Consider the following 113,699-nt stretch of genomic DNA (forward strand, 5'->3'; position numbering starts at 1 on the left):
GTGTCCCGTCCCGTGTCCCCGTCCCCCCCCCCCTTCCCTGGCTTGGGGGCTAACCCTCCGCACCCCTTCCTTTGCAGAGAGCTCAAGTGCAATAGCAGGAGCAGCAGCAAAGCCGAGGGTGAGTCCCAGCCCCAGCCCCGCGATGTCTCCGGACCCCCCCCCAGCCCTGCCCCACAGGGGGGACAGGGCAGCCTGGACCCCCACGGGCACAGCCACCCTGCTTCCCCTTGGAGGTGGCTCTGCGCCGGGGCGAGTTGGGGGTGGCACGGGTGGTCCTGATGCGGGGAGTGCATCCAGCTCCTCCCTGAGAAGGAGAGGGGGCACAGGGGAGGGGGCCGGACCCCATTTCCCCACCACTGGGGGCTGGGGGTGGCGGGGGCCAGGTTCCCACGGTGCCAGCCACATCCTTGCTGGTGATGGGACAGGGATTGAGCCGGGTGGGCAACAGAGATGGAGCAAGGCATTACCAGCAGCTTTCGGCCGGCGGTGCCATCGGAGCCTCACCGTCCCCCTCTCTCTGCCCCACGCAGGTCCCGGTGTCACCTTCCCCGACCCCCATGTCAGCAACTGCTCGGCCAAGCGGCACGCGGGGGAGGAGGAGGTCAGGATGCGCGTGAAGCCCCCGGGCCCAGTGGTAACGACCAGCGTTGTGCGTGGCTCGCCCGACTACGTCCGAGAGCCCAAGTTCTACCCGCCGGGGCACCCGGTGCAGCGGCCCCCGGCTTGTCCGGCGGAAAAGGCCTTATCCTGCAGCGTGCTGAGCTTCCCTGAGGGCTCGTGCCCCGCGCTCGGCCGGGAGCACCAGGCGGGCTCGCTGCTGCACGGCGACCCGGCCGACCGGTGCCAGAGCGTGCACGGGGGCACCAAGGCGGCGGAGGACTTGCTGGGCTGCGCCGGGGAGCCCCGGATCCTGGGGGGCAGCGGGGAGGAGGCAGCCGCCCGCGACCGGGCGCCTAAAACCTTCCCCAACGCGACGCTGGCCTCGGGCCGCTGTAACGTCGAAGGCATCCTCGCCTTGCTCCGCAGCAAGTGCGGCAACGGGCACATCAACCTCCACCCTGTGGTGCAGCTCATCGACATCATGAAGGACCTCAACCGCCTCTCCGAGGACCTCAAGAGCAGCGGGGTGCACCTGGACTGCGGCAACCTGCGCGGGGGCGGCGGTGGCCACGAGGACAGCCGCCTCTTGCCCGCCGACCGCGACCTCCAGTACAGCTTCTTCTCCTCGCCCTCCCTGGCCAACAGCATCCGCAGCCCCGAGGAACGGGGGGTGCTCTGCAAAACCGAGCCGCCGCGGCATCCCCGGCCCCCGGCCCACGACGGAGAAGCCGAGGGCGGCGGGGGGAGCGCCCCACAGCCCCCCGGCCACAGCGGGGGCGTGGGGGGGGCCTCCAAAGCGCCGGCGGAGGAAGCCGGTTGCTCCCAGCCTGAGGCCGGCGATTACTCGGACCTGGCCGAGGCGGACATCCTTAACGAACTGGCCTCCCTGGCCTGCCCGGGGACGCAGCTGCTGGAGTCGCAGGCCATGGAGCCGCAGCCCCAGTTGCTGCCGGCCCAAGAGCTGGACTCCCAATCCCGGCTGCTGGATTCCCAGTCCCTGGAGTCGCAGCCCCAGCTGCTGGATTCGCAGAGCCTGGAGCCGCTGCCGGAATCGCTGGAGCTGCAAAACCTGGAGCCGTTGGGGTTGCAGTCGCTGGAGCCGCTCTCGGAATCGCTGGAGCTGCAGTCGCTGGAGCCTTTATCCGAGTCGCTGGAGCTGCAGTCGCTGGAGCCGCTGGCGGAGCCCCTGGGGCTGCAGACGCTGGAGCCGCTGCCGGGGACGCTGGAGCCACCGCTGCTGGACGCCCGGGCCCCGCTGCTGCCCACCGAGCCCTCGCTGCTGGAGACGCAGCCGCTGGGGACCGTGTCGGAGCTGCTGGAGGCTCAGCCGGGCGCCGGGGACCCGCTGCGGCCCCACGGGCTGCAAGCCCGGCTGGGGGGTTGTCCCCTGGGCAGCGTGGTGAAGAGGGGACCCTGCGGTGGCCGGGGGGCCGGGCGGTGCGGCGAGGACCACCGCAAGTACGCCCTGCGCCGGACAGACAAGCCAAAGATGCTGTGCCGCCGGAGGAGGGCAGGGCGAGGGCGGCGGGTGGACATCACCCCCGAGAGCCGCGTCTTGTCCCCCCTCGCCCTGCCCGCCGAGGTGCCCCCCGGGCCCGAGGAGCCCAGCGCCCCACTGCTGGCCCCCCCACCGCCGCCACCCCCCACCACCCTGGACCCCGACGAGGTGCCCAAGGCCCCCGCGACGGGGAAGAAGAGCAAGTGCCGGGGGGTGAGGAAGATGGTGGTGAAGATGGCCAAGATCCCCGTGTCCCTGGGGAGGAGGAACAAGACCACCTACAAGGTGTCGTCGCTCAGCAGCAACCTGAACCTGGAGGGCAAGGAGCTGGCGGCCAGCAGCTCCATGGAGCCCACGCCGCTGCTCAAGATGAAGAACAACGGGCGCAACGTGGTGGTGGTCTTCCCCCCCGGCGAGATGCCCATCATTCTGAAGCGGAAACGGGGCAGGCCTCCTAAGAACCTGCTGCTGGGCCAAGCCAAGCCCAAGGAGCCCGCCCCGGAGGTGAAGAAGAGGAGGAGGAGGAAGCAGAAGCTGGCTTCCCCCCAGCCTTCCTACATCGCCGACACCAACGACAGCAAAGCCGACTACTCGGACGTGCTGGCCAAGCTGGCCTTCCTCAACCGGCAGAGCCAGTGCTCGGGCCGCTGCTCGCCGCCACGTTGCTGGACCCCCAGCGAGCCCGAGTCCATCCACCAAGCCCCCGACACCCAGAGCATCTCCCACTTCTTGCACCGCGTCCAGGGCTTCCGCCGGCGCGGGGGCAAGGCGGGGGGGTTCGGTGGGCGCGGGGGGGGCCACGCCGCCCGCGCCGCCCGCTGCTCCTTCAGCGATTTCTTCGAGGGCATCGGGAAGAAGAAGAAAGCCCCCGCCGCCCTCCACGCCGACGCCGTGCACCCCCGCAAGCGGGGCCGGCCGGAGCCCGACCCCGTGGGCAAACCCAAGCGGAAACGACGGGCCCGTAAGAACGGGGCCCTCTTCCCCGAGCCCAACCCCGGGCAGAGCTTCGGCGACGGCCCCGCCGAGTGGGCCAGCGGGGAGAAGGGCAGCCCCTGGGCCCCCCACCACGGCCACCCCGGCGGCCAGGCTGGCCGCAATGGCGGCTACCAAGGTGCCGAGGCCAGGCCCTTCCACGCCGCCGGGATGGAGTCGGGCTCCTCCGGCCGGGCCGGCTTCTACACCGGGAGCGCGCCGTCCTCGCAGACGGAGGCCGGCCCGGAGAGGCACAGCCTCTTCACCGGCTACTTTCGCTCCTTGTTGGACTCGGACGACTCCTCCGACCTGCTGGACTTCGCCCTCTCGGCTTCCCGTTCCGAATCCCGCAAGTCGGCGGCCGCCTACACCGCCCCCCCGGCCACCTTGCCGGGCCAGCGGGGCCTGGCCGCCTACCCATCCCGGGGGGGCAAGGTGGCGGCGGCAACCCCCGGCGCCGAGGCCGCCTTCCACGCGGCCATGCAGGGCCGGCCGGCATTCCCGCCCGGCCGCCCCGCCGCCGCCACCGCCGGCTACGGGGTATCCCAAGCATCGTCGGAATGCCGGGGTGCCGAGTCCTTCCCCAAGCTGGCGCCACCCTCCGCCGTCTCCCGGTCGCCCACGGCTCACCCGGCGGCCAGCGGGACCCCCGGCTATTCCCCGTACGGTAGCTACGGCGCCGGGCAAAGCGTGGCGCCCGCCAGCGTCTTCCCACCGGGGAAGCAGTATCCGTCGGCGCAGGACTGTCCCAACAGCAAGGACTGCAGCTTCGCCTACGGCAGCGGCAGCAGCCTCCCGTCCTCCCCCAGCAGCGCCCACAGTGCCGGCTACGCGCCCCAGACGGCCGGCCCCAGCTTGCCACTGGGCAAAGCCGCCTTCTTCAACAGCGCCGAGCAAGGGGGGGGACAGTTCTCCAGCGCGGCGCACACCCCCTTGCGCTGCGATAGCCGGGCCAGCACCGTCTCGCCCGGCGGCTACATGGTGCCCAAGGGTTCGGCTTCTTTCCAGCCCTCGCCCGAAAATTGCCGGCAGTTCCCCAGCGCCGCGCCGTGGGCTTTCCGGCAAGGCTACAGTGGGTTGGACTGGAGCTCGGAGGCCTTCAGCCAACTCTACAACCCGGGTTTCGAGTGCCACCTCAACGAGCCCAACGTCATCCTGGACATCTCCAACTACACCCCGCAGAAAGCCAAGCAGCAGACGGTCTCGGAGACCTTCTCCGAATCCTCCTCCGACAGCACCCAGTTCAACCAGCCGGCCGGCTACCGGCGCGCCAACAGCGAGGCCTCCTCCAGCGAGGGCCAGTCCAGCCTCTCCAGCCTGGAGAAGCTGATGATGGACTGGAACGAGGCGTCCTCCGCCCCAGGCTACAACTGGAACCAGAGCGTCCTCTTCCAGAGCAACTCCAAGCCCGGTCGGGGCCGACGGAAGAAGGTGGACATGTTTGACACCTCCCACCTGAACTTCTCCTCCTCTTCCTCTTCCTCCTCCGTCTACCCCTCCAAGAGGAACACGGGACCCCGGCAGCCCCGGGGTTCCCGGGGGGCTTGTGCCTCCAAGAAGGAGAGGGGAACGGGCAAGGCCAAGTTCCCCACCAAGTCGCAGGCGGTCAACCCCCTCTTCCAGGAGAGCACGGACCTGGGCTTGGACTACTACAGCGGGGACAGCAGCATGTCCCCCCTGCCCTCCCAGTCCCGGGGCTTCGGGGTGGGCGAGCGGGACCCCTGCGACTACGCCGGCCCTTACTCCATGAACCCTTCCACCCCTTCGGACGGGACCTTCGTCCAAGGTTTTCAGAGCGACTCCCCCGGTTTGGGGCAACCGGATTTGGAGAGCAAGCACTTCCCTGCCCTCCCGCACCAGCTGGCGGCCCCCCCCGGCCAGCAGACTGTCTTCGAGGCCGGCTTGCAGAAAGCCTTCTCGCCCAACTGCTCCCCTACTTTGGCCTTCAAGGAGGACCTCCGGGCGGGGGACATCCGTAAGCTGCCCGCCTGCGACTCGCTCAAACACAGCATGCAGGGGGGGGCCCTGCCGCACGCCCCCCACCTGGCTTGCCGCGATCTCCCCATGCCTCAACCCCACTACGATTCCCCCAGTTGCAAAAACCCACCTTACTGGTATTCCCCCAACGCCAGCACCCGGAGCCCCTCCTACGACGGCAAAACGGGGGCCGGTATGTTGGTGGACTTCATGGGCAGGACGGACCCCCCATGTCTCAACCCCCACTTGAGCAGCCCGAGCGGCCCCCACCCCTCCAAGGGCGAGAAGGAACCCTTGGAGATGGCCCGGGCTCACCACCGAGGACCCTACGCTTGTCCCTTGATCAATGACTTGAACATCTCCCCCGTACCGAGAGACTCAATGCTGCAGCTGCAGGACAACTACAGGTACCCCAGTTTTGCACCCCAAGGGCACCCCGTCATGGCCCCCACCCAGAAGAGCGGGTTTTTGGGACCCATGGTAGAGCAACAACACCCCGAGGACACTTTTACGGTCACCTCATTGTAGTGTCTGCTGACGTGCCAACCGGACAACGAGGTTTTGTTACAGGGTAGGTGGGGGAAGCCCCTGGGGGCGAAGGGTGGGGGGATTTTCAAGGTGGGGGGGGGAGGATGACACAAGGCACCCCCCCGGGGCCCTTCTCATTGTGTGTCTCCCCCCCTTTTCCCCCCCCCCCTTTTTCCCCCCTCCCCTTTCTCCGTGTTGTGTTTCTCTTTCAGAGGTAATTTAGCCAGCACTTTTTTCTGGAACACTTTTCAAGTTCTGTATTTAACTGGGATTGGAATCGTTTGTTTGTTTTCTAAAAAAAAAAAAAAAAAAGAAAAAAAAAACCACAAAGAAAAAAAAGGAAAAAAAAAGGAAAAAAGGAAAAAAAAAAAGTTAAAAAAACGAAAGGAAAAAAAAAATAATAATGGACGAAGAGAGAAAAAAAAAACACCCCGTTTTTTTCCCTCCCCCCCCCCCCGCTCCGCACTCAAACCCGCTCCACCTGCCAACCGCCTGGCTCTGCTTTCCGGACTGCCGCCCCCCCCTCACCCCTCCCGCCCCGCAGCAGGACAATCGGACGGACGGACAGATGGACGGACGGCACCGGCCCCCCCACACCCCCCCCAATTCCGCAGGGGCGCCGCCAGGGAGAGCAGGCGGGCTGGGCAGGAGGTGGCCGCGGGGCTGGGGGGGTCAGCGGCTGGGTGCCCACTGCCCACAGCCTGGCCGGGGGGGGGTCAAGGCAGCCCCCTCGGCCGCCCCCCCTGGGGTTGGGGGGGGTCTGGTTGGGGTATTTTTTTTTTTTTCTTTTCCCTCCTGTCCGCTCGCTTGCCGGGGGTGTTTTTCTTGCCGGATGGATGCCGATGGGTGTTTGGGAGAGCTGACACCCCCCCACCCACCCCCCCCCCAGCAGGCTCTGGCAGCTTCGCCAGCGGGGCTCGGAGATGCCACCGTCACCCGGTAAGTGCCACTCAGGTCCCCACCCGATGCTCACCCCCCTGGGAGAGTGGGGTGGGGTGGGGGGACGGGGACCCCAGGGGGCAGCGGGGGTGTGCTGGGTGCTCCGGGGTTCGCCCACTGGGTGCCCCCAGCCCCTACAAGTATCACACTGGGGACCCCGTCTGCCCCAGGGTCTGGGGGGGGCTGGAGCCCAGCGTGTGGGGGGACAGAGCCTGGGGTGTGCTGGGTGCTGGACCTCAGGGTGGTGGGGTGCTGGGTACTCAAAGCCGGGTGTCCCAGAGCTGGGGGTGGGGGTACCCCAGAGGCCCTGGGTATGTGGGTGCTGGAGGGGGGGGGTGATCAGGACCCCAGACCCCTGGGTACGTGGGTGCCAGATTGGGGTGGGCAGGACCCCGAATCCCCAGGTGTGTGGGTGCCAGATAGGGATGCACAGGACCCCAGACCCCTGGGTACATGGGTGTCAGATGTGGGGGGGGGCGTGATCAGGACCCCAGACCCCTGGGTACGTGGGTGTCAGATGTGGGGGGGGGCGTGATCAGGACCCCAGACCCCTGGGTACGTGGGTGTCAGATGTGTGTGTGGGGGGGTGATCAGGACCCCAGACCCCTGGGTACGTGGGTGTCAGATGTGTGTGTGGGGGGGGTGATCAGGACCCCAGACCCCTGGGTACGTGGGTGTCAGATGTGTGTGTGGGGGGTGATCAGGACCCCAGACCCCTGGGTACGTGGGTGTCAGATGTGGGGGGGGGGGGTGATCAGGACCCCAGACCCCTGGGTACGTGGGTGTCAGATGTGTGTGTGGGGGGGGGTGATCAGGACCCCAGACCCCTGGGTACATGGGTGTCAGATGTGGGGGTGAGTAGGATCCCAGACCCCAGGGCAGGTGGGTGCTGGATGGTGGGTGGGCAGGACTCCAGCCCCTTGGTGTGTGGGTGCCAAATGGGGGTGAGCAGGACCCCAGACCCCTGGGTATATGGGTGCCACACGGGGGGGGGGGCGGGGGTGAGCAGGACCCCAGACACTGGGGCCCAGCTCCATCCCTCCACCACGGGGGGGGGGGGGGGGGGGGCGTAGGGAGGGCTCCCCACCACCCAGTTGCCACCGAGGGGATGCCCCAGCACGGTGCCAAGCCCCCTCCTCACCCCTGGCACCCCCACCTCACCAAGGGGCCGCGGCGGTGGGACACTCACCCCTCTCTTACCTCTTCTTCCCCCCCCCCCCAGCCTGCCTGCCCGCCAGCCACAGCACCCTCGGCCCTGCGCCCCCCCACCCGTCCCGGCCACCGGAGCAGAGAGGAGAGGAGGGGGCCACCACTGGCGGGGTACCCCGGCCCCGTCACCCCCCCCCCCCCCAAGCTTCGCTCGCCGGCCCCCGCCTCGGCCGTGGCGCCGGCGCCGCGTTCTCTCTCTCTCTCCTCCCCGGCCAGAAGCCAGAGGGAACTCTCTTTTAATTTTTATTTTTTATTTTATTAATTTTCATTTTCTGCACAAAACCAGCAATTGTAAATACTTTTGAAAAGAAAAGAAGTTAAAAAAAAAAAAAAAAAAAAAAAAAAAAGAAGAAATGTTTAAGGAAAAAAAAAAAAATTTCAAAAGCTGAAAACTCACAAAAAAAAAATAAAATAAAATAAAATAAAAGAGAGAGAGCCACGCGCCGGAGGGAGAGTCAAAAAGTGACAGAGACCTAAAGTGACCGAGAGGTGAATATGCAGGAGAGAAGAGCAAAAACCCACCAGTATGCACTGAGAAAAAAAATTTATTTACAGATCGATCGACGAAAAAAAAAAAAAAAAAAAAAAGAAAAAGTAACAATAACCTATTTATTGTATATAATGTTTTATTATAAATCGTGTCTTGTATATTGCATTCTGTACATCTGCTGTGGTTTTGTGGTGTGCAACTTCCGCATGGGTTCCTTGGGTTTCCGTTGCCTTTTTTTAATGACGATGACGACGATGATTTTGAGTTTTATTTTTATTATTATTATCGAGAAGAACGAGGCGGGTTTTTTTTTTTTTTTTTTTTTTGGCAGTACACACCCAAAGATCCAAATTTGTATAAAAAAGAAAAAAAGGAAAAAAAAAAAAAAAAAGAGAAAAGAAAAAAAGGATTTTAAAAAAAAAAAAAAACAAACCACAAAACACAAACAAAAAAAAATTAAAAACAAAAAAGAAAAAAAAAAGAAAAGAAAGAGAAATCAATCACACACCCTCTTGGTGGGGAGGGGGACCCGGGGGGGGGGGGGCCAGGGTATGGGCTGGGGCAAAGGGGGGGCCACCAGCTTTCCTGTGGCCCCCGGCACGGCAGCGATGAGCTCAGGGTGTGGGTGCACATGTGGGTGCCGGGGGGGGGGGGTGGGGGGGGCTTTGGGCTCCTCTCCTTCCCCCCCCCCCCCCAGTCCCATATGTGTGTGTGTGTGTGTGTGTGTGTGTGTGTGTGTTTCCCCCCAGGGTTTGGCAACTTCTGTACAGCTTTGTGGATTGTGCAAAAACAAAAACAACAACACCCCCCCCCCCCAAAAAAAAAAAAGGAAAAGAAAAAAAAGTAAAAAACACCCTGAAATTATAAAAAAAAAAAAAAAAAAGGGAAAACCCTCCCCACACACCTGGTCAAAAATAGCCCCCCCCCCTTCCCCACCCCTCCTGTGCTGCCCCTCCCCAGCTGACCCGCGCAGTGCTTGTGCTGCCCTGGCCGGAGCGGCCCCCCCCCTCCCGGCGAGCCCCCCCCGCCCCGGCCCCCGCTCTTCCCCTCGACTGGTCTTTTTGTGTTATTTAGGAAGGAATTTTTAATAGGCACTTTTTTTATATTAAAAAAAAACCTATATATTGAGCCATGCCCGCTGCTTTCTTGCTTCTCTTTGGGGGGGGCCACGGCCTGGCTGTGCCCGGGGGGGGGGAACGGGACACTGGAGGGAGGCTGACCCCCCCCCACCTTGGATTTGGGGGAGATGCCAGGATCCGGCCTAAGGTGGGAATGGCAGCGAGAAAACTGAATTTTGGTGCAAATCGGGGTGCAGTATGGCACGGGGGGGGGAGTGTCCACTGCTTTCCCCCCCCCACCTCCAGGATGGGGTGCCCAACGGGGGTCCTGGGGGACGTTGCCGGGGTGGCCGGTGGCACCTGGAACATGCCAGGGACCCACTGCCCTCCCCAGTCGCCTCCTGCTCAGGGCTGTGGGTGCACAAATTATTGCTGGGGGGGGGCTTTCCTTTGCCAGGTAGGATGGGTGCCCACCCCTCCCTGGCATCCGGGGGGGTCCCAGGGGATGTTGCTGGGGTGGCCGGTGACACCTGGAGCACATTGAGGACCCGCTGCCATCCCTGATTGCCCCCTGCTGAAGGCTGTGGGTGCACAAATTATTGCTGGGGGGGGGGGGGGCTTTCCTTTGCCAGGCAGGATGGCTGCCCACCCCTCCCTGGCACCCCGGGGGGGTCTCAGGGGACATTGCCGGGGTGGCCGGTGGCACCTGGAGCGTACTGGGGACCCACTGCCCCCCCCCCCCCAGTCGCCTCCTGCTCAGGGCTGTGGGTGCACGAGTTATTGCTGAGGGGGGTGCCCACCCCTCCCTGGCACCCCTGGGTTGTACCCGGGGCGGGGGGGCCACACAGAGGTCTGCAGGCAGCTTTATGGTGATGGATGGGCAAAGCAGCAACACCATAAAGAAGCAAAAGGGAGGAAAAATAATTAAAAATAAAATTAAAAAAATCCACCAACTTGCAGGACTGGGAAGATGAAGGCTGCAGCATCCTCCGGGCGAGGAGACGGGGGGGGGCGGGAATCGGAGGGGAGAGGAGGGGGGGGGGACACACCAGCTACCTGTGGGTGGGAGAGGTTAGCGATCCCGGCGGGGTCAGGGCTGCTGCAGCGAAGTGCTTGTGCAGCGCTGGGGGGGCCGGGGGGGGGGGGGGGACGAGGGGGGGGAGGCAGGAGGTTGCTATGGAGAAGAACACACGGTGCATACTGATGGCCGGGGGTGCGGGGGGGGGGGGGGGGGGGGGGGGGCGCGGGGGGAGAGCGGGGCTGCCAGCGCCGCCGCAGCCTGGGAGGATGTCGGTGATGTGCGGGGAGAGCCGGGGAGGGGGGGGGGGCTGTGGGACACCCTCCTTGTTGGGCTGGGGGACCAGTAAAGCGCCTCCCCCCCCCCACCCCCCCCCCCCACCCGGGACATGCAGCTGGGTGGCACCAAGGGAGCTGGGTTGAATGCACCCCCCCCACCCCACCCCTCCCTCCCAGACTCCCCATTATAGGGTGCGATGGGCACCCGGAGCACCCAGCCGGATTCATGGAACGCCCCCCCCCCCCCCCCCCCCGCACCCCGGGGGTGCCGGGAGGGAGACGGGGCTGTTGCCAGTCCCTGTGCTCCAGGTGAAGGTGGTTGGGCGGTTTGGAGGGGACTGTATTTCCACAACCCCCCCATCCCACCCCAGGGCCCTGCAAATGCCCCTGAGTGCTACAGGGTGGGGGCTCGGGGGGGGGGGGGGGGGGAAGCTCTGGGTGCTGGTGGGTCACAGACCCTCCCCAGCGCTGGGGGTGTTCGGTGGCCGTGTGTGTGTGTGTGTGTGTGTGTGTGTGTGTGTGTGTCCTCTCTGGGGACAAGATGGGGCCCTCAGTGCAATCACATCTCCACAGGGGACAAACTGAGGGGGGGGCATTGCTCCTCTGTGTTCCCCCCCCCGGTGGGTAAGCTGGGGGAGATGCTGCAGGTGGAGGTGATGGTGAGGGCTGGGGGGCTCTGCCGGTGTAGGGGACCCCACAGAAGACGCTGGCTCTTGCCTTGGGGTCCCATGGGTGCCTGGGGACCGGCCACGCTCACTGTGAGCACCCTGGTGCTGGGTAGGGGTTGGTTTTTTTTGGGGGGGGGGGGGGGCACTTGCACCCTAATGCCCCACAGGGGAGCTTCACCCAATGAGCCCCATCTGCTCCCCAGGGGCTGGTCCCTGCTGGGCACCTGGTGGCCCCATCCATGCTGGGCCGTTGCAGGATGACCTTGGGGGTGCTGGCACCCTGGTCACCTGTCCCCCCCACCACCACCCTGGCACCCCCCACCCCAGGGTGGCCACAGCAGTGGGAGGCTGCTGGTGGTGGGGGGGGGGGGTGGAGGTTGGAGCACCCCTTCCTGCAGTCCTCACACAGGGTTGCAGGCAGGATGCCGTGGCTGGGGTAAAAGGGGACCCTGAGGGTGGGGGGGCCGTGGCAGGGGGGGGCACCCCAATGCTGTGCTGTCATCAAACACCCGCAACAGTGACCTTGCTCAATGGGGAAACTGAGGCACAGGAGCAGGGGAGGGGGGCACAGCCATCCCTGCCCACGCCATGGCTCTGCCCGCATCCTGCACCCAGCCTGCAGACACTGGACCACCCCCACCACCACCCCCACCACCATTCCTGGGGGGGCCTTTTTGGGGGTGCGGGACCATCCCCACCTTGGCTCCAACGCGATGCTTCCCACCAGCATCAAATTTGCTCTTTCCCCCTCTTTTTTTTTTTTTTTTTTTTCATTTCGGGTGGCAAAAAGCAGCAGCGAAGGAGGACGAAAGCCGTTGTGATTAACTCCCCGGGAAAACGGGCGCAAACGAACACGAGACCCACGGTGGCACCGGGGAGAAACTCCCCCCCCCGGGAGGTAAATCCCACCGGGAAGCATCACCTGGCACGGCCGCAGCCTCACCGGGCACGGCTGGCTGCTTGGAGCACAGCTTGATTTTATTTATTTTCTTTTTTTTTTTTCTTTCTTTCTTTCTCTCTTTCTTTTCTTTCTTTCTTTCTTTCTTTTTTTTTTTTTAAGACTCAATTAAATCTCTCAAGCAGCGTGCGCCGTTTCTGAGGCTGAAAAGCCTCGTGATTGGGTTGATTGCTGGGGGTTTATCAGCACAGCCCAGCATCGCCGCCGCCGCCGCCGTGCCCGGCTCTCGCCTGGGTTTTGCCAGCATCGGGGGTGGGGGGTGCTAAAAGGAGAAAAGACTTCAAAATTTGGTGGGGAAACGGTTGTTTTGCTATTTATTTATTTATTTGCACGGTACGGGTTTATCGGAGGTTTCTGGGTGATGCTCGTGGGGATGCCCGGGGTGATGCCCGGCACAGCTGCGGTGCCACGCGGTGCCCAGGGTGACGTGGGATGAACGGGGAGAGGAAAGCCTGGGCGCCCGGCTCTACCTGCCAGGCCACCTCCTCGGGATGGAAATGATGATTTTTAATTAAGCAGCTCTGCTGGGAGGAGATTTCTGGCCTCTCGTCGTGCTAACGATGCTGGTGCTCGCAGCCTGGGGAATGCTGCAGGACACTGGGACAAGGGATGCTCCGTGTCCCGGGGACCGGCAGAGGGGTCCAGGGCTGGGCCACAGTGAGCTGGAGCTTTGCCCACATGTGCCATGGGCAACGTGGCTCAGGATCCGGCATGTGCCAGGGGGGAGGAAGGCAGCTTTGCCGCCATTTCGACTTTTTCCATCCCCTTGGAAACAAGGCAGGAATTTGCCCTCCTCCCCCTGCCCTCCCCTCCTGCCCATGGCACGGGGAGGGGTCCGGGGGGGGTGTGTGTGGAAAAGCTGGGGAAATGCCCCCATTCCCTGGGAGGCGAGGGTGAGGATGGTGTGCACAGATGCACACGTGTTGCACACCCAGTCCCAGCTGCACCATCACCCCGGCACAGGGAAGCACATGGGATGTCCATCCCCGTGCCAAGCTCACCCCGGTACCGGCACCCGGAGCAGAGTCAGGGCCACATCGCCCACCCCAGCCCTGGGGTCTGGCCCCGGGGCAGGGGCAGGGTGGGGGCAGCGATGGGACCCTGCCTTTGCCCCACCCCCCTGGAGCTGCCCGGGGAGGTTTGGACACCCCCTTCTCCTTCAAATTAATGGCTGTGCCGTGAAGAAAATTGAAGCCATTATTCTTAGCTCGCATCCTTTATACCCACCAACTTCAACCACTTGACATGCTAATCACAAGCTAACGAGGAAGGGAGGCGATTTCCCACATCAGACCTGCAATCCAGTGCATCTGGCAGCCGGGGTGGGGAGCATCTCGTACTGGGGGGGCCACTGGTAACCCCAGCCCCATCGCCGGCACCCCTGCCCCAACGCCAGCCCCTCTGCTGCCCCACCGGCCCCTTCCCGCCAGCAGTCCCCTGGCAAACAGCCCTTTTAGCCCTGTTGAAGCCCCCCCAATGGTTGGTGTCACCCCAAGTTGTCCTTGTCCCCTGCTCCGGGGCAGCCGGGGAGGGGGCGCTGGGCGATGGCGGTGCTCCCCAGGGCCGTCCAGCCGCAGGCAGCCCATGTCATGCCACGTCCCCGCCGCCCCATCAGCCTCCTGCGTCGGCAGCGGGGGCGGCACGGAGCCCAGCTGGATCACCAGACCACCCCTGCTTTTCCCAGAGGAAAGGCCAGGCCCTTGGAAGCTATTTCCACCACCCCCACCCCCACCACCCCCCCCCGTGTGACACCCCACCCCTCCACACACACCCCCCCCATCCTTCCGCTCCACCAGCAGCAGCTCAGGTCCCCATACACACACCACCACCACCCCCCCCCCCCGGCTCTGGGGTTCAGCTGAGCCCTGGCGCACTCATTGCACCCGCCGCAGGGCTAAGCCTGCCGGTCCCCAGCCACCCCGGGGCTGGATTCGACCCAGCCGCCGGCCTGGGCAGAAAGCTCTGGAGTCCATTAACATTCCCCCGAGCGATCTAATCCCCCCTCTCTGCCCGAGCTCTGGCTTTTACTCGGTTTTAATCAAGCCCAGCCTGGCGCCTTCTAAATAACCGAGGCGGATGGCACCCCGCACCCGGCACGGTACGTGGGTGCTGCCGGCCCCGGTGCGGGTGCTGGTGTGGAGCTCTAGGGGGGGGTGAGTGGGTGGGTGGGTGGTTGGGTTGGGGGAGGCAGGGGTGGCCGGGGGCAGAGCGTTTTGCAGAGGTCTCCACTCTCCAGTAATTTTAAAAGGCGTTTTGGAGCCGGAGGAGCTGAGATCAGCAGAGCGGGGGCCAGGAAAGCGAGGGAATAAAAGCAAAGGCTATTGCAGGGGTTGTTATTAATATTTGCTGGCTGATGATGGCGAGGGGGGGGGGGGGAAGGGGGGGAGGGAGAGCTGGCACCGGGGGGGGGGGTGGGTGGGTGGTGGGCTGAGTGCCCGCCCCGTGGGGAAAGGGCAGGCTCCTCGTAAAGGGAGGGGGATTTGGCAGCCGGACGCCTGGGTTCCTTCCTGGCACCCAGTGATGGGGTGGGGGGGGTGGGTGGGGGGGGGGTGCAGGAGCCATGCCAGCGCTCCCGGGTCCTGCGTGGCCGCCGGTGGGTCCCCGGCTGGGGCAAGAGGCGATGCTTTCCACACCAACGCTGCTAAACCAAAGCGTGGGGGCACAGCGGGGGTGTGTTGGGGGGTCCCAGACCCCCCCCTGGGGTGGGGGAACCCAGAGGATCCCCCTCTAACCCTTTGGGAACCAGAAGGGTGTGAGGGGAGGGCAGCCACGGGGCTCAGCCTCGAGGGGCTTCACCATGTCCCTGCTACAAAGGGAGTGGGAGCCTGGGGGAGCGGAGACCCCATGGGGGGTCCTGAATGGGCCCCCCCTTGGGGAGGGGGCAGCTGGGCCCCCCTGGCTGGGGCTGGGGGCTCTGCGGGGCCATGGTGGCCGTGCCCTGTGGGAAAGAGGCAGGAATGACGATGGTTCCCCCCAAGTTGGTGGAAAGGGGGATCTGGGGGTGCTTGGGGGGGGATGCCAAGGGGCAGCACGTGGGGTTTTGGGGGGCAAAGCGTGAGCCGAAGCGTTTATTTTTCCAGGGGCCCCGGTGGTGCGAGTTATCAGCGGCGGCAGAAGCGCGGTGCTTCCCGGCCGGGTGTGCACGCCGGCTCCTCGGGGAGGGATTAGGGGGATTATATTATTATTTGTTATCACTGAGGGGGGAGGCAAAAAAAAAAAAAGAAAAAAAAAAAAAAGAAGAAACCTCCATTGCTGGGAACTCTGCCTAATCGGAGCAGAGATTAGCTCCCTGCCTCCCCCCGGCCGGGCTGGGACGGCTCCTGCGGGCACCGGGAATGGGGGGTCCAGAGGGGCTGCCCTGTGCCCGTTGCACCGGCAGCAGGAGCCCAGCGGGGTGACATGGGGCCACCGGTTCACCAGGAGCCACCTTGCCAGCGAGCCACATGTGGGACAAGATTTTGGAGGTGATGGCTATTGCCCAAACTGGTTGGCAGAGGGAATGGTGGCTCCTCTTCCAACCTCCTCTGGGACCGAAGGGACTGTCACCCTTGTCCAGGCATGGTGGCACCCTGGCCCTGGGGGGACTGGTCCCGAGGTTCGGTGCAGGACAAGCTGGGAGTGATGCTCTGCTCCGGGGACAGCGAGAGCCACCTTGAAGGCTGACGGCGAGGATGAGCTCGTGGTCATGGCCATGGTTTTCCATCTCTCCTGGCCACAACAGGGAGATCTCAACAGGTTTGGGGGGAGGAGGAGTTTAGGGGGTTTGTGCCTCCCCTGGCAGCAGGACGAGGGCGGGTGCCCCCAGCGACACCCCGGCATCTCCGGAGGATGGGGACAAACTTGGCTGTGGTCCCTCACCTTACACCCCCCCAGTAACCGGCTCCCAGCCCTGAGCCACAGGGTGAGAAATAGAGCTCCGGGAGGAGCCAAGACCGATGCCCGGGCAGCCCTGGGGCTCCCCCTGGGCAAATCTCTCCCTGTGGCGGTGCTGGGACGTGTTGGTCACCCTTCCTCCCTGTTTTCTGCCACCTTCATCCTCCTCCCACAGCTGCTGAGTGGCAGGTGGTGAGGGATGCCACCACCAGCTCGGCAGCAGCTGGGGCTGTTGGGGAAGATGGGAGGCTTGGTGGGGTGACATGCCATGGGGCAGCATGCCATGGGATGATGTGCCATGGGGTGACGTGCCGTGGGGTGACGTGCCGTGGGGCACCCGCAGGGATGCAGGGGATGGAGGTTGGGCTGAGCTGGGGTGCTTTGGGGCACATGAGGATGCAGGGGAGACCTGGCAAGCCAGCATGGGCTTTGCCAGCCCCACGCCTGCCCTCTGGGCAGGGGAGCAGGAGGATGAGGAGGGTCCAGCTGAGCCAGGTACCCATGAACAGCAAAGTTTTGGGGTTCCCACCTCGCAGCGGGGTCGTGTGCCCCATCCTATCCCCTCGTGGGCATCCCCTGGGGATGGGAATGCCCCGGGGCACTGGGCACAGAGGGGCCACCCTTGCTCCCTGGCCTCCACTGGTGCCAGGGCAGGGTACCGATGGCACGGGCAGAGGAGGGACCACTCCGGGAGCCAGTGTGGCCATCTCAGGAGATCAGGCTATTTTTCCCCCCCTCTTTAAGCCCCCGGCTCTGTCTGCTGGGCCGGGAGTCCCCCAAGGACATCCTCATTCATTACACTGCAGTTCACAAGTGCACATCTTGAATTTTTTTCTTTCAAAACCCCCAGTTTCCAGCAAGCGGAGGCCAAGCCAGGTTCAAACGTGGGGTGCAGGCACGGGACAACCCCTCTCCAATTTTGCTCTGCCTGTAGCGAGGCTGAAGCCACCGTCGCCGCCGCCACCGTCGCAGAAAGCCCATCATTAGAGCTGCTTCCGCGCACCCTTTCCGCTGATGGACCGGCGCTATTTTCTTTAGTCTTTTATTTACACTTTATTGCTCTTGTTTTTGCACCGGCAAGCGCTGCTGGAGTGCACAGAAATCCTTCAGATCTCGGCTGGCAGCAGAGCTCTGCCTAATCATAGTCATTATCTGGAAGCAGGTAATGGGCATCTTTCCCATGTTAATTTGAAAACAGAATCGGCGAGAGCAGGACACCGGGGACGGAGCTTGTTCCCGGCAGCCGCCGCTGCCTTCGCACGGTTTTTGGGTGCCGGTGGCTTCGGTGGGCGCTGGCCACCAGGCAGGGGTGGGTTTGGGATGGGGACACACGCAACCCCGAGCACAACAGCTTGTGCCGAGCCTCGTGGCTCAATAAATCAGCCAGGAAAGGGCTGCTGGCTGGCATTCCCCGTGTCCGGAGCCTGTCCTTGCTGCCACAGCAATAAAATCCCCCGGCCTTGTTTTTTTTTGGTGGCGAGGAGGATGGCGGCTCTCCCTCCTCCCCGCCGCAGCCGTCAGAACTTGCCCCCGGCTCTGCCCAGCGTGGCTGGGTCCTTCGTTAACAAGGACTCGTCCCTTTTATCCCCATCGGCGGGAGGGGACGGGGATGGAGGTGAGAGGCGAGGATTTCTCCCGGGGCCGGGAGGGGAAGGCTGGGTGGCGTCGGAGTTTCGTTTGCTGAGATACCATTAACGAGTGAGCAAAGGTTGCGGAGTCTCCATGGAGACAAGACAGCAAGCGAGACGGAGCGGGTGTGCAGCTGAGGTTAGAGCTGATTAGTAAATGTCAGCGGCGCAGCAACTGCCCGCCGCCACGCTGGCTCGGGGACCCGGCAGGCAGCAGGTGCCCCGGGCACCCCACGCACCCCTGGCACTTCATGTGCATCCTGGGCATCCTGCACACCCCATCCATCCCATGTGTCCCGTTGCATCCCGGGTACCCCCTGGATCCCTTACACCCCATGTGTCCTGTGCATCTTGGGTACCACCTGCATCCCACGCGCTCCATCTGTCCTCTGCATCCCGGGCACCCTGTGCATCCCATCCATCCCGTGTGTCCCATTGCATCCTGGGTACCCCCTGCATCCCTTGCATCCTGTGGGTCCTGTGCATCTTGGGTACCACCTGCATCCCACGCGCTCCATGTGCCCCATTGTACCCCAGGTACCCCCTGCATCCCACGCACTCCATCTGTCCTCTGCATCCCGGGCACCCTGTGCGCCCCATCCATCCCGCATGCCCCATGCATCCCAGGAACTCCATGTGTCCTCCGCATCCCTGGCACCCTGTCCATCCCACGTGCCTCATTGCAGCCCCTGTGCACCATGCATCCCATGCACCTGGGTAGCCCCTGTACCCTGGGCATCCCGCATGCCCCACACATCCCTGGGGCACATCCAGGTGCCCCATGCATCCAGGCACCCCATGCACCCAGGCACCGCAGCTCGTGGCTGGAGCCCTGGTTGATGCCAGGGTGTTTTGGTCCATGGGAATCAGGGATGTGGGAGAAGCCTGGATGCACATTTCCAGAGCATCCTCACAGCTCTGATGCCAACAGCCCTGACTCCTTTCCTGTGGGAGCAGGGATGCAGCTGGAGCCGCTCTGCTCTCGTGCCATGCTGCCACATGCTGCGGGGGCTCCTCAGCCATTTTGTGACATGCAGGGGGAGCAGGATGGTGGCACTGGGACAGTGGCAGTCGGCTGGGGAGGAGGCATCCAGGGCTTCCCTGTGGGTGACTCCAGAGGTGCTTGATTGCTGTTCCCAGGCGAGGATGTGGCCTTGGGGCAGCGCACAGCTGCCATCTCCTCCCTCCCGTGGAGAATGACCCCTCTCCCCATCCCCAGATCACGCAGAGGAAGGATGAAGCTGGACCTGCTGGATCCCACCTCATTTTCGACAGAAGCAAAGCCCCAGGCCGAGGGAAGCGTGGTTGGGATGAAGCCAGAGGGGACAGTAATTTGTGCCAGGGTCTTTCTGGGGTTATCAGGGGCTCGGAGCCCACCTGGGAGGGAGGCGGGAAGCAGGAGTAGCCCAGCTGCCCTTTCCCGTCCCCTGGAGCATCATTTACCTCCAGCAAAACGCAGGGAGGCACCTGGCAGGCGAGAGCATCCCTCTTGCAGAGAAACAAGTGTCAGGGGGTACCGCGGCGAGGAGGGGGGTGGAGGTGGGGGGGGGGGGGGGGGAGGTTGGATCCTGCAATTTAGCAGGTATTATTCGGCAGCTATAAACAGAGCCTCTCACACAGCCGGGGAGAGATAAAGGTTGCAGTGCAGATACAGATTAGGTGGTTCCCTTGAGGCTGTGACACCTTGAGATAGAAGCGGATCTTCTTCAAGGGAACGGCTGGCTGGCAGCCTGGAAAACCTGGAGCTGAGAGGCCTCCGGCAGCACCTTGGCCCTCGCCTTGCACCCACAGGGGGGATTTGGGGGGTGCCGGGGCAGCACGGGGGGCCAGCGGGTGCTGGGGGCAGCGGGAGGTGCCGAGCATCGCAGCCAAGGCGGAGGTGCGTGGAGGGGGGAGTGATGGTGCAAAACGGGCAAGAAACGGCTGTTTGCAACACGTGAACGTGCCCATCTCGCCCAGGAGGAGCCGAAGGAGATGGTGATGGCGGCAAGAGAGACCCCAGGAGCAGGCAAAGCCTGTGCCACCGGGCAGGAGGTGTGGGCAAAACGGGTAGGGACGGCACACACCGGAGCCCCCCCGGGCTGCTCCGTTCAGGGCCACTAGCTCTGCCTGTTGGCGATGCCCGTGGCCGGGCCACCTTCCCTGGCGACCGCCGCAGCCCCCGGCAGCGCTGACATGGATTTGTTTGCTTCCCACCTGGAGAGCCGGTGATTTACTCCCTGCGGTTTGGTTTAGAGCAGGAGCGCTGGGAGAACCGAGGAGATAGATGGCTGTGCCCGGCGCCCTTCGTCCGGTTCTCCTCTTCCCCCTTCTGCAGGCAGAAACGAACCCGGCGCTTAATGCTAATAATCAGCCAGGGGAGGAAAGATTTAATAGCCAGGTGTGCAGGCAGTGCTGCGTGCTGGTAATTTTTGATCAAGTCTTTGCTCCCTCCGTTTCCGAGGGGGCCAGGAGCATCACCCCGGCTCTGCCGAGGGACGGGCTCAGCCAGAGGATGGTGCCGAGGTCACACGGGCTCGAGGATGGGGCTTTTCCAAGCCCTGGCACGCTCAGCCGTGGCTTTTCCGAGCCCTGGTTGTGTTGCCCATCCCGGTGTGACCCCCACCTGCCGCAACCAGGGCGTGATGTCCTTGCAGGATGGGGACACGCAGCGGTGTCCACTCAGCGGGACCCATCCCCGTGTCCGTCCCCCCCCCGTACACACGCTGCCAGTCCCGTTCGTTAAACCAGGTTCGTTAATGTCATGACTCTGCTCCCCACCTCATCAGGCTGTTGGGAGAAACCCAGGCGGGAGCCAAAATCGGTGTCACCCGGCTGCTTCCAGTGGCCACTGCCCCTGCGTGGCCAGCACGGAGGGCGGCTGGCTGTATCCGCGCCCCCCAGCTCCAGGTACCCCTGTGCTGGGGACCCCCACCCTGGTTTGGGGTCTGGAGGTGGCTGGGAGGGGCTGGTGACCCCTCCTTGGTTTGGGGACTGGAGGTGGATGAGGGGGCTGGGGACCCCCCACCCTTGTTCAGGGGCTGGAGTTGGATGACAGGCTGGACACCCTCTCTGGTTTGGGGGCTGGAGGCAGATGGAGGGCTGGGGACCCCCCTGGTTTGGGGACTGGAGGTGGATGAGGGGGCTGGGGACATCACCACTCTTGTTCAGGGGCTGGAAGTGGATGAGGGGCTGGGGACACCCCCCAAGGTTCAGGGCTGGAGGTAGGTGGGGTGCTGGGATGGGGATCCCCCCTGATTTGGGGCTGGAGGTGGATGAGGGAGCTGGGGACCCCCCACCCTTGTTCAGGGGCTGGAGGTGGATGACAGGCTGGAGACCCCCTCTGGTTTGGGGGCTGGAGGCAGATGGGGGGCTGGGGACACCCCTGGTTTGGGGACTGGAGGTGGATAGGGGGGCTGGGGACACCCCCACCTTTGTTCAGGGGCTGGAGACCCCACCACCACCACCCTTGTTCAGGGGCTGGAGGCAGATGGGGGGCTGCGTACCCCCTTGGTTTGGGGACTGGAGGTGGACGGGGTGCTGGGGTGGGGATCCCCCCGATTTTGGGGCTGGAGGTGGATGGGGGGCTGGGGATCCCCCTTGATTTTGGGGCTGGAGGTGGATGGGGGGTCTGGGGACACCCCCACCCTTGTTCAGGGGCTGGAGACACCCCCCCTGCTTCGGTGCTGGAGGCAGATGGGCCCCCCCTGGGTTCGCAGCAGGAGGACCGGCAGCTGCGAGGCTCCGCTCCCACTCGCCAGTCCCGCACCCCCCCCCAAAAAAAACAACCAACCTCTCCCCAAAGCCTCCCCACCCCTTCCTCCTGCCCCCACCCCCCAAACCTGTCCCCTAACCCCCACCCCACGCTCCTGGCCCCCAGTCCCGGCCCCACAGCCTCGCACCCCCCCCCCCCCGCCCCGCCCCGCCATGGAGTGACACCCCCGCTCCCCCAGGTGGAACTTTCCTCACAGGGCGTGAGACCATAGAGGCGAGAGGCAACACCAAAAGGGCGCTCTCCGGAGGGGGGCCGGGGGGACACGGAAGAGAGAGAAATCCCTTTCCTCCAAAGCCACCTGGAAGAATATCGAGATCTGGCACTCACGGATACAGACGCGCATTTTAGAGATGTCGCGGCTGTGCGTGGTGTCGCGATTCTCCTTTCTGCCCCGGGAATCTGTCCCAAAGCGGCGCGGGGATCCCCCCGTCTACTTCCCCCGATGGTACGTTCCACCCTGTTTACTCTCTTTGCGCGGCCGGCTTGGGTGGGGTTCTTCTCTTGCTCCAGTTTCGTACGCAAGTGGCGTAGGGCGGCTTTGATAGACATCCAGGGAAAGCCAATAGCGTGGCAGTATCGTTGGCCGGCGAGCCAATGGCGCGGCGGACCGGCGGCCGGGAGGAGGCGGGGCGAGGCTCAGTCAGGGCAGGGAGGGGGAGCTGTGGAATGGCGGACGGCCGGGCTGGCCCGCCCTGGTGGTAACGAGCCGAGGGGGCCGGAGGGGACAGCCGCAGAGAGGGGTGAGTACGAGAGGGCCGAGCGGCGGCTCCCCGGGCCTTCCGGGCCGCCTCTTCTCGGGGGAGAAAGGCGGAGGCGCTGGGGTGGGCCGCTAGGCCTTTGCCAAATAGTGAGCTATCAGGCTGAGCCGCGCACTGTTTCCTGCCACATAGTGAGCCTCCGGCTTGTGTGGGCTCTGGTACCCCGGGTTGGGGGGTTTGGGGCGGGCTTGGCCCCGGCCTGCGGCCGGGGAGAAGGAAATGGCTTCATTCCTGGGCTGACACTTGCCCAGCCCCTCCCAGGGGCCATGGCTCAGTGCAGGGTGTGTGCCCTGGGCCGTGGCTGGGCTGGCCGGAGGGATTGGGGTGTAGTGGGGAGGGCTGGCCTGGAGGGCCGGGGGGCACAGAGGGCTGTTTTGGGTTAAAGAATTGCCGATCTGCTGGGCTCTCCTGAGGCCTCGCCGGTATCTGCTGTCCTGGGGCCGTTACAGAGGTCTGACTTAGTGGCGAATGGGTTGGGGGAGCTGGTGAGGAGGAAGGGGTGGCTGCAAGATCCCCTCTAAGGGAGAGGCAGGGGTGCTGTGTTGGGGGAGAGGGCTCCCTGCCTTTCCAGGCTGGTAGCAGCCTTTACTGCCTGGCTTTGCCATCAGTGCTTGTGCAAACGTGTGCGTGTGTGTGTACAAAGTCTGTCTGGGTGTGAGCTGGCTGCCCTTCTTGATGCAAGTTCTGGTGATTGCGCTCATGGAGTGTTGCTTTCAAAGCGACTTTTCCCTCCTGGCTGTCTTCCTGCCCCACGAGTGGGTGCACCCTTCAGTAGGTCTGACTCCACTTTAAGGGTGTGTGTGAGCCCCTTGACTGTTAACTATGGGCAGGCAAAACATAAAACTACTTGGGATGAGACTCTGGGTGCTTTAGCATGCTTTGGAAAACGTTTTCCCTGATATTAAATCCCTATGTACTCTTAAAAGGAAGCTTTGAAGGGTGTAGCGGGATATGGTTGGGTAGTTTGGTCAAACGCACTGACCCACTGGTGGCCTCCGACCATATTTCTTCTAGAGAAGGAATAAGTTGTTAGGGAATGTCCTTGGGGTTGTACCTCACCAGCATTTAGGTTTGTGTTGGGGTTACTCCTTTGGGATACAAATAGCCCTATGTCCTTTGGAGAAAGGTAAGAGATTGCAGCTTCTCCCTGTTAGCTCTTATTTGACCTCAAGGACTTTCCCGTGGTGGGATTTTTTTTTTTTTCCTCGCCAAAAGTTTCATGTTTCACATTACTCTTTTACTTTCATTAGTAGCAAAAGCAGAATTGGGCAACTCTACGTAGGTCAGCCCACTGGTGGGACTGCATGATGTGTTAATGCCAGGGGTAGGCCTGTTCGATAAGACCCTAGAAAACACTGAAAGTCTAGGTCTTTCAGCACTGCGGATGTTGGCGGACATGAAATTATATATATTAATTATATTAATAATGGTAAAACACCCTTTTATTAAGTACACCTGCTGCAGATGGGGCCATAACCGATGGGTAACCCTCGCGTTTGCGTGTCCTTCCCAAAGACTTGTGACATGGAAAAGTTGAAATTAAAAGATGAGAAAGCAGGAGGGGGTGGGCGCGTGTGCTTCCCTGTGACAAGCTGATGCGAAATGTTACTTCATGGGAAGTGCTGAAGTCTGCCTGCTTGGTCAGGAATGAGGAAGAGGAATAGTTATGTTTTCCACCCGTTTTAAACATCTGCAGAATCAGTTGCTACTAAACGCTGCAGGAATTTAAAATGCTGCGTTGCGACACTTTTCGTTCTGACTTGCCCCTTATTGACCTTGAGTGGGTTTTTGTCATAGAAACCGATAGAGTTTAATCTATGACTTAGTTAAAACCAAACCAGAGCTAACATCTATCCGCTGAGAGCACAGACAGCACGTTGATAGAGTGACTTTGAAAAAATCCGCTTGCATTCACAGCCAAGGACAAGCTTTATCCAGGAAGTGGGGTGGAGCAGGGCAGGCACTCAAGTTCGGGGCGTTTTTGGGTGCTTTGTTTGGTTTTTGTCTTTGTTTTAAAGTACTGTCCTTGAAAACATGAGGTTTGAGTGAGGGAGCTTGAACTAAGTTTTAAAGACCCACCTAATGCTGATTTTTGGCCAAGGTACATTTATCAGTATTGTCCCTGGGTGAGTTGGTGACAATGGGGATAAAGACCCAGGTCTTCTACCTTCCAACCGTTCCAAAGCATGGATTTCTGCCTGGTTAAAAGCCTCGTCCTGTTTGGGGTGAGGAGCGGGTTTACCAGCTCCCTGTTGTAGCCCAGCTGAGGCAAGGAAGAAGCCTTGCTGTACTTCCTAAGTAAAGGGTTATAAGAGGATAAACTTCGGAGGGGGGGGGAACTGAATGTAAACTTTTCCCTAAACTGCCTATTTTCACTGCTTTTTAAAAAGAAATTGGACTTTTTTTTTTTTTTTTTATCTGTCTGGTAACAAGTTCAAAAAGTAAATGCTCCAATTTCCATTTTTTTTATTTAAAAAACCCCAATCCCACCTTCTGATGGCTCATGTCTGTCAGAATCCTTCCTTTTCATAGCTGTGAAGATAAAGGCTTTCCGAGCTGTCTGCTGCTGATCAGGTTTTTCCAAGCCACTGCACAGGGACATTAGTAAGACCCCAGCTTCACTTCACTGTTCCCAGTCTCCCCCCCAAAAAAAAAATCAGCGGTGCGATGCCACTGCCTGATCCCTCGGGCTCACCCCTATTTCTCGCTTTATCTTCTGTCCAGTCTACATTCCTAACAAATCTTTCAAGCTCTGGTTTTACAAAACTATGCTGGGGGGCGGGTAGGAGGATGCAGGCTAAGGCTGCAGGAAAAAAAAAAAAAAAAAGAAGAAAATACAGTGTGTTTCTGGCTACTTTATTTTCTACAAGTCCGATTTGAAATATGTTGTGAAGGGGGTGGCTTCCTAAAGAAGGGTCGAGGCTGGAACTGCAGCCCTCGTGTCTTCAGAGATATCGCTGCTGGGGTTTGAAGTAATGAGTTTAATAGCGAAGTTCTTTTAAGCAGAGTATAAAACTGGTTTCCCTGTGAATAGCGTGACACACCGAACAGAAATGGTGTATTTTTAAGTTAACAGCTCAGAAGGTATTTGTGAGCAGTGATTCATTAAAAAGAATACAACCTTTATGATAACTGCCAACCCAGTTTCTCAGCGTGCTTTGAATATATCTCATTCTTCAGGGCTGGTCTAGGAAAAGTTGATTTCATTCACAAAGCTTAGATAATCGCGTAGTGTGGGTGGAGGGGTTAAAACTTCAGTGATTGCCTCATGCTCATATAGTTACAGCAGCAAATCCATCTCCTTTTTAATTTTTTTATTATTTTTTTTGTGGTGCTAGAAGAACAAAGAAGGTTATTAGGATTAATGTTTCTACAAAATCAGGTTAGTTTTCTTTGACAGACTGTAATAAGGAAGATTTGAACAAGTGTAAGACTTGGCTTTAATCCTTCTAGATAGTTTCTCTCTGTGGGCTTTCTGGATTCAAATGTTTAATAACTTGAAGGTTTTTGTTTTGTCGCTGCTAGGTTTGATGATAATATTTAGCCCTTGGTCATTCAGCTGAGCAAAATACCTTGCTGCGTGTGCTGTGCAAGTCGGTCACAAACCAGGAAAAGGATTGAATAGCGATTGTATTTGCATGTGTATAAAGTTCCCGCTGTCCCCGCACAGGCTGGGACGCCGGCACCCAGCAAAAAACACCGCCCAGAGCTGCTTCTGAGGGTTAAAATAGCCAGAACAGCCCACTGTCTGATGGCTCAGCGCCGAGCTCGCTCCTTTATCTAGTTTCTAAAGTAATACTGCACAAAATGCACAGGAGGCAAACCAAAAGTGACACTTTCACTGTGCAGAAAGCCAGGAAAGCAAAATGCAACTCTTTTCCCAGCCTGTCTTCTGGTGTGTTACTGTTCTCAGCAGCACTCTTGCTTCTAATGGGATCTGTAGTAAGAAATTGTGTATTTGAATATTTATTCTCACTGTGTGAGGATAAATATTTGTGAGATCGGGCCCTTGGTTACCACAGATTAACATTTATTTAAATATTTTAGGTATTTATAAACACTGGATTTAAAAAAAGGCATGTGGAAATGGCTTCTGGGTAATAAGCAAATGACTGCTCAGAACAGAACCACCCTGGTGACATTTACTTCCTTTGTGTTTTTGCAACTCTGTGTAATAAAAAAGACCTTGTGTTTTCTTTTTGAGGAGGGGAGGCTCCCGGTGCTGCCGATCAGGCTCCGCTGCCAAGGGCGTGCTTGCTAACAGGACCTTCTGCAGAAGGTTATCAGATTCAGGCCTGATTCTGATTTATATAGGATTTCTTTTTCCATCTGGAGGTCTGTAGGACTGTGGGTTTTTTTTTTTCCCCCCCCTGCCTGGGAGGCGGGAGCGGGCACGTCCCGTCCCAGAAGAACCGAAACGTGAATTTCTGTGTTATTTTGTTGAGCAAGCAGCGCGGCGGCAAAGCGTTAATCACATTCTCCATCCCGAACTCGCCTTCGCTGCAGTAATGGGCCTGGGAAATAGTTCCTCTAGATCCTACCCTAATTCTTGAAATCGCAGTAAAGCTTTTCTGGTATTATGTTGCTGCTGGAGAAGTGGCAGAGCACAGACGTATCTCAAGTATGCATCTGCCGGGGGCTTTGATGAAGAAAATTTAAAGGACCAGGAATGTCAGTTGTTCTCCCAGAAATGGGGTCGGTGGTGACCCGCTCTGTTCCTTCCACGCCTTCTGTGTCATCTCTCACAGAGCACTTTCCCAGACCTGTTTTGGGGAGAAATGATGGTTTAAAGGATGCTGTCCCAAGAGGGGAAGGAGGGAGATGCCTGTGGAGCAGCAGCGTTTATTCTTGAGGGCTTAGATTTGTGCACGGGAGGCTGTTGCTGTGTCGCCGCTTCAGGGGGGCTACTCTCAGACCACTGACCTGTTGTCTTGGGGGGGTTTGATTCTCCTGCGTTGATGTTGGAAATGGTGCACAGCCCAGAATAGGATGGACAACACGCAAAAAGCTGCCCGCTAAAAATAATTTGTTCTTACTGCTGCCGTGAATCAAACCTAAACCTTGAGTTTGTTATTTTGGTTTCTGCTGAAAGTCCTCACTAAGAATCGAGAGCTTCTCTTGTGTTGTCTGATGGGGACAGATCACCTTCTTCTCGGAAGGGGCTTGTTTAGTATGAAGGGTGATGCATTTCTTCAAACAGCTCCTTTATGAAGCAAAGGCACAGATTGGAGATTAAAGTCTCCTAATTGTAAGGTGAAGGGCATAAAAGGAAGCGTCTTGTCACCTAGCGTATGAGAAATGTGGGACTTGCTGCCCCAGGATCTCATGGATGCTGACTGTTTGGATGAGTTTAGAAATGGATGAGACCAGTTTATGGAAGTGAAATCCATAAAGGTCAATTAAATGATAGTGTTTGTTTCCGCGTGGCCTTAGGGTGCGGTGGGATGCTGTAGCGTGGAGAAGGACAGCAGGGAGAACTGCTGCTCATGCTCTTTTCTTTATTTGTCTGATATCTGGCCACTGATGGCCAGAGGATACTGGTTTAACTGGAGACTGGATGACCCAGTGTGGCTGTTCTTGAGTCTTCTGGCTTAAAGCTTCTTCTCTTGTTTGTTTGCTGATGTTTCCGATGATGTTGCAGAGCAACCTGCCTCTTCCGAGCCTCCATTTTTCCCCCCGCTCATAAAACTGGGCTAATGACTCTGACCTTTTGTTTGTAAAGCAAAAGAAAAAGGATCAACAAAATACTGGGGCTTATTTACTATCATTACTGAAATGATGAGCAATGCCACTTTGCGGTACTTCAAAGAGGCTTCGCTTATAAGATGCTGGAAATCCCTAGAGAGAGAAAATGTTTCAGATGGAAAAGGAGGAAGGGGCGGGGGGGGGGAGGGAATATTCCTCCTGTTCTTATCTGGTAAGTGTACTCTCCTGCGAGGCATGGAGGTGATATCTCCAGCCATCTCCCCTCCCAGCCGGGCTATTTAAAATAGCCCCTGACAACCTGTGCTTTTTTTCTTCGTAATAGCCAAACCGGCTGGTGTCACTGATGGCGTAGGAGCGAGCTCTGCATAAATCGTTCCCATGCTGTGGAGTTTTGCGAAGTACTTTGTTGACCTATTGTATTACCGCTAATAAGATTGAATGTGGTTTTAATTTCTCATTTCCTCTTTCACTGGATGCCCTTTTCCTACTTCTTAGAGTCTTCCTTCCAAGTCTCTGTACAGCAAAAGTCTTTTTCTGCTGCTCAAAGAATGACTGATGCTTTGCTTTCAGGCAGCCCTGCACTGGAGGGCTTTAAGTGGCATTCAGAGAAGGCTATCAGCCACAATATCTGATGTATTGGTGTAGCTGCGGTTCATGCATGGAGTGCAAAAAATGGGATTTAATTGGGAGGGAGGGGGAATAGCGGCCTTGGCTGAATGGACCGGGTGAAAGTTCCCCGACCACCCCTTAGCCCAGCAAATAGTTCGTTGAGTGCTCGCCAGAGCGGAAGCGAGTTCCCTTTCAGGCACCCTGCTTTTGTGCGCCGTAAGAAAAAGCACCACACTCTTATGGTTTTGGCCTTGCAGCTGCAAAAAAAAAAAAAAAAAAAAAAAAAAAAGTGAGATAGAGAACCGTGCACACACCCAGATCCTGTTCTTTCAATACCAACAGCTGCTGAGCCCATCCTTTGCTGGAGGAAGGCGAATAGCTATAAACACAGCTTGTGTAAAAACCTTTACCTTCTGGCTAGGGCAAGCACGAAATAACTGGCCGCTTCCCTTTTGGAGGCTAAATTAAAAAAAAAACGCGTGTAATTAACTTATACAAAATAGCCTTTTGGTTGCTATTGAGAATTCAATATTGTATCAAGGAGGTTACATCTAGGGGCTGGCTTCACATGAGAGGTTTCCATAAAGCAGCTTATTATAGACCTTGTGGTGAGCTTTGATAGAAAGACTTGCATCTTGAGCATCCCTAATACGGTCTAATCTCTCTTCTCCCGAAAAAGATCGGTTCAATAAAGTGACGGTTTCAGACATTCCGAAATAGTTTTGGATGGTCCAGAGCCTGGAGTTTGTGCTGTAGATTACATAAGGTGAGATCACTGCTGGGCTCAGAACATGCAAAATGGAAACAACTACAGCTTAAAAAGACTATTTTTCTGACTGTCCCAAGGAGATTACACAGGCATCTGTCACCGGGTCCAAACTGAAATTAGACCCCGCTCTGTCAGGCCTGGGGGGGGGACGCTGATTGAAGCAGTGGGACCTTGCTGAAGTCTGCCTGGAAGGTTGTTGGGTCCTGCTGGCTGCGGGGATGGAGAAAGTGAGTCCAAGGATTGTCACGCCGTTGAGCAAAACCAGAAGACTGCTACTCGCAGCTTCCTGCGGCTCTGCCTGCAAATCCCAAAAGGCAGCCCAGGATCGTGCGCCGGGCCCATACGTTGCACAGATGGCTCGTGCACACACAAAAACCAGATTGGATGTTCCTGTGGGGGTCACCTCACTGGGCACCCCTAGGGAAGAACTGGGTAATGCCAGACATAGGGCAGGATCCTTCTCCCCCTAGCCCTGGTTCCTCTTCCCAGCCTTGGACAGGACAAACCATAGGCGTGGGGAAGGAGAACTGCCTGGAAAACCCCAGTGACGTGGTGGCTTTTGGTCCTGGTGGGGTGGGGACCTGCCTGTTCTCCTGAGCTCGCAGTAGTACCCATCTCGCTTGGCTCCTGAGTTCCAAAAAGCATATTCAGGGTCTTAATGTGGCATCACATGTATCTCGTTCTTTTTTTTTTTTTTTTAAATTTTTTTTTTCCTCCCCTCTGCAATAGAAAACCCATGTGTTATTTTGACTTTATTATGAAGACGCTGTTCATAAACCATTTTAATTTAGATGCTCAAGGCTGTTCTCTTGGTTTTTTGTGACACAAATCCCAGCAGATATAACACTTCTGGAAAGTATCAGGGAGTCAGTGTCGTCTTTATTTTTTTTTCCCTCGTGTCAAAGGTTAACTTAAAATATTAATGTTGCAAAGATTCATTTAAGATATTAAAACTGTTCAGGCAAGAATACATGTACATATTGTAATTACTTCCTTTTTCTTACAATTAAAGTAATTGGATTATATTTAATGAGCTATTTACATTTAATAATTAAGAAAAGACTTATCTTTCCAGCATTCCCCAAGTGGAGCAGAAGGGTGGGGGCACTCGGAGCTGTGATATAATTATCTAGGCGTGAGTGGAAACTGAAAGAGCAGTTGAGCTGTATAGAAAACACTTGGAACTGGTTTGTTCCTACTCTTTCATTAATCAAAATAGTTTAGTGTGTATTAAAGGAGGGGAGACTGAGCTTAGCTGCAAATGAGACAGAGTTTATCTGCTGAAAAGGAAGGTTAAAATATGTTCAGGCTTCAGGAATAAGTCATTTAGAAGAGAAACCACACCCTCTCTTTCCGTATTAATTACTGAGCGCTGCCCTAGAATGAAAATGTGCTGATGTATTGTGAGAGTTGCGCTTTGCACCCAGCGCTTTGTTAGCGCTAACAGGCGCAAGCCTTTCCTCTTGCTGGAGGAGGCTGGTGTGAAGGAGAGGAAGAAAACACGCTCTCCTCATTAGCAGTAATTCAGCCCAGCAATGAGCGATTCAGCGGCGTTTGCTTTAGCAGCCCCGCACCGTTTGCAGAAGTTGGGCTGTTGGGTTCTGCCCAGGAGCCCCCGCGGTGACGACCCCAGGCTCAGTCCCTGCACTACCTCCAGGTGAAGCTCTTGGGGATGATGATGATGCTTGGGTTGCCACCTAAATTGCATCTCTTCTAGTTGAGACCTTTATTGGTGAATCCAATGCTGTTACGGATGCTGAGGCTTGGAAAATGAAATCTTGTGATTTTTATCCAGAGCTTGTTTTGCCTGGACTGGGACAGAAACAATGACTTTGCCAATGAAAGCTCCTCAACCTTGACCTTTAAGGACTGGTTTTTGGGACACAGTGGCAATCCCCTTTTAGTAGACATCTCTCTCTTGGTTTGCTATGACCGCTAACCCCGGTTGTTGTTACTGCTCAGGGACCCACCTCCTAGGACATGTTGGGGCTGATTCCTTGAATAGTCTCATTCACTTTGGACAATGCTTTGGGCTCAGACCAGGTGGTGTTGGAGACCTTCTGCCCATGGACTGAAACCTGCCCATTGACCAGGCCTTTCCCTGCATATTCCTAAATATTTGAGAACCTGTGATGGGTTTTCTCTACTTGAATACGCCCAAGCTACCTGTTGATTGAAGCTTGTGACACTAGTCTGTTGTCACTGACCTCGTATCCTTGCCAAAACCATCCCCAGGTTGAACAGAAAGGATTCTGCTCCCTTTGCTGCTCCAGTTTCCTAGGAAGCAAAGAAGCCAGAGCTCCTCTGGTGCTGGAGGAGCCCTGCCTCTCTCCTGATGTACATCCTCACAGCAAAGACCTTGAAACCTTTCTGTTTCAGAGCTTTAATTCCTGTTTAATCAATAGCTCTGTATTCTGAGAATCAAATCCCTGTGACAGCTCTCTTTAATTGAGCTAAACTGCCTTTCTCTTGTCACATCTCTTCTAGAGTTGTATTTAAATGCATTTGTTCTGCCTGTATCCTCGTCAGGCATCGATAGGAACACCAGGTGACCCTCTTTGTTTAACTTGTTTTTCAGCTAAATGAATGGAAACATTAATTAGAGCAATGGTGTGTTTTTTAGGAATTTAAAAAAAAAACCCCAAAGTCTAGGTCAAACTGCTGGCTGTATTTGCACTCCCAACAGAAGCTCAGAGGATCTGTATGTTCCCCGTTAGTGACACCCCCATCCTTCCACCCCCAGCTTGGTTTCTGCCAGCAGCTTCGAGCGAGTCCCTCTCCAGGAGAGCAGGCTGGCATTTATTCCAGCAAGATCATCTTCCGCAAAGCTGATAACAAAAGTTTGAAAGGAAGAGCCAAATTTTCAGTCACACCTGTGCAATCCCCTTGAGGGCAGTAAATGATGACGATAATGTGTGAGCCAGACAAAAAAAAAAAAAAACAAACCACCACCAAAAACGCAGAAAATGGCTTTCTGAGCCTCTTTTGCATTTTTCAGAGCCAGCAGACTGGAGAGGGGAAGGGGGGGGGGAACAAGGGAGGGGGGGAAGGAAAAAAAAAGGAGTATTTTTACTCCGGGAACTGAGCGGGCTGGGTGTTTGTTGTCTCAAGGACTCGGTGGCGCTGTACAATGCTTCCTTATTCTGCCAGATCGGGGCTGACGCTTCCCCGTGTCGGAACATCGCTGTGGAAATGTGCAGCGCTGCTCTTGCCCCACGCTATTACCCAAACCCCTCTTTCATAACACCGGCAGATCCTATCTGCAAAGTTCCCCAGTAGATGATTGAAGTGGATTATTAATATACAGAGGGGTTATGTATGTTTTTTGTGGTTGGTTTTTTTGGGGTTTTTTTTGCATTTTGCTAACTGTGTTCTCCCGAAGGCCCCGTGTTTTCAGTAGATCCTGCTTCAGGAAAGCTTTTGTGCGATGGTGGGTGAAAACGCAGCCTGCGCTTTCCATCTTAGCTGCTGGTAAGAGATGGTGGGCAACGTTTTCCCTGATGGCAGGGGGGTTTTTTTGTGGGGTTTTTTTTTTTTTCACCCGTGCATCTCTCTCCCCCGGTTTTTGGGGGGAGAATAGACCACTGTGAAAGGAAGCAGCCCCGCAGCTGCCCTTCACTGCTGACTCCTGCTCAGCTGCTGGCAGGCTGGGCTGTTAATGACAGATGAGCCTGTGACGCGTTTTTTGGGAATGAATACTTGTTACAGCTGGCGGGATGGAGTAGTTTGTGGCATCACATGGCAGTTTGCTCTATAATTTCACTCCCTATTGCTCGGATGCAGCACTGATTGCTAGGTCTCTCTCCGAGTGGGGAACTGTAGCATTCCTGATTGCTGCATCCCACTTCTCTGTGGCTGCATTGTGAGCTTGGATATAGCCCTGAGCACTCAGCAGAGCCTTCTGCTGAATTTTTCTCTTTTTTTTCTTTTTTTTTTTCTCAGTTCTCCGTGTGTGCGTGTGTGGCTGCTGCTTCCCTTTCTGCTAGTCTTTTGGGGTTACATAAAAGCCGGTCTCTTTCTGGCCATTACAGCTACATGGGGGAGTAGTTACTGCTGAGAGAAGCTTGAAATTTGAAGCAGAGTTGTCACAGACATTAGAAAGAACAGTCAGTCTGCGTTGGCAAGCTACTGAGTTAAGTCTCATTTCATACTGATGGGAATTTCAGATCTGATTATCTCCTTCCTCCCTCATTCCCAAACCTGCTGGTGTGTCTAATCCCCCGATGGGTACTCCTAAAGGCTGCTCTCCAAGGCGCTTAGCTGAAGGCTTGGTCTCCTTGGCTGTGCTGCTTGTTTGTGTCCGGGCGGAGGATTTTTTTAAGCCCTGCTGAGGGCAGGGTGATTGGTCACCCTAACGGATTCAAAAAATCAAGCCTCATTTCCCTCCCCATCCCCAAAAATACGCTCTGTCCTCCTTAGGTGCTTTGTGCTACACTAGACACCATGACAGATGATATCACTGCTGGGGTCCAGATTTATTTGCAGATGGTCCCTGATCTAAGAGGTTGTGTGTCACATTGAGTGGGGAATTACCCAGGTGACTCCCAGTAATGCTATGCTAACTGGTCAAATACCAGCGAGAAGAACCTTTGCCAGATCTCTCCCTCCAACTCGCCTGTTATTTACAGCTCTTTGTGTGCATCGCGTACGCCCGTCTCACCTTGTAGTCCTGCCTGCCTTCTCCTCTGCACCGCAGTGTCGACTCTGCTATCTGCCTGCTCTACAAAAATAATAATACTAAAAAAAAAAAAGAGGCTGGTTCCTCTCTTGCTGTGCAGTGCTCTTTTCTGCTCGGCTCCAAACTGCTTGTTAAGGAGTATTTGCTCCGAGTTGCTGTTTTCAGTTGACAGAACTCGGCGTTGGAAAGCAACTACTCAATCCTAAAATGTCCCTGTCTTGCTTCTCGATACTTGTAATCAAAGTCTGTCTCCTTTATTGTTCGTAACAATCGTCCAATTTTACTGTGCCAGCCCTATTTATTAAAAATAGTCAATAAGACGCCGCTTTGTGCGAGGGGTTTATAGACTGGCAGTTCTTGTTTGAAACAAACCCATTGGACTTGATTCTAATCCAGAACTGGGATTCCTGAGCGTTCTGCTACGGCAGAGCTCGTGGGGAGAGCGGGCGATGACTTGCTGATAAGAAATCTCAAGAGCGGCACGTTCTGCTTGAATTTCCCTCGTGCTTCGCTCAAAAGGCTGGATTCGGAAAGGGAAAAATTGCAAAGCGCATGGGTTTGGTTTTGTTTTTTTTTTTTTTTCCCTTTACGGGCCTGTGTTGCGCCACGCTTGTTCCTCAGTGCCCCCAGAGTATCTACAGAAATAATTGCCGAAGTCAGAATCCACCTAAAAACCGGCAAGCCAAGGTATCCGAGGTGAGAGCTTATCGTGGAGGGAGCGGGATGTCAGGTTAGGAGCCATGGGAAGAACCACTTCACCTGGATCCTGCTTTCATGGAGAAATATAAGGCGCCCGAGACCAACCGTGCATGCAGTGAGAAATCCCAGGATGGGGAAGGATGATGGGGAGCAAAAGCCCGGTGAATCCTAGAAAACGAGGTGCCAGTTGTGGGCTGGAAGATGGGTAGGAATGTAGGAGCGGTGAGTTCAGCTTCCAGGGCTTTTTGTCGTGCTCAGCAAACTTTTTTCTTGGGCCGACGCGGGGCTGTGGAACGGGCCAGGGCTCGGCAACGCGTGCGTAAGCATTTTGGGAGAGGGGAAATTATGAGGAATTCTGGCAATGCCCGGCTGGAGGTGGGGCAGTGTTACAGCTGCGGGGAGGCGAGGGGGGGGGGAAAGCTATGGGGCAAAGCTGGGCTTTTCGGATGGTTTGGCTTTTAGTCACCGCCGTCATAACAAGGCTTGGAGCCTTCTTTTTTTCAAGCCGTGACTTGGAGACTTCAGAGGAAATGCTTGCCCTGAGCAGGTAGGGAGGTTCTGACTCAAGTAAGAGAGGAAAAAAACCCATTTGTTACTGAAAGAAAAGCCCTGACTTCTTGTTTTTAAGAAGGTGTGAAGCTCGGCGGTTGGGAGGATGAGGATTCTGAACATGGATCGGTGCAGCAGCGTGTGTGGATTTGGCACAGGACCGGTTTCAGCGTTGGCCCATTTCCTTACGGCTCTCCCAACCAGCGGTGCTCCGCAACCAGCAAAGATCACTCCTCTCCTCGCATAGCTCACGCTGGGTTTCAATTTGCTGCCTCTCTCTTTTTTTTTTTTTGCATATTCATTAGAAATCTGTTGCAGTTTTCTGTTTCGTAGAGGCAGTTTCCTTTTACTTTTAATGTCCTCCCTCTCTTCTCCCGTTACAGCGGGATCGGGGCAGGTCCTCTGTCCCGTTCCTGCAGCTTCTTAAAAACAGCGTGTGCACCCCCAAACCCTAGTACTAAACCAAATCTAATCTTCAACATTAATAAGTAAGTGGAAATGCTTATCTTTGCCGGAAAGATAAGGAGTTTTGGCCTCGCAATTCATTTAACTTGCTTCTGAATGGTAGGATTTAGTTATAATAGATGGCGTGTGGTAGTTAGGTGACAGTGACTAATGCCCGATGACCAGGCTGGGGAGCTGGGGTGGAAAACTGCTGCGCTGTCATGCCCTGACCGCTGAAAGTAAAGCGGTTCTGGATGGCCCTTGCTGGTAGCACTCTGTCAATCGGTTTCTTAATGACTCTTTTACAGAATAAAAGCAAAAACCTCCCGGAGAGCTTTTTTTTTTTTTAAAGTCTGTCCCTTCCTTGTTTCATTTACTGTGTCTCTCCCCTTCCCCCCTTGTGCTGTCTCTGGTGTTTTGCTTCCTCCTTCTCCCTCTGCTCTCACACCTTGTCCCTTCTCCACACTCCATTTTTCTGCCCCTCCTGGCTGCTGCTTTCGAAATACACCGCTTATTTTCCAATCCAGACTATTAATCTTTGTCCCACCTACTCATGAGGCATGAAGGTTTTACAGGAGCCCATTAGCTGTTATCTCTAGAGCTGCCCTCCCGCAGACTGGCAGGGAAAACCGAGGTCTAGCAGCAAAGTGCCTTCTTGTGGGGACACCGATGGCTCTTTTGGCATCAACCTCAGGTTGTAGGTCCCAGATTTCCTATCTGCCTGCCTCCACCCTCCAAAAACGCCAGAAACCTTGAAGCTCCTTGTGTTTCCGCTCAGAGGAGAGGAAATTTTGCTTTAAAATGCCTCTTATCCCAGAGGCGGCTGGGAGGGTGGTTGTCCGCAGCCCATCCTGTCCTCCCTCCTCTCCACTGCTCCACGGGGTTCATCCCCTCTTCCAGTTTGGCTGCTGCTGACTGGATCCTGACCGGTGTTCGGATCAGCAGCGGGGCACTGGGAAGAAGCGAGGGAGGAAGGGCTGTCGGAGCCATTAGGAGGGTGAAACTCTGGATTCTGCAGTGGAGTGTGGCAGGCTGTGCTGGGAGGCTGGGGGTGGCTGGCAGGATGAGCTGGGCTATAAAGGGAGTGTTTTTCTTAGCCCTTATCACTGCTGTCTTACACCAGTGCAAATTCGTAACGTACATGTGCTATACCATTGTTATTTTTCGAAAAAAATATAATTAACTTCCACCACTACTCCTTGCTTCTAGTTTCAAAACATGCTTTGAAGGCAAACACTTTTGGGGGGGCTGTATGCAGACAACGTATTTTTAGCCTTTGTTTATTTGAGGGTATTTGGGGCACTAAATATCCATAAAATCCATTTTCTGCCCTGTTTTCCCCAGACTTGCAGAGATTAGTGCTACCTGTGTCTATCTGACCCAGCGTACCTATCATTTTAGGTTGGGTTTTTTTGGTTTTTTTTTTGTCTATATACATGCCACGCTCACATCTCGCCCCCTTCCAGGCTTATTTGTTCCTCTTGCTGTTTTCCTTCTGTCTGTCCTACACCTTGGAAGGTTTCCAGCCGGGCTGGGTGACGGGGTGGCCACCCCGGATCTGCCAATACCCCTGTGGTTGCCCCCCTCCCACTCCCCCCCCAAGCCCTGGGGGACACATGGAGGAAGAGGAGGGTGGGGGGAAGCTCGATGCCGGCAGCCTGCAAATGCTGCCTTGTTTATAAGAGCTCGGTGCAGACTGCAGTCCTGGGGGGGGGGAGCTGGGAAAGTTTGTCTGGCGTAAAGCGCTAAAGCTGACAAAAGATTGTAGGGCTTGGGCTGTAATCGATAAAACACGGGGTATTTAGAAGCGAAGGTCAGGGTCCTCCCTGAGTTCACCCTGTTCTTTAAATATCCCGGCGGTTACTGATGGGTGCTGCAGCGCTTGGATATGGTGAAGAACAACCCGGACTTCAGCCCTCGGAGAGTCTCTGCTTTTATTTATTTGGAGTCGGATCTCGCTCCCCTCTTCTAGAAGGTGGATGGTTTTGGGGACCGTTTCCTCGCGCAGGGACGAGCAGAAGAAATCCCTCGCGAAAAGGCTTTGCAAAATGGCAACCTCTATCTGCTGGTCTGGGAAATCTGTGTGTGCCCGGTGCGCTGCGGCTCTTGAACTCCTCTGCCTTAATGGGTCAAATTTAGCAATTCAAAAATCTGGCTTGTGAGGTAATTAGGAGGGGATAATGCCCACTTCTTCCTCTTAACACCCTGATAGAAAAGCATCCAGGAAGGACTCCTGGACCTCAAAGATAAGCTGCCAGCTGCCACAGAGACTATCAAAGGGTGGCTCAAAGTCAAGAGCAAACAGCTGATTTTTTATGGTTCTTGGGTTTTTGCTGTTGGTGACAGGAAGCCATGTTCCCCAAGCTGTTTGCTTCCTGTTTTATTTTTACACCCGGGGCCGAGCAGATCAGCGTGCCTCTCACATGGGAGCTGGCTCTGCTCTGGGGTTCTTCCTCAGCTGACCTAGAAAAGTGATTCTTTCCCCTTCTAAATTAATCAAGAAGTTGGGAATGTATTTGCTTTCACTTAGTCTTAAAGGATTTCAGGCCTGTATCGTGCTCTTCATTCCAAGCTGTTTCCCCACGTTTCCTTCTTTCTTGGAGACGGACGATCTGAGACGAAGCCGTTTGTTGCTTCGATGTTCCAGCCTGTTAGAAAAGGAGATTTTTTTGTTAGTTCAAGGCACTGACCCACACATAAAAGCGTTTTCTGTCCAAAGCATAACTTCCGGACACTTATGTTTTCTCCTTTTTTTATTTTTTTATTTTTTTCAAAAGAACAAACTGAAAGTTTGTCCTGACTCTCATACAATAAATCTTGACTTCTTTCTGAGCACGCTTTGGCCCCGCATCCTGATTAGAGCTCCCTCAACATTCAAACTGCTGGAGCAGGAAAACAATGGTCCAGTGTAAACCTGGGCCCCGGGGGATTTCCCGAGGGAAGAGGGGTGCAGCCTGCAGGATAAGGAACAGGCACCAGAAAGTTTCCTGGTCAGCTGCAAGCGCTTCCTGTTGTTTCAGGAGAGCCCCGTCTCTCTTGCTCCAGGAGAAAGGCACCGCTCACCCTTTGGCATGCTGGAAGAAGCTGTTGTTTGGGTGGTTTTGGGTTGGTTTTTTTTTTTTTTTTAACATCTTCTCAGTTTAAGCAAAACTATTGATTGGGGGTTTAAAATATTTCTCCAGAAGAGCTTGTACGAGTCGCCAAAGCCTCTGAGCGTGAGGGCGGGAGGAAGGAGACTGCTTGGAGGCGGCGGATGGGTAGGAAGGGAACAACGGCTGCGGTAACGCCAGCAGCACCTTGCGTGTGGGCGAAGATGTGTAGTTTTCCATCTCTGCCTCTGTACCTGAGCTGGTGGGGCTTCGCTGTCACTGCAAGTCATAGAACAGCGGGATCTTTATTTCTGATGAACCGGTTTCATAAGGGTGGGGAGTGGGGGGGGGGAAGAAGGCTTATAAATAAAGCCATTTGAGAGCAGGAAAAACGAACACCATGGCTCTGGTGTGCCTGGAATTTGCGGTTGAGTAATCCTTTCCTGTTTCTTTTTTGGGTTGTTTTTCATCTTTCAGAACAGTGCCTGAAGCAGGTCCACCATGCCGTTAGTAACGAGGAACATTGAGCCAAGGCACCTGTGCCGTCAGACGTTGCCTAGCGTTCGAAGCGAGCTGGAATGCATGACCAACATCACCCTGGCAAATGTCATTCGACAGCTGGGCAGCCTGAGTGAGTACCATGGCGAGCCTGCGCGTTGCCCTCAGGAGTCGCTAGTGCTCTTTATTTAGCTCCCTTTCTACTCTCGTGTTCCTATTTCTCCCCCATCTGCCTTCCCTGGGTAATGCTAAAATGTTTTCCTAAAGAAATCTGATGCTAATTTCATATCCCTGGTCCCACTGCCTTCCCATCTAAGAGAAAATGGGGAAGGGTGTGTGTGAGTGTGTGTGTGTGTGTGTGTGTGAGAGAGGCTGCAGCGAAACTGCAGATGGAAGGATGGAGCACAACTCAGGCTTGTAAAATGGGAGGCTCTTCGAGCAGCCGGGATCTTGTGTCAGGGAATGTGCCTGTAATTGCACGCGCTACTAAATGGAGCTTGACTGTGTTGAATCTACACCGTGTCAGTAGCCTTATTTTTAATGAAAGATAATTAAAGCGCACACGCAGAAGCCGCCTGTTTGCCCCTGCTGTTTGTTGCCTTGCAAGACCCAAAGTCCCCGGTCTGAGCCAAGCGTTGCCTCTGGAGTATTGGGGGTTTGGGGCCGCTCGCTCAGACGGCAGCACGAGCCGAAGTGATGCTTAGCTCAGCTCTCCAATGGGCTGACCAGTAGCCTTGTAAAGGCTGGGGGGAAAACGTGGGCCTACGTGCCATAGGAGAAGCAAAGAGTTAATTGTGGTCTCTCTGGGATGACTCCATAGTCTGTTGAAAGGCTCTGGATTCTGATTAGCCACCTCTGCCCTTGAAGCAAGACTTTGATAATCAAATTAATATATTGTTTAGCTTCTCCGTGGCGTCTGCAAGAGCTTCTGCCTGCTCTGCAAAGCAAGCCCCTTGTCTTCCATGACGAATGCGGCAGGGAAAGTTTGGGTGCAGTCCCTTTCCAGCAGTGAAAACCGTGGCTGTTGCTAAAATCTGGGCCCGTGTTTGCTGCCAGTCGGCATCGCATTCTGTTGGGTTGTAGAAATGTCACTGCATGGGCAAGACCAGGCTCTCCGCTCGCGTTCAACTGGCCCTCGTTGTTCAGTTGTTAGGTCTGGTAGCCAAGATGGTTGTGGAGTGTGAGCAAAATCCATCTCGTGCATGTGAAATGATGAGGAAGAAGGCAGTAAAGCTGCGCAAATCTCGGCTGCAGAGAAAGCTAATCCCAGTCCAAAGTCACGCAGTGGGTTAGTGTGACAGAGCCCTGGCGAGATCCTTCAGGTTTAGACCTTCTTTGCGCAGCTCAGCTGTTCCAAGCTTCTCTGTTTCTACCTCGTCGGAGCGGGGTGAAGAGCTGGAAGCCAAATTGCAGCCCCGGTTTCTTTATCGGGAAGATTCACTGGGAGCCTGGCTCAGGGTGTGGGGAGGGAGGTGCGCGTTGTGGAACCAATGGCAGGTTCCTCCAGGAGAGCGCTGGAGGGAAAACTCGGGAGAGGTGGCTCTTGCTGCCACTTCGTGCTTGTCTCTGTAAGGGGAGCGAGGCAGGTGGGGAGGAAATGCTGAGCACTGGCTCTTCCCCACTTCCCCAGGGTCAGCAGTATTTTAAATGAAGCAATATTTAGCCTTAACTGCTTACAGAACGCTTGCACCCAAGTGACCAAACTCCTGCCCCCCTCCCCTCTTTTTCTCTCTCTTACTTCTGAAAAGGAAACACGCTCCTTCCTCGTACGTTGCATATTACAGGAACGTAAAGCAGGTTCAGTAGGCTGTGACAGCCCTGTCAAGTGAATAATCAGCCATGCCTAGTGCACCACAGTCTCTTTACAAAGATGCAAACATAAATCTTGTCAAACTTTCATATTCCAGTGAGTTTACCCTTCGTTACTATCACAGCTGGTAGCACTTTGTGTAAGTCGACTGTGCGGTTCCGTGTGACTTTATAGAATCCACAAGCTAAAGATGGAAAGACCTATTAAATCACGCCGTCTGTCTTCCTGCCAGTGCATGACAAAGATAATTCTGATTGTGAGCTGCACTTTTGCAGTCAAAGTAACTAAACCAAAGAATTAATCTCTGCCTTACCCCATCCAAAGGTGTATGTGAAACACAGAACAGCGTGTGAGATGCTGGATGATAACTATATACGCGCACTTAACACGGGCAAGGGAATACAGACCGTCCCTTCTTCTCCCTCCGGGGTCAAGACTGATACATACAACGCTGTTTATATGTTATTTTATGATTGAAACATACCACTAAGCATTGCAACCCAAAACCTTTATTCTTTTTCCCTTACTCTTTTTTTTTTCCCCTTTATTCTTGTTGCAGTTCCTTGTGAAATTCAGAAACGATTTTCAGTTCTCAATAAAGTAGACACCAAATTACAACTTTTTTTTTTTTTTTTTTTTAAACTGTTGCTGGGGGATGTCAAATTATCTGATAGCTAAACGTCCGCTCTCTTTGGACAACTAAGTCTTGTGCTGATGTTGAACAGGGAGAGCGCTGCATGAAACCCGGCTGTAGCAAGAGCTAACTGGCCCTTAGGTTTCCAGAAATAAAATCCTTCTCCCGAGTTTGAGAGAAGCTGGTTGGGTTTGTTAATGGAGCGTGTGTGGAGACTGCATTGTGTAGGAGAGTGGAAGGAGGAGGTCAGTTGAAGTTAACGTCCAGCATTTGCTTTCTCTAAACACTTCAAGCTGACGTTGCCACCAAAAGGGGGGTGGAGGAGGTTGATTTTTAACCTGGCTGTTTCCCCGTGCTTGGCAGTGGAAGGAGAACTGCACGGGAGCCTGCACAAGTAGCTGATAACACCAGTTTAGAGCTGAAGGTCTTTGTGCAGCTGGGCTTTGGGGGATCCCCTTGCCTTGCCTTGTGGAAGAAGCGCTTGTCTTTCTGATGTGACTCATTGCAGACAACCAGATTTTTTTATTTATTTTTTTTTCCCCAAATTGCTGTTAAAGTTAGGCTTCTAACTGGTTATCCTTTTCCGGAATGTCGGAGAGGATCTTTAGGAGTAACAGATTCCAGAACAAACTGTTGACCATATGATGATGCGCTTCAAAACCAGACTGCTTATTGGGAGCAGCCTTGTACTCAACAGCCGGGGCTGGGAATGTTTCCCATCAGTGGGAACTCCATGGGCCGATGTCTGCTGTCGGTGCCAACTCTGCTCCCCATCAGCGCTGTCCTCGGCATGGTTCGGGCTCCCGTTCTTGGGTTATGACGTAGAGCACAACAAAAAGACAGGAAAACCCAAGAACTTCCAATAAGTACTCTAGTCTTCCCATCTCTGTCCACCTGCGGCCATCTCTTGTTGCACGCATGGATTTTTTTAAACTCTTAAGGACAGGGAGACATCTTTTTGTTAGGGTTGTAAGCGGTGGAGCGAGCTCCTCATCCAAGCCCCTGGGCACTCTCGCAGTCCAAACGACGGATGATGTTTGTTGTGGCAGCCCACTGGGCAATCCGAGCTGTTACAGAGAGAATATCCCTTGTTTGAGAAGTTCCCCTTTGGTTTTGATTTAGAATAAACGTGAACGCATCAATTTTTCAGACACTGCCACCTGAAGGAACAAAAGGGTCAGTGCTTTCCTCTGTGGTTATAGCTCAGGCTTTAGGATCAAGGACTGGGTCTGCTCTCCAGTTCCAGAGTACTTTGAGCTTGTAAATATGTGCCAGTTCCCCTGGAGGCAGGCCTGCTGGAGACTGGGAGCCTTTGAGATTCTCCAGAGCAATAAAAATCTAACTGTATTTGCTTGTCTAATAAACAGAACGGCAGAGAATCTTAAAGGACCTACAGACCCGTGCAGATTCAGACCAGTAGAGTGTTGTCAGTCCTCTTCATTTCCTTACTTTAGCAATGACTTGAAAATATGTCTCTTTTTTTTTTTTTTTTTTCTTCATTGCTTGAAAATCCCTTGGAACTGTCAGGTTTTGGTGGAATAGAGCGTTTTCTTCCTGGATGTTAAACTCAAACCTGACAAATTTGAAAAAAAAAAACCAAAACAAAACATGGTTGGTTCATTCTTTCCTTCTTCAAGAAAACGAGATGGGAGACTGGATGTGGTCTGATGTGGCTCACGAGGGTAATGTGGACACTTTAATATTCCAGGTAAATTTGCAGAAGACATCTTTGGAGAGTTGTTTACTCAAGCCAACACCTTTGCCTCTCGGGTGAGCGTTCTAGTCGAGAGAGTTGACCGCTTGCAAGTCAAAGTCACTCAGCTGGATCCCAAAGAGGAAGAAGGTAATGGAGTGGAGCGCGGTCCTTGCAGACCAAGCACGGTAAAGGTTCTCCATGAGTCAGTGGGGTTGGTTCACGGCCATAAAATGAGTGTGACGCTGCGATGGGTGTTGGAACATCTTCTCTTGGACTAAGAGGGACTGTTTCCTCCCCTCCTGAAAAAACACCATGCTGCTCGTGTGGATGGTCTTTCTGGCCGAGTCTAGATTTGCTCCTTAGCAAGTCTCCACGTGGAAACTGGCTTTTCAGCAATTTGATAGCGATGCGCTTCTGGAGTCTCGGTCGCAGGGGTTTGAAACCACATCGGCAACTCTCAAGAGACCTGTGTCTATATGGCAATGGATCTTGGCACGGAGGGATCTGAGATTTGCGGGGTTTCCCAAGAGATCTGTGGGAAAAGGAACCTGACCTTAAGAAGTGCTAAGCGCGCCAAGAACTCCAACTGAAATCAGATGTTTGCTACTTGATCTTCAGTGTCATTGGCCTGGGTCAAGCTGTTCTTCACTTGCTCTCTCCTCTTTCTTACAGTCTCCCTGCAAGGCATTAACAGCAGGAAGGCCTTCAAAAGCTCCACTACTCAGGACCAGAAGCTCTTCGACAGAGATTCTCTCCCTGTGCCTGTCCTTGAAACCTATAGGACCTGCAATACTCCTCCACCTCTCAACATTCTCTCACCGTACAGGTATGGACACAACACCTTCTTGACCCCTTGCTCCCTCTTCCTCCCAACCTGCTGAGGAGGTCATTTCCTATCTCGTGCTGTATTGAAGTAGCCGTTTCCAGTGGGAAATGGTGTTGCTAAACTGTGATCCACCAGGAAATCTCCATCTTCTGGATTACGTGAAACTTTGCTTTTGGGGCTGTACAAATGAGCGTAGCTAGAAAATTATATATTTGGTTACCTGCTGTCACTTTTGTGACTGCCTTGGGGCAAGGCTTGGCTTGGCACCGCGTAAACAGGCGAGGTGTTGTGCAGATGATGCATTTTTCTTGTGTTTCTCTGTAGCCCTGTGGCTCCTTTCCAGAAAGCCGCAGTGCAAACTGCAGAGCGTACATCTGTAAATGGCTCTCGCCCAGGTGGGTGCAGCAGACTCCTGGAGATCTGGAGATGCTTTCTGTGGCCTTCTGTGCCCGGTCTGAGACATCCCACGTCACCTAGAGGGGCTGGGGAACTAGTTCTGAGCGGTCCCGCTCTGATTTCATCTTGTTGGTAGTAGAAGTAAAAAGGGGGTCAGGATATAGAGACTTAGCCCACATCCATAAATATCTTTTGAACAGGTAAAAAGTAATTACAGATAGCTGGAGGCAGCTGTCTTCTGCCAGACGCGGCTGCACTGCAAAGTAGGAGGAGAGTGTGTGTGTGTGCTCACTCAGGAGTTTCAAGGACGCTGCTGGTCTGATTTAGGGTTCCTGGGTTGGAGAAGGGTGGTGGTTTTTTTTTTTTCCACACCAAAAATACAACACAAACAAGTGGGAGTTGAAGTGAGAGACCTGCTTCTCTCTTGGTGATTGTTGGGAGCAGTTGAGCTCTTTGGAAGCTGAGAAATAGGGGATTCATGAGGGTAGAAGCGATGGGAAGCGGGAGAGCCGGGACCAGCGAGGCTGTGGGTCCATAGCCTGTTAGAAAATGAGGGACAGAGGTGAGAGCAGCATGTTTGACCTTCTCACTGCAGACTTTTTAAACTCTCATCTGGGGTTGTGCCTTGTGTTTTCTTTGGGCTTTGAACAAATGCATGACTTGGTCCTTGTTTGTGTGGTTTTTTTCCCCCCCTCCCTGTTCTAGGGATGATGGCAAAGAGGCGCTTAAATTCTACACAGATCCTTCCTATTTCTTTGACCTTTGGAAAGAGAAAATGCTTCAGGACACCAAGGATATTATGAAAGAGAAGAGGAAACACAGGGTGAGGAAATGGGAGATCTCTGCCAACAGAGGCATTTCGGGAAAGAATAGGAGGTGGGAAGTGTTGATGATTATTGGACGCCAGAGTTGCTATCTGAATTTCAGGTTTGCTCTCTTAAATTCTTTAGAGATCAATTCACTGAAGTTTTTATCTGGCTTACTCTCATCCTTGTTAATTAAAAAAAAAAAGAAAACAAAGATACCCTTAATCTGTTTTTCCAAATGCCACTGTCTTGGTGTGGTTATAATGGCTTAATTTGTAGTCCTCAAACATAGCGCTGGTGCAGTCAGCGGGGGAGAAAGTTGTGCTGGAGTCTCTTTCTGCACTTCTGATGTTGCACGGGGGTCTGTTCAGTGTTGAAGCACTGCAAATCCCACTGCCCCGGCACCACGGCGTGTCGAGTGCTGTAATAAATTCTACTGTGGAAGAATAAAGAAAGGAGAAAATGTCCCTCCAGGAATGTGCGAAACCAGGACCTAATGTTGAATTAGGGGCAAGCGGGGGGCTTAACAAAACCATTTAAGCTGAAAATGCCAGGTAGAGTTCCTGGTTTGGTTCCCTGGGGATTTGGACCCATGTTTACCAACACCGAAACTTCCACCGTAAAAGATTGGGTTTGAGCGTACTTTATTTAGCTTTTGAGCAACTGGAGGAGTATTAAATATCAAAACCCGTCATAATTTTTCGATCAAAATAACAAAAGGAGAGATTTAGGGCATGTCAGAATACAGAGAATGAGGCTTGCTCTCATTCTCAAAGCCCGCTTCTTTGTGGGCGAGTGTCCAGATTGCACACCCAAAGCACTTAACGCCACCAAGGTGATGGTGAGCTTTGGCAGCTGTGACACAAGCGGCTAAAAACTGAATCGATGTGGGAAAGTGAGCTTCCACTCTGCCTTCGAGGTGGTCGTGCCAGGGAGTAATGATGGCATCATCACGTCTGGGGAAATCTGATGTTGCCTGTCTGTTGTTAGGTTTTTTTTTTTTTATACTACCTGTGCTCCAACTTCTTTGTACGGGAGATTTTTGGAGCTTTAAAATTAAAAAAACCTGGCCCTCTTTGAGAACGTAATTTCTTTTGAAACTACTACAGGGCTGTCCTATCCCTCCCTATTCCCAGAGAGTTTAAAGCAAAATAAGGCTTCTCTTTGATTCCTTCTCCCTTAGAAAGAGAAAAAGGAGAATCCGAACCGAGGAAATGTGAATCCGCGGAAAATCAAGACCCGGAAAGAAGAGTGGGAGAAGCTGAAAATGGGACAAGAATTTGTCGAGTCAAAGGACAAACACGGTCCTGCTGGGTAAGCAAGTCTGGGGGCTCCGCTGGGCTCCCCGGCAGGGGGGGGGAACGGGCGGGTGTTGTCGATTATAATGCAGTTCACCCTGCTCTGCAGCTTCTCCAGGTCTGCTGCGTGACTCGGATCGATACCGCCACTAATCAGATTCTCCCAAGTAAATCCGTCTGCTGATTTTTTTTTTTTTTTTTTTTTTTTTTTAATTTGCTAAATAAATCAGGGAGCTCTACGCGCTTTGAACAAGGTGGCAGGAACAGCGTCGGTAGCGAGTCTGCTCTCGGCTGCCTGTCTTGTGGGCACAGAGGTGTTGAGAGCTTTGGCTCCCAACCCCGTGGCGATGCCCTTCCCGTCACACCCGGCCTCTGGGCTTTCCGCTGAGGAGCGGGGTGGCATCTCGGCGGTATTGTGCCATTTGCTTTGTTACGCTTCGCAAATGGCTCTTCACACCCTCAAGTTGAAGCGGGGGCTGGCCCCATCCAAGGGTTTCGAGCTACAGATCTCTCTTTAGCGCTTCTGGTTTGGGAATTCATTTAACTTTTGACACTAGCGAGGCTGGAAGCAGACCGAATCCCCCACAATGCACTGCTCGCCCGCTCGCTCCGTGCAGCTTCCTTTCATATAAGAAAAATCTCTCTTTAAATCACACTCTCCAGCTAAAAATAAAACTTGCTTTTAGTTTAATAGGAGAACGGGTTTGGTTTCTAGCAGAGGAATCGAGCGGCACAACAGCACCGTTTTCTTGCTCCTCTTGATTTCTCGTGTTAAGAGCGTTCCGTGTATTGAAATTTGAGGTCCGGAGCCCCCAGGGATGGGGTGGTTTTGTCACCCCACAGTGAAACGAGCTCATTGAAAGCCCAAGAGTGGGCTCTTCCTTCAGTGCTGTTTCAGCTCTGGATACTTGCTTTTAATGGCATCGCTGTTTCTTGGGTTCTTTTTGATGTTTTATTCTCAAGCTTATTTTTTTTTGGCATCTTTGAGTAGCTCTTCTTTTTTGCTGCTGCTGATACCCGATGTAACTGGGAGTCCTTCGCATCCAAGCTGGCCAAAACACGCTCTTATAAATTTATTTATTTTTTCTAGAATCAAATGTTAAGAAACACATTTTGGTGTTTTCTTGTTTACTAAAATAAGATACTCGTGCTGTTTTGCTGTGTGGTAGCAATAAACAAACACGGGAGCATCTGGGCAAATCCTAGCCAAAGAATTGGGCAGAGCAAAGCAATAGCTGGACCTGCTTCTTCATACGGGATGCTTTGAGAAAAAGAGACTGGTTTTTTTTTTTCCCAAATGTTGCTTTAAGGTTCTGTTTTTTGCGCATCCTGTTGTGGTGGTTGATAAGGTCCCACCTGAAGGCAGGTCCCGCTGGGCTGGGAAAAGCCAGAAAACCTCATTTCTAAATCCTGCAGGTTGATCCATCCCCACTCGATTAATAGCGGAGGGGTGGTTGAGCTGCTGTGCAGTTGTTTGTTGTAACCCTTCCAGGAGGCAAAGCTCTTGTGAGTGAGGGGATAAAACGAGCTTTAGACATCACCTTGAACTCTTTAAATTGCTTGGTCTTGCTTTTTGCTCAGGTACCCCTCTAACATGGTGTATCAGAACGGCAGCATCGGTTCAAACGACAGCATGGACGTGAACTGCTACCCGCCACCGCCGCAGACTGACTCTATTGTGCCACCACCTCCTTCGTTCCCAGATGACAGCCTGCCTCCGCCCCCGGTGGAATTTAGGTAAGCCTACGGGATCCCTTCTGTCACCGAGGAGTAGTAGGTGGTGTAAAAGGATGACATGAGACAGGCTGAGATAGTTCAGCATAACTTCCTAACGGGTGTTGTATGGGAACCAGAATGCTCCTGTCTGGAGGGGAAGCGCAACTGCAGGCAGGGACAGAGACACAGCTCCCCAGAAACCCCAGCCACCGGTGCTGTTCCCATACGGAACGGCAGAATGAGCTTGGGCGACAACTAGAGCAGACTCATTTCACTTTTTCTAGAAGACTGGGGTCCTAATTAATGCTCTGGCTCCATTCCTTGAGTTTTCCAATGCAGTTGTTCCAGAGCATGTAGGCTTACCTTCCTGACGCCAATGGTTCTTCACACTGCTCTTTTGCCTCTGGTTTTTGTTACCGTTCGCCCTGTGATCTTTGACAAATGCACGACGTGGGTGCTGAAGATGTAGATGTAGTTAAATTTAAAGGACTTGAGCACGTACCAGCTGACTTCTTCCCAGAGACTTCAGTGTGAGTTCGGGGCAGCTGCTTTGTATCGGATGAAATGGTGACTTCCAGTCACCTCTAGAGATGAGAATTATGGTCCAGCAGTGGCTCAAGACATAAAAGGTAAAACAAGAGAGTAGCTTTTTTTTTTTTTTTTCTTTTAAAGGCAGTAAAACAGAGTCGAGTAGAGGAGGAAGTATGTCTGGTAGACAGGACTGTGTTAACTTGCCTCCATCTTATCCAAAGGCAGCGATGCTGCAGAAAAGGCTCTTCTGATGTGTCAGAGAGACCAAGCACTCCCCTCTGCAGCGCGTTCCTCTAGGGCAGAGCAGAAACGAGCTTTCAGATAAAGCTTATGCTGCCTTATGCGGTTGCTTAGACCTCCGCCTAGCCACAGAGATCTCCCCTCTCTGGTTTTGTTTTGGTGGTTGTTTTTAAAGAACCCTGGGAGCTAGGTTTGATCTCCAGTAGGCTGTCTTGGATCGGCACTGCGCACTGTTAAAAACTGTGATGGTTTTGTACCAAACGTAACTTATTTTTCTGCCTTAACATGGAAGGAGATGTCAGTTTAGGGCCTCCTTTACATGTACATAAAATATTACAGTATTTTATGGGCAGTAGCGTTTTCTGGTAGATTTGATCACTCCTGAAACAGTGCTTTCCTTAAGAGCACATGGTGTTTCCGAGTCTTTCTCTTTGCTCCCCACGGCGAGCTCTGAGACATGGCTGCCGCGCTGCAGCTGAGCCGTGGAATCCGGTGAAGAGATCTGTTCCCAGCAGGTGCTGAGAGCATATGCTTTCCTGGTACACCCACCAGTCCTTGTGCGATTTATCACGGTAGACATCCCTGCTTGGCCTGTCATGAGCCTGACCTCAGCATGGAGGGGTAGTGGCTCGCGTTGCTGTAGGAGCTCTCAAGCCAGGAGGTTGCTCTGAGTTCAGAGTGACGCCCGGCCTCTGGCGCAGAGGTGAGATGGCTCATGTTCTTGTCAGCCTGGGGAGATGGGACGGATGATAGCGTTTCTGCCAGTCCCCAGAAGCTTTCCTTTGTTCTGGTGGTGTAGGCCAAAAGAAACACTGCGAGGAAACTAAAACCAAGGAGTGAGGTCTCATGGAAGCACCAGTTAAAGCTGAGACTTAGGTTTTTCTTGTCAGGACTGCAACAAACACACATGATTTGTGTTAACATCAAGACTGTATAGTCTAATGTGGCCTCACAGCTAATAGCTTTATTTCTCTTTCTCCTTCTGGTGCAACAGCTATCCTGTAGACAACCAAAGAGGTTCTGGTTCTGGAGGGACCAAACGATCCAGCCTGGTCAGCCCGAGTCACCCGCCACCAGCTCCTCCCATCGGATCCCCCTCCGCAACCAGGCCGGGCTTTGCTCCCCCTCCGGCGCCACCTCCGCCGCCACCACTGATGGGAAACACCCCCCCTCCACCACCTCCCATGGGCTTCCCATCCCCGGGAACCCCACCACCGCCCTCACCCCCTTCTTTCCCTCCTCACCCCGAGTTTGCTGCCCCCCCACCGCCGCCACCCCCTCCGGCAGTCGAATATGCCAGCGTGCTGCCGCCTCCGCTGCCGCAGCCGGGCGGTGGGACCGCGCCGCCTCCCCCTCCACCACCACCGCCTCCTGGCCCACCGCCTCTGTCCTCCAGTGGCCTGGATGGTCCCCCACCTCCTCCACCCTCAGACACCTCCTCCTCCAAGGCCAAGTCATCCTTGCCTGCAGTTAGCGATGCCAGGAGCGATCTACTTTCAGCTATTCGTCAAGGTAAGGTTTTTTCTTTCAATGCCAACTTTCTCCTTTTCCTTTGGAAAAACCCCGTGGTATCCAAGTGCGAGCTCTTGGGAGCCGTCTCGTGAGCAGTGGTGTGACTGTCTCGCTGCTCGAGACCTGTCCCTTGTGTCTTTGTCTGCCCACCCTGATCGCAACCTCGCTAGGTTTTATGCCTCCATTTGTGCCTTTGGAGTTGGCAGTGCTGGAATTGGTGTGGTCTAAATTTGTGAGTGGATTAACGGGTCCAGTAGAGGCCACGAAGACACTGCGAGGGCTGGAGCCCCTCTGCTGGGAGGACAGGCTGAGAGAGTTGGGGGGGTTCAGCCTGGAGAAGAGAAGGCTCCGGGGAGACCTTAGAGCCCCTTCCAGTCCCTCAAGGGGCTCCAGGAAAGCTGGAGAGGGACTCTGGATCAGGGAGGGGAGCCATAGGACAAGGGGGAGTGGATTTAAACTGAAAGTGGGGAGATTAAGATGAGATCTGGGGAAGAAGTTCTTTGCTGTGAGGGTGGTGAGAGCCTGGCCCAGGTTGCCCAGAGAAGCTGTGGCTGCCCCATCCCTGGAGGGGTTCAAGGGCAGGTTGGAGGAGGCTTGGAGCAACCTGGTCTGGTGGGAGGTGTCCCTGCCCAGGGCAGGGGGTGGCACTTTATGGTCTTTGAGGTCCTTTCCAACCCGAACCATTCTATGATTCTATGACCAGCAGTGGTTTAACCCCTCGGAGGAGCAGGGAAATGATCCGCTCCCCGTTCCTGCTGCCCACCCAGCCTGTCTTGGCTGTCATTCACCATCCATGTCATCCCACAGCGTGTCCAGTTCTCAGTGGCAGGGGACAGGCTGCCATGCTCAGAGGATTGTGTCAAAGGGATGGCTGCTTTGGGAGATTTCACTGTGACCAAAGCCTTTGCGTGATCCCCTCCATTGCCTTCTTCCCAACAGGCTTCCAGCTCCGCAAGGTGGAGGAGCAGCGGGAACAGGAGAAGCGGGACGTTGTGGGCAACGATGTGGCGACCATCCTGTCACGCCGCATCGCTGTGGAGTACAGCGACTCTGAGGACGACTCTTCGGAGTTCGATGAGGACGAATGGTCGGATTAACCACCGTCCTGTCCCCTTCTTCCCCTTCTCTCCCGGGTTAACATCTTAAAGAATCAGGTGGCCAAATCTTCCACCACTTCCTTTTTCATCCCATAACCCAAGATGTGCCAAGGGTTTTCAGACAACCAGCAGCGTATCTCCCCTCTCCCTCCCTCTCCAGCTTTGGCAGGACTTCGTGCTCTGCCTTTCCAAAAGGTCTCCTCATGGACACCGAGGATGCGGTGTCGGGATTTAGCTGGAGGGGGTGTAACGGTTGCTTATTTAAAAGAGAGCTAAACCTCCAGATTCTGGATGCCACCAGGCAGAGCACATATAAACCCTCCATCCTGAGGGATTTTTAAAGTAAAGATGGATGATCCTGTTGCGGCCGCCTGGCCTTTTAGATGAAGGACATTTTCAGCTAGTTTTCTCATTGCAACAGCAGACAGTTGATCTGATGGCTCTTCCTTTCCAGTGAATACTGGCAGTGCTGCAAGAAAATGGGCTTTAAATGTCTGTTCTCTGCTGCATCCCACTGTCAAATAATCAGGTTTTTTGGCAGTAGTGCACAATTCTTTCCCCTCTGACCCCCTAGTATTATTTCCAGACGACCCTGTGTGGGGTGCGCTTCCTGGCTCTAGGGCTGTGGATTGGTGCAATGTGAGGAGGGACTTTATTTTTTTTTTTTTAATTATTATTATTATTATTTTAAAAAGCTGCCTTTACCTTCTTCGAATCTCCTGGACTGCTTCACCCTGTCTGCCGAAGGAGACTTGCCCAAAGGGATGCAAAACCAGGGCAGGATGGTTCCTGGGCTTCCCAGAAACCGCCCCACCGAGACACATCCGTGTAGGCAGCGCTGAGCGGTGGCGAAACCCCGCTTTGGTGATTTCTCCAATCCATGCTGAGAGCATGCTTAAAAAAAAAAAACAAAAACAAAACCAAAACAACCAAAAAGTAAAGAAAAAAGTGCCTAGAGTGAGGAGATGGTGTGGGGAAAGGTTCTCCGAACACCAGGCGCTTTGGTGGGCTTTGGCCTGTCTGGGGCAATGCTGCAGTTGGTTTGAAGAGGTGCTTTTTTTTTTCTAGTGGGGTGACAGACGACCGTATACTTTTAACACAGGGACTTGAGTAGCAGAAAATGCTGGTATTACCTTTGCTTCCTCCTCCCTTCCGCCGAAGGAGGGGAGTTTGTGTGCCTAAAAACATCTAGCGTGTGAACGGAGTTGCCCATTGGTTGCATCAGACCTAACCTACGTTGTTTTCCCATAATTTTATTATTATAATTCCTTAGTTAATTTTAAGAAAACGTTTCTTCTTCTCACTAACCCTAGGAATTCCCAGGCTGCTCACTACAGATATGGGGGCAGGGGGAAGAAAATGGAGAACTTGAACTAGCTGACCTAGGTTTTATTGCTGTTTTATATTACCTTACATAGAATATAAGCGTATCTTGGAAATCTAGAAGCAAATACTCTCCCCGATGCTACAGATGTGTATTTTAATTTGGCTGCGACTCTCTCAGGGTCATGCAAGAAAACAATTCCAAAGCTTTTTGGAGATCGTGGGTCCAGCTGTTGTGGGGTGGGACCAGTTTCACGTCCCATTAAGACCAACTCTCCAACCTCTTTGCCTTTTCCTGTTGTCGAGTATTTTGCCAGCCCGTGCCTGCTCTTTCTTCCCTGCCTTGCCTCCTTTAATGATGTCGCTGATACCTGGAACGCTGGGCCGAGCCCCAGGCTGCTGAAGACCCTTCTTGGGGTTTGATTGATGGCTTCAGTTTGTGCCATTGAGTTCTTACCCATTTCTTCTCCGTGTGTGCGTGCGTGTTTTTAATCTCTGTCAGAGCAGAGAAGGGTCTGGAGGATTCGGGGGCGGGGGGGGGGATGTTTCTGGGGTGCGGATCAAGCCGAGATCCAGTGCGACCCCGAGAGATTTCCTGGGCTGCTGCGCCATCAAGATTTGTGGCTGCTGCGAGGGGCGGAGACGGTGAGGCATCCCGATGGGCTGGAGAACATCTGAGCAGCTCCAGTTCCAGGTTCTGGAAGAGGGAACAAACCCCTCGAGTGCCAGGGAGCCATCGTGCAGCGGGGGGACTTGGAAATGCAAAGTGATTATTGCTGCGAGCTGGGTAAAGGGGGGGGGGTTAGAGGAAAATCACTGCCTCTTGTTTTTTCTGCTCTTTTCTGTAAGCATCCTCCTCCGGCTGCTCTCGGAGACAGGTTCCTGGGGAAAACGGACCTTTAAGCTAACCCGGGCTGACAGCGTTATCACACAGGGAAGCGAGGAGCTCGCAAATGCCAAACCTGGGTTAATTTTAAATTGCCTTAACTAGACTTGGCCCCTGGTGGGAAAAGGGGAGCCGAGTGTTCCTGTCGGGTGAAATTCAGAACAGTGCCATATTCTCCGTGACCCAGATGGATGGTCTGTCAGGCCAGGACCGTGCCTGGGGGTGGTGGGGGGGGAGAGTTGTGGACGGGGTTGTCCCACGCCGCTGCCTGTTGCACAAGGGATGCTTGTGTGGGCGATGGTGACACGGGTGGAGTCGGCTCCTCCGGTTGCCTCGCCTGCTTTGCGGGGATGCTGCTTTGTCCCTGCAAGCCTGCTGGAACCACCCTCCGCTTTCAAATCCCATCCCTAGGTGAGAATCAAAACTGCTGGATCCTTAACAGAAAGGTTGTGGATAGGGAAGGAAGCTTTGGTTGTGTTGGTTTGGGGTGTTGTGGGTTTTTTTTTTTGTTTGTTTTTTTTTCTTAAAAATATCCTTTTATTGCAAAAAAGGAGTGGTATGAGCCTTGCGCGGAGGTCCCTGAGAAACAGCTGGTGTGGAGCGACAGTCTTTGAGTATCGTTGCAAAATCACAGAGCGCTGGGCCACCAAGTAAGCTTAGTATTTCTCTAAACCAGTAGGGGAAGAGGAGAGGTGCCAAAAACAACCTTTGGAAGACAGAGCGGCCGTGCTGGAGCTGCAGGGCCACCGCCCCGCGTGGACCGGGGGCCCGGGCCGGATTCCCCTCCCCATCTTTGTCATTTGTTGTTCACTTACTCTTTCCTCCCCTTTTTCCCCCCCCGCGGTTGAACGGCCCGGCGGGCGAACCTCAAGCATTTCACAGAGGCCAAAAGCCAAGAGCTGGCAGTCAGGGTCCTCCCAGTCTTTCCATTTCAGCCCAACCCTTGTCCGTACGGAGCCGTGGAGGCGCAGCCGCCCTTTTCTCCCACCCTGGGAGCCGTTTCCTAGGGGCGAGCTCCTTCCTTCCTCGCACACGGCGAGTTTGGACAAGCCAACGCCGCCTTCCCCTTCCCTGGTTAAAAATTCTCCCGGTGTCCTCGCCCGCAGTGCTTGGCTGCTGCTCCCGGCAGCCTTTTGTGTGTGTGTGTGTGTGTCCCTGCTGTCCCCCCCCCCCGGCAGGGAAAAACCTCATCCCGGCTCCCCGGGCTCAGCCTGGAGCCAGTGACCTTCACTGCTTTCTCCTCTCCTTATCAGACCCAAAGCACCAGCCCGGATTGAGGGAAAGGGGGCTCGGGGGGGGGTCCCAGGTGGCTGCAAAACTACAGAGTGCCGTTTCAGGGAAAGGATATATATATTTTATATATATATATATAATTTTTTTTTTTCAGTCCATGAACTTATTTAACGTGCCTCTTTGGGAAGTGCCTGCCCTTGATGGGCTCTGGTGGGGCAGATCCAGCTGCTCGCCCCCCCCGCCCCCATCAGGTTTCGTTGCTGTTGGATTTGGGGGGGTGCTTTCTTCCTTTTTAAACAAAGCTTTGAAGTGGGAAGTGGATCCGATTTGGTTTTATTACTGTATTAACCTTCATTTTAATTCATTTCAGAAACTAACCCTTTTTTTTTTTTTTTCTTCTCGATTAGAATGGCATAGACTTAGAGAAGCCGTAACCCTCCCGAAGTGCCTTATTTTCCTACGCCGTATAAATATATTTATAAGAGTAATTATTCCACTTGTATCTTAGGGGTTTATCGCTGAGCAGAGAGGATGGGGGGGGGGGGGGGGGGGGTCGGAAGGGCCGTGTTTGAGGGATACTCTCAGGGTGTGTGTGTGGGGAGGGGGTAGTTTCAGACCAAAGGAGTTTCACCCGTGAAACTCTGCTTAGAAAAAAAAAAAAAGCAACAAAAAACCCACAAAAAAACCCAACCTCACAAGCAAAATACTGTAGATTTGTTTGGTTTTCTTGTTTTCTTACCCCCCCCCACGGCCCCCCCTCAGGCAGCGGGTGAAAAGCTGCTGCGGGAGCGGAGAGGGGGGGGATCGTGTCAGTGCCTTTGCTGCCTTCTGTCTATGTCCCCCCCCCAGCCCCGTGTGACGTCTGTCTGTCCTTCTCCCTGTCGGCTGCTGTGTACGCCAGGCTTTCCTGCTGCTTTTATTTTTAATTATTTTTTTTTTTTATTTTATAATCAGCTCAGTAACCCCTGGGTGACGATCCCCATGGCAAATGATTTTGTAATGTACATGTGAAAAAAAAAAAAAAAAAAAAAAAAAAAAAAGAGATAATAATTTTTTTGATCCTTTTTTAAAACTGTAAACTTGATAAAACCTTTCTATCCAAATCGGTGCCTGCCTGTGTTACTCCGGGTCTGTGTCCGGGAGCTGCGTCGTGGTCCTTGGCACTGGATGGTGGCTGGTGGTGGGCAGAGGGGTGGCTGTGACCTCTCTGTGTGTGACTCCTATTTGCCCGGGAGCACAAGGAGGTGCTGGGCCACCACCCAGTGTCCCCCTTGAGTGTCCTATAGCACATCCCGCAGGGAATTTGGGGCTGAATTTGGTGTTTCGTGGAGGGCACCCGGGCTGAGAGGTGAGAAATCCACCCAATCCCAAGCTGTCCCGCAAACGCCAACCCTGAAAAAGCCCCTTCCCATCCCCAAAAGCCACCGTGCCGGGGTGGGGAGAGGATTATCGATGGTGGGCACGGGTGCCAAGGATCCAGGAGGAGCTCCAGCCTCCCGCGGGTGCTCCCTGCCATACGAAATGAGCCTGGGCTCCGTCTCGCCGGAGCGGAGGCGCCGCAGCTGGGCTGCCGGGGGGCTGTGCTGATGCTTTTCCCTTTTCCCTTTTATTTTTTTTTTTTTTTTTGGCCTTTATTTCAGCTCCTCAAGGTCCCTTCTCTGGTTCATCCGCCAGGTCCTGCCCCAGTGGCCGTGGCTCCTGGCCCTGGCTTTCAGGTGCCGCATCTGGGCTCGGTACGTGAGCCCGTGGCGTGGATTTTTCTTGCCGGTCGGTGGAGAGTGACAAAAGGATCCGTCCCCTGTCCCTGCTGCTCCTTGGTCCTGCTTTTGCCGCCAGCTCCGCTCTGCCAAATTCCCTTGGCTTCTGGGAGACACCCGTGCGAGCGCTCGCTCTGCAGCGGCTCTGCCTTTCTTGGCTGACAATAGTCCCTGGCTGCAAAACCTCATTAGATTAATTGGCCTTGCCAGCTTCTGAACAAGCAAGGCCTTTAGTCGTGCTGGGGCGCGGAGGGCAGGGGAAGGAGGGGATCTCTTGGGCTTCCACCCATGCGTGTCCCGGCTCCGAGCCGGGAGGAGCAGCCGGTGCCCCCGGCTCCCGTGTCGGGATGGGAGCAGCGGTGGCCAGGGCTAAATTGGTGCCTCTGCTTTTTTTTTTGGGGGGGTACATGGTAGCACACAGCCCTGTGCTTTTGGGGCACCAGCCCTTGAAAGTCATCTTTGGGGTGTGTATCGGTGGGTGTCGTGTTGGTTTAAGCCACCCCCCAAAAGACAGATGGGGAAATTTTGGTGCCTCCTTCCCCCCGGGGAGGAGATCACAAGCCTCACCCTCCACCTCCACAAGCCAACCCCTGGAGCCGTGGCGAGCTCTGGAGCTGGAGGAGCCTCCTCTCTGCTCCTCCCTGGACCAGGGAGGAGAAACCAAGCGTGTGCCGATGCTCTCGGAGTCCCAGCCCTTTCCCTGAGCTGCCCTTTCCCCGCCGCTGCAGCCGGGGCAGGGTCCCCGGGGCTCTGCCGTGCCGCGGTGCCCTGGCCTCGGCCCCAGCCTTTGATGCGTTTGCCCGTCTGCCTCTTCCACGGGGCTGGGCACCGCGGCTTCACAGGAGCATCCCCCCCCCCCCCCCCCCCCCCGCCTTCTCCAAAGACCTATTTAATTTTCTCCTTCAAGGTGGTGTTAGCAACACCCAGAAGATGCTGCCGGCTGCTTTGGACGAGTGGGCTGCCGTGTCCTTTCCACCACTGACGTCAGCTTCTCTCCCTTAATTCCCCCTCTGGGACCCGAACGAGTGCAGGCGCTGCCAGCTCCGATCAGCGTTAACAGCCTGCTCTCCCGGTGTGTGGCAGGGGCTCTTGCCTTTGCCAATGTCACCCCCGACTCGCGCCGCCTGCCTCAGCCAACCCTCGGCGGGTGGTGGGAGAGCGCTCCCCTCTTCCCAACACCCCGGCCAGGGCCCGCTGCCAGCCGAGAGTCCCCGTTCCTTGCACGTAGGTGTGCTGAGATGGCAGCTCAGCCCCTGTAGAAATGGCTGACTCCTTCTCTCTCGCTCTTTCTGCCTTTTTTTTTTTATTTTTTTTTTTTTTATTTTTTTTTTTTATTCCTCTTTCCCTCCCTCCCTCCCTCCCTGCCTTTGCTGTTGCCTACGCGGTTGTGTGGGGAAGGCAATCGGCTCCCGTGCTGCGGATGGCTTTATCTGTAACTCTTCCATCTGCTCACAGCAGCTCACAAATAACCACGGGGTGCCAGAGGAATTATGTATTTGGAGCTCAAGTTTCTGCAGTCTGGCAGGGCAGCAGCTCTGCGCCGGGCTCAGCCGCTCCCGCAAAGGCCACACGCCGGAGGGTTTGATGCAGCCGGGGCCAAATTCCGCACCCCGGTGCCGGCTCCAGCCCAGGGACCCAGCGTGGGGCCTCCGGGAGACGGGGGGGGGGGGTGGGGTGGGGTGCGGAGGGTGCTGCCACCCCTGGATCCCTGCCCCCCCCCCGGCCGGGCAGCCAAGGGCTGGTGGCACGAAGCCGCCTCTGCGTCTGATGTTGCTGCAGGAATAAAATGCGAGGCTGTAGGGTGTTGGAGACCGACTAGAGAGAGATCAACCCAGGGGATGCTGTGATTTCCCCCCTCCCTCCGCCAAGGTGAATTTGGGAAGCCCATCAGCTCCACCGCAGCCCTCTGCCCACCCCACTGTGGCTCAGGGTGGGTGGGAGCCTGAGGGGGGGCCCAGCCAGAGACCGCTTTCCACCCTGATCTTTGCCATTTCCCACCCAGAGCAGCGCTTTGGGACGGGCTCTCCATCCCCGGGAAGCCACATCCGATGGTTCCCGGGGCCGCGGCTCCGGTGGTGGCCGATGGGGACGATGCTCCGCAGCCCGGGAAATGCCTCCCGCTGCCTTCGGCATTTGGTAAAACACTTAGGAGCGGGGCCTGCGTTTTCTTCATTTCCTGCCTCCGCTCCCGCTTCCAAGGAAACAAAATCCCCCAAGCCAGGGCTGAGGTTTCTCATTTAAATGCAGCCCCGGCCAAGAACCGGAGCCTCTCAGCCCTCCCCGTGCCCCGGAATTCCCAGCCCGGCCGCCCGCCGTGGTGCAGGGGGGGGATGTCAGGGTTCGTGCTCCCCACCGGAACATTCCCATCACGAGCACCCCAGTAAATCACTGGGAGCAGCGAGGGATGCGGCGTGGGACGTGGGCAGCTCTTGGCTCTGCCCCAGGTGGGTCAGTGGGGGTTCAGGGCCGTTTTGGGGTACCACTGAACCTTCCTCCATCCTCCAAGCTGGCAAACCCCCCCTGTTTTTGGCACTGAGGGGAAAGGAGGGCTCTTGCCCGGCAGGAACCAGATCTGGCTTTGCCATCGTCGATGCCAGCGCTCTCACCCAACATCCCTGCTCCCGGTGAGGTGGCAAAGGGCAGGCACCTGGAGCCGGAGCCGAATCCCACTGATGCCAACGGGGCAGGGGTTGCCCACGGCAGAGAAAGGGGAGCAAGACCAGCCCGGACCCCCGTGCCCTCCCTGCGGCACAGCCAGGGTTTGGTGGCATCGGCTGGGAGCCCCGATGCTGGGCAGGAGGTGCCCGGGGAGGGCTGTGCCTTCCAGATGTGCGTGCGCAGCTGGGGGGTGATGGCGTGCCCACGCCTTTAGCCCCCTCACAGCCTCTTAGCTCGTATTTTAACCCCAAAGCTGGGCCATCACACACACACACACCCCCCCCGGACACATCGGCAGCGTGGGGGTGGCTGCTCAGCACTCGGGCGCCTTCTCGGATGGATTTGGCTGGTTTTGGCTGGTTTTTTTTATAACTCCGCTTTCTGCATCTTTCTCCACCAAAAAAGGGAGCGGGCTGGGCCCCGCTGCAGGCTGTTTATCTCCCAGCTCGGTGCCGCCTGCTCCGTCCCCCGAAAGGCCTGGAGCAGCCGGGAATGTCTCCGGAGTGACTGGCTGGGTGCCAGGAGAGCAGCCAGCCCCACGGCAAGGTCGGGGGCCTGGATTCCCCCAGCCCCCACGTTCAGCCTCCGCTTCCCGCATCCATCCCGGCGGGAAGGAATCGGACACAGGTAGGAACCGAAGGGTGAGTTTTCCAGCCGGGAAGCGGCACGTGGGGGCAGCCACGTGCTGAGCGACGGCCACCGTGGTGGCTGGTGGCAGCGGGGGACGGGGGGCTGCGAGGGGTGACGTCCTCAGGGGGACCCGTGGTGGTGGGTACGAGAGCTCCCAAATTGCTGGCCGGGGGGGAAAAACAGGGATCAGCAGCCCCTTGGCCTGATGCGGTCCCACGTGGCTGGGTCTTGGTGGCTTTTGTCACCAAGCTGTCACTGCGGGCTCACCCCCAGCTCCTGAACGCTGTGATTCCCCCCCCCCCTCCAGGATGAATTTGGGGACCCCATCAGCTCCAGTGCAGCTCTGCCCACCCCACCACCGGCCAGGGTTGGGTGGGAGCCCAAGGTGGGGGGGGCGGCAGCAGACCTGCGTGGTGCTGCCTTTACGCCACGTGCTTGTACACCCTGCGGCAAACCCCGGCGTGTCACCCTGTCCCCAGGGGAGGTGACAGGGACCCCGGGGAGGAGGAGGAGGAGGAGGAACCGGCTGGGCTCACCCACCCGTGGAGTAGAGAAGGGGCTGCGGCTGCTCCCCCTGAAGCCATCAGCAGGGGAAGCACAGGGGGGGGAGAAAAGCTATTTAAGCTGCCGTACGGTGTTGACGTGAGAACAACCGAGTCTAAACTGCCCATGAATCAAACGGGGCTGGGAATTACAGGATTTTTCACTGCCGGGGGAGGTGGGCTCAGGAATTATCCCCTGGCTGAGGGGGATGGAGGGGCCTCTGCTCAGCCCCGGGGCACAATGGGCACAATCCCCAACCCCTGAGCTTTGCTCCAACCTTTTGGGTTAAACCTCTTGGGTTAAACCCCAGTGGAGCCCCCAAATTCCCCAACCCCGTCCCCAGTGCTGAGACCAGCCCCTGGGGAGCAGGAGATGTCGTTCTGTGGGTCCTTCAGCCCCTTCTCCCTCGTCGCTTGCTGCCACAACCCCTTTCCCACGCTCGGCTCACCCGAGAACCGCAAAGAAATCTTTATTTCCTTTGCAATAAACAGCACTGACCCTCGGGGCTGCCACCAGGTCCCCGAGCCCAAGGTGAAGCCCAGCCTTGGGGGGGGACAGCACGCATCCTGCACCCCCTGACTCCGCAGCACCCAGCCGGGCTCCGGCTGCTCCTCAGCCCTGGGCTCTGCCACATCCCAGCACGTCTACGGATGCACAAATGCCTGTAAGAAACCTGCTGCTCCCTGACCGGGGTGGGCAGGGGCACGGGGGGGGCTCTAGGGGCACGGAGCCCTGCTACCGGAGGGGATGAGCTGCCCTAATTAGCTTTGCTGTCATTAACCCTGCCTTCCCTGCCACGAGCGCTGTGCGCAGACAGGGTGGGCAGCAGTGATGGGCATCCCACATCCTATTTGAGGCGGTGACACCGCACTGCTGGGGGGATCCTGGGCAGAGCCCCAAGCCCTCCTGTTGCCCCCCCCCCTCGCCAGGAGAGGGCCCGGGGTGCAGGCAGCTGCCCGTGACCTTGCCGTGACGGAGGCAGCGATAAGGGCACAAGGCTGGATGCAGCCACTCTGCCTGCCGGGCGCTGTGAGGATGAGGATGGCCATGGCCCTGGGTGCTGCTCCCCAGGGCCGGATCCTGCTAACAGGATGTGATTTTGGTGGGGGAGGTTGGGGGGTGGGAAGAGCTGTCAACTGGGGTTTCTTGACAGGGAGCTGGGAAACAGAGACCCTGCCTGGACTGGGGGTGACGGCACGGGGACCTCAACCTGCTCTCCCCCCATGGGAGATGCCATCCCACCCCCTCCCCAGCATCGAACAGCCGCACCTCGTATCACAAAGTACTTTTTATTCTCCCCCCCCCCCCCACCATGGTTGTAAACAAGAAGCATGTTCCCCCCACCCTAACCCCCCCCTCTGCAGCAGCACCCCACCGAGGGGTCCCCTTCCCAAGGGGCCTCTTCACATCCATCTCCACCCCCAAAAAATGTGCAAATCCAGTCCCAGTGCAAAAAAAAAAAAGGCTTTGGTGGTAGGCGGGGGAGGGAGGGGGGCAGCCCTGGGTGCCATGAGGGAGGGGGCAACACCCAGGGGACCCCGAAGGTGCTGGGTTTGGGGGTGCGGAGGCTCCGGCAGCACCCTCTGCCCGAAGGCAGCGAGCACTAGAGGGCAGCAGGTCCCAGCGCTGCGCCGGCGGGAGGGCGGCATGAAAATCACATTAAATGATAATTAAAAAATAATAAATAAACGGACGGACGGCTGGGAGAAGGGGGGGGGGGTGGGTTGGGTTTGAGTCCCTCCTCTTCCTCCTCCTCCTCCGGCAAACGTGTCTTTCCCCCCCCCCCCCTTCCCCAAACGTACAAAATATATTTTAATTATCTGAGGTAAATAACGAGGTTGTAAAAAAAAAAAAAAAAAAAAAGCAAGAGGGGAGCGAACATTCCAGGTGTTGCCCTCTCCCCTCCCCCAATTAAAAAAATAAAGCATCATAAATAGTTTTAAAGAAAATATGAGGATCTCTCCCCTCTCTCTCTCTCGCGCACGCGTACACGCATAAATATAGATTCTATTATGGATAAAAAATACGTTTTTCTCTCCTGTAAATTCAGAAAATAGAGGAAGGGGAAGGGGTTGTGCCCAAAAGGACGGGGCTGGGAAGAGCTGCTTGATTCTGAGAGCTCCTGCGAGGTGTCTCTGGGAATGGAAAGAAAAGGGGGGGGAAAAAAAAAGGAAAATCCCCCAACCGCAATGGGTAAGTGAAAGGTGCAGAGAGGCCGGGGCCGGGGACAGGGGGGGGACGTGTCAGACGTCACTGGGGGAGCGGGACCGGAAAGGCATGGTGGAGGAGAAGCACCCGCAGCACACGGTCCACAGCACTTTCTGGATCTCCTGGTTCCTGAAGGCGTAGATGACGGGGTTGATCATGGAGTTGTAGGTGGCGGGGAGGAGGGTGACGTAGGTGTAGAGAGCCGGGTAGCTGTAATCCCCCAGGAGACAGTAAATGGCGAAGGGCAGCCAGCACGAAGCGAAGGTGCCCAGGATGACGGCCAAGGTGGCGATGCCTTTTCGGGTGGTGACGTAGTGGGAACTGGCCAGGAAATGTCTCTGGACGGCGATCTGGTGGGCGTGCCGGCAGACGATCTTACAGATCTGCACGTAAAGCTGGAGCATCACCGCAAAGACCATGAAGAAGGAGACGGAGAGGATGATGAGGTGGTTCTTCGTCAGGGGTTTGACGATGCTGCAGGTGGAGGGCTCCTTCAGGCAGTTCCAGCCCATGATGGGCAGGAGCCCGTAGCAGATGGAGGCTCCCCAGGTGAGGATCAACATGATGTAAGTCCTGGTGACCGTCCTCTCCGAGTAGTAGGTCAGGGCGTTGTAGAGGGACAGGTAGCGGTCGATGGTGATGGTCAGCAAGCTGCTGACGCTGGCCGTGAAGGAGGTGACCAGGAGCCCCACCGTGAGCAGGCTGATGGCCTCCGAGGGGATGAAGTAGACAAAGGCGAAATGCAGGATCAACCCCAAACCGGCCAGGAGGTCGGCCGTGGCCAAACTGCCGATGAGGAGGAACATCGGAGCCCGGAACGCCGGGGTGTAGAAGATGACCACCACCACGATAGCGTTCTCGCAGGAGATGATGGTCCCGGAGATGCAGAGGATGACGTCCCATGGGTTCAAGGCGAGGGGTTGCACCACCGACTCCAGGTCCAAGGAGCTGCCGCTGCCGTTCCTGGCCGCAAACCAGCCTTGCTGGCCTTGGCTGGAGTTGGGGGGCCCTTCTTCCATCATGTTGCCGGAAGCTGACCTGCTGCAGCCGAAAAGAGCAGCCCCCTCAGCACCCACTGCCCACAGCGGGGACCCACCCGCCCCGTCCCTGTGCCCCCCAGACAGGGACAGTCCTGCCTCCCCCCCAAAAGTTGTCTCTGGGAGGAGGGGAAGAGCGGGGTGTGTTGGGGGGGGGGGGGGGGGGCACTGTTAGCTCCCAGGGGATTTTTCTGGACAAGGTGGTTTGGGATTAATTCTTTTCCAAGCAAAGAAAAATAAATGTATGATTAAAGCGGGGGGGGGGAGGGGGGAACACTCAGCCCGCTCCTACATGCATTAGCTGGGGGGGGCTTATGCATTGCACGATTTTGGTGGATAAATTGGGGGGAGCAGGACAGCCCCTCCCCACCCCGAGGGCTTCAGGGCAATGTTTCGGGGGTCCCAAGCAGCAGGTGAAGGGGGCAGCCCCGCTCACCCGGGAACCGGGCTCCGACCCCGGCGGGGGTGGAGGAAAGGAGCCCCCCCCCATCCCCACCATGAGCCCCCCCAAACGGGGGGAATCCCCCCTTACCTTGGGGGTCTGCCCCTCCCGGGGCAGCCGGGCGGGCAGCACAGCCCCTCTGCCCTCTTCCTTTTGCCCAAGCGGCTTCACACCCCCTCCCGGTGCCCCCACCCGGTGCCGGTGTCCCCTCCCACGGTGTCCGTGTCCCCCCCCCCCCCGCGGTGCCCAGCACTCACCTGCCGGGATGCTCGGCCCGGGCTGGGGGCCCGCTGCCATGGGCGCCTTCGAGTTATAGTGACCGAGCCCCGCCGGGGGGCGGTGATGGGGGGGGAAGAAAGGGGGGGGGGAAAATTTGGTGTGTAGGGGGGTGACTCACCGCCAGCACACACCACCCCCCCCCGCACCCCCCCCCCCCCCCCCCCCCCCCCAGCCTCGTTCGCCCCTCTGTGACGTCAATGGCGCGCCGGAGCCAATCAGCGCCCCGCCAGGCGCGCGCGCCGCATAGTAATCACGCCGGGGATGGAGCAGCCCATTCATAAAAAAAACAGCTGCCCCCCCCCCCCCAACCCGCCCCGCGCTCCCCACGCCCGCTCGCCTCCACACGCCCCCCCCCCCCCCCCCCCCATCACCCAGGCCCACGCCACCCCCGGGACACGCCCCCCCCCCCCCCCCTCACCCGGTCCAGGTTCCCCCCCGCCACGTCCTTGCAAAGCCCTTGCAGGGCCGTGCTGCAGAGGAGGGGGGCGCCGGTTTCACCCCCCCACCCCCGCCACCCGACCCCCCACCCCCCCCCCACCTTCATTGCAGAGGTTTGGGGGCTCCGGTTTGCACGCAGAGCGTGGGGTGTAGAAGGGGCGGCCATGGGGAGAGTGGGGGGGGGGGGGGGGTGAAGCCGGGTCCTCCCCCGCACAATCGGGGGTGCGCAGCCTCCCCCCCACCCCCCCCCCCCACGCTTCCCCGCGTGGGTCTGAATAATTCATCACCGGCAGAACCGGGAAGGCCTGGGGGGGGGGGCGGGGGGAGAGGGAGGGGGGACTGCGGGAAGGGTGGTTGGCGGGGAGCCTTCTTCCCTGGAGGAGGAGGAGGAGGAGGAGGCGTGCACACCCCCGGGACTCTCCCCCACCCCCCCGCCCCCGGTTCCTCGAAGCAGGGCAACGGACGGGGCGGCGGGGGGGGGGGGGGAAGTACGGGGAGGGGGGGTGGTTGTCATTCCCGGCCCCGCTACCAGAGTGTTGGGGGGGGGGGGGGGTGTCCCGGCGGCGCTGGCGAGGACCCCGCGGGGGTCGGGAGCCCCCGGTGCTCCTGGTCAGGAGCACCGGGGGCTCCCGACCCCCGCGGGGTCCTCGCCAGCGCCGCGGTCGCCACCGCCCCCCCCCCACCCCCGGTAGCCCCGGCCCGGCGGGAGCTGTCCGCGGTGCTGAACGCCGGTGGCGGGTCGGGGGGGGGCGGTGTTCGGGATCAACGGAGGGACCCGCCATAGCCCTCCCGGGAGGGTGGTGGTGACCCGGGGAGGGGGCTTGTTGGTGGTGGTGGTGGTGGGGTTGAAGGGGGTTTGGGGGGAATAGGGAGGGAGCTGGGGGGGGGGGGGGGGGGGGGGAGTGCGCAGGGCACGGGCTGGGTGTGCAGGGAGTGCAGGGTGTGCAGGGTGTGCAGTGTTACAGGGTGTGCAGTGCACAGGCAGGGTGTGCAGGGTGTGCAGTGTTACAGGGTGTGCAGTGCACAGGCAGGGTGTGCAGTGAATGCAGTGTGTGTGCAGGGTGTGCAGGGAGTGCAGGGTGTGCAGTGTTACAGGGAGTGTAGGGTGTGCAGGGTGTGCAGTGCACAGGCAGGGAGTGCAGGGTGTGCAGTGTGTGTGCAGTGTTACAGGGTGTGCAGTGCACAGGCAGGGAGTGCAGGGTGTGCAGTAAGTGCAGGGTGTGCAGTGTGTGTGCAGTGTTACAGAGTGTGCAGTGCACAGGCAGTGAGTGCAGGGTGTGCAGTGCACACACAGTGTGGAGCGTGTACAGCGTACTGTGCGTGCAGTGAGTGCAAGGTGTGCAGGGTGTGCAGTGTTACAGGGTGTGCAGTGCACGGGCAGGGTGTGCAGTGAATGCAGTGTGTGTGCAGGGTGTGCAGTGAGTGCAGGGTGTGCAGTGCACACACAGTGTGGAGCGTGTACAGTGTACTGTGCGTGCAGTGAGTGCAAGGTGTGCAGGGTGTGCAGTGTTACAGGGTGTGCAGTGCACGGGCAGGGTGTGCAGTGAATGCAGTGTGTGTGCAGGGTGTGCAGTGAGTGCAGGGGGTGCAGTGCACACACAGTGTGGAGCGTGTACAGTGTACAGTGTGTGCAGTGAGTGCAGTGAATGCAGTGTGTGCAGTGTTACAGAGTGTGCAGTGCACAGGCAGGGTGTGCAGTTAGTGCAGGGTGTACAGTAACAGGCAGGGTGCGTGGTGAGTGCAGGGTGTGCAGTGTACCGGGTTTGCAGTGCACGGGGTGTGCAGTGAGTGCAGTGTGTGCAGTGCTCACGCAATGTGCAGTGCATGCAGCGTGCACTGCACAGTGTGCAGTGAGTGCAGTGTATGGGGTGAGTACAGCGTGTGCAGTGAGTGCAGGGTGTGCAGTGTAGTGTGTGTAGTGTAGTGTACAGGCAGTGTGCAGGGTGTGCAGTGAGTGCAGTGAGTGCAGGGCGTGCAGTGTTACAGTGTGTGCAGTGAGTGCAGTGAGTGCAGTGAGTGCAGGGTGTGCAGTGAGTGCAGGGTGTGCAGTGTTACAGGGTGTGCAGTGAGTGCAGTGTGCGCAGGGAGTGCAGGGAGTGCAGTGTGTGCAGTGAGTGCAGGGTGTGCAGTGTTACAGGGTGTGCAGTGAGTGCAGGGAGTGCAGTGTGTGCAGTGAGTGCAGTGAGTGCAGTGAGTGCAGTGTTACAGGGTGTGCAGTGAGTGCAGTGTGCGCAGGGTGTGCAGTGTGTGCAGTGAGTGCAGTGTGTGCGGTGTGTACAGTGAGTGCAGTGTGTGCAGTGTGTGCAGTGAGTGCAGTGTTACAGGGTGTGCAGTGAGTGCAGTGTGTGCAGTGTGTGCAGGGTGTACAGTGAGTGCAGTGAGTGCAGTGTGTGCAGTGAATGCAGTGTGTGCAGTGAGTGCAGGGTGTGCAGTGTGTGCAGTGAATGCAGTGTGTGCAGTGAGTGCAGGGTGTGCAGTGAGTGCAGTGTGTGCAGTGAGTGCAGTGAGTGCAGGGTGTGCAGTGAGTGCAGTGTGTGCAGGGTGTACAGTGAGTGCAGTGAGTGCAGTGTGTGCAGTGAATGCAGTGTGTGCAGGGTGTGCAGTGTGTGCAGTGAATGCAGTGTGTGCAGTGAGTGCAGTGTGTGCAGTGTGTGCAGTGAGTGCAGGGTGTGCAGTGTGTGCAGTGAGTGCAGTGAGTGCAGTGTGTGCAGTGTGTGCAGTGAATGCAGTGTGTGCAGTGTGTGCAGTGAGTGCAGGGTGTGCAGTGTGTGCAGTGAGTGCAGTGAGTGCAGTGAGTGCAGTGTGTGCAGTGAGTGCAGTGTGTGCAGTGTGTGCAGTGAGTGCAGGGTGTGCAGTGTGTGCAGTGAGTGCAGTGAGTGCAGTGAGTGCAGTGTATGCAGTGAATGCAGTGTGCCCCACAGAGCACTCCGTGCCGGGGGTGCAGCTTCCAGCGCTCCGGAGCCCCCCGAGACCAGACCGAGCGTGCAGGTGGCGGGGGGGGGGGAGGGGGGATGCACCCCCGGATCGGGCCCCCCACCCCTCCATGGGCCGGGCCCCCCGGGGCGGGGCGGGACGAGGCGGGGCCTCCCCTGCCCGCCCCCCTCCGCCGCCGGGGCCGCCTCCCGCGGGCGCGCATGTCCCCGCCGCTCCGCTCCGCTCTCCCGGGAGTTCCGCGGCGCCGCAGCCGACACCTCCCGCTGGGACCGGGCCGAGCCGAGCCTGGCTAAGCCGAGCCTTACCGGGCCGGGCCATGGCCCCGCCGTGCGCTGGGGCGTTGCGCTGCGCGCTGCTCTGCGCCCTCCTCTGCGCGCAGGGGCTGACTCCCACCCGCGCAGGTAGGGCCGGGGGGCGAGCCGGGGCCGGGGGGGGGCGAGGGGAGTTTGAAGCTTTGGGGCAGCTGAACTTTTGGGGCTTTGGGGTTTTTTTTCCCGACGGTTCCCCCCGCCCCCGCGGGACCCCCCTCGCCCGTGGTGGGACCGGGAGAGCCCCGTTCCCTCGGCTGGCTCCGGTCTGGGGGGAGAGGGGCCCCGTATCCTGCTTCCAGCCGGGGGGGGCTGGGACCCCCAGGGCCAGGAGGGGTGTCCTGGGTGGGTGGGGGACGAGCGGGGTGCAGGGTCCGGCCTCCTCTTGGAAGAGCAGGGGGATGTCGTTGCGGTTTCCGTGGCGGGGGGGGAGGGGGGAGTTGGGGGGGGGGGGGGGCGGTGAGCGGAACCGTCACCCTCCCTCCCGGGGTGCCTGCAACTCCAGGCATTAATTATGCAAACCCCGGGCTCTCTCTCTTCTGCTCCCCTTCTCCCATCCCCCCCCCGCTGCTCACGGGACACATTTCCACCCTGACTTATCCCACCGGGAGACCTACGCGTGTTCCCAGAGCATCCACGGGGATGGGGCTGCCCTCAGCTGGCCCCGTTGCCCTCCCCCCCCCCCCCCCTCGCCCCCCAACTCCTTTATTTTCCTCTCTCCCCCCCCCCCCACCTGACGGCAGGAGCGGGAGTTGACAACGTTGTGCTCAAACGTCTGTTCCTGTGCCTGCCGCGATAAAAATAACTTAAATTATAAACCTGCCTGAAACCCTGGCGAGCAAAGTCCTACTTTCCCATTGGTTCCCGGCAGGTCTCTAAATGCTGGAGGGGGGGGGGGGGGGGGGGGAGGAAAGGAGGGGGGGGGGGGGGGGGGGCGGCGGCCGGCGGCGTGCCCACCACGCCGTAGCCATGGCAATGGGGCCGCAGCATCCCACTTGGTGCCTCTACGCCACCAGTTGCTCCCTTTTCTTTTGCTGGGGGGGGGGATACTGGGAGAAGAAAAAGGGCCTCTGGATTCAGCCAGGCGTTGCCTGGGCGGCCAGGAGGACCCTAAAAGTGGGGGGGTGGGAGGGGGGGTGGAGCTGTGCACCCCCAAAGGGAGGTGGTGTGGTGGGAAGCCCTCTGCAAAGCGCTGCCGCCGGGGATGGGGCGCAGCCGGAGTGGCAAAGCCACACGCGAGGTCGGCCCAAGGGGGTGGCAGCCCCCAGCCCCCTCCTCCAAGCTCTGGGGGTGGGGGGGGGGGGGTCGTTTGTGCCCCGAGAGCCTGGAAGCACGTCCAGGGTGGGGAATGGCTCCCGGCTCTTTCCCGGGATGGTGCAAATGTGGGTGTGGGACGCAGCGAGGTGCAGGCAGGGATCGGCCACGGCTCCCCATTGCAGCCTCCCTCGTTGACAGTCATCGCTGTAAATTAATGATGAGCGTGGGGGGGGGGTGGGAGGAGGAGGAGGAGGAGGAGGGGGGGGAGAGAGCTCGTGGCAGAGCAGCTCCACGAACGCCCAAGTGACTCACTGCCATTGCTGGGGTGATGGGGAGTGGGGGGTCCTGTGGGAGAGTCTGAGGGGTGCAGAGGGGTGATGCTGCTCAGGTAACCCCGACGCAGGCTGGTGCTGCTGCCTCCGCTCTTCTAGACCCCCACCAAAAGATCCGGGGCTGGGGTGGGCTTGCCCTGCACTGTGTCTCACCGTGACTGGGGGGCATGGGGTGAGCCCTGCGTGTCCCGAGTGGTTGTGGGGTGCAGGATACCCCCTCTTCAGGGAGTCGGTGATGTTACAAGCACCCCTGCAGCCTGCTGGGATGGGTCTCAGAGGGTTTGGTGCTGCAAGACGGACATTCATCCTTCATCTCTTGTTCATGAGAAATCCTCTTCCGTGGAGCAGAGGGTACATCCCCGATCCCAGCTGATGGCGGGGGGGGTGGACGCTGGCCCCCACCTCACCCTTCTCCCCCCTGGCTTTGGCAGGAGAGTGCGGCGAGCTGAGGTCCTGCGAGACATGCACGGCCAGCACCACCTCGCACAACGGCACCGGCTGCGTCTGGGTGGGCTGCGGGACCCCTGAGGAGCCAGGTGAGGGGGGTCAGTGGGGCAGGGCCAAACCTGGAGGGGGCTCGGCCACGTTGAGGGGAAAGTGAAGGGCTCCCACAGCCCCCAGTGCTCACAGCCAGGGGTTATCCCAGGCCTCTGACTGGGCTTTCCCAGCCCCTTCCACCGGGCTGCGGCCATGCTGGAATGGTGCTGGCTGCTCAGCACCCTTGGGTGCCTGATCCAAGCTGCTTTCCATGGTCAAGGTCCATCTCGCCTGACCCATCCCAAGGGGAGGCAGGGGATCTGGGCCAGCCCAGTGGGCAGGGGTGAGGGATTTCGGCATGTGCTGCTCCTGGCCATGCTGGGCTTGGGGTAACACTGGGAATCCCCCGCCTCCCCCTCCGTGGAGGTGCGGATGGAGCAGCACCAGGCGATGGAGGTGGGAGAAAGCCAGCTGTGTAAAGCCCTTGTTTGGGGCTCTTCCCTTCGGGGGTGTAGACGTGAGCCCCACCTTGCAGCCCCTCGGATGGATGCCCACCCCCGGGAATGAGTCCTTGTCATCCCAAGCCTTGGGCCCAAATGGCATCGGTTGCCCTGGGTGTCCCCACGGACTCGTTTGCTTGGGGGGGTCCCTTGGAAAAACCCCGCTCCCTCTTCCTGCAGAGCCGGGGAGGTGTGTGCAGAGAGGGGCGGCAGCACGGGAGACCTGTGCCCTCTACAACACCAGCACCCTGTGTCGAGGTAATCCCACTGCCCCCACGCGAGCGGGTCCCCCCAGACCCTGCAGCACCCCCAGACCCTGCAGCACCCCCAGACCCAGCAGCCTTCGGGATGGAGGTGCTGCCGTAGGTGCCGGGGCTGTGGGGATGAAATGCCACCCCTGGGACAGAGACATGGGGCGGGGGGGTGCATGGTGATGTCCCTTGACAACCCTTTTTTCCCCCCTTCCCCCCGTCACTCCTTCCAGCAGCGCTGAAGTCCCACACCGAAGAGCCTCCACAGTCCCATAGCAAGGAGCCGGCGACACACTCCCCAAGTGAGTGGGTCTGGGGGGGTGGGAGGTGGTGGGATGGGGTGGGGAGGTCCGTATACCTCAGGGGACAGTGGCCAGTAGGATGGGACAAGCCTCTTGGTTGCATCCATAGAGCTTCAACCTTGGCTGTGCCCCAGGAGGTGCCAGTGCCATCCTTGGGGTCACAGCTTGGTCCCTGTCCCCCGTCTCTACCCCGATCAACGCTGCTGTGGGCTGCAGCGATGCCAGGATGGGGCTGGGGGGGCGGGTGTCATAACACCCTGCAGCCCCCCCAGGAACCAGCCCTTCTGCCATCCTTGCTGGGAAGTGCCATCTCCAGCCGGGTTGGAGCAAGGGCTGGGAGGGGAGAAGGAGCTTCTTCCAGGAAGCAGGAACTGGAGAGCATCGGGCTAATTACAGCGGGTAACTGGAGCCCAGAGCCCTCTGAATTATTGATCCCACTGGGATCCTTTCACCGCTGGCTCCTCTCCCGCACGGTGCCGGCTGCCCTGCCATGGGAAGGGGCCGAGCCCATCCCTGCATCCACGTGTCAATGGGACATCCCGTGCAGATGCTGGGGTCTGTGTGGACCCCAAAGCCCCTCTCCTTGGCAGGGGGCATCAATACCCCAGGGATGCCAACAGCACCCATAACCCCCCCGTCCCATTTTCTCCTGCCATTAGAGACCACCACCACCAGTGCCCCCTTGACGGGCAGCCCCGAATTTCACCCGCCCGGCTTCGACACGGCCAGCTTCATCGGTGGCATCGTGCTGGTGCTGAGCGTCCAAGCCGTGGTCTTCTTCATCGTCAAGTTCATCAAGTCGAAGGACAGCACCTACCAAACACTGTAAGGCTCCCGCGCCCCCAGCCGGGATGGAGGGGGGGGGGGGGGAAACACCCACACCGGCCAAGCCCCCCCCGGGAAGCCAAAACTGGGGGTCAGCCCCGATGTGTGGGGTCCGTGGCCCATCTTGGCCGTGTCCTGTCACAGCTGAGTGTTGTCTCCTGTGGCTGTTTGTGCCAGTCCATCGTCACCCGGCGGGGGGAGGATTTGGGAGATGGAGGGGGCTCATTTCCCCCCGCCCCCACCTATCCCCTCGCTGGTGCCCATCCGTCCTGCCTCCTCCTCTGTTGCTGCCTGGCCAGATCCTGGCTCCCAGCCCCGGGGAGGGCATAGGGCCCCCAAACCCGTCCCCCTGAGCTGAGCCAAGTGGGGTCCCGTTGCTCTTCTCCCCCCTCCTCGCCTGGTGCCATGGGGCTCGCTGTGTCTAACGTGGGGGGCCGTGCCCCATCTCTCTTTCCTTGCACGCTGCCAGAGAGGACAACCAGTAGGTGCTGGCGGCGATGGGGAGGGGGCTGCCCCTCTGCACCCCCCAGAGCTTCACCCTTCTCTCACCCCTCCCCACGGGGGGGGCGGTGGCGTGGTCCCTCTCTCCTGGTTTGCATGAAGGGGGGGCTGGTTTGCTGTTTTCCTGGGAGTCTTTAGTGATGGAAGGGAAGGGGGTGTCCCCCCTTTCATGCACAGAGCCCCTTGGCACATCCGTGCCCCTTCTGCCCCTCGGGCAAGTCTCCCTGGCCCCCCCCCAGCCCCACGGTGGCAGGGTGCAGCCCCCCCTTCCCCCTGAGCACCCTCAGCAGGATGGGAGCTGCAGGGCCCAGTTTGGCCCCAGTTAGAGAGTACCCAGCATCCCCCCCTCCCCACCCTGAGCACCCCCTGATCCCCGCTCTGCCCCATTGCTTCCCCCCAGCCTTGGGGCTCGCTGGGGGGGGGTGCTGGGGGTCCCCTCTTTCCTGGGCGGGCTCTCAGGTGCCTTTACCTTCAGCATTTTGGCTGGAGGATCTAGCCCCCTGCTCTGCCCCCCCCTCCCAGCATTCCCCCCCCGCCCCAGCCCCTCCATGCCCGCCGGAGGAGCAGAGCCAGGGCCTTGCTGTGTGCTTTTGCTGTGCCCCTGTGTTGCTGTGGGGGTGTAAAGGGGGGGGTGTGTGTGTGTGTGCCCCCAGCCCCCCCCCCACCCCCCGGCACTGCCCTTTTCTGTGTGTTATTTTGGGGAGGGGGGTGTGTGCGTGCTGTGTGTTGTGGGGTGAGCTTTGTAGCTCGGGTTGCCCCAATTAAACTCTGTGAGATGGTGTCTGTCTCGTGTCCGGGGGGGGGGCAGGAGGGGTCGTGCAGCTGGGGTGGGGGCGCAGGGGGAGGCATGGCTGCAGAAAGCTTGTACCCCCCAACCCTCCCCTGTGGGAGCTCCCAGGCGCGGGGCCAACCCTTCCCCATGGCATTGCCACCTGTATGGGTGCAGTGGGGTGGGCTCTGTGACACCCCCCCTGTCCCCTGCTCCCTGAGGGGTGGGGGGGTGGGGCTGGACCCCCCCCCCCCCCAGGGCAAAGCCACCCGGGCCCTTTCTGCTACTTGCTCTTCTCTGTCCGCTGCACCAGGATCTGAGGCCACCACGAGCCCTGAGCTGGGGAGATGCTGCCCTTGTCCCCCCTGCCAGGGAAGGCAGAGAAGAAGCCAGCGCTGTCGGTGTCCCTCCCGGCTGCCAGACTGTCCCCCCCGGCCGCAGGACCCCTGCCCGCACCACAACTATGCAAAGGTGGCTCTGCCCTCGGCTGCCCTCTCTGCCCCGGGTGGGGGGGACCAGGGTGGGACATGTCACCCAAGCCCAACCCCTGTCCCCAGCGCGGCTGGGGATGCTCTGGGGGGTTTGCACCCAGTGTGGTGGCAGTTGCACCCTCTGGCTGCTCCCTGGGGGTGCAGAGCAGGGTGGAGGGGGGGCAGTGGGGATGCGGGTCCCCTCCAGCGCTGAATCCCAGCCTGGGGCTCCCCGCTGCCATGCTTGCCAAGAGCCTGGGGGACACAGGGCACGAGGGACGTGTGGCCACAGCTGGCAGCGGGGTGGCCCTTTGCTGGCCAAGCCCCTAACCCCACGCTGGGCAGAGCCTGAGCTAGCACAGGGGGGACAGAGACCAAATAAAGGATTTTCCTCCTATTTCTGGTGTCCGTGTCATTGTCACCCCCAGAGCCCGAGGGGCAGGTGCTGCCCTAGGAGATTTTGGGTGCAAACCCCATATCTGCAGCTGGGGATGTGGCTGCGTCCTGCCCAAAGGGTGGTGTTGGCGGGTGCCCCAGGTGACTCCAGTCCTCCCAGTGACCAGGGGAGGGGAACCGGTATGAGTATGGGAGATGCCACACTGGAGGATGGAGCGACTCCAGTCCTCCCCTTGACCAGGAGAGGGGAACCAGTATGAGTGTGGGAGATGCCACGCTGGAGGATGGAGTGACTCCAGTCCTTCCAGTGACCAGGAGAGGGGAACCAGTATGAGTATGGGAGATGCCACGCTGGAGGATAGAGCGACTCCAGTCCTCCCAGCAACAAGAGGAGGGGAATGGAAAGGGATGATTCCGTGCTGGAGGATGAAGCAACAGGACATCGTCCCCTCCTGTCCCAGGAATCTCACCCTGTGGTGTCCCCCTCTGTGGGGCACATCCCCTTGCCTGGCTGGGGGGGGATTGAGGCTGGAGGAACTGGGGGAACTGCTGGTCTGGGCTCCCTGACTGTGGATGAGCGTGGCCACGCTGAACCAGGGCTTTGGGGGTGGCAGGGGGGAACCTCTGTGGCCACATCCAGCCCAGCCAACAGTGGGCACCCCGGGGATGGCGATGGGGAGGAGGGACGTGTTCCCTCCCACGGTGGCAGATGAGGAGGCCGGGCTGGGTGTGTGCCGCAGCCACCGTGCCCCCGGCTCTGCCTTCCCCGAAACGGCGGTGGGGCTGAGCAGCAGGCCCGGGCAGGCAGGGCTCCGTGTCCCGGCATCCCCGGGCACCCGCTGCCCCCGCTCCTCCCTCCTGCCCCGGGCTGGCCCGGCCCTGCGTGGGAACAAGGCTGGGATGGCTTGTCTGTCTGCGCGGTGGCTTGTCTGTCTGCACAGTGGCTTCTCTGTCTGCCTGGTGGCTTGTCTGCCTGTACAGTGGCTTGTCTGCCTGCGTGGTGGCTTCTCTGTCTGCGTGGTGGCTTCTCTGCTTGTGCGGTGGCTTCTCTGCTTGTGCGGTGGCTTGCCTGCCTGCATGGTGGCTTCTCTGTCTGCGTGGTGGCTTCTCTGCTTGTGCGGTGGCTTCTCTGCTTGTGTGGTGGCTTGCCTGCCTGCATGGTGGCTTCTCTGTCTGCGTGGTGGCTTCTCTGCTTGTGCGGTGGCTTCTCTGCTTGTGCGGTGGCTTGCCTGCCTGCATGGTGGTTTGTCTGCCTGCGTGGTGGCTTGTCTGCCCATACAGTGGCTTGCCTGCCTGCGTGGTGGCTTCTCTGTCTGCGTGGTGGCTTGTCGGCACGTATGGTGACTTGCCTGCCTGCGTGGTGGTTTGCTGATACCGTGGCTTCTCTGCCCGCACGGTGGCTTCTCTGCTTGTGCGGTGGCTTCTCTGCCTGCCCAGCAGCCCACCCCAGGGCTCTGTGCCACCCCATCCCCTGCATCCCACCAGGGACCAAGGCTTTCCCGGCGGGGAACGCTGTGCTGCAGACCCACGGGTGGCAGCTCTGCCCGCCCGGCTCCCCCCTCCCCGGCGACTTTGGGCCGTTATTTCTCTTGCAACGCGTGCAGGGAAGGGGAACCGGCACCGGTTCCCCCCCCTGCTCCCTCCCCCCCCGGTGTGCCCCCTCCTCCACTTCCTCTTCCCCTCCCTCCCGTTTCGCAACCGGCCCTTTGCAACCGGTGCCCGTCGGGGGATCAGGCTCTGGCCGGGGCGGGGGGGGGGGGGTGTCCGTCCCGTCCCGGGGGGAGCGGGCGGGCGGTGCCGCCGTTGACTCACGGCCGGGACAGGCGGAAGCGGCACCCGGTGCCCGGGGCGGGGGAGGGCGGAGCGGAGCCCGGTGCGGGGCAGCCCCGGTGCGGAGGAGCCCGGGAAGGAGCCTGGTGAACGGGGAGGGCCCTCCCGGTGCGAGCCGGTCCGGTAGGGAGGTCTCCCGGTGGGGAACCGGGACAGCCCCGTGCGGGATATGAGCTCTCCCGGTAAGGAACGGGGCAGTCCGGTGCAGGACAGCCCGGGACAGAGTACAGGCTCTCCCGGGGGAGGGGGGAATTAGGGCAGCGGGGTGCGGGATCTCCCGGGGGGGAACAGGACAGCCCGGGACAGAGTACAGGCTCTCCCGGGGGAGGGGGGAATTAGGGCAGCGGGGTGCGGGATCTCCCGGGGGGGAACGGAACAGCCCGGTGTGGGATCTCCCGGTGGGAAACGGATCAGCCCGGTGCGGGATCTCCCGGTCAGGAACGGGGCAGCCCCGTGTGGGGTCTCCCGGTAAAAAAAACGGGACAGCTGGGGACAGAATACAGGCTCTCCCGGGGGGGGGAATTAGGGTGGCCCGGTACAGACTCTGGGCTCTCCCGAGGGGGGATAGGGCACCGTGGTGCAGGGCAGCCCAGTGCAAGGTAAGGGCTGTCCCAGTAAGGACCAGAGCAGCCTGGGGCAGCGTACGGGTTCTCCCAGTCCTCTTTGTGAGCCCTCCCGGTGGGTCTTGCTGCCCCGGCCATGGAGGTGCCGGGGACCCCCCCAGTCGCTGGGAGCTGCTGGCAGGACCCGCTGGCGGTGGCGGGCACGACGGGCCGGCCGGTGTGTGGAACCCGGGGACGGGAAAGCCGGCGACGGGCGCTGAGCATCGTCTTCGTGCTGGGCCGGGAACCCGTCGCCTGCCCCGCGCTGCACAGCCTGCGGGACGCCTGCCGTCACCTGCGGGCACGCCTGCACACCCTGCCCTTCGACACCCTGGCACTGGGCGACACCGCCACCCTCCACCGCTTCTACAACGCAGGTGAGGATGCCACCCGCTCTGTCGGCATGGGGGTTTCCATCACTCTCCTTTTCCTGTTCTTCTGCCCGGTTATCCCGACTGTCCGGGAATATCTGGGCCGTGACTTGCCCTAGTCCCTGCGTAGCTCCCAGCTGTGTGCTCGGGCCGTTCGCTGTTTGTTTTTCTTCCTTCCTCCTGTTTACGTTCCGGGGTGGTTGGACATTTGTCAGGTCGTCTTTCTCCCTGGCGTTAAACGCAACGGGTGTGATTTTGGAAAGGCTGGTTCTTTTGAGGAGGGTTTGCGTAGGGTTCAACCTGGGCCGGGGGGGGGGGACAAGTGGGTGCCCCTCACTGTAGCAGGGGTCATCCCCTCTCTTAGGGCATGCGGGCACCCCCCTCCCCTCCCCCAAATTCAGGGGTGGCTGTTTCCCCTGCCCCATGAATTCGGGATCTGGCATCGGTCCCGTGAGCATCTGTCCCCTCTGTCCTGCCCGCAGACGTGGCCATGGTGGAACTGAGCGACTCCGTCTGCCAGCCCTCCCTCTTCTACCACCTGGGGGTCCGCGAGAGCTTCAACATGTCCCACAACGTCCTGCTGTGCTGCCAGACCGACCTGCCTGCCCTCCAGGCCCTGCAGGTCAGTGGGGACGGGGAAAGGGACACCCCGGCCCCTCGGGTGCTGCTTCTCCAGGGTGGGAATCGCCCCAAGCGCCTGGAGCGTCCGTGCAGACAGGAGGGAGATCTCCATCCCTTCCCTGAGCCCGGCTGAGTTCCCATGGTCGCATCCTGCTCTGGCAGAGATTTCCCTGTGTCTGGATGGGATGAGGAGGGGGTGGCTGGGGACCCCAGTGAGCCCTGGTGCTGGGTGTGTGGTGCTGGGTTCTCCCCCGGCCCCAGCTGGCCGGGAATTTGGGAGCAGGCGCTTTTCTGTGGGAAAAGCCGATCGCTTGGAAGCAGAACCCTCTGCGCAGAAGGGGCCGGTGGGAGGGATTCTCACCGCTCGGGGAAAAAAATGTGGATGGGAGAACATCCAAATCGTCCCCAAATGTCACCCTGACTCGGGGGAGCACCCATTCGGAGACCTCCCTGTGCCGGGTTTGGAGGAGAAGCCAGCTGTGTTTGCAGCCCTGCCTGGGGTGGGGGGGCCACACACAACGCTCATGTCCCTTGTCCCGGTGTCCCTCGCTGTCCCTGGCTCTTTTCCAGGTAACTCTGATCCCTGAGCCTGAAATCAGCTGATTTCTTTTGCCGGGGGAGGCTCATTAAATTCCTCCTCCCTCCCTTTCTCTCTCCCCAGGAGGACATCTGCCAGAAGAACTCGGTGCGTCTCTTGTCCCTGTGCTCGCTGACATGGTGCTGGGGGGTTTGAGCCCCTCTCTCCCCCCGAGTGGCTTCTCCCCAACCCTCGGAGGGTGGACATTGCAGACAGGGAGCAAGACCTTTCCCCAGATCTGAATTGGGGGGGGTATCACTTGCTCAGAGCAAATGCCGGGAACAGCAGCATGGAGAGGGGGTACCTGGTTTTGAAAGGAAACAGGATGTTCACTCTGGAGCGTAATGATGGCAGTCGGAGATAAAGCTGGTTTCTCTTTCCCTGCTAATGAATTATGGAAGGTGGTTCTATTAGCATGGCCTGGGCAGGCTTGGAGAGAGGGGACTGCTCTGTGACACGAGTAGAGGGGTTCTCAGCTCAGCTGGCAGAGCCGCTCACCCCTTCTCCCCTCCCTCAGGACCTCTGCGGCAGCTACACCTTCATCCCCTACGTGGTGACACCCCAGAACAAGGTCATCTGCTGCAATGCCGGGGCCGTGAAGTGCCTGACGGAGCTTTTCCAGCCCAGCTTCGAGACAGAGGCTTCCTTCACCCCGCTGGCAGCCCGGCTCGTCCAGCTGCTGGAGGGGATCCCCACCGACTCCTGGTACTGCTGCCCACCCCCCTGCCTGCGGGCAAACCCGCGTGGGCTGGCAGGGCTTGGCGGAGAACTGCCCCCCCACCCCAAAACCCCACATCTCTGCACCCCCATCCCCAGCGGGTATTTTCGGGAGACGATCCGGCGGGATATCCGGAGGGCGCGGGAGATGTACCGAGGGGAGCAGCTGAGCCGGGAGCTGGCCCATATCCAGCAGCGCCTGGACAGCGTGGAGCTGCTCAGCCTGGACATCGTGGTCAACTTCCTCCTCTCCTACCGCGACGTGCAGGTGTGAGGGGGTCTGAACACCCCGGGGAGGTGTTGGGGACCACGCTGGCATCCTGGGGGGGGAGGGAGGGGGACTGCTCCACAGCCTGCCCTGACTCGGTGGAGCTTGTAACCCTCAGGGCTTGGCTGGTCTGGGGAGAGCATTGCCCCACGGACTCGGGGATGGGCAACCTGGGGGCCACCAGCTCAGCTCCACCGCTGTCCCCGCAGGATTACGATGCCATCATCTCTCTGGTGGAGACCCTCCAGGCGCTGCCGACCTGCGCCGTGGCCGAGCAGCACAACGTCCGCTTCCACTACGCCTTCGCCCTCAGCCGGTGAGCGGCGGCAAGGGGGGGTGACACTCACCCCTGGCATCCCCATGGCATGGAGCCGGGGGCCAGGGGGACCAAGGGGCTGTGCTGGTGGTGCTCTTCACTGACCACCGGTGGGGTACGCGCAGGCGTAACCGTGATGGGGACAGGGAGAAGGCCCTGTCGGTGCTGCTGCCCGTGGTGGAGCGCGGGGAGGGGACTGCCCCCGACCTCCTCTGCTTGTGCGGCCGCGTCTACAAGGACATGTTCATCGACTCCGGCTTCACCGACACCGAGACGAGGGACCGGGCTTTCTACTGGTGAGGCTGGGGACAGGGCTGGGAGCCACCTGCCTGCCCATGTCCCCATCCGGGGGGGTTTGCAGGGGTGCCGGGGGCTTTTTCAGGGGAGCAGCCCCACGTTCAAACCACCCCTGCAGCAACACGGAGGCAGATGATGCTAATTCCTGCTGGGCTTTTATATTTTTACTTCTTTTGGGTTTTTGTTTCTGGTTTTTGGGTGCTCCCCCATCATAGGGGGCAGCTCCAGGATGCTGAGGCAGCCGCGTTTTGGCTGGCAGGGGGGTGGCAGCAGCCATGCCCTCCACCCGGCATCTCTACCCCAGGTACAGCAAAGCCTTTGAGGTGGAGCCGAGCCTCCACGCGGGCATCAACGCCGCCGTCCTCCTCATGGCCGCTGGGCACCAGATCGAAACCTCCGTGCAGCTGCAGCAAATCGGTGGGTGCCCCACAGCTCGGGGACAAGGACCCACCAGGGTTTGGGACCAGGCATGGGGGTCCGTTGGCATCGGGGCACCCCCGGAGCAGCCGTGCCCGGGTGCTGGGTTGCCGATTGAGGGGTGATGGGCTCCGGCTCCCACGTGCAGGGGTGAAGCTGAGCTGCCTGCAGGGTCGCAAGGGCAGCCTGGAGGAGCTGCACTACTACTGGGATGTGGGATTTTGCCTGGGAGCGGGCATCTTGGCCAACGACCTCAGCAAAGTTGTCCAAGCCTCTGAGAAGCTCTACAAGCTCAACGCACCAGGCTGGTATGGCACGGCATGGCATGTGCCCACCCGGGCAAGCCTGGGTCACCAGTCCCTGGTGGCTGTGCCCCAGGAGGGGGTTTAGGGGGTTTTAGGAGGTGCTGGGGGCATCTCTCTTCTCTCTCATCCCTCATGTCCCCACAGGTACCTGGTATCCGTCATGGAGACCTTCCTGCTCTACAAACACTTCCAGAGGAGCCCGCAGGTCCCCTCTGCCCGGCAGGAGCTGGCTGATTTTTGGCTGGGCTTCCTCCTCCAGGCGTGCCAGCCCTTCGTTGCCACACCACACTGCCCGGTGAGGGGCCACAGGGAGCCAACCCCTCCTGCCCAGACCCCCGGACCTCCCTGGGGACCACCCGGTCATCTGGGCTCACCGGGGCTTTGGGGAGGCACCAAGCAGCCCACCAGTGCCAACCCAGGTGGGAGGGTGGGGGCGCAGGGATGTGGCTGGGGATGCAATGGGTGGGGGGGCTCACTCAGCAGCCCCCCCCCTGCTGCCACAGGTCCTGGTCCTGGAGCTCAGCAAGGTCCTGCGGCCGGCTCGGTTGGCACTGCACAGCGGCACAGAGGATCCCGCCCTGACACTCGCCCTCGTCTGCCCCACGGAGGAGGTAGGGATGGGGCTGGGAGGTCTGGGGGGGGTCCCCACCGACCCCCTCCTTCCCTGCCCCTTCTCCTGCAGAAAGCGACATCGAGCTGGACCTTTGCAGCCACAGTCATCCGGGGTGTCAGGTGAGCATGTCCCCGGTTCCCTCGCCCACAGGACCGAGGATGCCCCCCCGTGTGCCTGCAGCCCCTCCACCTGCCCCATGGGCAGCATCAGCCCCACGGCTGATGGAGCTGGGGGGGGTCCTCTCCCTCCAGCATCTGCAAACGCGACGAACGGGGCTGCTTCCTCTACGTGGTGCACGCGGAGGAGGATTTCCAGCTCTACTTCCCCTCCCAGCAGCACTGCCGGTGGTGAGCCAGGGGTTGGGGGGCACAGGGACCTCCCCCCATTGCTGGTGGGGGCATGAGGGACCCCCAGTCACTGCCCTGGTGAGCAGGGAGGGATGGGAGCACGCAATTATGCAATTTCTTCCCTACCTTAATTTGGGGGGGGAAGGTGTATCCTAGGGACCCAACCCCTGCAGCTGGGTCATGCCACTGGTGGGGGACAGACTGGGATGGGGACCAGGAGCCCCTCTGTGCCAGGGGGTGGGTGGCCAAGTCCCCAGCATCCTCCCCAGGGCTCAGGACCGTTGTTCTCCCTCCGGCAGGTTCTGTGACCAGATCCAGTCCCTCCTGGCCGAGCAGGCGGCAGGTGGTGAGGAGGTGCCCAGCCCCACGCAGCCCATCCTGGAGGTGAGATGGGGACACAGGGTGACACTGGGTGACACAGGGCACTGGGTGGCACAGGCTGCCACCCCATGTCTCTGCCCACAGTACAGCTATGAGTACTCAGAGGCGGGTGAGCGGGTGGTCCTGGGCAGGGGGACATTTGGGATCGTCTACGCCGGGCGCTGCCTCAACAACCAAGTGCGCATCGCTATCAAGGAGATCCCGGAGCGGGACAGCCGGTAGGTGCCATGACGGGGGGGTCCCAGGGGACTGGGGGGGGCTCCCAGGGCACCCTAGGTACCCCCCTCACCACTCCATCCCGCTGTGTGCAGGTTCTCGCAGCCCTTGCACGAGGAGATCGCCTTGCACAAGCACCTGCGGCACAGGAACATCGTGCAGTACCTGGGCTCCGTCAGCCAGGATGGCTTCATCAAGATCTTCATGGAGGAGGTGCCGGGAGGTGGGCAGCGCTGGGGACAGGATTTGGGGGTCAAAAGGGGACACGTGGCCATATGTAGGGTCTAAACGGGGGTACTGTCCCTCTCCATGCCCCTCTCCAGGGAGTCTCTCATCCCTTCTGCGCTCCAAGTGGGGACCCCTGAAGGACAACGAACCCACCATCGTCTTCTACACCCGGCAGATCCTTGACGGGCTCAGCTACCTCCACGATAACCACATCGTGCACCGCGACATCAAGGTGAGGGGGTGGGGGGCACCACCCATCCTGGGGGCACAAGACCTGACCCCCATCTTGAGGGTCACTGGGCAGCCAGGAGCTGCCCCTCCATGCCCAAAGCCCCTAGGGCGATGCCCAATGGTGCTGCTCGAGCTTCAGGAGCTTTTTGTGGCTTGGTTTTATTTTGGGGTGCCCTTCTCGTGCCAGGGAGACAACGTCCTCATCAATACCTACAGTGGGGTGTTGAAGATCTCCGACTTCGGTACCTCCAAGAGGCTGGCGGGCATCAGCCCCAGCGCTGAGACCTTCACGGGTAAGGCAGCCCAGGGCTGGGGACCGGTTTCCACCAAGGTGGGGATGGTGGGATGCTGAGGACCAGGCGATGATGAGGTCTGCATTCTTGTACCCAGCATGGGGAGGAGGAGAACCCACCCTGGGCAGGGTTGGGTGATGGATACAGGCTCCTCTCACCCCTCCTCATCCTCTCCCCAGGCACGCTGCAGTACATGGCCCCAGAAATCATCGACCAAGGGCCGTGGGGCTATGGGAAGCCAGCAGATATCTGGTCCCTGGGCTGCACCATCATCGAGATGGCCACGGGCAAGCCACCCTTCTACGAGCTGGGCAGCGCCCAGGCTGCCATGTTCAAGGTACCCATGGGGAGGGGATGAGGGAGGTTCCCCAGCCATGAAATTGCCCCTATGGGGTGGGCGGTCCCTTTGTAGCCCCACAAGTGCCTCCCCTCCAGGTGGGCATGTTCAAGATGCACCCGGAGGTGCCCGAGTCCATGTCGGATAAAGCCAAGACGTTCATCCTGCGCTGCTTCCAGGCCGACCCAGCCGAGAGGGCCACGGCCGCCGCGCTGCTGCAGGACCCCTTCCTCACCGATGCCAGGAGGGCTCGGAGCCGGCCCCTGCCCCCGGCAGGGGGTGAGTCTGGGGTGGCAGAATAGAGGGGGGGGGCTGGCACTAGCTGCTAAATAACCATCTCCATCATCTCCCTGGCAGGTGATGCCCCCGACTTCGGGCAGCAGGATGGGGATGTGGAGGGCAGCGATGGGAGCAGGGGGTGTTCCTCAGCCAGGCAGGATGCCCCGGTGAGGGGCACGGCAGGCAGCCCCCTGCTCCCGTGCCACCCCGGCGAGGCAGCCTCCAGCCGCAGCTACTTGGGGTAGGGCATCCTGGGCACGGGGGGATGGAGGGACCCCGAAGGGGGGTGTTGGCTTTCAGCTTCCTGTGACACCAGCTGCCCCTGCCATGTCCCAGCACTGCACCCCATGATGCCCCCCTCGTTGTGCCAGAGCATCACATCCCTCCCGGCTTCATCCATCCCATCACATCCCATCACATCCCTTCCCATCACAGCTTGGGGGGCTTCCAGGAGGTCCCCCACACCCTCTCCCATGCTCAATGGCTGTGCCCACTCTGAGGCCATGCTCCTAAATGCCCGAGGCTGGGGTTGGGGGGGACAATACCAACCCTGCCCACCTGCCCCCCCAGCACTGCCCAGGGCTCGGCTGGCTCCGACCGCAGCCCCCGCTCGTCCTCCCCTGAGGAGAACAGGGACGGGTTCCTCCTGCGGAAAGACAGCAAGCGCCGGGCCACCCTGCACCGTGTCCTCACCACCGAGGCACCCGCCATCGTCACCGCCTTGGAGGGGAGCCAGGTGGGTACCGGGTGCCCGGGGTTGGAGGGGGTGGGCATGGCGGCAGCCCCTCAGCATCTCCTTTGCCCACCTAGGGCACGGCGGGTGCGAGGTTGAGCTCGGAGCATCTGTCTCAGCTGCTGAGCTGCCTGCGGAGCTACATCCAGTGCCCCAGCCAGCACCAGCTGTGCCAGGACCTGCTGGCACTGCAGAGCCGGCTGCGGGCGGAGGGGCTGAGCCTCTGCCACCTCCAGGCTCCCCTCTTCGGCTTCCAGGCAGCGGTGAGTGCCCAGGGTGGGGTGCTGGGGTGCTGAGTGGGTGATGTCCTGGCACGGTGATGCCATGGTGCAAGAGGTGCCCTGGTGCAAATGATATCCTGGTGCAAGCGATGCCCTGGCGTAGTGATGCCCTGGGTGCAAATGATGCTCCAGCATGGCGATAGCCTGTCACAGCAATGCCCCACCACAGTGATGCCCCCACCACAGTGATACCCTGGCACAGCAATGCCCTGGCATGGTGATGCCCTGGTGCAAGCAATGCCCCAGCACAGCAGTGCCCCAGCAGGGTCATGCCCTGGTGTGAGTGATGCCCTCAGCACAGTGATACCCTGGCACGGCACTGCCCCTGGTGCAAGTGATGCCCTGGTGCAGGTGATGCCCCTGGCACGGCACTGCCCCTGGTGCAAGTGATGCCCTGGTGCAGGTGATGCCCCTGGCACGGCACTGCCCCTGGTGCAAGTGATGCCCTGGTGCAGGTGATGCCCCTGGCACGGCACTGCCCCTGGTGCAAGTGATGCCCTGGTGCAGGTGATGCCCCTGGCACGGCACTGCCCCTGGTGCAAGTGATGCCCTGGTGCAGGTGATGCCCCTGGCACGGTGATGCCCTGGTGCAAGTGATACCCTGGCACAGTGATGATGTGGTGCAGGTGATGCCCCGGTGCAGATGATGCCCCGGCACAGCAATGCCCTGGCATGATGTTGCCCTGGCATGGTTCTGCCCCTTCCAGGTGAGACGGGTGCTACGCCAGCACCACATCAAACCCCACTGGATGTTTGCGCTGGATGACACCATCAGCCGGGCGGTGCAGGCAGCTTTCACCGTGCTGGTGAGAGGTGGGTGGCACTGGGGGACAGCTGGGATGTGGGTCCGGGTCCCACCAGCATGACTGAGTGGGTGGAGGAAGGTGGCAGCTGGCCTGGCCTGGGCTGGGGGACTTTGGGGTGCTGGGAAAGGGATATGAGGGGGGAGCCAGCACTGGGGCAGCCTTGGCTGTGCCCAGCTCCCTGTTTTGTCCCCAATATTCTGGGGTCCAAGCCCATTGGTCACCTCTCTGTGCCCACCACCACCTCTGCCCCTGCAGACCTGGGACTGAAGGCCAGCTGCCTGCGGGGGGATGGCGCCAAGGACACGAGTGACGATGATGACCCCGTGCCACCGAGGCTGTCCATCCCAAGGAGCCAACCCCAGCAGGACAGCACCAATTCGGGGCTCAGCACCGACCCCAGCACCCAGGTGGACCCCCTACCCTCCCTGCAGGCACCCTCGGCACTGGTGGCACAGCTCTGCCGCCTCCGCACGGAGACGGGCAGGTAGGACTGACTTCACTGGTGACTCCATCTCCCTGGCTGTCACTCTGTGTCCCCCCGGCGGGGTGCCAGCCCCTGCTCTGCTCTCCCCCAGGCTGCTCCAGGAGCTGGCGGAGAAAGAGCAGGAGTGGCAGCGGCTGATGCAGCGGGTGCTTCGCTCCGGGGACAATGACACCACGGTCCCCAGCCAGCCCCAGTGCAGCGGGGACCCCCCCCCGGGGTACTTAGCTCTGGGGCAAGATTGCTCTCCCCTGAGTCCCCAGCCCCCCCAGGGACAGGCTGACCCCCTCCTTCTCCAGTGGCTGCAGCGGCATGGCACGGACCCGGCCACCACGGCCACGGTGAGGCCCGTGGCCACTTGGCACACAGAGCTGGGGGGGCTCTGGGGGTCAGACCCTGCTGGTGTGAGCAGGGCAACCCCCCCAGCATTGTCCCCCAACACCCACCACCACCTCCTACAGCTCCTCTCCCACGGCTTCACCCTGCGGGACCTGCTGGACTGTGCCACCCGTGACGACCTCTTCTACGTGGGCATCAGGTACCCCCAGCCCATGTTGCCCCTCCTGGGCTGGCTGGGGTGAGGAAAGTGGGGGGCGGGGGGATGGTGGGCAGCACTGAGCGGGGGGACGACGACACACACAGCTTGGACCCCTCTCTCCAACATCCGTGTCCCTGCAGGCGTGGGCCAGCGTATCGCCTCTGGGCAACCATCCTGGAGCATCGCCAGCCCCTCGCCCAGGGGATGGGGAGTGAGCCCCAGTGCTGTGACACGTCCCTGGGGGACCCAGCCACTGGGGCTGCCACCCCGGGGGCTGGCAGGACGGTGACAGAGGGGACAGCCCCCCAAGTGGGAGCAGCCAGATGCAGCGGCTCCAGCCCCATGCCCGATGGAGAAGTCGGGGTACGCGCAGCAATAAAGAGCCACCAACTGTGCCCTCCAGTGCCACTTCATTGCTGCTGAAAGGGGTGGGGGGGGACACAGACCCCAGCCCCACACAGTGATGCTCCGGGCTCAGCTCTGTCCCCACCCCGGGTCCCACAGTCCCGCTGGCACCGGGTGGTCCCTGAGGGGCTGGGGGCGGAGGGAGGTGGGGGGGGGGCGCTATGCCCGGGGGACCAGGTTGGTCCGAAGGGGCAGCAGCGCTTCCACCCACTGCCCGGGCTGCTGGAGGAGGCGCCCCCAGACCCCCCGCTCCTCCGCCGTCGAGTCCATCCAGCCCACCGGCAGCCCGTAGCTGCTCCCTGCGGAGACACCACCGCCGTCACCCCCCCAGGCCGTGCCACTGCCACCACTCCCTGCAAGCCCTGGGATGCCCAGGTCTGTTCCCCCATCGTCCCCCCCCACACACCTCACCTGTGCCCAGGCTGAGCCGGATGCCCCCCAGCTGGCGCTTGGAAAAGGCTTCGTGGTGCCAGAGGGTGAATTCGGCGCAAGCCTCGGCCAGGTCCTTGGCCTGGAAGCCGTCGTACACCATGGTGTGGTTGAAGAGGGGGTTGAGGCTCCTCTTCACCACCCGCGTCTTCTGCCGGCTCGCCTTGCTGTCATCCGGCAGCACGTAGCTGAGGGTGACAGCGGGGTGAGGGACAACCCACACCCCCCAGCACCTCTGGGTACCCCCCTGGGTGCCATCCCCCCCCCCCCCTTTTACCACTGTACGAAGGCGTCCACGGTGCCGCTCTGCAGAGGGATGAGGCTCTGAGCATCCTTCACCCAGATGTGCAGCTCCCCCGTGGGTGGCAGCCCCCCTCCTGCGGGCAAGAGGGGTCAGGGGCACCCTGCCATGGCAAACCCCCCCTCATCACCAGCGCCCGTGGGCACCTCTCACCTTCCGAGCCCGCGGGGATGAACTTCAATGCCAAGTTGAGGTTGCCCCGGCTGGTGAGGCCGTCTGAGGAGATGGGCATCTGAGGAGGATGGAGGGGGGGGGTTATGGGGGGCTGTGGTTGGGTGGGGGTGGACTTGGTGGGGGGCTGGGGACTCACCCGAGGCTGGAGGCTGAACCACTCGGGACTTGTGTTAGCCCAGTCCCAGGTGCCCAATGCGATCTCCACCTCCCCCAGGAAGAGGTTCCTGCCCAGGCTGTCGTGGTGCCACACGGAGAGGTTCAGGGTCCGGCCCTGCAGGTCCCTCTTCTCCAGCTTGTACTGGTGTGGGGGGGGGGACAACACACAGACAGGGTAAGGTTATCTTCCCCCACCCATCCATCCCCCCCTTTGAACCGGGGGGACATCCCCGTCCCCAAAACCACCCCACAGCAGGGTTAGAAACCTTGAGGGTCTCATTGAAGATGGGATCCAAGCTCCTCTTCCTCACCGTGGTCTTGCGCTTGCTGCGATTGGACTTATCCGGCAGCAGGTACGTCTTGATGTACCTGGAACCAGAAAATGGGGCGGGTGCAATGGGTACCAACCACTGTGGGCATCACCTGGGCATCGTGGCTTGGGGCCGGGGTGACTCACGGGTCCGACCGCTGCTTCTTGGCCTCGGCCAGCTCCCGGCACCGCAGGACATGGACCTGCAGCTCCTTCTTGGCCGGGTCGTAGCGGAGGGAGAACTGGACGCAGCCCCGCACGGCCACGCTGCCCAGCTCCCCCTCGCTGTACAGGCTCATCAGGCTGCCACTCAGCTGTGGGGCGGTGGAGACAGGGTCAAGGGGAGGGGGGGGGGAGCTGGAGAGGTGACATCCCACCCTACACACCCCCCCCAACAGCCCCCAGCCCCGTACCGTGGAGGAGCTGAGGCTGGACACGGAGGAGCTGGTGGTCAGCAGGCTGCCCGGGGGTGCGGGGCCGTTCTGTGGGGACACCCGGCCCGGGGACGCCTGATCTGTCTGGGGGGTCCTCGACCCCTGGAAATGCAAAGTAAAGAGGGGTCAGTACCCCCCTGCCAGACCCCCAGTCCCAGGGTGGGCTCCTGAGGGCACCCAGCTCCCAGCAAGTGCCTGGTGCTTGGGCACAGCCTGTGCCATGGTGGCTTTCATGCCCCATACAGCCCCCCCCAGCCCAATACAGCCCCCCCCAAGCTCCATACAGCCCCGTGCAACCCCATACAGACCCCCCTCAGCTCCATAAAGCTCCCTCCAACTCCATAGACCCCCTTCCACCGTCATACAGACCCCTCCAACCCTATACAGACACCCCCAACCCCATACAGCCTCCCCCTGCCCTGTACAGCTCTCTCCAACCCCATACAGCCCCACTCCCAGCCCCACACAGCGCCCCCCCAGCCCCATGCAACCCCATACAGTCCCCTCCAACCCCATACAGCTCCCCCCTCCAGCCCAATACAGCCCCCCCCAAGCTCCATACAGCCCTGTGCAACCCCATACAGAACCCCCTCGGTTCCATAAAGCCCCCTCCAACTCCATACAGACCCCCCCAGCTCCATACAGACCCCTCCAACCCTATACAGCCCTATAAAGGCCCCCCCCAACCTGATACACCCCCGCCCCCCAGCCCCGTACAGCCCTCTCTAACCCCATACAGCCCCACTCCCAACCCCATACAGCCCCCCTCCCGGCCCCATACAGCCCCCCCCAGCCCCATGCAACCCCCTCCAACCCCATACAGCCCCCCTCCCAGCCCCACACAGCTCCCCCCAGCTCCATACAGACCCCTCCAAGCCCAAACAGCCCCACACAGAGCCCCCCCCCCCCCCCCCCCAAGTCCCATACAGTCCTGTGTAACCTCATACAGCCCCTCCAACCCCACACAGCCCCCTCCGACCCCATACAGAACCCCCCAACCACATACAGACCCCCTCAGCCCCCCCCCCCCCATCCCACCTGTCCAGCATCGGGACCGCTGTGTGCGGAGTCGGGCTCCTCCTCATCTTCCTCCACACTGGACGTGCCGAAGGGGTTCCCACCCACTGTGTCACCTGCAGGGGCATGGTGTGGGCGGGGGGTGAGGGGGGTGGGGGGTTGTCCCAATGCAGCAGGGATGGATGCGAGGGGGCTCCCATTTTTTTTTGGTAAGAGGAGAGAGCAGGCAAGCGAGGGATGGGGGGGGGGCATGATGGTAAGCAGTGCTGGGGGGCTCCAACCCCCCAAATCTCAACAGCACTGACCCCCCCCCTCCCCATCATGGTTACCTGATTGGAATGGGATGTCCTGCTCCCTCATCGGAATGTCACCCTGCCGCATGGGCTGTGACACCGGGGTCCTCTCCAGAGCCGGGGCAGCGGGGCTGGGCTGCGAGGTGGCACGTAGGAGAAAGGGTGAAAAGGGGCACCCTCCTCTCCCCGCCTGCTCGCCTCGGTCTCCCCTGGGCCCCTGGGGACAGGGTGGGTGACATCCCACGGGACACCCCGCATGGCTCCCCACCCCATGGTGTTCATCATCATACTTTGCAAGACCACGCACAAGGCTGGCCCTAATGGCAGTGTCACCCCGGGGGTGACACTGTGGCTCTGGGGCCACGGCAGTCAGGGTGACTCAGGCTGCAGCGTGACCCACTGACCGAGCCCATCACCGGGGCGTCGGGTACTGGCTGCAGGCTCAACCTTCCCCCCCACCAAGCCACCAACCTGGGGCTCTGCGGCCGCCTGCGCCTCCTCCGTAGGGGGGCTGCGAGAAGAGACAGTAATTAGTTTCTCTCGACAAGGCATCAGGCTAACGAGCACTTTCATCCCCCGCCCCGCATCCCTGCAGCTATTTATAGAGCTGGGGTCCGGCAGGGGGGGGACAGACAGACAGACAGCGGGACAGCGGGGACAGTGGACAGACAGGCAGCGGGACAGTGGACAGACACTGGGACAGGGAGCTCTGGCTGCACCATCCCCTTCACCGTGGGCTCTGCTCCCACTTCCCCAACCCCAGCTCCCCCCGGGGCCATGCCACCCCCAGCAAGGCACCCGATAAGAGATGCCACAAGCCCTGGGGCAGCCGGGGGGTGAAAGCCACCTCCCCACCCCCCTCCGCCCCACCCTCACCTCTCCTCCGGCTCTGCCACACCATCCTCATCCTCCTTCTCCTCCACCAGCGGCTCCCCGATGGCCTCCAGCTCTCCCAGGCTGGGGCCATGCTCCAGGTCCCCTGCTCCTGGGGACATTGGGGACCTCAGCGGGCTGACCCCTGGCCCCCGGCGTCCCCCTGTGTCCCCATTCCTTGCTTACCACGTGGCCGCCTCCTGCGGCGGATGGAGGCTCGGACGAGGTCAGAGCCCAGGTGGTGGCAGTGGCGCTGGGCACGGGCATCGCAGAACCAGTCCCCGGTGAGGGTCCTCAGCAGCACCGGGTCCGACAACGACTTGCGGAGCTTGCTGGCAGTGGGAGGGTGGCATTGGATCCCCCCCCCACCCCAGTGCTGCCATTGACCCCTGCACCACCATCCCCATCAGCCAGGCAGCTGATGAAGCCACCACGACTGGCCCTGGGGCCACCAGCCACCACCTCCCAGGGGATTTGGGACCCCCGATGCTGGTGTCACCCACCCCGGGCTTCACCCTGCTCAGGCTCAACGGGTGCCCCCATCGCCAGGAGAAAGGAGACCCCCCCCCCAGCCTGGCTGATCTGTCCTCAGAGGTGATGGACCCCAGGCTGGCTCTCTTAGTTGGGGGGGGGTCACGCTGTCCCCCAAGGGTGACACTGAGCAGGGGACCCCACCTCACCTGATGCGCCCTTCCTCGCGCTGGCGGAGCTGCCAGTCGCGGCGCAGCACCTCGGCGATGGCGTGACGCTCCTCCTCCGTCAGGAAGCTCAGGTCCAGCAGCGCCTCGGGCCCCAGCTCCAGCGCCATGGTGGGGTGGGGGGACGCGGCAGGGGCACCCCAGGGTGCTGGCCGGGGCGGGTGCCGAGAAACAGGGGGCTGCGGCCGGGGGGGCTCAGCGTGCCGGGCATGTACCAGCGATGCCAGCATCTGGAGAGGGATCTTGGGGCTGCTTTGGGGTGGGAATCATCCTCACCCTCTGCAAAGAGACGGAGGGGAAGCTCAGCATGAACGTGCAACCCCCCCCACCACACACACACACACATTGCACCCTAAAACACCCCTGGGACCCCCAAAGGGGGACAAACTGAGGGGTGGGATGATGCCAAGGGAAGGGGCACATGCAATCCCGCAGGCAGGCTCAGGGAAGCCCTGCCGCTCCTCCCGCTGCCAGGCCCCACTGCCGGCCCCATGCCAGGGCCAGCCCTGCCCGCTGCCGGGATCCTGCCCGCAGCCCGTGTTTGCCAAGGGTGTTTGCTCAGGGCCGGCTCTGCCCTTGCTTGCTTTCCCACGGGTTTCACCAGGTGCCACAGGCCCGAGACGGGTGGCAAAAGGGGGCTCAGCTGCCCCCACGATGGGCTGAGACCCAACCGGGCTGAGACCGTACTCAGCTCATCACAGCTCCCAGGGCAAAGGGTGAGGCAGGGGCTCTTGCCCCACTGCCTGGCGTTGCCTCACTGCCTTCCCTGGCCCCGGCGTTGGGCAAACGCTGCCCGGCATGGGATGCCAGGGCAGGAAATTGCAGCAGCAGTGGGACAGGATCTGTCCTGCCGGTCCCCTGTCACCCTGGGCCGCCCCACCGGGGTGTGAACACCGGCATGGCTGCACCCCGGGGCACGGCTGTGGGGCTCCCACCTCCACTGTGGGGGTCCAACCTCCACCGTGGGGGTCCAACCTCCACCGTGGGGCTCAGATCCCATTGGCCCTTGTCCCCAGCCCTGAAGGTGACTCTGTCCCTGCCCCATAGGTGGCCCTGTCCCCAGCCCCACAGAGGGTCCCGTGCCAGCCCCACCGGGTGCCCTTATCCCAGCCGTGTGGGTTACCCTGTCCCTGCCCCACAGGTGGCCCTGTCTCAGCACCGTCCCCAGGCCCATGGTGGGGGCGGGGGGGGGGGATGGGGTGGTGTCACAGACATCCCCCAGCGTTGGGGACCCCCAGTGCAGGATCCAAGCTGTCGGCGGGTGGGCTGGGTGCCAATCCCACCCCAGACCCCCCCAGGGCAGCACCAGGGACACCCCCCTCCCCCCATCACACATCAGGGATTCCCCCCCCACACCTGGACACCCCCCCCCCCCACACACACACACACACAACCCCCCCAGCCACCCCGCTCCCCACACTGGGCAGGGGGAGCCTGTGACACCCACCAGGGCTGGGAGGGGGATGCGGGGGCCGAGGCGGGGGGGCATTGGGGGACACTTACCGGTTGTCACCGAGGCTGGGACGATGCTGCCGCTGCCTCCCCACCGCAGCCCGCTCGTATCCTGTTTACTGGCGGCACACGGGGGTGTCCCCCCCACCCCGGAACAGAGACGGCACCCAAAAAATGTCACCCACGACTGTCCCAGGCGCTGCCGCCGTTCCCTGGTCCCCGCGGTGGGTGGGCGCAGCCGGGGGGGGTTGTAAACAAGCACCCACGTCCCGCCGGTGTGTAGAGGGGTGCTGGGCACCCGTCCCCCCCACCCTGCACGGGAGACCAGTCAAACCAGTTAAACCTCCCCAGTAAGCCATATTTGGGGGTGGGGGTGGTGCACGTCCCCCTTTTTTCTTTGCAAGCAACCCGCGATGGAGGGGGGCGATGGATGGTGTGAAATGCCCCCTCCCCCCCCAAAATGCACCCAGGCTCAGCGCCCCCTGCACCCTCCCAGCCCCCTGGGGACTGTCAGGCTCCAGCAGCCCCCCACCCCAGCCCAGGTTTGCAACCCCCCCAACACCCTCCCACCTCCCTGACACCCCCCTCCAGCACCAGGGGCCCTGCAGCCCATCACCGTAGCCTCAGACCCCATCCATGGCCCCCCCCCCCCCTCCAGCCCAGGCCTCCAGCACAGCAGAAGCAGGATTAAAGCCACCCCAGAAATTCAGGTGCCGCAGCCCCCCCCCCCCCCATCCCTCCTCAGTGGGGAGCGGAGCAAGGCGGGGGGGGGCTGCACCCCCCACAAACAGGGCGAAAGGACCCAGACACCCCCCCCACCCAAAGGTGCCAGCGCAGCCCCGCCATGGGGCAAGCAGTGGGGTCAGCCCCACGGCCACCCTTACCTGCCCAGGGATGTGCGTGGGGTCACGGTGGTTCGTGTGTTCCCCCCCCCCCCCCCCTCCCTCCAGCACCCCACGGGGACCCTCGTGGTGGCGGGTGTCGTGTCCCCCCCCTCCCCGGGTCCCCACTCTCGGCAGGGTGCTGGTGGCCTAGGGCTGAGTCAACCGCAGTCGAGCAAGCGCCTCCTCGCCCCGGCAGCAGGAAAGCAGGGACTGGAGCCAGCAACACCCGCCGGACGGGACTGAACTGGGTTGAACTGGGTTGAACTGGGAGGCGTCAGGCAGCCCGGGAAGGGGTGGTGCGGAAGGGAATCACCCCAGGGTAAGGGGGACCTCCCCCCCCCCCTCCAAACCTGGTGGAGGATGGAAGTCTGAGTGTGTGGGTGTAGGGATGGGGTGAGAGACACCCCCCCCCCCCCCCCCCCCCCACACCCCCTGGTGGGAGACACCCCCCCGCCTCGCCATCCTCACCCGGGGGTTTCTGGGGGGCACACGGGGCAGGATGTGGCCTCGGGGTACCCGATCCGGAGCAGCTCTGGGAGAGCTGCCGGGATGCACTGGGGGAACTGGGTGGACTGGTCTCTGCTGGGCATAGCTGGGGGCTGCAAGTCTACCCTCCCTGCAGCCTCCATTCCCCTACAAAAGCCCCATGTGGGGCAGTGTGGGGTGCCTGGGGCTTTGTAGGGCCCCCATTCCCTGAGGTATCCCCAGCCCCATAGCTCCCATCCCACAGGACAGCCCCAGCACCAAATCCCCCAGCCCATGGGTACCCTCAGCCCTATATTCCCTGTCCCATGGGTACCCCCAGCCCCACATCCCCTGGGTACCCCCAGCCTCACATCCCCTGTGCCATGGGTACCCCCAGCCCCACATCCCCCCAGCCCCTGGGTACCCCCAGCCCCACATCCCCCCAGCCCCTGGGTACCCCCAGCCCTATATCCCCTGTCCCACTGGTAGCCTCACTCCACATCCCCCCATCCCATGGGTAGCCCCAGCCCCACATCCCCCATCCCATGGGTATCCTCAGCCCCACAGCTCCCATCCTGCCTGGCACAATCCCATCTTGCCCGGAAGGGCTGGGGCTCCCGCCCCCCCAGCATGAACCTGGGTGCTCAGCCCCACGCAGGATGAGGCCAGCAGCACCTGGCAGTGGCAAAGCCCAGTGCCCAGGGCAGGAGCATCCTTCCCCAGCACAGCGGGGACCCTGCCTCAGTTTCCCTCCATCACAGGGGGAGGGCTGCTGGCTGGAGGGGGGGTGTGTGTGTAAGGCTCCCCACCAGGCTCCCACCGTCACCCAGCCAGTTTTATGGTGCGATGGCAGCGCTGCTGGGGGAGGAATTGTGGCGGGGCGCAGCGGCAGCAGCCTGGCAGCACACACGGAGCGCAGGACCGCAAGAAAAGGGGATTATTTTTAGCGTGGTTTCTAAGGAAATGAGACTTTAGCAACAGCTCTGTCTGTCGGTCCATCGGCCGCCCTCTTCTTCCTCCCCTCGCCGGGCGCTCGCTGCTCAGCTCCGGTGGGGAGAGGCCCCAGACGGACGAGGTCCCTGTTGTGGATGCTCTGGAAATACAGCGAGTGCAGCCAGGTCTCCGCAGGGTGGCAACAGCTCGGGGACTGTGGTGGCCCCAGAGGGGTGATCATGGGCTGGTGGCTCAGCTCTGGGTCACCCAGGGTGGGCACCAAGCCCTTTCTGGGCATCCTGGCAACTGTGGTGGCCCCACAGGAGTTGCTCGTGGGCTGGTGGCTCAGTTCTGGGTCACCCAGGGTGGGCACCAAGCCCTTTCTGGACACCCTGGACCAGCAACGTCCAGAGTGAGAAACATTTATTGGCCGAGGCTGGGATGGGAAAGGACATGGCGGGATCCGTCCACAGCTCCTGGATCTCAGGAGATGGATGGACACATGGATGGACAGATGGTACCTGAACACCCCAGTGATGCGCTCGCTCAGTGGGGCAGTGCCCCTCCTCGGGACCACAGGCAGGTGGCTCAGGGCAACCCTGAGCACGGCACAGCACAGACAGAGCCAAACCTCATGGCCGGAGGCTGCGTCAGCCCGGTGACACCCAGGAACACCCTGGCCACCAGCACAAGGCGAGCCAGGCGCCGGGCCAGCCCTCAGGGGTGGTTTTCCCTGCAGAGACCCCGGAGCGAGCCAGGCAGCGTGGCTCCAGTCACCTCTCGGAGCAGCATCGGGGGCAGCAAACCCTCCACCTGCCCCTTGGGTGCTGGCAGCATCCCCATGGGTGCACACAACAGGTTCTGCCTCATTTCTGGGCTGGGCGTTTGGGCAGCGGGGGCGAGGAGCAAGTCCTGTCCTGTCCCCCAGCCCTGCTTTCTTTCACACCCCCCCAGGACTCGTTCTTCAAGTCGGCAAGGTGCAGGCGAGCTGGCTGTCCTGGGGGGAAACTGAGGCAGGGAGCATCTGCCAGAGCATTGGCAGCACCTTGCCCACCCGTGGGTTTGCAGGTGGGGGATTTGGGCAGCACCCACAGCATCAGCACCCATGGGACACCGGCCAAGAGCACCTGGGGGGGCTGCAGGGCCGGGGGGGTATCGAGGGAAACAAAGGCTTTGATGGCTCCTGTGGGAGCCGAGCTCCACGGCCACCAGCTGCCAAGAGCATCTCCAGGGGGATGGGGGCTCTGGAGTGGCCCCAACCTATGCCCCCCCCAACACCACCACCAGCCAGGAGGTGCTGACCCCACACGGTGGTGGGGAGAAGACCAGGAGGGATGGGGGTCCCTCCCTTGGGGACCCTGGAGGGGAGGACAGGGTTTGTCCCGACACATGGAACCCACGTGGGCAGCGGATGCAGGACACCAACATCTCTGCAGGCCTGGGGCGTTGGGCTTCACACCCCAACGCTGCCCCACAGTCACACCCCCTCAGCAGCCCCCCCAGCCCCAAACACCCCCTTCCCTTTCTGCCATCGCTTTCACACCACCACGTCCCCACACATCAGCAACGGGGACATCTGGCCCTGTCCTCCTCCCGGGGACTTGGCTCCCCCCTGCCCTCTGCCCTCCCCATGCCTTTGATGTGCTTCTCGAGCGCTCCCTGGGGACGCGGGGACAGATCCCAGCTCCCACTGGGATGGACCCCAGCTCCCACAGGCCGGGGGGGCTGCTTGCTTGCAGCCCCCTCTTAATTTTTAATCCCCACAAATGAGCAGGGACCTCGTGGCATTGCCACCTCCGGCTCCGGCTGGGGGTGATGTGCAAGGCCTGTCCAGGAGGATGTGGGTATCGAGAACCCCAGTGTTGGGTCTTGCACCCTCTTCCCCTCCCCGGGAAAGAAGGGGGACGATGTGGGGGGGGGGGGGCTGAGGATGAGGAGGGAGCTGCAGCCTCGGCGGCATCACAGCCACAGGCAGCCCAGCCACCTCTGGCATCTTCAAAAGCTTCCACCCTGCAAACACTTAAGTGCAATTTGATATTGCTCCCCAGGGAGCCCTTTGATGACACACACACCCCCCCCCACACCTCCATTAAGGGGATGAGAAACGGGGCCCCCTCCCCTCCAACCAGCTGCAGCAAAGTGACCCCACTTCAAAGGCGGCTCCACACCAGCCCCACGGCAGTGGCACGGCCAGCGATGGCACCTCCCCCTGTCCCCACGGGGAGGTCGGGGACCCCCAGCCCCGCTCCCCGCACTGAAGAAGCCCCCACTGCGCAGCTGCTGGGGTGGATGGGTCACACTCAGCCATCCCAGGGGAGGGCAGAGGAGCAGCAAGGTCCCTCTGATGATGGGGTTCAGGTTGGGATGGATCCTGGCACCCCATTTTGCAGCCTCCCTGACTTCCAGCAGCCTCAATCCCTCCCGGGATGAGAGGAAGGAGGGAAAACCGAGAGGAGCGGGGACTGCACGGTCCTGCCGCGGCCACAGAGCTGTGTGCACCCCGGGCGCCCGAGTGTGACAATCTTGGCACATTCAGCCTGGCTGCTTCCCTTTAATCCCCCCAAAAAACCGTGACTCGAACCGTGCAGCTCAAGCTCCCGCGCACCTCCAGCCAGATTCCCAAGAAAAGGAATTCTCGCAGCAAAATAGGGGGGCTCAGAAAAAAATCCTGCCACGCTTGGGAGGGCGAGCAGGGACCCAGCGGGACAGTGACAGCAGGACGGAGCCATGCACGGCGGGCAGAGCACCCTCCTGGGGGGTTTTGCATCCTCACCTCGTGCTCCAGCGACAGACGTGTGTGGGATAAACCCCTCGGAGCCTGCCTGTCGTGTGTGTCCCCCCCCCGCCGGCTGCCATTTCGCAGCCCTGAAGCAGGGGCTGGAGTTACCGCAGCCGCAGCGGGGTTTTGGATGGAGGGGCTGAGCAGGAGAGGATCCAGGTGGTGTTTTGTAAGATGGCTGCGGCGTTAAATCCCTCAGCCTCGTACACACAACCTAATTTTAAGGCTGATCTGCTTCCCCCACCGCGCGGCTTTGGCCTCTGGATATCAGATGGTAACGGAAAAAATCGGCTGCTGCATTAGCAATCGTTACAGCACTCAGAGGCCCAGCTTCCCTCGCTCCCAGTTCAGGCAGTGGTATCCTGCTGGGAAAGGGGAAAAATGAGGCTGGCTCTTCGCATCCCACTCTGCTTCCCGCTCCTCCATCGCTCCCGGCAGCCCTGGCCCCAGCAGCCGCCTTCCCTCCCCACCAGCTCGCAGGGAAAGGGAAGATGGCAGGGGAAAGGACTCCAGCCTCCAAGAAAATAAGAGCTGCCAGAGATTTAGGAATATGGAAAGGGAACAGCTCAACGGGATCAGACTGCAAGAGGGGGTTTATCTCCTAAAAAAGCATCCTCCTCCCCAGAGCGCTTGGCTCCCCCCTGCCCAGGGCCAGGCAGAGGTGTGGGGAGCAGCAAAGAGCCCCTTCTCCTCCCAAACACAACAAAGACGCTCGGAAGGTTCCCCAGCTTCGAGACCCAGCATTAAAGCCTGCAAACCCTTCCCATGCTGAGGCAACTGGGTTCTTCCTTCCCCCCCCCCCTCCTCCAAGCCCCCCCTTCCCAACAGCACGTCTGAAAACAGGGCAATGGGCAAGTTCATGAAGTAAAAGGCTTTGGGGTCTGGCTCCTGGGGGCTGCCTTGGGGCAGGAGAGGGGACGGAGCTCAGTGGGGCGGGGGGGGGGGGGAAACACAAACCCCACTCCTGGCAAGGAGGAGGAAAGAGTCTCGACAATAAGAGATGTGGCACTTGGAGACATCCACCGAAATAAGTTTATTTCCCCTACCGTCAGGATTATGAAACCACAGAAGCCCAGTTTAAATATTTACAAAGTAATCCAGCGCCCCACAGAGATCAAGAGAACAAAGGATGAGGGTACGGAGGGCTCGCCCTCGCCGGAGAGCCACGGCAAAGCCACGGCAAAGCCACGGCGCGCTGCAGCACAAGCACGTGCAACGGGGGAAAGGAGCCGAGCGTAAAACTGGCATCTGGAAGGTGAAGGACAGGGTGAACCTTTAATGTGGCTACTCGGAGGGGGCACCGGGAAGAAGCCGGTAGGGAGATGAAGGAAGATGCAAGGAGAGGACATTCCTTACCCACCTCCCACACCAAGAGGAAGCAGCCCCCTCCCCACACAACCGCAGTCGCTGGGAAGCCATGCCGAGCGCTGCCGGGGTTTCTCTGCACTCCCGCAGCGTAGGAAGACCATAAATCCCACCAGTCCACCCGTCTCTCCCAGCATCCAACCTCTGCGAGCACCATCCTTCACTGTGCGACCACAGATTTGCGTGTCCAGCATGGAGACGTGTGGGGCTGGCTCTACGGTACCTGGGCTTTGGGCCCAGCTCTCCCGTTAGCCGTGTTCCCTTCAGATGCCCAGAGCCATCCACCATGCCCTTCAACAAGGATTTGGGATATGGCTTCCTTCCCCAGCAGCCAACACACCAACCGACCACGAGGCTCATTTGCTGCTCACGGTAAGTCTCCATTTGAAACCCAGATCTGGTAAAAAAAAACTTTAGGAGCAAACGACAAGGGTTTTCACGGTGGGGAATGGCACTCGACATGTTTTCAGGAGTCCCAGGAGCGGGAATTGTGGCCGGCAGCCCCACTCCCGGCCTCCCCTGACAACTCCAAGTCTCAGCTTTGGCAAGGCTTGTATAGCTTATCGATAAAACACTGAATTGACGTGTGAGACAGGCCTAAGAGTCTCTAGATTATTGCTACTGCGTAAGACAGGTTGGCTTCAGCCCTGGGGCCAGGGACTCCGAGCGCACCCTTGGCCAGTCACTCTGAGAAATCACACTTAAATTAAAAACAGAGGCAAAGGACTAATCTCTCCCGTTCAACTGGCTGGCGCGAGGGCACGGTAGCCAGCGGGCTCGCTGGGTGGAGACCACAGCAACACAGGGGAGCTCGGGAAGACACCGTCCTTTCATCGTAAGGTTCTCTTTGATCAAGATCTTGGCTTTCTAATCAGCCCCGGGCCCAGCACCCTCCAGCCCGCTCTCCACGCAGGCTTGAAACGACTGTACAGAGCAGACACCCACGACTATTTCAGTTTCAGGTAGAGGGGGAAGGACACCGAGGTCTGCACACCCCCAGAAAGGCCAGCACCGGGTGACAGAGAGACAACTGGATGCGAGGGAGAAGGGAGAGGGTTTAAGGGGCTACATAAAAGTGACTGAGGAAAAAGAGGAAATGCAGAAATGAAGAGATATCAAGAGGCCCAAAAGGAGTCCCCAGGCCTCCCCGTATGGCTAGAGGAGTTGGAGGGATGGAAGCGGGTGGGAAGGCACACAGGGACAGGTCTTAGGGCCAGCGGGGACCCTGAATGGGCTTCCCAGTGAGAGGAAGCCGCAGGGACGGCAGGCAGTGGAGAAGAGCTTTCTTGCTGGCCATGAGCACTCCTTGAGGTTGAAATCCATATGGTACTAAAGAGCTGGCCTTTCAAGGCATGAGTGGAAAAGCAATTCTCCTCCGTCTGCAGTCAGAGGGGATCTGCTCAACTGCACATAACCCTTCAGCCACACGTTTTTTTTTTTTTTTTTAAAAAGCCACCTGGCTCAGAGCCCCACAGAAAGCACCATCTGCAGGCCAGAGCCTCAGCAAGCACAGACCGGGACCTCTCACCCTGGAAGAGGCTCTGGGTAATGTCCAAATTCACTTCCTGCCTAGTGCTCAAGAACAACCTACCCCCCTACTACCCCTCCTGCCCGATCCAGGGCTCAAAAGGGCCATCAGCCCCCCCGCAACGCTGCCAAAACAGCATTTCTCACATCAAAGCCAGTCCTACAAAGCACTTTTTAACCCAGGTGTGCTCTTCAAAGCACGCCAAGGAAGAAAACACACCGCCTTTTTCACCATCCTGGAACCAGTCGCAAGAAAACCAGCGTCCCAGTTTGCTGCTGCAAATCTGAACACTGTAACCAGAACACGAATGCTTTCCAGACCCTTCACCTTTTTTTTTTAAAATCTCTGATGGTCCAAATTAAGCTCAGGTCTCGGGTGCTGCTCTCATGGATGTTTTCAAAACCCTTACGCTAAAGCTTCTGCCCCAGAAACACGTACCTGCTGCTGCTGCCACCTCTGCAGGCTCAGGTACGCTGCGACACGCAAAGTACTAGGGATCAAAGGGAAGAAAGTGGCTGGTGAGAAGTGTGACGACAATATTACATATTCAGAGCACAGGCAGAAGCAGGGAAGCTGGATTTTTTTTCTGGCATCAGCTAAAAGGGACATAGCAGTAGACTCCCAACTCTGGAACAGGCTATCGAAAGTGTGCAGACTGCCATGAGCTGTACCCAAGCCAGTCCATCGACTTTCCTGCCTTTCTGGGCTCACCAGCAGGACCAGATGAATTTGCCCTGCCACAGAGCGTTCCTCTGCGTGTCTCCTCAGAGGAGCATCCCTGCCGTCAACACCTTCCTGTCACTCCCCCCGGGGAGGGGGGGGGGACACCATCAGCGAGTGCTGTGGCACTCCACGTCCCCAGGAGGAACCCCGCACCTCCACTTTGAAACCTGTGCTACAGGAGAGTCGTGCAACAGGGAAACCAACAACTCCTTCCTGGAGACTCAGGAAATCTGAGGAAGCATCTGATGAAATCCGCCAAGAGGAAGAAACCAGGTGATCAGAGAGAACCTTAAGAGGTGTATCTGCTCGTGCTTCTGAACCAGGAGGCAGGGTTTGCCTCGCGGTTTTGCTTCGCAATGAAAGCAAAGGTGCCCACGTCTCTCCTTTCCTGATTGCGTTTCTACCCACCGAATTGCAGAGAGGGAGCACGTTCAGGGAGAGAGCAGGAGGCTTCAGGAGCCCTGACACTGGGAGACACCACTGACAGAACAAAAACAGAAGGAAAAGAAGCCAGTTCCAGGAAACAAAGATGAAACAATGAAGTGAGTTGCCACCTTCCCCAGAAAACGCCTCCCAGAGTCCCATGCCTCCGTCTCGCTGGATCAGTCACAGTTTCTTCCTTCGTGTGCCCACGGAATGGGGAGTTCACAGCTGCCATCACCGCAAATGAAGCGTCAGAACAACGGTCACAATCACCCCCAAGAAGAGGACAAAGGGAAGCCAGGTCTTCACAAATCCCCCTATGCTGCAAGACAGAAAAAAAGGGGAGGGTTTAAATCTGAGAAATCAGCAGAGAAAGACAAGGGGGAGAGAAGGATGTGAGAATAATTGGAGAGATCAAAGGGAGACAGATGCCCTTCCGACTTTCTTATCCATTGCTGGCACTGCCACACATCACATCCTGGAGATTCAGTTAAAAATTGAGATTAAATCAGGTCCACAAATAAGTATATCATCAACAATAGGGCTGGACATTCCTTCCAGCTTAAATTAAGGTCGAAGACTAGCACGTTTCACATCTGCACAGGCAGGAGACCACAAAAAATGAACTCCTGTTACTGCAGGTCTCGTTATCCAGACCGCTGGTGTATTTAACTGAGACAGCAGGGACTACACTTGCCTAAAAGCAGGGACTACACTTGCCTAAAAGCTGGTAGAGAAGCTCTTCCAGAACAGGGAAGACCCAACAGAAGAGGAGCAACCCAAGAGCTTTGTGCAAGGCAGTCATTGCAGAATCTCCTCTTCAGGCACAAGAAGCTGAAATGGAGATTAAGTGCCCTTTCTAGTAAGGAAAACCCGGGTTTTCCCTCTCCACTCAAGTTGGAAGCTCCACGTCAGTTGGAAATCTGACTAGGTTTTATGTAAACAAGATTCAAGAGAGGGAAGAGAAATCAGTAATCCTTGGAGACAAGCCATTCCGTGACCTTATGTTCTGACCTAACCCAGCCAAAAGACAACACAGAGTGAGATTTGCTTTAGTTAGCGTTTCCCAAATTGCAGGCACCACAAATTAGCTGCCAGATACAGTATTTCAGGAGCAGCACCCAGTCAAGCCGGAAAGCACCCTTGGTTCTTTTCTTAAGAGGCAGCATGCAGTGACAGTACCACCTACCAGCAACACACACCCTCACGTTGTGAGGGAGAGATGTTTCTCCCTTCTCCACGGAACAGTCTGGAGCTTTGGAGGGAAAGGAAGACCAAAAGAAAGAGAGCCCCTTTGCCTGCTGAATCTAGACTGCTCCTCAGCTCACCTTACGTATTTCCCATACAGGAGTGAGAAGAAGCAGAGCTTCACCATGTTCCAGGAGGTGCTGTTATCGTATCTCATCAAGTTTAAGGCCAGAGCCACGTGAGAATGGCAGTTATCACAGCAAAGGTTGTGCTGGAAGAGAAAAAGGGGCACAGGATTAGAAATCTTGTCCTTGAGGCTCCCCAGTTTTGCCCCCTGTGCTGGTGCAGACCCAGCAAGGACCCAGCCACCGGGTGGGGACATTCTCCCACATGCAGAGAAGACATCAGCGGTGGAGCCGTACCATGCGGTGCTTGTACTCCTCCGAGGCATCGTGTACGGCCGTGTCCCACGCGTTGGGACTGGTGGAGTACACTTTGCTGGGATCCAGTTTCCAGTACCTGGAAGGATGAAAACAGATCCTTTCGCACTACTGCCATGCCTTTACCAAATTCTTGCTCTTCCCACCTGAAAGCTGCTTAAAGGACTTGGAGAAATCCACTACCTCTGGAGAACCACGGAGCTGAGCTCTTCACGAGAAGCGCATGGTGCAGAGGGCAGCAGAAACTACTGCTCAGCACCCTCAGCCCCACAGCACCCCAGAGAGAAACTGCAAGAGCTCAGGGCCACAGACAAAACTCTGAACCGCTTTCACCTCCCGTGATGTGAAAACTTCAGGCCATTCAAAACGTAAACCTGATCTGACAGATACACAAAACCCAGGCACCTCTCCTCCTCCCCCCAGAAAATCATTAACAGGATGTGAGTGATGACACTTGATTAGCACAGCACAGGCAGTATTTACTCGGAGCACTTGTTGTTAACATCATCTTAAAATGTTTTAGCCTTTTGTTTTCTTCCTTTTTTTTTTTTTTTTTTAATAAAGGCTCCATACAGCTCTAGTTATTAATACCATTACATTGCTGTCACGCTTCTAAAAAGATTTAATTTAATGTGGTTTCTTGAAAAGCAGAGACACAGTAGCCATCCACTTGAATTGGGGCTTCTGAACAACAAGAAAAAGCAATATTACAGCATGTCTGTCTCCGTGAATTAAAGGACATCTGCAGGTCAGTTGGTTAGTTTAATAAAAACTAACAAGAGCACTTACTTCACCGGCTTCCCAAATGCCATGTTGTCTTCCTACAAAAAAGGAAAAACGTCTCAAGAGGATAACCCCGCACAATATTCATGACATGCCTCTTGCTAGAAGGCCTCACCGCCCGCCATCGCTTAGTGATAAAACCCTCACATCGCCTCGGCAGTCTCGAGACACCAATCTTATTTGTGCGTCTGGATTTAGATTTCAATCGTTTTCCTACTCCTGTTCCGGGCACGAGTATAAGTACACTCTATACATGGTGACATCATCTAGATACGCGGGATATGTACCTTGTTCCCTGTTTTGGGGTGGGTTTCCTCCCCCCCCCCCCCCATTTATACCTTGTTAATTCAAAGTTGTAAATGTCCCGATCTATTAAGAGTAGTAATCATCCCATATTAAAATTCCCTGACTTTAAAAATCCACCAGACTATAAAGCAGTTTAGAAGACCGGCTCGTACCTGATGCTACGCAGCATGGTAGTAACAGGCACGCTGGGGAAGTTGGAAGGCAGCTTCTGTTACTCAGAATTAAGAGAATTTAGGTCCAAAATTCCCAATTAAGAGCCCAGACAACAATTTTTTCCACTTCTGCTCACCAAACTGGCCACTATTTATCATATCTCCCAAACAACCTCCACTGGACAACAGCCCACAAAGCAATAGCAAAGATCCATGTTCTTCAGAAACATCTAAAGCCATTATTTTGCAGAACTTTGAGCTGCAAAAGACAGCTGGCTCCAAAGTCACCAACGAAGGTGAGAAGCAGATCAAGCATAGATTCTGGATCTGGATTCTAGATCCATCGTCTACTTACTGAGACAAAGTAGGGCCCCGCGAAGTCCCGAATGACTCCAGTCGAGGTGCAGATCCCCATGTGGCCAATGATCGGGAAGAGCCATCTACCGAGGCAACAAGCGAACCGTCAGGCTGAGATATTTGCCCCCCGCCCCGATCGCACCGAGTGCGTGCAACGTGCTGCCAGGAGACTGCCAGAGCGTCCGCCCAACCAACTGCACAGCATGGGACAGACAGGCACCGTTAACGTGTTCCACGCAGCCGAGAATCGAAAGCAGGTGAGCCAAAGCCAGGCAAAGAGAGGCAGAGAGACAGACGAGGTACAAGGAAAAGAACAACACGCAGGGAATGCCCAAAGCTGCGCTGACAAACAGGTCTAGAGTCAGCTTGTCTGCGGGGCAGCCGGGATCTGGGATTTTAGCGTGAGAGGCTGCGGTTACGGAGAGCACAAGTCTCCCAAGGCCTGCACTAACGCGTCCCTGGTCAGCGTACAGCGAGCCCTGGACTCGCAGGACAAACCCATTTGTGTAGCCAAGTAAAAAGGTTAAATCCTGGAGAAGCTGCCTTGAGATTAAACCGGACTTTCCACCTCAACAACTGAAAATAAGGTCATCCTGCCCATCTTCCCACCCACACTGCAGCTTTCCGGGGCAAACTAAATTTAAGCAAACCAGACTGAACTCGATGATCTTTAAGGTCCCTTCCAACCTCAACCATTCTAAGCACCCCAGACAGAAAAAGGGGCTCCTGGTTCCAGGAAGAGCATTCCCTCCCATAAATGATCCCATTGCTTCAAAAATCCTCTCCTCCCCGCTGGCTATTTACAGCTCCAGGGAGCAGGAGACCTATATCCCAACCTCCTTTTCCATCATCACCACTTAGAAGTAAAAACTTCAGGCCAAGTTCCAGCTCTCTCCCACATCCTCCAGCATTCTCAGGTTTGCTGACCTCTCTCCGATTTCTCGCCCCTCTCTCCCCGAGGGACTGCGTGCAGCAACTAATATTTCAGAAGACATTACAGCAACGCTAAACAGAAACAGATTCCCAAGCCGTGGCTCAGTTAGAGATCCTAAAACCATCAAAAACATAAAGGGATTGAGGCGGTTGGATGTTAGGAGGAAAGACAAAGCCATACACACCGATAAGCACAGCCGAGGTTATAAATAGCACGTAGCTGCTGTTGATAACACAACCCTACGACGGAGAGAAAGGACCCTGCAAAGTTTGATGTTCTGCGCCTGCATCACTTACCCTCTGCACGTCCCTATCTGGTGGGATGCAAAGCAGCCAGACACCTTCGCTATCTGTGCAACGTTTTATCAGCCAGAAGGCACAGCCGAATATAACGCTGTCACAGCGTTGCCACCTTCAAAGCTCTAGGCACTTCTTCCTTTCTTTAATTCTCCTCTCAGCACTGACTAGCTTTCAAGTCTCCAAACCCAAGGATGACAGGAAACGTCAGAGGGAGAAAACGGAGCTATTATGCAACGTAACAGGAGATTTTGCCAAATAACACCACTGAAATTTCTGCTGCAAAACCAAATTGTCAGGAAGATGCCACTGTTCATCGGGGGATGAACCCACAAACACACACAGATGCCCAGTGACTTTGGCAGCAGAACAGCTCTCTTCATCAGTCCTAGCAGGACGTAAGAAGGTTAAAAGCTTTGGCAAATCCTCCAGAAAAAAGACTAAGGTGGAAATTCTAAGCAAAAAAAAGAAAAGAGGCAAAACCCAAAGGTGTTTTGTAGCTGCACGCGAGACAGCAACAGGGAAGTTGCAGCTTCTCCTCGCTGAGGAGAGTTGCGCTGCCATTCCTGATCCTGGCACGGACCAGCCCACGTCTTCTACCTGACTTTCAGCTCTGGCTCAGTAAACATTATCACCTGATTTGAACCGGAGGGGAAGAGGGAGGGATGAAAATAAGCTTTTGTGTTCCCAGACTACCCCTAAAGCCACGTTTTACAGCTTTTCATTTTCCCACGACCAGAGAAAAACTCAGAAGTTCTCCCTGGAGCCTGCTGACGCTTGGCTGACAAGACTGGGAAGGCAAATCGAGTTCTAACTCATTAGAAGCGAAGCGCAGGGGCCTCTCCTCAAGGCATAAGGGGGCCCACGATCCCCGTAGCCAAACCTTGGATGCAAGAACATGAAAGACTTCCCACATTTCCCTTGGATCCCCTCCACTCCCGCTCCTGCAGAGACAAGCCCGCTCATCCCAAAGCTTTTCCCCCCACACGCCCTCGCTGCGGGGAGAGGACAGCCCTACCCCAAGGACAGAGTCCTCCACGACCGCCGAAGCGGCCTGGCACCCGGTCAACCCCAGGTGGGCCGAGCACCCCGAAGCAGCCCGAGCACCCCGAGGCGACCCGAGCACCCCACCTGCCCCGGAGCGGCCCAGGCAGCCGGTTACCCCGGTCTGCCAGCCCCACAGCGGGCCGGGCTCCTCGCCAGCCCCGCAGCACCCCGGGAGAGGCAGGGGGTGCCCCGGCCCAGGGCCTACCCCCAGTGATGAGGCCCAGGCCTAGGCCCAGGCCCGGGCCTTGATGAGCCGGGGCCGGCCGGGAGCGCGGGGCCCGCACTCACGTCAGGACGGGGATGGGGGTCCACACCACGCAGTACGGGAAGCGGCCGCGCTCGGCGTCCAGCCCGGTCCCGCCGCCATTGAACTGCTTCATCTTGGCCTCCGCTTCCGCCATCACCGGGGCCCGCCCCCCGTCTCCACACACACCTTGCCCGCCGCGCTGGCGTCACTTCCTGGAGACCGCGCTTCGCTTCCGGGCACGGCCGGTAACCAGGAAGTGGGAGCTGGCGGGTTCCCCGCGGCCTGGCCCCGGGACCTGCACCACCTCCGCCGGGCCCTCCCCGCTATGGGGAGCGGGGGACGGGGTGGAAGGACCCTGGGGACCAGGCTGGAAGGGCCCCGGGGGCCGGGCTGGATGGTTCCCGGGGAGGAAAACCATAAACTTCTCTGGCGAAGCCCCTCCAGGGCAGGTACCTTCTCCCCCCCTCTCCTCGCACTTACCTTGTGGGGATCAGCCACGCCAACCTCGGCAGCAAATTTCTCCATGTCATCCCCATCCCATCTTCATCCCTGGAGGAGTCATCCCCAGGAGCTGCCAGGTAGAAAACCCTCCCCTCAGGAAAGCGTAAAAGGAGAAATAAGCATCACACAGCAAACCTCCCACGAGGAGAGGAGGGAGTCAAGGTACTGCGGGGGGGGGGCGGGACGGACACCAGCATTTACAAATAGAGAATCGGATTAGAAAAATAACAATTGCTTTATTAGGAAGTTTAATTCAAACTACACGAGAAAGCTGAAGAAGAAAGAAGTTTATTCCAGATTTCCACCCACTGCAACAGGCTCAGCAAAATACAGAGTGGCAACTCGCTGAATTAGAGGGAAGAAGAGGGAGGACATGGCTTGTCCCCAGGATGGGGATGTTCTGCCCAGCCGAGCATCCAGATGCCCCTCTCTTCTTCGCATCCTTCCCTGCTTTCCTTGGAAGCCAGTCGTTTCCTCCTCACAGAGACCTGGCGCTGCATTTCCCGTAGTTAGCAGAGCTCTCCAGCACAGTTTGTGGTGTCACACAGCACGACGCCAAGGGGTTTTGCTAATTAAACAGTCCTGGCCCCTTCCCGCATGTGGTTGGGTTCCTCCTCCCTCGTAGCTCCAGCACGCCGAGCGCAGGCAATGCAGAACAAGCAGGTGCTGGCTTTTTGTTATTAGCAAACCCTGTTAATTGCCGGAGCCACATTCCCAACATCACATCACTTACAGCTCCCACATAACAGCCCTCCTTTTTACTCAAATTTCTCTCCTTCATCAAAGACTCTTATCTCTGCTTTATGCGATCTGCTTTCCATTATCCGCCTTTGCTTAATAATTAAGCTAAGACCAGCCTTCCACATTTATCAACGCTCGCTCCGTTCTGGGGACAGAACAGCACTTAACACGCTTACTGAATTTTAGACGAGGGAAGCTTCCAGCTTTGAAAGCCCGGGAGATGGGGAACCTCTACCCACAGCAGAGGCACCTCGGAGGGGACACCAGTTTGGGGTTGCTGCTATGGCTAACAGTCTAGTTTAGAGGTGGCCTACCCGCCCCCCCATACGCGCTAACTCATCATCCGAGTACTCAGGCTTCGACTCAACTAGCTTAGTAACGCGCTGCAGACTACATTTCCGAGCCCTCAAGAGATCTTCTACCATCCCAGCTTATTTCCTAGCCTAGAGCGTGTTTTAGGACAGCCCCTCCGAGAGGGAGGGCTGCTTCAGAGGCAGCTGGATGGAAGCGGAGCCTTTCCACCGAGCCGCTCACCTCCAGCCGGAGCGTGGGCATCGTTCTCAGCATGACCCGTCGCTGCCTCAGAGTTGATCAAGAGCCCGAGACCGTGCTCCCGGGGATCCGACAGTGAGGGATTTCACAATATAGTCCAGTTCCAAAAGAGAGAAAGCCGAGGAAATACGGAGACCCTTGAGAGCAAAGCCATGCCCGGCGCTTTGGTTTCTAACAGATGCTTCCTATTTTGGCACTTCGGAAGGAAGATGCACACAAAGGTTGTATTCAAGTGTTTCAGCGAACACTTTTTGTTCGATGAAGAAAAATACTTGCATTGATTTGCTCCAGGCTACCATAAATATGAGAGATTGTTAAAATAAAAAATAAATCCATGAATAGGGGCCAACGTTCACATCAGCTAATGTGGTCCTGACGCGTTTGTCGGATTAGGCGATGGATTTGCTCTTCCTGCTTGTGTCTCGGAGGCTGCTAAGCAGCATTATCACCAGGGACCAGCTCCCTTGGCAAAGCCAAGCAGCCAGGACGTGGCCGACAGCCTCGGCAGGACGCATCTCCCCGTGGTGCCACCACACACCCTCCCCTCCCGTGTGGGCATTTGACACAGCCCAGTTTATTCCCTCTTCAACCCAGTGCAGGTAGGCAAAGCCAGCTTCTGGAGCACGGGAAGAACACCGTTTTCCCCAGGCTGGATTTTTTTTTTTTTTTAAAAAAAAAAAAGAAATAAAATCAATACAGCACTCCTGTACTGCACAGCTTTCTTTTGTGTTTGTCAAGCGAGCAGAAGGGCTCTTCATCCCCAGTACCGCACTGGCAGAAAATGGGTGAGCTGTAGCTGACAGCAGGGTCTTCCTAGTGACAACTGGAAAGCTGCTGCTGTTCTGCTGCTATTGATCTAAGCAGAATACAAAACACCTGAAGTCAGCAGGGAAAAATAGCTGCAGTTGGAAAAGAAACTGCGGGGGGGGGTTGGGGGAGGAGGATAGGGAAGGGGGGGAGAGCAGGTAAGAAGTTCTCCATGCATAAAATTAAAGGACGGGCTTTTTATTGCAGCTATCTTGCCTGCCTACAATGCTGGATCGATGGACAGAGCAGGAATACTGCCATCATTGTTTTTCGCGAGCTCTCATTTGACGAGAAACAAAAGGTTTCAACTCCCAGTTCTGCCAGTGCCTCGCCACCGACGGCTCCTCTCTCCCGTCGGCAGCCAGGAAGCAGCTCTACCTCCCGTCGGCCCAAATCGTCCTCGGGACAAGAATCTTTGCCCGCTCGCTGCAGGTACCGGTGCATCCCTCGCACCCTGGAGACACGGAGCCCTTCCCAGAGGAAAGTCTATCCGCTCCAGGGAAGAAGCAGCCCAGATCACGCTCCCGTTTGGGTTTGTCCAAGCGCAGGCCACCATGGCTAAAGCTGGAGCTGAGCCTGGGAGGGATTTGGTTACCTCCCCTTTCTACCCCGGCTCATCCCTGAGCCTGAAAGAATCAGGCACCCAGCCAGCTCTTGTTCAGTAAGCGGCTTCCTTGGGAACCTTCCCCTGTTGTGACAGCTCAAACATTACAGGGACTGCCAGAACCAAACCACTCAAGGAAGAGATCCCCCCCCCCCTCCCCCTTCTGACATTGACAACCGAGGCGGCAGCAGGCGACACCGCGTGCGGGAGTCGATTTAAAATGTCACCGAGGCACAGGCTGACGGAGGACACCAAGGCGTCCTTCCCCCTGCCCTGGAGGTGATGCTGGGGTGGGTTGCCTTGCAGGTTGGGTTTTTTTTGTTGTTGTTGTTGTTGTTGTTGTTCCTTTCCTGTGGTCTGTGCCTGCTGCAATCTGACAGCCTCTAATCGCTCAGCGTGAACCAGAAACGTCACTCTCATCTGTCCTGATGATGGTGCTACTCACAAGCGCAAGAACATACGCAGGCTCAGCCACCCACCCCATAAAGCATGCCCCTAAGCCATCTCACCCCTCAGCTTTAACCTTCAGGTCCTTTCTGCTTCCCTGTCACTTGAAAGCCACATTTCCTTCTCTCTCCCTCTCCAATTGACAGAGTCAAATCCACAGGGCAACTTTTATGTTTAAAGGGAAAGCCACCAGTTTCTCAGGGACACGGGGCACAAGGTGGAAGAGCTGCAAGAGCCAAGTGCAGGTCAGGATGATTTCTCAGCTAGGAAATCCACGAAAAAGGTCCACCTTCTCTCCTCGCCAGCCCCGGAGGGGTTCCCCATCAGCCTCCCCTCCTGCAGCAGCAAGGCCTGAACAAGCTACGTGGAGCACAACACGCAGAGGACTGAATATTCCTCACCGCAGCAACAGCGGGCTGTTTTCTGACATCCTGTTCCCATTTTGCCCAGAGACAGGAGCAATCTCGAGCCCTTTGCAGACTTGTTCCTGGCACTGCCGACGGTGACATCAGAGAAAAGAGAACTCATCAGTAGGGCTGCCATCGTTCCTCTCCCTCCTCAACCCAATTCCTTTACCCAAATTACAAATAAAACTAATTTTCTGGGTCCTTCTAGCCATTTCCACCTACGATTCAATCCCTCGGCTTCCCCTTCCACGCTTCCTCTTTGTCCAACCATTCAGTCCCAAGACCTGACCTAATTAGTTGATTACCAATTCCAGCTGTGGATGTGCATTGCTTTGTTAGAGCAGAGCTGCCTTTTAAAGCAATCATTTCTATCAGACGGGATTCAAAACGAAGAGGCCTCAAAAGGCCTGCAGCTGAAAGGTGTCCAATGGGAATTTTGAAGAGAAGAGCTCAAACGGATTCTGAAAATAGCAGACTGGTTTTCCAAGTCTTACTTAAGGCCTGGCATTCTGCAGCTTGGAGGGCAGGAAAGTATTTGGGAGGTTTTTGCAGCAGGAGCCCAGAGGAGAAAGTGAGTTTGTGATATCCTTTAGCAAAGGGCTCACCTCTGGGTCTAAACGTTGATGTCCTACACACCGCGCCGAGTGCAAGACACTTTTAAGGCAATAGGTGCGCTGTTTCTGACAGCAGAAACATCTCTGAAGATCAGTCAGTGACTCAGGCAGGTGACCGTGGGTCTCCCCCACAGCCGAGGCCACCAGGGCTCTGCTTCTCGGGACAAGAGGCTATTTAAAAAGAGCTAAAAGGCAAGGATGGGCTAATTTTCCCTATTCAGCTTTTTGCCCCCTTGCTCAACTCTAACTTGGACTCAGCAGGGACTCAGAGGATTTTATCGATTTTACCCCCCACCCTGACAAAACATGAACAAACTCCAACACAGCACCATCCATCTTTCTTTTCACACTTCTCTCTGCCCCAGGCAGCCGCGCTCATCCTCACCCCAACATCGACAGATCGGAGCACCCACACCTGGAGGAACCATCATCAGCACTTAACCCAGCAGCCACCACAGCTTAGAGCCACGTTCCAGGCTGCCCAGTCCCCTTCCCACACAGGTTTACTGGAGCCTCCAGTCTCCACAAAGCAGCACCGTTGAATAGACAACATCCAGCCCAACCGGGCCACCCTCCACCCACCCTTGTCCACCTCCACAGAGGAGAAAGGTAGAACAAAGCCAGAACAATCCCCCAAACAAAATGACACCAAGAAAGAACTAGAACAAAGAATTGTTTAATTGCTTAACCCTTTCTCTCCCAGGGACCAGAGAAACAAGTTTTCTGCTCCTTCTAACGAGGGCAGTAAGGCTTGTGTGTTACCTCTACGACTGCAGGGGCAAAGTTTACGAGATGATCATCTTTAGTACTCGAAAAAGCGAGAAGCAATGGTCATCGCTACACTAAGAGAATCCTAAGAGTCTCCTAACGGAGAACCCATTGCTAGAATACAAAAATAAAGGAGGCATCCCTGCAGATCCCAGGCTGGAAAGAGTTAACCAGAAAGAGCAGGAAGAAGCTTTCCCAAAGAGGGGGTTGAAGTAA

The 113,699-nt window shown here is 58.2% G+C and overlaps 7 protein-coding genes across 7 annotated transcripts in view; 4 read left to right on the forward strand and 3 right to left on the reverse strand.

Annotated features, from left to right (window-relative positions):
• Positions 1-5,869, forward strand: part of AHDC1 (AT-hook DNA binding motif containing 1) — a 7,019-nt gene extending 1,150 nt beyond the window's left edge. The window contains exons 2-4 of the mRNA XM_074162147.1: positions 78-118; positions 531-5,618; positions 5,788-5,869. Coding sequence (XP_074018248.1) covers positions 608-5,575 — 4,968 coding nt within the window. The 5' untranslated portion in view covers positions 78-118; positions 531-607 and the 3' untranslated portion in view covers positions 5,576-5,618; positions 5,788-5,869. The remainder of the gene's footprint in view (positions 1-77; positions 119-530; positions 5,619-5,787) is intronic.
• A 16,221-nt stretch (positions 5,870-22,090) lies between these two features.
• WASF2 (WASP family member 2) lies at positions 22,091-53,416 on the forward strand. The gene is made up of 9 exons (XM_074162163.1): positions 22,091-22,188; positions 39,227-39,380; positions 43,400-43,534; positions 44,060-44,213; positions 45,315-45,432; positions 46,599-46,729; positions 48,295-48,450; positions 50,195-50,712; positions 51,652-53,416. The coding sequence occupies exons 2-9, from the start codon at positions 39,251-39,253 to the stop codon at positions 51,807-51,809; spliced, it is 1,500 nt and encodes a 499-aa protein (XP_074018264.1). The 5' UTR covers positions 22,091-22,188; positions 39,227-39,250; the 3' UTR covers positions 51,810-53,416.
• Positions 53,417-63,082: 9,666 nt separating this feature from the next.
• GPR3 (G protein-coupled receptor 3) lies at positions 63,083-64,069 on the reverse strand. Its single transcript, XM_074162181.1, has one exon. It carries the CDS (start codon positions 64,067-64,069, stop codon positions 63,083-63,085), a length of 987 nt encoding a protein of 328 aa, XP_074018282.1.
• Positions 64,070-68,493: 4,424 nt separating this feature from the next.
• CD164L2 (CD164 molecule like 2) lies at positions 68,494-72,433 on the forward strand. The gene is made up of 5 exons (XM_074162189.1): positions 68,494-68,576; positions 70,495-70,610; positions 71,232-71,309; positions 71,536-71,604; positions 72,264-72,433. Exons 1-5 carry the CDS (start codon positions 68,494-68,496, stop codon positions 72,431-72,433), a joined length of 516 nt encoding a protein of 171 aa, XP_074018290.1.
• A 4,661-nt stretch (positions 72,434-77,094) lies between these two features.
• Positions 77,095-87,029, forward strand: MAP3K6 (mitogen-activated protein kinase kinase kinase 6). The gene is given in 29 exon segments (XM_074162149.1): positions 77,095-77,374; positions 77,851-77,990; positions 78,651-78,674; positions 79,084-79,271; positions 79,383-79,551; positions 79,761-79,867; positions 79,993-80,163; positions 80,469-80,581; positions 80,730-80,889; positions 81,031-81,181; positions 81,390-81,497; positions 81,569-81,618; positions 81,751-81,846; positions 82,146-82,230; positions 82,312-82,445; positions 82,539-82,666; positions 82,767-82,903; positions 83,090-83,195; positions 83,375-83,532; positions 83,631-83,811; positions 83,890-84,052; positions 84,382-84,547; positions 84,622-84,807; positions 85,533-85,638; positions 85,887-86,115; positions 86,207-86,453; positions 86,574-86,650; positions 86,791-86,950; positions 86,952-87,029. Coding segments are annotated over 29 exon segments (4,098 nt in total).
• Positions 87,030-87,214: 185 nt separating this feature from the next.
• SYTL1 (synaptotagmin like 1) lies at positions 87,215-98,288 on the reverse strand. The gene is made up of 18 exons (XM_074162159.1): positions 98,255-98,288; positions 95,450-95,661; positions 94,062-94,071; positions 93,244-93,346; positions 91,723-91,992; positions 91,229-91,374; positions 91,046-91,154; positions 90,641-90,680; positions 90,206-90,305; positions 89,898-89,992; positions 88,839-88,961; positions 88,573-88,739; positions 88,382-88,484; positions 88,096-88,257; positions 87,939-88,017; positions 87,762-87,861; positions 87,467-87,672; positions 87,215-87,354 (listed from the first exon to the last, which is right to left on the reverse strand). Exons 5-18 carry the CDS (start codon positions 91,968-91,970, stop codon positions 87,215-87,217), a joined length of 1,818 nt encoding a protein of 605 aa, XP_074018260.1. The 5' UTR covers positions 91,971-91,992; positions 93,244-93,346; positions 94,062-94,071; positions 95,450-95,661; positions 98,255-98,288.
• A 982-nt stretch (positions 98,289-99,270) lies between these two features.
• TMEM222 (transmembrane protein 222) lies at positions 99,271-108,229 on the reverse strand. The gene is made up of 6 exons (XM_074162187.1): positions 108,084-108,229; positions 105,517-105,601; positions 104,710-104,741; positions 103,903-103,999; positions 103,621-103,751; positions 99,271-102,614 (listed from the first exon to the last, which is right to left on the reverse strand). Exons 1-6 carry the CDS (start codon positions 108,194-108,196, stop codon positions 102,527-102,529), a joined length of 546 nt encoding a protein of 181 aa, XP_074018288.1. The 5' UTR covers positions 108,197-108,229; the 3' UTR covers positions 99,271-102,526.
• Between the last annotated feature and the right edge of the window lie 5,470 nt (positions 108,230-113,699).

Source organism: Numenius arquata, chromosome 21 (genome assembly GCF_964106895.1).
Source record: "Numenius arquata chromosome 21, bNumArq3.hap1.1, whole genome shotgun sequence".
NCBI lineage: Eukaryota > Metazoa > Chordata > Aves > Charadriiformes > Scolopacidae > Numenius > Numenius arquata.

Bases quoted from the DNA above. Each gene is read 5' to 3' on its own strand.
- WASF2 (XM_074162163.1), top strand. From the start codon at position 39,251: ATGCCGTTAGTAACGAGGAACATTGAGCCAAGGCACCTGTGCCGTCAG. The intron at 46,730-48,294 runs GTAAGCAAGTCT...CTTTTTGCTCAG, and splicing joins GACAAACACGGTCCTGCTGG to GTACCCCTCTAACATGGTGT. The intron at 48,451-50,194 runs GTAAGCCTACGG...CTGGTGCAACAG, and splicing joins CCGCCCCCGGTGGAATTTAG to CTATCCTGTAGACAACCAAA.
- GPR3 (XM_074162181.1), bottom strand. From the start codon at position 64,069: ATGATGGAAGAAGGGCCCCCCAACTCCAGCCAAGGCCAGCAAGGCTGG.
- CD164L2 (XM_074162189.1), top strand. From the start codon at position 68,494: ATGGCCCCGCCGTGCGCTGGGGCGTTGCGCTGCGCGCTGCTCTGCGCC. The intron at 70,611-71,231 runs GTGAGGGGGGTC...CTCTTCCTGCAG, and splicing joins CGGGACCCCTGAGGAGCCAG to AGCCGGGGAGGTGTGTGCAG. The intron at 71,310-71,535 runs GTAATCCCACTG...CACTCCTTCCAG, and splicing joins CACCAGCACCCTGTGTCGAG to CAGCGCTGAAGTCCCACACC.
- SYTL1 (XM_074162159.1), bottom strand. From the start codon at position 91,970: ATGCTGGCATCGCTGGTACATGCCCGGCACGCTGAGCCCCCCCGGCCG. The intron at 89,993-90,205 runs GTAACCATGATG...ATGCCCCTGCAG, and splicing joins GGACATCCCATTCCAATCAG to GTGACACAGTGGGTGGGAAC. The intron at 87,355-87,466 runs GTGAGGTGTGTG...GTGTCTCCGCAG, and splicing joins CCGGCTCAGCCTGGGCACAG to GGAGCAGCTACGGGCTGCCG.
- TMEM222 (XM_074162187.1), bottom strand. From the start codon at position 108,196: ATGGCGGAAGCGGAGGCCAAGATGAAGCAGTTCAATGGCGGCGGGACC. The intron at 104,742-105,516 runs GTAAGTAGACGA...CCTTTTTTGTAG, and splicing joins CGGGGCCCTACTTTGTCTCA to GAAGACAACATGGCATTTGG. The intron at 104,000-104,709 runs GTAAGTGCTCTT...TCATCCTTCCAG, and splicing joins GCATTTGGGAAGCCGGTGAA to GTACTGGAAACTGGATCCCA.